The sequence below is a fragment of the Pogoniulus pusillus genome, chromosome 33 (genome assembly GCF_015220805.1).
Source record: "Pogoniulus pusillus isolate bPogPus1 chromosome 33, bPogPus1.pri, whole genome shotgun sequence".
In the NCBI taxonomy this organism is placed as follows: Eukaryota; Metazoa; Chordata; class Aves; order Piciformes; family Lybiidae; genus Pogoniulus; species Pogoniulus pusillus.
In genome coordinates this window covers 996624-1137472 of record NC_087296.1, presented here as the reverse complement: position 1 = coordinate 1137472, position 140849 = coordinate 996624, and the positions used below count along the sequence as shown (strand labels likewise).

At 51.0% G+C, this 140849-nt stretch overlaps 1 protein-coding gene and 2 long non-coding RNA genes across 4 annotated transcripts; 1 reads left to right on the top strand and 2 right to left on the bottom strand.

Annotated features, from left to right (window-relative positions):
• Positions 1 to 53155: 53155 nt before the first annotated feature.
• LOC135189630 (uncharacterized) lies at positions 53156 to 64461 on the top strand. Its single transcript, XR_010308177.1, has 2 exons — positions 53156 to 53228; positions 62983 to 64461. It is a non-coding gene; the product is annotated as an uncharacterized LOC135189630 (long non-coding RNA).
• A 19065-nt stretch (positions 64462 to 83526) lies between these two features.
• Positions 83527 to 126797, bottom strand: LOC135189665 (uncharacterized). Of its 2 annotated transcripts, none has more exons than XR_010308209.1 (6): positions 126661 to 126797; positions 96205 to 96408; positions 91805 to 91896; positions 86126 to 86291; positions 85341 to 85428; positions 83527 to 83871 (listed from the first exon to the last, which is right to left on the bottom strand). It is a non-coding gene; the product is annotated as an uncharacterized LOC135189665 (long non-coding RNA). The 2 variants fall into 2 exon arrangements; XR_010308210.1 differs by having other exon boundaries at positions 96235 to 96408; positions 126661 to 126796.
• A 799-nt stretch (positions 126798 to 127596) lies between these two features.
• PRDM13 (PR/SET domain 13) lies at positions 127597 to 135400 on the bottom strand. Its single transcript, XM_064170260.1, has 4 exons — positions 135260 to 135400; positions 133222 to 133353; positions 133001 to 133121; positions 127597 to 130222 (listed from the first exon to the last, which is right to left on the bottom strand). Exons 1-4 carry the CDS (start codon positions 135398 to 135400, stop codon positions 128754 to 128756), a joined length of 1863 nt encoding a protein of 620 aa, XP_064026330.1. The 3' UTR covers positions 127597 to 128753.
• Positions 135401 to 140849: the final 5449 nt, after the last annotated feature.

Below are 140849 nucleotides of genomic sequence, written 5' to 3'. Positions count from 1 at the left end.
CCAATTTGGTTGCCTTGCAGCCTGTTTGCAAGCACACCTGTCCTGCAACTGAAAAACAATGTTATGGCAGGTGAGCTGTGCTAAAATCTCCCCCAAAATAAAGGTGACCTTTCTGCCCCATGACTTGGGGACATCTGACCAAAGCACTGTGTGCACTGCTGCAGAAGATCTGCACATCACTCAAATAGGAATCCCCACCCAGCAAACAGGAGCAGGTCTGGGTATGTTTCAAGCTCAGAGAGCACAACATAACAAAGTTGTCCTCAACAATTCTCTGTCAACAAGTCCAATACAGAGCCAAAAAAGGCTTTGATATTTCTTACTCACCTTTGTGGATATCTTACAGGACTCACAGTGTCTGGTTTAAAATGCTCTTAAAAGACACCAAAAAGGAGCTGAAAGGTGGTGCCACACTTGTCAGGTATCCTCAAGACATTTATCTGGTCTGAAGAAGTCAGCTGAGTGCCTTCCAGAGAAGGGCAGCAAGGCTGGGGAGGGGCCTGGAGCAGAGCCCTGTGAGGAGAGGCTGAGGGAGCTGGGGGTGTGCAGCCTGCAGCAGAGGAGGCTCAGGGCAGAGCTCATTGCTGTCTGCAGCTGCCTGCAGGGAGGCTGTAGCCAGGTGGGGTTGGGCTCTGCTGCCAGGCACCCAGTGAGGACACAGTCTGAAGTTGTGCCAGGGCAGGTTGAGGCTGGATGTTAGGAAGAAGTTCTTCACAGCAAGAGTGATTGGCATTGGAATGGGCTGCCCGGGGAGATGGTGGAGACCCCATCCCTGAAGGTGTTTAAGAGGAGGTTGGATGGGGCACTTAGTGCCATGGGTTAGTTAATCAGAAGTGTGGTGCTAGGTTGCACTCGATGGTCCTGGAGGTCTTTCCCAACCTGATGAATTCTGTGATTCCTCCCCAGGCACCAAGAGCCACTCGGTGTCACCACAGCAGCTTTTGCTGTTAGAAGTGAACTCCTCAAGGCTTCAGGCAATGCCTTCTGCCCTCCCACAGCAAACAAAACAAGCCAGAGCTTAAAGGTGAGTCCCACAGTAGACACAGATTGCTTTGGGTTGGAAAAGACCCCCGAAGGGGCATCTTGTTCAACCCCCTGCAGGCAGCAGGGACACCTCCAACTAGCACAGGCTGCCCAGGGCCTCATCAAGTCTGATCTTGAACATCTCCAGGGATGGGACCTCAACCACAACCCTGGGCAGCCTGTGCCAGCATCTCCCCACCCTCGCTGTGCAGAACTCCCTGCTGATGTCCAAACTAACTCTGCCCTGCTCCAGTTTCAAAACATTGCCCCTTGTCCTATCACTCCAAGCCCTTCTAAACAATTCCTCCTGTAGGTGTCCTTCAGATGCTGAACTGTAGTTCTAAGGTTTCCTTGGAGCCTTCTGCAGGCTGCAAAGCCAGAGAAAATCCTCCTTACATGCCTGTCTGCCTGCCCGTACCTACCCTAGGGATCCCTAGAAGATGACAAGCAGGGCAGCTGTCCGGCAGCCTCCTCTCACTGCCTGCACCAGTACATCCCTAGCCTTGTGCTATCATTTCCTCCTCTTCATCACCCAGGATGCAAACGTCTCGGGGGCAGTGCAGAGAGGCTGGAGGGAGCGCACAGGAGTCCGAGCTCCGCAGCTGAGCTGATGCCGTTCTGCAGGGAGGTGCAGATGGAAGGAGACCTTTGTGCTATTTTTGAAGCTAACGTATACCAGGTTGGTCTTTGTTACTTCTCAGCTTTACAGTGCTGGTTCTGAGCGAGCTACCCTGCTCTGTTTCAGGGCAGAGCTGAAAAAGCAAGTTTAAATCATGGCTTTCAGTCTTCACCTGTTTGATTTTGCTTTCAAAGGGACTGCAGGCATCCTCACAGGCAGTTGCCAGCTCTTAGCTGGGAGCCAGGATCAAACAGCTGAGAGATGATAGAAAACAGGTCCTTAAACTACTTCTCACTTATTCCCAAACACGTGAGCACTTGCAACCTGCTTGTCTCATTTCTGGCATGAGGCAAGTTCAATCTGAGTTTTAGTCCTCTGTTATCAGCTTGCCCCTGCCTGGAAAGGGGAATGCTCACGGAGGTATTGCTGGGAAGCAGTTTAGGAAGCTGCTCCTTGCTGCCTCTCAGCTGTACACTAATGGCTTCCAGCTGAACTAACTGCAGCCATGCTTCTCCCCCAGCCTGTGCCCCTGCAAACCGCTGCTGGAGACGGCCACAAGCCCGGTCGGATGGCTTAGGTATCAGAGCCGGGAGCCACTGCCTCGCAACAATAACTTTACTGCTTTCCTGCCTATCTCCAAGCGAGTTCCTGTCTTCAGCTTCGCTCCTTCCCCTGCTGAAGTGGGGTTAGCTCTCGCCCAGGCAGTGTCTGTGCTTCAGCTGGGAGCCATTAACTGACAGCTTGTGAAATGGCAAGGAACAATTTCCTAATTGCCTGTCAGCTGTAGCTGCCTCAGGAACCCTTCCAGCATGTGTCACAGCAAAGGCAGGCAGGTTATTCTGGTTATTTCAGACAACCCCCAGCAGAGATTTAGGCTACTCTGGTTTCTTTTCCTTTTTTCCCCCAGCCTAGGAGCATTCCCAAAGCCTGGTGGTGGAGGAAGCCACACATCCCTGCAAGCTCCCTGCTTTTAGTTACCTGCTCTTAACCCAGGGTTGCCTATGACCACATGGTCACTTTGCTGCAAAGCCTCACTGGGGATGAGCATTCTATGGACATGACCATGAAGGCTTTCCAGCAGCCCACCCCAGACAGAGGCACAAGCACTGCTGCCTTGTGTCCAGGCTGTTCAGTGGGAAGGCAGTGGAAAGAATCATAGAATCATTTTGGTGGGAAAAGCCCTTTAAGATCACTGAGTCCAACCATTCTCTAACTCTACCAAGCCTGGTACTAAGCTATGTCCCTCAGCACCACATCTCTGCCTCTTTTCAACGCCTCCAGGGATGGGGAGCTCAACCACCAAGCAGCTGTGAATAGCAGCTTACTGGCAGATGGATTTGTGTAGCTGGAGAGGCATCTGGGTTAACCGCTTCAGCTTCGCTTCAAATGGCTTTGAAGCACATCTCACCTGAGGCTGTTTAACCTGCCAGGGTACAAAGGAGTCTGGACTGGGGAATGCTTCTTAAAGCCAAATATCAGCACAGCCAAGAGGACAGGAGGAGGGAACAGGTGAGTCTCTGTGTCTGTAACCTGTCTACCAGAGGCATGAGATGTTAGGCTGGGTTTATGTTTGTGCATTGGTTGTCTGTGTTGTTGGCCCAGGAGCTGAGCAAGTGGGAGTTAAAAAGGCATTTTGTTTTGCTTTTGACTGGTGCAGTTCTGTCCTTAGAACCACGAGTGTGATTATTTTTGTGGTGTTTCCCTGGAAATCCTCCCAGGCCTGCAGCTGTAAAGCAACAAAGAACCAAGTATCTCATGTAGGCTTCAGATTCAGAGTCATAGAATGGTTTGGCTTGGAAGGGACCTCCAGAGCTCATCCAGTCCAGCCCCCTGCACTCAGCAGGGACATCCTCCACTAGAGCAGGTTGCTCAGAGCCTCGTTCAGCCTCACCTGGAATATCTCCAGGGATGGAGCCTCAGCCACCTCCCTGGGCAGCCTGTTGCAGTGTTCCAGCAGCCTCCTGCTGCAGAACTTGTTCCTCATATCCAATCTCAGTCTCCTCTGCTCTCATTTCAAACCATTGCCTCTCATCCTGTCCCTCCAGCACTTCAGATTCTTCAGGTTGTGCTGGGATGTGACACAGAAAGGGCAAGGAGAGAATCCTCCTCACAATAAGGCAGTCCACCTGAACCTTAGCAAGCACCAACCAAAGTCCTCCAAAGAAACCACCTCCTCAAGCAGCCGTTTGCAGTGATTACATCCACAGGCATCAGCGAAGCAGTGGCTCTGATGGTCTTTGTAGGAAGCCGTTTGTGTCTGAGACACTCTCACAAGCCAGCTCCTCAGCCCAGAGAGGTCAAACCAGCCTCATCTCCTGTCTCGTTATCTTCCGTCTGTAAGTGGAGAGAAGTTCAGTGGCAGGAGTAGTTGGAATGTTAGGAGCATTAACATTCCATTCTTTCTCTTAATTAAAACGTCCTATCGGCTGTCCCCTGCCTAGGTGCCACCAGCTCCTCTCCTGAAGCGCTGTGCCTCAAAGGCAGAGCTAAAGGTCAAAGCTAAAGGCAGTGACATTCCCCAGGAGTCAAATGGGTCCACGTTAAAAGTATAGTTAGGCTGTAATTTCATTTCAGCTTTTAAATATTACAAAAGAATATCTAAAATGCAAATTCAAGGAGAAAATCTCATTTGTCTCCCCTGTTTGTATGGTAATTGGCTGCTCTTAATGAATTAATCTCATGCACAGGCTCCTGCTAAATTAGACCACCTATAATGTACTGTCTTCAAGTAACTTCACATTCTCATTATGGCCTCCCTAATTTCTAAAGTAAAATTAATATAATTAGGGAGCAAATCAATACATATTGATCTGGAGTTACTTCAGTGGCACAAAAGAATAACAGATTAAAAGGAGGTGATTTTTGCTAGCATCGATCTTGTTAGGATGCTGCAACAACAGCGGCGAAGAAACAAGCCTTAAAATATTTTCCTTCCTCGGTCATTGTGTGACAGTTTTGCACGGCTGTGTTTGGAAGAACTGAGGGAGGGAAACTGCCTGCATTTGGGTGGTTGCTGTCTTCTGGCAGAGCTTTCCCACAGCAAAGCACCTCGAGTACATTTTCCTTTTGTGGCGATCAATTTCAGGCTGCAAATTATTTCATCAGCCTCTGTTTCCTCTCCTGAGTGCAAATTAAAGGTGGATGCATGCTGGCAAACACTACCTGAATAAATAACTGGGGGGGTACTGGGGTATAATCAAGCATATGCAGCCAGGAACTTGAGGTTCATAATGAGGACTAATGGAAGCATTGACAGAAATCAAAGCGGCAACGCTCTCCTACATCCCCACCAGCAGATTTCCTCTGGAGGCAAATGACACTTCCTAGCAGAAAAGAGTAAGTTCTCTTTATTGTATTCAGAGAGACACATTGCTAGGTAATGGCTTTAGGCTGACATTTATTAGTCAGATGTGAAGGCAAAATAATAACACTGTGTTACCTCAGCAGCTGAAGTCTGTATTCTCCAAGTTGCTGCCGGGGCTGGAAAGGTCTCAGGAGGGTCTAGACAAAGGCTTGTGCTGCTCCGTGCTCCTCTGGAGCCTCCATAGGGCACCAGGCTGCTGCTGCAGGTAGGCTTTGCTCCAACTCCTAAGAGCACTTTGATTGAAGTCAGGGGCAGTTAATTTGCTTTTCACATCCTAAAGTCTCTGCAGAGCCTAAACCCTTTTCCCTCACTCGCATTTCACGCCCCAGCTTCGCGGGAGCTTTGCGGCGTGTGAGCAAATTCCCCTGCCGCAGGCGAGAAGGCTGAATTGCTTTCTGTTAAAAGGTAATTAATTTAGAGTTTTCCTTTCGATTTTCACACCATCTGACCATGGATAAAGCATCTCATGATGTCCAAATTTATGTGCAGTGATTACCCAAATGAGTGGCAGAAGCAGCTGCCCCTTAAATCCTTACGCTGAGCGTTCTGCTTTGCTTGAAGCTGAGTTGCAGGCTCTGGCTGTGTTTCAGGCGTTCATTCAAAGATAGTTTTGAGCAAACAATAGGAATTTATACCAAAATGTTGTCAGTGTTGGAGGAAGAGAAGCTTTTATGTTTGCTTTCTCGATGGACAGAAGCTTTTGTGCTATGCAATTTTGTCCATGTGGGTCAGGTTATTTGACTGCCTGACGGTGCCCACAGAAAGTTGTCTGTTGGTACCATACTAACATAGGCACAATGCAGGCTGGGTGCAGAGTGGATTGAGAGCAGCTCTGGTGGAAAAGACTAGGAGGGTGCTGGTTGCTGAGAAGCTCCCCAGGAGCCAGCAGTGCCCAGCAGGCAGCTGTGTGCTGGGCTGCAGCCAGAGGAGTGTGGGCAGCAGGGCAAGAGAGGAGATTCTGCCTCGTGACTCTGCTCTGCTTCACACTGACCCAAATCCTGCCTCCAGTTCTGCTGCCCTCAGCGTAAGAAAGACACAGAGCTGCTGGAGAGAGTCCTGGGAGGCCACAAACGTGATCCAAGGACTGAAGCAGCTCTGATATGAGGGGAAGACTGAGGGAGCTGGGGGTGTTGAGCCTGGAGAAGGTTCCAGGGGGACCTTAGAGCTGTCTGAAGGGATCCTGCAGGAAGACTGCAGAGGGACTTTGCATGAGGGGGATAAGTCAAGGGGGAATGGCTTAAAGCTGAGGCACAGCAGGGTTAGTCTGGGACTGAGGAAGAAGTTCTTCAGTGTGAGGGTGGTGAGACTCTGGAACAGGCTGCCCAGGGAGGCTGTGGCTGCCTCCTGCCTGGAGGTCCTCAAGGCCAGGTTGGATGAAGTCTGCTTGAGAGGTGTCCCTGCCCATGGTGGGGAGGTTAGAGGAGATGATCTCTGAGGTCCCTCCCAATCTGAGCCATTCTGTGACATGTGGCTCCTGTAGCCATCCCAAAGCAAATGTCCCTGCCTTTCTGCAGGGGCTGAGAAAGCTTTGGCTAAATATGCAAGTTAGACATTTGGGGGGGGGGGGGAAACCCAACAACAAAGCTACTTTGAAACACGAAATTGACAGAAAAGGTTTCAGGACAAGAGAGGTTATCATCCTCATTTCCACATCCACACCTGGGGGTATTTCCATCCCAGACAGCTCTTGAGAAGAAGGTATTGATCAGGAAGTTAATTTTAGTTCCAGTATAACACTGAGCTCAACCTGTGTTGACTTTTGGACTTCAATAGCTTTTTAGCTTGCTTATAACATCTCTCCCAGGATCAGGTGAGAGATTATTTTTTGTTAGTCATTGTTTGGAGCCCTTCTGGTCCATTGGAAAAAAGGCCTGGAGCTGCCATTGGCTCAGGGGGCAGCAGAGAAAGAATTCCCTCTGGAAATCCTGAATGAGAAAAGGGAATGTGAGAGGATATCGTGAGAGCTGCTTTGGGGATTCTGAAAGGAATCTCCAACATGGGAACCATGCAAGGTGTACTGACTCAGTGGGTCTGGAGAAACTGAGCACTGCCACTTACAGAGTGTCTTATCTTAAATGTAGACTGGCAGAAAAATAAAGAGAGGGGGGGAAAGAGGTGGGGAGGGAAGGGGTTTAGGGTTTTAGGAAGAGATCAGATGCCCCCAAACTTCATCTTTCCCAGGAAACACCAACAGTTTTTAACAGAGACCCCTTGTTTATTGCCAAAGATCATGTCCAGCAGTGTGAGAGTGAGATGCAGCTGGAGGCAAGGACCTCATGAGCTACACCCGCAAGAGCTGTCAGGGATGTTTCATCCTGAAATGCTGCTGAGATTCCCAGCCTGAGTTCTCTCACAGATCCCAGCATTATTGTGCTGGTTTGATGCTAATTGGAATATTTCAATGAGAAAAATTCTAGGCTGTGAAAAGGAACCAGTGGTGATGGCTGCTGCACTCACAGGCTTGCTGAGATGGATGAGAGAGCAGGAGTGTCAGCACTTGCGTCACAGTTGGTGTCCTGGGCTGCTCCTGTGTAACTAACCCTTCTGCTTCTAACCCCCCTGGCTGATCCTCCAAACTCACCTTGCATGTAAGGCAAACTCTGAGATAAGGTTGGGGGATGGAAAGTAGGTGGAAGGGTGGTTGGGAGCCTCTCCTAGGCACTTTGGTTTCTGGGAGGGCTGCTGTGTTTATTACTTTCAACTTCTATGTCTGTATATAGCTGCAAATGATATTGTAGCTATCTGCTTGTGCATTCTGCTAAGCTGTGAATGCAAAGCTGCAGTCTTTACCTTCCAGCTGGCTAAGTCTAGTCTGGGTGAGTTCATGAGGTGGGAGGAGGAGAGGGTAAACCATCCCAAACCATCCTGCCTGGGGAGCAGCAGCAGTCATAGCCTTACACTGGCACTCCAGCAGGCACAAACTTGCTGTGCAGTGATGCTGAGGACACTCGATTCACTCCGAGGGCAGTCAGCAGACAGAAGGTAGGGGTGCACCATAAACCAGCCTCACAACGGGCTGCAGGAGGAAGCTGATTTATTCTGTACATCAAAGGTAGCCTTACAAAAGAGATGGGCTGACAGCCAAGAGTTCACAGGAGCAGCCTCCTCTGATCAGTTCCTTGCAGAGGTCTGGGCAGCCTCGTCCAGCATTCCTCATCATTTCCCAGAAGGCAGTGAGGAACCTTGGATATTTATTGGCTAAAATGATTCATCAGCTTGATTGCAGCTGCCTCAGCTCCCCTTGGGTACCATAACAGCATCTGAGGATGGATCTAAGGTATTTGGCAAAGGAATTTGTTGTAATCTCTTCTGCAGTGCCTGGATGCCCAGATGAGGAGGATTGGGAAGGTCTCAAACGTTGAGTGTAAAGAGGAGTGAAATTTGAACTTGCTGCTCGAAATCGCTATTAGGCAGGAATGGAAACCTCAACGAGCTTAAGGTAAAGTCAGATTGTCCCACAGGAGAACTTTCTCTCTGCCAAAGCAATGATTTTCCTCGGGAAAGAGTCTTCATTCTGCCAGCTTGCAAACAGGACCTCCCACTGCATTTCAGCCATGCTGTAGAATCTGTCCAAAGCATCATCTGGGCTCCATGGCAGAGCAAGTTCTAAATGATCATTTCAAACCCCTTCACCAAAGCAGTCTTACAGCAAAGCACAAAGGAGCTACTTTGTTTTCCAGCCCGTGTTAGCTGTTCTAGTAGGACAAAAAGAGCAGATCAGCATAAAACTTTCTCTTTTTTTCCCTAATTCCCGTGCTTTTATAGTTGGTTGGTTTTGGGTTTTGTTTCCCTTTCAATGGCATAGGAAGCTAAACATTGCACTGGACAGGAAGAAAAGCAATAAAGCAAAGAGTGGGAGCAGGCTGCCCTCTGGAAAGCCTTCCAGGCTGAAATAGCTCCAAGTTGAGGAGGGCAGGTTTCTATAGCCAAAGTCAAGAGAAGTCAGGAAATCCACAAAGTTTTCAACATTTAGGGATCATGTTCTATACAACCTCCCATTCCCAACCCTCTTTCCTTGCTGGACCTTGAAGCTTAATAGATTATTGATCTGCTGCAGAGTGCCTGCCATAAAGCCCAAGGTATGCGCAGTGGTAGCGTGGGGCAGGCGCTCGCGGCAGTAGCTTTTATGTTTCCTGCCCCTCCAGGATTTTAACTGCAGCCTTAAACGTCACATTTTGGTACTAACAGCTCCTGTAGCACCCACATCCACTGCACCTGCCCTCAGCATTTGCCGGCAGCCCAGAGAAGCAAGGCACCGGGCTCCTTTGATCCCACTTGCTGTGGCAGCCATCCGGGCGGTGCCAGCCTCCCTCCCGCGCAGGACGCTTGTCTGTTTTACTGCTTCAGCCAGGTCTGATTGATGTGAAAGACCCAAGGCCTCTCTAAAGATAATTTAGCCATTTCCATACAGTTTACGCTTGTGTTAGCTGTATCCTGCAAGGGAGCCCCCAGGGGGATTTTCTCTGACCTTCCCTCTAAAAGGTAGCACATAAGAGATTCCTAAAGGAACCATCATCTAACAAGACTAATGATAGCTTCCATGCCTATTATCATTCAGTGAGAGCCAAAGAGACTTTAAAAATGCAGTACCACATTCCTCCCTTGATGTTTCTCGTGATCTATTAAGGTATTAGGTGCCAGATAAATTAATCATTAAAAACTTACAGTTAAGTCTTTACAAATAATAACCAGGTGTAGTCTGATTATTTTTCAGCTGGCCCTCTGGGCTGAGCTGTTGCTGTCACAGAGCAGGAAGGATGCCAGGCAATCTGTTTACTGGTGACTGGTGGCTAGCCAAGGTGCCCAAAAAGACCTGTGCTTCTCAGGCTGGCAGTGCTTGGGGAAGGGAGGGGGATTGCGGAGGCTTCCCTGCTGCCAGCTGGGCGTTTGTCCTTTCACTCTGCTGCAAGGAGTGTGAGCTGCTGCGATGGCTCTTTAGGGGCCCACAGAACCCACCACTTGGCTGAGCTTTTCTTTTCCTGCTTCAAAGTACAAAGTGGTCAGGCACTGGAATGAGCTGCCCGGGGAGGTGGTGGAGTCACCCAGCCTGGGGGTGTTTCAGGGTGCTTTGGATGTGGTGCTTAGGCATGTGGCAGAGTGGAGACTCAAACTAGATGTCAGGAGAGGGTGGTGAGACACTGGAACAAGGTGCCCAGGGAGGCTGTGGATGCTCTCTCCCTGGAGATGTTCAAGGCCAGGTTGGATGAGGCCTTGAGCAACCTGTTCTAGTGGGAGGTGTCCCTGCCTATGGCAGGAGGTTGGGACTGGATGATCCTTAAGGTCCCTTCCAACCTAAACCATTCTATGATATGATTTATGGTGAATCTTGCTGAGCAGGGTTCTAGCTTGGACTTGGTGATCCTGAGGAGCTTTGCCAGCCTGCATGATCATGTGGGAATTTGCAGGGAACTCTTTTTTATGGATGCATTCTTCTTCATCTTAGCATTTGTGTAGCATTAAAGAGATGATGGTGGACTCACAGGTAAGGGCTGGGAGGCACCTCCTGAGGTCATCGAGCCCAAACCCCCTGCAAAGCAGGTGACACATCTCGATTTCTGTTAAACCCTGTCACCAAAACATGGTTACTGACATAGTTTTATCCTGTTATCCAAAGTGTTTAACAAATACAAGTGGTGATGGCTTTCTGAATGGCACTGCTGCCATAGAGCTGCTTCTGTCCTCAGGATCTCTATTCAGTTAGTCCAAGGACTTCAGCAGAGCCTTGGTTCAGTGATTCATAGAATGGTTTGGGTTGGAATAGATCTTGAAGATCATCCAGTCCCAACTCCCATGCTATGTGTGGAGACACCTCCCACCAGCCCAGCTTTCTCAGGGTCTCATCCAACCTGGCTCTGAACACCTCCACGAAAGAGGCAGCCACAAGCTCCCTGGGCAACCTGTTCCAGTGTCCAGTTCCTGTCCCACTTTCAAGAATTTCTTCCTCCTCTCCAATCTCAATCTCCCCACCCCCTGCTCAAAGCCATTGTCCCTCATCCTGCCACTACAAACCCTTGTAAATTGTCCCTCCCCAGCTCCTATGCTATGTTCAGGCTGGGTACAGCAGTGAGGTGGCTGAAGATGCAGTGGTGCAGTGGGGTAAGGAGGGCAAGCAGAGAGAGAAAAGCTGCTGGGTGCTCAGCATCTCCAAACAGGAAGAGTCTGGTGTGAGGCCAGCACTGCACAGCCACCCCCTTATCCTGCTCTCTCTAAGCAGTTACCCTGGCCATCAACTAATGAAGGTTTTTTGCACCCCTTCTGACATTTCTCATTGGGTTTCCTGTCTATCCTGCCAAAGCCTGGTGCCCAGGCCCTGTAGATGTAGAAATGAGTCATTGCCTCTGGTGTTAGTAAGCAATAAAAGGTCCCACACAACAACTGTCTGAGGCAAGCCTTTTACTGCAGGGATTCCAAAGGTGCAGCGTGGAGGAGGTGTGGAACCTGGAGTGTGGAAATCATAGAGACGTGGAGCACTGCCACAGGGAAAGGATGAGCAAAGGGAAGTGGTGGAAAAGCACATCAGAGAACCATTTTCTTGCTCTGTGGCCTGGCTGCTGCTGAGCACAATAAAAAGGAGAGATAGGAGGGTAATAAAATTCCTGCTAGATCCATCTCTAAGAGGAGAACTGACCAGAGAACCAAAGCAGCACTTTCCTGCCATCTGTTTTCAATTTCCCAGGGTGTATTCACCTCCAGCAGCAAAGCACAAAGGTGCCAGTGGCCCCTGGCTAATCTAAGATCCAAGCAGCTCCAGCAAAGGGCAGTGTACGCAGGGAGCTAAAGCCCCAGGGCCACTCCAAGGGACAATTTCTCTCTCCTCTGTTGATCTTACAGATAGCTGTACTGTCACGAAATGCTGCCGCCAGCTCGGGGAGAGGCTCGCTCTGGATGGCTGTGGCAGCTGTTTCAGCACCTGTGGATATCATCCTCAGCTCCGTCAAAGGCTCTGGATCAGATGACTGCGCCTTGAGACCTCGGTTTGGTGGCAACGCCTCCCGGTGGGGCTGCTAAGGAAGCCTTCAGCGTTACAGGAAAGCACTGTGGGGTGAGTGAAAATTTGTTACTTAGCAATCAGTAAAGCACTGCCCCATAGTCTGTAAGCACAGCTGTATGGGCAAGAGCTCTGCAGCAGCTCTCCAGCAGGTCTGATGTATCAGCCTCAGGTTTCAGCCATGCCTTGACCCATACCTCCTGCCTCTGCTGCACTCCCCAGGAGCACAAAAGATACATGAGGACAGCAAGAGAATTATCACTGAAACTTAAAGAGAGAACAGAAGACTTCAAGCATCTTAATTAGGTGATCACTGGAGCTAGCAAACAACACTTTAGTGGTTTCAGAAAGGTTTGGTTACAGATAATAGGATCATAGAATGGTGTGGGCTGGAAGGGACCTCCAAAGGTCACCTAGCCCAGCCCCTCTGCAGTAAGCAGAGGCAGCCTCAACTAGACCAGGTTGGCCAGAGCCCTGTTGAGCTTCACTTTGAGTATCTCCAGGGATGAGGCCTCAACTATCTCCCTGGGCAACCTTTGTCAGTGTTCTACTACCCTCATGGCAAAGAACTTGTTCCTAATAAGATAATGGTGCTACTATCAACAGGATTTGAGGTCTAGACAGTGCTATCCACACCATAGTCTTCTCCATGGACTGGAGCCTCAGGTGGAAGCTGAGGATCAGCTGTTAGGATCTTGTTTCACAACACCTTGGTAGCAAAAGTATCTGAAAATCCAACTTCTCCCTCTCTCTGGCTGCTTGCTTCCAGGTCTGTACTGCAGCTTTACCACCAACTACTCTGCGAGATTTGCTTTTTAGCCCTTTCTCTGCACACCCACTAGGAAGATGACAAACAGATAAGAATTTGGAAATGACAGCACAAGAATAGGGAAGGGAAGAAAGTTGATCCTGTTCTACCACCTCTGGTAGAGAGAAGAAAAAGGGGGGGGGGGGGGGAAGAGGGGAAGGGGGGAGGGGAAATGGGGAAAAAAAAAGGAAAAACAAATTACATTTTTAAAAGGAGTTTTAAAAAAAGAAAAGAAGAAAGGAAGAGGGGGAGAAGAAGAGAGGGGAGAGGGGAGAAGAAAAGAGAGGAGAGGAAAAGAGAAAAGAGGAGAGGGAAGAGGAGAAGAGGAGAAGAGTCCATCCAAGTCTGTTTTCCCTTGGAACCAAGTTTGACTGGCACTTAGAGCCACCTGTAGCAGTCTCTCAGGGAGGCTGCTGCTGTTGCTCAGAGAAAACTCTTCTTTATATCTTTTATTTGTCGAACAGATTTTCAGTGTCCCCTCCGAGGCTCTGCCAGCTCTTTTCTGAGCAGGTGGACCCTTGTTGCTATAGCAATTAAAGCCCAAAGTAGCGCTGCAGTCCGAAGAGCCCAGGGCAGTGTTTGTTCCTGAGCCGCTGCTTGAGCGGGGCTGTGTTTACACAGGCTCCCTTGTCTCTTCTTGCCAACAGGAGTGGAGAAGGAATAATCCAGCCGGGCACACTCAGATGCAGATGCACACACATTGGAGGGGTGGAGGTTTTGCTCAGAGTGAACATTTTAAGGCTACAGTCCCAGAGAACTCAGCGCATGGCTGGTGGTGTCCTGAACTGAACGCCACTGGTGCGAACCAACCAGGGGAGAAGTTGGACAGAGACTTTCAAAGTCTTTAGGCAATTTGAAACCTGCACATCGAAAGGGCTTTGGTGTCTGAGCACTTGGAGAGCAGGGCTGAAGGGCTGCTAACTGCTGTGGCATCTGACTGCGGAACTGCAAGGTGTTAGGGGGGACAACTGCCAACAAAACAGCTGACAAGCAGGCAGTCTGGCACCTCTGAGCTCTGTGAGCTCAGTGAGGCATCAGCTGTGTGCACAGAGAGTGCCTGATCCCCCCTCTCCCACTGCCTCCATTCTACTTTTCCTCTTCCTCCTTCCTCTCCCTCCTCCCTCTTTTTCCTTTCCCCCGTTTCCTGGAGGAATGTAATTGCTAAAGAAAGCAAGAGGAGTGCCCACAGCACCTCCTCCAGCGCTGCAGACCTCTGCAGTTTGCTCAGGGAAGGGAAGGAATTTAGGAGGAAGGGAAGAAGAGGAGGAGAGAGAGGAAGGGAGGGCAGAGGAGAAGGAGAGAGGAGGGAAGGAAAAAGTAGGATGGAGGCAAGGGATAAGAAGTAGTGCAGAAGTGGTAAGAGCAGTGGAGACAAGTTCCAAAGCACAGCCTGTGTGGCACTGAGAGCTGAGTGCTGGCTTGAAGGGAGTCCACAGCTGCAAAAATGGAAACTGTCTTCTGCTGCTTGACTCTTGCTGGGGAAGTAAACAGGGCTGGGCTCCTTAGGACGCAAACGGGGGTGACATCCGAGACACTGACGGCAGTGTCTCCTGACTGACACAGACGTCTCCTTTTGTCCTCCTAGCAAACAGCCCACAGAGTCTCCAGTGTTGGCTAAATGCCCAGCTAAAACTATGGGCACTAATTAACATTAGCATTGTCTGATGAAGATGTGCCCCATTCCCCTTCCCCTTCACATGTGGAAGAGTTCTCTCTCAACAAGCTATTGCCCATTGCCCCAGCGAAATATTTACTTCTCAGTCTTCCTTACACATGGAATCACTGCAGAGAGGATGCTCTGGGACTTGTGCTGCGTGGCTCAGGATGCAGCTGAAGCCCTCATGCTTTGCTCACGTTGGTAGCAGGAGGTAGCAGTGGTGTCCCAGCATGTGTTAACAATTAGCAGATTGGTTTTAGCAGCAGCTTCCCTGTGAAGGCTTCAGCATATCTGAGCACAAGGACTGTGTCCCTTGGCCCCTCTCCTGCTTCTCCTGTCCAGACCAATGCTCACCCATTCTTTCAGTTTCATGTTTGCGTTCAGAATCCTTTTGACTGTGGGTTTGGGAGGTACCAAATGCTTCCCCATCTGGGAGGGTCATTTTAATCCCCAAAATGGGCTTGCTGCCACAAAAACAATGTATTTGGAATCGGTGCCAGTTCTGGGTTGGTCCTTCACAAATGGCACTTGAGCCCTGGGACCCGGGAAAGAGACTTTGGTTACCCACATGTGCTGTTTACAGCAATGAAAGGTGTTAGTAGAGCAGATCACTCACACGCTGTGTCTATTCATTAGTGGTGTTCTGCCTGTGGTTTCTCACCCAGGAGGTTTCTGCTGGGCCAGCAGCATCCTGAAGGAGCAGCTGATGTGGAGCTCCACCGTGCAAAGCTGAGGCCAGGCTCTGCGGCAGGGAGTGATATATGGGCTGATATCTGACAGCACCAGAGAATAAACCAGGGCAGTATAACCACACAGAGCAGGAGGTTGCCTTGGGCAGCAAAATATAATGGGCTGCAAAATGTTAAGAGACTGTTTACACACTGGCAGCCTGTTGTGCTGCCCCAACAGAGAGCACTGACTCCGGAGAAACCTGCATGGGTAGCTGCAAGGAGCGTGGGAGGTGTCCTCCAGCCCTGCTTTCCTTACTGCGCTTAGCCGTGTCTGCAGCTCCACCTGGGGCACAACACTTCGGTGAGTAGAGGGAGCCACATCTTTTTGTCCAGCTGGGGACCGGGCTGCAAGCAGGAAGACCACAGATAGACTGCTCAGGGTGGAGCAAATCACAGCTGCTCCCAACTGAGACGAGGACTTGGGTTTGGAAGTCACAGCTCCCACCTCGGCCGGCTCCAGGCAGCTCTGCTGGGATCAGTACAGCAGCTGGGGTGCTGGGGCCTTACCAGAATGGCTCACAGCCCACTCTGCCCTTGGCCAGGACAGCTGCAGAACCTAGAGCATCCCCAGTGCTTGAGAGGGTGCTTGAGAAGAATGAGCAATGTTAGCTCTGAGATCAGGTGGTTGATGCTGGCCATGTAGAAGGAGCTGCTGTAGAAGGATAGAAGGAACCTTTAGTTAAAAGTCTTAATATGGCCTGGAGACACCTTCAGCCTCCAGACACACTTTGCTGTCCACAGGCTTGCATCAGAACTTTGCACAATGCACCTCATCAGCCTGTAGAGCTGATTGGGTATTGCCAAACAGAGCAATAACTCTCCAGGTAGTTACAGAGTCTCAGCAGCACTTTGCTTGGCAAAGCCCTCTGAGATCACCCAGTCCAACCACCCACCCACCACCACCATGGCCATGCATTTCTTGAACACCTCCAGGGACAGTGACTGCACCACTAGTCTGATCACTCTTGCAGTGAAAAAAGTTTTCCCAGTCTCCAGCCTAAACCTCACTTGGATGAGGCACCTAGTGCCATGGTCTGGTTGGCTAAGGCTGGGTGCTAGGTTGGACTGGATGAGCTTGGAGATCTCTTCCAACCTGCTTGATTCTATGAACTTGAGGACATTTCCTCCCATCCTATCACCTGATGCTAGGCAGAAGTAGACCAACCCCACCTGGCTCCAACCTCCTCTCAGGGAGCTGTAGAGAGCAATGAGGTCTTCCCTCAGCCTCCTCTCCGGACTAACCAACTCTGAGTTCCCTCAGCCATTCCTCTCTACCTCCCTGGCTTGCAGTCTTCATTCTGGAGTGAGATGAATCTGCCCAGACTGAGGTAAGATTTAAAGATTTTAACCCTATTTTTCAGTCATATTTCCTTGTAGTGGGTCCTTCACTTGGCATTAGTTCACCTTCCCACTCATATGCTTTACCTCAAAGAGTGAGAAGGTGAAGGGTAAAGCTGGCTTTGTAGCCATCAGCCACATGGTCAGGGTTTTACTTCCCAGTGCACAGAAACCTGCATCAAGTAAAAATCCATTTCTGTGAGAGCAAGGCCAAGTGGAGCTTGATGAGCAAGACAACACTTTTAATACTTGGTTAAAAAGTGGCATTAATTTATTGAGCCAGGACAGTGCCCTGTGTGTGTGGTGGCTCTCTGCAAGCCAGGACAGTGCCCTGTGTGTGTGGTGGCTCTCTGCAAGCCAGGACAGTGCCCTGTGTGTGTGGTGGCTCTCTGCAAGCCAGGACAGTGCTGTGTGTGTGGTGGCTTTCTGCAAGCCAGGACAGTGCTGTGTGTGTGGTGGCTTTCTGCAAGCCAGGACAGTGCTGTGTGTGTGGTGGCCTTCTGCAGTCACTGGAGAAATTGGGTTTGGATGGCACAAATGCAAAACCAGTTTCCAAAAGCTGTGGCTAACTGCAGAGAGCAGCAAACCTTTCAATTCACCTGCACAGGGAGTTTGTGCTGGGAGCTCAAGTTTGGGATCATCTGTACTGATAAGGGGGGGCTCTTCACAGGTTTCTCTGATGCTCAAAGTAGGATTTCACTCATTGACTGTTGTGGAGTTTCATTAGGAGCTGTTTACTGTGTGGTTTCATCAGACAGGAAAACTGATCTAGTTTAGCATCGTTTTGTGTGTCCAGGAAGAGATGAGATGTGTCTGAGCCCACCTGGCTTTGTCCTCGGCTCAGTGGAGAGGCTGAATTGCTGTGTGTTGGCCTCTCGGAGCAAGCAGGGGCTGGGTCAGAGCTGGCCAGGATTCGCTGTGCTCTCTCCAAATGTTGTGAGCTCTCAGCCTTCAGATGAACCTTGAATAATGCTTGAGCCATCTTGGAGCCGCTCTTTTTGGGGGTGGTGGGGGTTTAGCCACTCATTTTGGGGGGATCCTGGAGCTGCTCTTTTGTGGTGAGCCTGGAGCCTCTCTTTTGGGGGGCTTGTAGCCACTCTTGCAGGGGGCTGGAGCTGCTTTTGTGGACATTGCTCATTTAAAACACTTGGAAGGGAGGAAGGCTGAGGAACATCAAGGAGCTGGGAGGAGCATGCAGGTGTCCAAGGGCAGCACAGCTTCACATTTCCTTTTTTTCACTTGGAGATCCAAGTTCCCCTGAGCTCTCTGGGGGTCAATATTTAGAGAGCAGATTTCCATTTCTCTTCTCTTCCTAAATCCTGCTTAGCTCAGAGCCTGACAGAACCGAGCCCATGTCCGTATCAACACAAACAGAGTGGCAGCATCAATGGCTGCTTTCACGTTCTGCTTTGGGGTGACCCAGTCCTCTGTTTTCACAGAATATCTCCCCTCAGACCCAGCTTTGAGATAAATAAACAACCCTAAAGATGCTCATTTCACTCATTCCAATATAACAAAAATAATAACAGCTCCTTGTTTTCTTTGGAGGCTGATAACTGGATCCAGATCACAGACTGTGAGGCTTTCTCTGCGGTGACCTCTTCTCTTTTTTCGCTCCTCTCTTAATCTCCCTCCATTTGTTTGATGTCTTCTTACTCTTTGACTCCTCCAGCGTCTGCCAGAGGGCAGAGCCTTTCAGGTGATAATCTTTTTAAAACGCTCTCCAGTTTTTGCTTTGGGATGCAGATTTTAGCCCCATCCTTGGTAGACTTTAGCTGATGGTTGGTCTGGCTGATCCTGGGGACCAGAAAACTATTTTTACAGAACCCAAGAAGTAGATTATTAAGGCAGAAAGAGTCAACCAAAGGCCAAATGTAAATCGAGAAGCTGAGGAGTGCAATTTAACCCCCAGGAGATAGCTCCAAACGGGTCCTGCATTGCAGATGAAGGGCTAGCCCCAGACTGCAGCCGCATCTCGGGTGGTAATTGGCTGCCATGTGTGGCAACATCTTTTTCGATTAATCCCACGGCAGATGCTGGTGAATATTCAGTGTGAAGTAGAGAAGAGTTCATGTTAGCATTCCTAGGGCTGTGATTACAGCCCACGGAGCCGGGGCTGTAAATGGCCTCCTGGGCTAATCTGTGTATAAAAGGAAGGACTCCAGATTGAGAAAATAAATCATGGCCAAATATTCTATCATTTGCAGCGTTTGCTAAGCAAGAGAGAACATTGGGCCATTAGGCCATGCAAATAGGAGAGCAAATGAACTGCAATTACAGCCGCGGGCATTGGAGCACTCACTTCAGTCTTGTGTTTGGTGGGACCTGTCCCAGCAACTACAAAACATCTACCTTTTGTCTTTGGCTCCTTTCGTCCGGTGATGGTGGTGTGAAGGTGGAAGACAGCAGTGTGTGACTAAGAGCAGTGTGTGCCACCTCAGCTCTCCTAGGTGAGCCACAAAGCTCTGTCCCTACCCCTCTGCTCCAGCAAGCTGGCAGCTGCCATGGCCACAGCCAGCTGAGAGAACTGCTGCCATGGCAGGCAGCAAAAGCAGCGCTGGGGCAGCTGCTGCCTTGGCCAGAGGAGGCGGTGGGAGGGCATCGCTCAGCGGTACAGCCGCGCAAAGCCCAGCACATGCCCCTGCTGGCTCAGCTGCTGCAGAGGGGCTGCTTCCAAAGGCTGGCAGCACCAGCACAGGGGCAGGGGTTCGAAACCAGAGCGGGGTTGGGCGTCAGGAGGAAGTCCTTTGCTATGGGAGTGCCGGACCACTGGAACAAGTTGCCCAGGGAGGCTGCAGAGGGACTTCTCACAAGGGTATGCAGCAACAGGACAAGGGGGAATGGTTTCAAGCTGAGAGAGAGGAGAGCTTGGGCTGGATCTGAGGAAGAAGTTCTTCAGCCTGAGGGTGGTGAGACTGGCACAGGCTGCCCAGGGAGCCTGGGCGTGTTCAAGGCCAGGTTGGATGAGGTCTTGAGCAGCTGAGTCTGGCTGAGAGGTGTCCCTGGGCATGGTGGGCGAGGTTGGAGCAGATGAGCTCTGAGGTCCCTCCCAACTGCAGCCACTCTCTGATGCTACTATTTTTACAAGGATCTAGTTCCTATTTCTATGCAGGTGCTTTTATTTCACACATGCCTAATTTTTAATACACATTTTTAGCATATAAGTATGTATTAAATGTGCATTTTATGGAGATATCTTTATTTTCTAGCCACCTGATGACCACACCACATTAACCAGCAAATATTTACCCTGCCTTGGGCTGAGCCCAGCCTTGTGCTGCACAGGCATTCCAGATGCAGGCTGAACCGTGGTGAAGGCAGTGCCACAGAAGGCTCTGTTTGCCTTCCCGAGGCGCCCTGCTTATTTAAGGATAATTAAGTTAAACTCTTTTTTTTCTTCTCCCTCCTTTTTTTTATTGTCCTTCACATAAGTTCTTGTCTATCCCTGGAAAGTATTATTGGCACTAACAAACTGACAACCAAACCCACACTTGGGGCCTTTCTGCCATGCCTAAGAAGGCAGTTTGCAGCCACATGAAGCGGCAAGAGGAGAGATTCTCCATCTCGTGTTTCAGCCTGGGCTGTCCGAGCTGAGAAAAGTGAACTTGTCAGAGCTGGGGGGGGAGGGAGGAGGCAGAAATAATGAGATGCATGAGCAACTTATTAGTAATATTTCTCCTTGTGGGAAAGCAGGATCCTGGCTCCTAACTCAATAGACACTTTACCAGCACCATCTCCCCTTTCAAAGGCTCTCAGTCGCTGCACTGACTTCTTTGCTTTGCAGCCTTTGGCTAGCAAATAATTTCCATACCAGCCACGCTCTCTGGAAACAATTCCCCCCTCCCCCTCCCTCCTAAGTATTTGCCACAATAATTCCTGTCAATCATGTCAGCCTTTTAAAAGTTGTTGTTGTTGTTGCAATTTGTTTGCAGAGTGCTGAATGCCTTCGGAGCCTCCTGTGCCTGATTGCTTCAGACGCAAAATTGTTTCTGACCTCTTATTTCTTGAATTGCCCTTTCCTGGTTCTGTACTGAGGAAGCCTTTTGAAACTATCAAACACTCCAAGAGATTTCTGGGATGAGTTTGGGCTTTAATGGAGAAAATATTTGGATAAAAAAAAAATGAGAGTTTATGATTTGGAACAGTTCAGCCCAGTGATGGAGAGGCACAAAAGAACCTCACAGTGTTAGCCTGAGCGGGGAAGGATAAGAATAATTCCAATTTAATGGTTTAATTTAATTAATTTTGATCAGAAACATAATTATAATGATTAATTTGGGTTAGAAAATGGAACAAAAGAAGCCTACACTATTGGCTCAACTGGAAGGGGTAACAGAATTCCAATTCATTTAGGCCAGAAGCATAAGGGAGATAATTTAATTAAGGTGGTAGTGATGGCAATGATAATAATAACAATGGTAATAAGCATAATAATGATGATAAGAATTAGATTAATAATTATGGGTTATTGTTATTACTATATAATAGTAATAAAAGTTGTTATTTCATTTAGGTAAAAAACATTAAGAACAGTGTGATTTAGGTTAAAAGTAACAATGTGATTTAGGTTTGAATCAGCAATTTAAGTTAGGGTTAAAAGTAACAATCTAGGTTAAAAATAACAATGTGATCTAGGTTAAAAGTAACAATTTAGGTTAAAAGTAACAATGAAATTTAGGTGAAAAGTAACAATGTAGGTTACAAATAACAATGATTTAAGTTAAAACTAATAATATAGGTTAAAAGTAATAATGTAGGTGAAAAGTAACAATTTAGGTTAAAAGTAACAATGAAATTTAGGTGAAAAGTAACAATTTAGGTTAACAGTAATAATGTAGGTTAAATATAACAATGTGATTTGGGTTAGAAGTAACAATGAAATGTAGGTTAAAAGTAGAAATGAGGTTAAAAGTAGCAATCTAGGTTAAAAAAACAATGTGATTTAGGTTAAAACTAAAAATATAGGTTAAAAGTAACAATTTAGGCTAAAAGTAACAATGAAATTTAGGTTTAAAGTAACAATTTAGGTCAAAAGTAACAATGTGATTTAGGTTAAAAGTAATAATGTAGGTTAAATATAACAATGTGATTTAGGTTAAAAGTAACAATGAAATGTAGGTTAAAAGTAGAATGTAGGTTAAAAGTAACAATTTAGGTTAAAAGTAATAATGAAATTGAGGTTAAAAGTAACAATGTGATTTAGGTTAAAAGTAATAATGTAGGTTAAAAATAACAATGTGATGTAGGTTAAAAGTAACAATTTAGGTTAAAAGTAATAATGTGACTTAGGTTAAAAATAACAGTGTGATTTAGGCTAAAAATAAGAGTGTGGTTTAGGCTAAAATTAACAATGAAATGTGGGTTAAAAGTAGAAATGTAGGTTAAAAGTAGCAATCCAGGTTAAATATAACACAGTGATCTCTGTTTGAAGTAACAATGCCACGTAGGTTAAAAGTAATAATAATAATGTAATGATTAACCCCCAGCAGAGTTTTAATCCTTTGGTTTTTGTTTTGCCTTTGTGATGCCATTAATAATTGTGCAGGTGACTGATTATTTCTTTTCCTTGGGAAGAGGAACTTCCTCTTGGTTTCCTTTCTGCGTGCTGTCTGATTATTCCATTTGGTGTCTTCCACATCCTGAGCTATGTGAGACATGGGATAATTGTTTCCCATTCATCTTCTCTCTGGCACTCAGGATATTGTATTCTTCTTCTCATATCTGTTGCCTGCTCAGCTATTTCCAGACTGAGCTGTTCTGGTCTATTTAATTTTTCTTCTTATCTTCTTGTCAGCCCTTTCATCCTTCTCTGCAGTGCTTTTGCTGTATCCTGGTTCATAGAATCAACCAGGCTGGAAGAGAGCTCCAAGCTCAGCCAGTCCAACCTAGCACCCAGCCCTACACAATCAACCAGACCATGGCACTAAGTGCCCCAGCCAGGCTTGGCTTCAACACCTCCAGCCACAGCCACTCCACCACCTCCCTGGGCAGCCCATTCCAATGCCAATCACTCTCTCTGGTAAGCACTTCCTAATATCCAGCCTAGACCTGCCCTGGCACAACTTGAGGCTGTGTCCCCTTGTTCTGTTGCTGCTTGCCTGGCAGCAGAGCCCAACCCCACCTGGCTACAGCCTCCCTGCAGGGAGCTGCTGACAGCAATGAGCTCTGCCCTGAGCCTCCTCTGCTGCAGGCTGCACCCCCCCAGCTCCCTCAGCCTCTCCTCCTGTCTTTTCCAGCTGTGTGACTGCTGCAGGCTGGACTGGTGGGTGAACCCCAGTGCTATTGACAGCCAGGACAGCTCCCAGGGGAGACATCTCTTGTGACCAGCCCAGGTAGGGAAATGCTGAACTTGGTGTTTGTGTGGCTGAGATGCTGAAGTCAATGGGAAGACTGCAAGGCTCAGGAAGCAGGTTCCACTCACATCAGTGGTCACCAAGCTGCTTGTCAAACGATGCTGCTGTTGAATCTCTTTGTGTTTACCCAGTCTGCTGAAAGGTAGAAGCTGCCCAGGAAGGTCACACACATTGCTGGGGCTTGTTGGGTATTCTAATGACAGGCAAGATGTGATGGCTGCTTTTTTCCCCATAATTACTTAAGCCTAACAAGTTGAAGAACTTCTGCACCTTCATTTTCCACCTCCTTTTTCAGAGGGGAAAAAATGAATTATCTGTTGAAACCAGCAACAAAAGTGCCTTCATCTTCCCTGGGCTGGCTGTGAAAGGATTTACAATAAATTGTTGTCAGGGCCTTGTGAGCAGCATTGCAATAAGCACTCTGCCTGAGATTTGTGTCTCTGTCCCTAATCTTGATGCTAAGATTGAACAGCTGCTGTGTACCTGGTGGCAGTGTGTGCCTGCCAGGGTGAAGCAATCTTTCTTTTCTTGTGCTTTCCTCTGCTGGAATGAAGCCAACCAAGTTCTGTAGGAAGAAATGGGAAGGAATGACAATATGGAAATGAGCATCTAGGAAGGGGTGAAATTATCTGCCAAAGCTGCTGGCATCCTGCTCCAGCACTGCTCTCCCTCAAATGGACATGGGGATGCTGAAAGTTTTGCTCTTGCAGTAGAAACTCTGCTTTGACTAAGCCTGAGGTGACCATTGGCAGCTCTGTGTGGAAAGCAGTCCAAAGGCTTTAGGCACCAACCCTAAGTCATGTAAAAACATTTTAAATGCTTGTGATGAGCAAATAAGAGCCTAAGGGTCACAGGTTGGTTGGATGGAGGAGACAGGAATGCTCAGAAACCTTTGGCATGGGCAGTAAGGCAACATAGAGCAGCAGTCCTGTGCTGCTTCTGGGAGTTACCTGCCCCCACACACAATGAACTCACCCAGACTAGGCTCAGCTGGCTGGGAGTTAAGGAATGAAGCTTTATACTCACAGCTCAGCACGAGATACAAGCAGATAGTTACAACACTGACAGCTATAGACAGAAATACACAAGTTAAAAGTAATACAGAAGCACAGGGCCCCTCCCAGCAGTCAGAGTGCCCAGGAGGGGCTCCCAACCACCCTTCCACCTTCTTTCCACCTCCCCCTCTTATCCCAGAGCCTGCCTTACGTGTGAGGTGAGTTGGGAGGAGTGGTAAGGGGGGTTAGAAGCAGAATCATGGAATGGTTTAAGTTGAAAGGGACCTGAAAGCTTATGCAGTTCCAACCCCCTGCCACAGGCAGGGACACCTCCCACTAGAGCAGGTTGCCCAAGGGCTCATCTAACCTGGCCCTGAACACCTCCATGGAGGAAGCATCCACAACCTCCCTGGGCAACCTGTGCCAGAGTCTCACCACCCTCACTGCAAAGAGCCCTTTCCTAACATCCAGTTTCAATCTCCCCTCTGACAGTTCAAACCCATTACCTCTTCTTGTCCTGTCATTACCAGACCTTGTCAATAGTCCCTCTCCAGCCCTCCTGTAGCCCCTGGAGATCCTGGAAGAGAAAAAGGTTTGAAAAGAAGGAATAAGGTCTCATCTTTTTTGAGGAGGACATTGAGGGGCTGGAACAGGTCCTGTCTCTGCCTCCCTGCACTTTTGGCTCTCCTCCTTTGCCTTAAATTGTGCTCTCCCTTGCCACTGAGTGGCTCAATGTGTCTGTAATTTCTGGACAACTTTGGGATGACCTAAAGTATTTTCAGCTTGCTTTGCCCAAGAGGGTGCTGAGCCACCTCACTTAAACTATGCTCTTACCCTGAAAGGTTGGGCCAGGTGAGCTTTGAGGCTCCTTCCAGCCTGATGCTCTGTGAATCTGTGGCCTTGGCTACAGCTATCAGCATAAGAAGAGAGGAGCAAGAACCATGCAGTGCAAATCAGCCTCTTCTCGGGGATGCCCAGGGACAGGCCAAGGGGCAATGGGTGGGAGTTGAGGCACAGGAGGTGCCATGTCACCCTGAAGGAGATTTCTTTCCCTATGAGGGCGGCAGAGCCCTGGAACAGGCTGCCAGGGGAGGTGGTGGAGTCTCCCTCTCTGGAGATATCCAAGAATCATCTGCACTCATTCTGGTGTGATCTGCTCTGGCAGGGGGGCTGGACCAGCTGAGCTTTCTAGGCCCCTTCCAGCTCCTGGCATCTATGCCCCTATGAAATCAGGGTAGCTTATCAGTAGACAAGGTAGGCTCTTATCTACTGAATGCTGACGTGAAGAGCAGCTGCCAGGTGAGGAGGGGCTGCCAAGCTGTCCCTCAGCCAGTGCAGATGGCAATGCACACTGATAACGAAGGGAAGTGCAAGGCTAAAGCATGTGGGAATTTTGGAAGAGTTTGGAGCAAGAATAAGGGACTGAAATGATTTGCATCAGTTCCATGCACAAGAGGGGGAGAATCCAGGCAGTCAAGAACATTGAATGTGATGGCAGTTAAGGACCACTGGACCACAGCCCAGGGGCAGGGTATGTGGCGAGCAGCGTGGCTCACATCTGATCACCAGGATGGTTAATCGTAGTGGGAAGTGATCAGAAGCAGCCACCAGGGCATCAGACTGGCCATTAAAAAAGGCAAATGCAGTCATGAGCCTAACTCAGCATGTGGTGAGCAAATTGAGCACAAGATGGGAAAGGACATCAGATGAAGCAGCTTTGTAATGACTGATATTGCTGCTAGGGGTCTGAGAAGTGAACCAAAAGGAGAAGGGTTCTGGCTGCTGAAAGGAAGCTTGCTATAATTGGCACATTCTGAAGCCTAATTGGACAGTTCAGATCTCTGGACAGTTAAAAGTCGTGGTCCTAATCTGTTCAGGAAGTCAGGCATGCATTAAAGGCGGTGCTGAGCTGACCTTTCCGAGGGAATGCCACCAGGGGCATGTGGCTTCATGTGCTAATGCAGCCCAAGGTGGGGCTTGCTGGAGGCCACTGCGACAGGTCAGGGAAAAGGAACTTTTATTCCTCCAGCACCTGGCTGTGCTCTCTGGGAAGAGCTGTTAGAGGGATGTCAGCCTGAGCTGAGTGCTCTCTACTGAAGCCAGACAGAGAACTGCATCTAAAGCAGCTCTGCTCTGGTTCCAGCACACAGAGCCTGCAGGCTTGGCTGCTGGGTGTTTGTGGGTGCTGGAGGAGCAGGGCTCCTGAAGCCATCTCACTGCCAGGCAAAAGGAAAATGGCTTTAGAAAATCCTTCTTAACTGTGGGGGGTAGGTTATGAGGCCACAAGAGCTCTCCTGCCCTTCTGAAGGTGTGCCACAGCCACACTGAGCACAGCACCCAGCTGGCTAAATTCTGAGCTGAACCAAGAGCTCTCGAGATAGATATTGGGCAATAAAGACATTTTGTCTGGGAGTGAGGAACAGGTTTGCAGGGAGATGGCTGAAGTCTATACTGAGCATTCATGGTAGCACAATTTTTGCAGCCAGAGAAAGCTTTGGATCCCTGGAGGTGTTCAAGGCCAGGTTGGATGAGGCCTTGAGCAACCCTGGTCCAGTGAAAGATGTCCCTGCCCATGGCAGAGGGATTGGAACTGGATGATCATAGGATCAGGCAGGTTGGAAGAGAGCTCCAAGCTCAGCCAGCCCAACCTAGCACCCAGCCCTGGCCAACCAACCAGACCATGGCACTAAGTGCCCCAGCCAGGCTTGGCTTCAACACCTCCAGGCACGGTGAATCCACCACCTCCCTGGGCAGCCCATTCCAATGCCAATCACTCTCTCTGCCAACAACTTCCTCCTAACATCCAGCCTAGACCTGCCCTGGCACAACTTGAGGCTGTGTCCCTTTCTTCTGTTGCTGGCTGCCTGGTAGCAGAGCCCAACCCCACCTGGCTACAGCCTCCCTTCAGGCAGCTGCAGGCAGCAATGAGCTCTGCCCTGAACCTCCTCTGCTGCAGGCTGCACACCCCCAGCTCCCTCAGCCTCTCCTCACAGGGCTGTGCTCCAGGCCCCTCCCCAGCCTTGCTGCCCTGCTCTGGACACCTTCCAGCACCTCAACATCTCTCTGCAATTGAGGAGTCCAGAACTGGACACAGCACTCAAGGTGTGGCCTGATCTTTAAGGTCCCTTCCAACCCAAGGCATTCTAGGACTCTACAAATCAAGACTCCAGATGGGATTTGTGGCACAGCTCTGGTCTCAGGCACTTGCACTCCCCTTGTGTGTCCTTGAGGTGCCCAAGTGATGCTTCAGAACTTCCTGTACAAACTTAGGAGGTGTGAGGGTGCAGGTGGTCGGGATGGGAAGAGCAGGCAGTGCCACTCCACTTTGTTTTTGAGCATCATCCATTTCTTGTCATTAACACTGTGAGCTAATTCCACTGCTCTGAAGCAGAACACAGCTGCCCACAGAGGTGGTTGAGGTCCCAGCCGTGGAGATGCTCAAGGTGAGGTTCAGTGTGGCTCTGGGGGACCTGATCTAGTTGAGGCTGTCCCTGCTGACTGCAGGGGTGTGGGGCTGGGTGATCTCTGGGGGTGCCTTCCAGCTGAAGCCATTCTGTCACTCCATCATCATGCTACAGGAACCAGACCTGTACCCAGTGTGTTCCAGGGAGCTGGGGGGATGGCAGAGCTCCTGCTGGGGGCTGCAGCTCTCATCACACCACCCCTGCCAGGAAATTTGTGCACAGGCATGCAGCAGCAGTTAAATGGCAAAGCCTTTAGGCAGTCCTCGGGAGGCGAAGGTGAAGCTGCACAGGAGGTAGGGCTGAGAAATGAGGAATAAAACTGTCCCTGCAGAACAAGTGGGAGGAATCCATAATTATCTGTGCTTTAAGGAGCCTTGCAGGAGAAGCCTGCTGAGGGAATAAAGGGGAGGACCCTTCGGTGGCAGCTGGGCAGGTGTCCCCTATCCCTCTGAATAAAAGGCAGCCTCACTGCCAGAGAACTTGGGCACTTGTCTAGGAAGAAAAGTGGGCCTGGATGCACTAAACTTTAGTCACAGGCTTCTGAAAGCTCCCTCCTTGTGCCATGCTTGGATGATTTTGTGCCTTCTGATAGGTCTCACTTAACCATAAGGAAAAACTTCTCTCTGAGGGTGGCAGAGCCTTGGAGCAGGCTGCCTGGAGAGGTTCTAGAGTCTACTTCTCTGGAGACCTGAGACCTTCAAAACCCTCCCAGACCTAGTCCTATGCACCCTGATCTCAGAGAGCCTGCTCTAGCGGGAGGGTTGGACTGGATGATCTCTTTGGTCCTTCTCTGGATGGTCCTTTCTGCTTCTCTCATTACAAACCACTGCCCTGGTCCTGTCCCTGCAGGCCTTTGCAAGCAGTCCCTCTGCAGCCTTCTTGTAGCCCCCTTCAAGTAATGGCAGGCTGCTATTGCCTCTCCCTGGAGCCTTCTCTTCTCCACATTGTTCTCTCTTGAATTCTTTTTTACTCAGAAACTATTTTTATACTTAAAAACAACCAACTAAAACCCCCCACAACCAACCAACCAAACCCCCCACAACCAACCACAAACCCCCACAAACAACCAACCACAAACCCCCACAAACAACCAACCAAACCCCCCACAACCAACCACAACCCCCACAACCAACCACAAACCCCCACAAACAACCAACCAAACCCCCCACAAACAACCAACCAAACCCCCCACAAACAACCAACCAAACCCCCACAAACAAACAACCACAACCCCCACAACCAACCAACCAACCACACAAGACCAGAACTGAACCCCCAGACCTGGTCTTCCATCCGAGTCGTGTGCGAGGTTGCCAAATGTGCCTCAGAAACCCAACTGCATTTTCACATCTACTGATTTCTCCTTATCTACCATGTCAGTAATGTCTTGGAACATGAGCTCCCTTGCCTGCTTTTATGCTTCCCATCTTAAATCAAGCTGTGCCTTCCCAGCTGTTGTCCATCTTTAAGACAGTTTATAGAGATGAGAACTGTTCAAACACAGCTTCTGAGGTAGAGCTGCCTTTGGATTTGCTTTTGTAGCTGCTTTGCCCAAGGTAACCTTCAGGAATATTGAGGCTGTGAAGTGCTAAACTTTGCTCACTGCCCAGCAACTGATGGCTTTCCAGGCAGGCTGTAGGTGGTAAATGTTACCTGCCAGTTCCAAGCCCTTTTGCAGTGCAATGAGCTTACGAGAAGCTAAATTTAGAAGTCAGTGCATGGATTCCACTTCTCATTGTCATAAAAGCATCTGGAGACAACAAACAGCTTCTCAGCCTGGAATATTCACATGCAGGCCTAAAAACTGACTCTCTTGTAGGTTGTCCTCTGTTCAGTGTTTGAAACAAACCAATTTGCATGATAATTGTCTTTGACCTTAGCATAAAAGTAACCAACCTGGTCCTTGGTGTGTACAAGCAGAGCATCCAGGAGCATATCATTCATAAGACTCTTGGTGGAATATTATCACTTGTTTGTCAGATTAACTCAAAAGCTGTTTAGGTAGAGCTTGGGAAGATTTGAGCACCAGAGGATCTGTTGTTAAAAGTCTACTGATGGGAGCTCCCAGCCCCTGTCTGGCTGCAGACTCTGCTCACTGCTCCCTGGGATAGGACAAGGAGCAATGGATGGAAGCTGCAGCACAGGAGGTTCCAGCTCCACACAAGGGGGAACTTCTGACTGGAAGGGTCCCAGAGCCCTGGCACAGGCTGCCCAGAGAGGTTGTGGAGTCTCCTTCTGTGGAGCCTTTCCAGGCCTGTCTGGATGTGTTCCTGTGTGCCCTGAGCTGGATTACATGATCCTGCTCTGGTGGGGGGTTGGACTGGGTGATCTCTTTGGGTCCCTTCCGGCCCCTGACATCCTGTGAGCCTGTGCAGGTGCTGCAGGTAGCTCTCCTTATTTACAAATGATGTCATATTAGTGATAATCACAAAGCAAGATGAGGAAAATGCTCTCTTGCAGCACTCAAAGCAATCTGTAGCATTAGTTCTGTACAACAGAGTGCAGGACACTGCAGCCCTCCAGCCCCTGTGGTCACGATGGCTGAAACTGAGTTAGCTGGGTCTATATTTAAACAACCTTAGCTGCAGCAGACCCTGCAGATTAGCCAGGAGCTGCTGTATCAAAGGGGTTACTAAGTCAGGTGGAGCGTGGTGAGGTTCTGAGCCTCTTGCAGTGCTGTTTCTCTTGTGTCCTCCCAACCAGAACCTTTGCCTGAGGCGTGGGCAGCAGCAGCAGCAAATGTGGCCCCAACTGCAAGAGCAGCACAGGATGAGCTAAGAGTCATATTGTGGAGCTGTGAAAGACAGAGGTGCTTGTGCCCAGCTGCTGGATGCAGCCCATCAGCCTCATCCTCCTCCTGTCTGGGGAGAAGAGTGAGCAGCAGTGACACTTGAGTCACCCCCGCCGAGCTCTCTAACGCTGAAGGCTGCCTGAAGACACCCAGGAGATCTGTTCCAAGCCCAGCCCAGCGAGCAGCGGGTTGGCTGCGGAGGCGCTGGGGCACCTGAGCACGGAGTGGCTCCGAGAAGGCTTCTCTCAGCGGAGCGCTGCTCCCAGGTACCTTAGGCTGGCAGCTCGAGTGGGAGATGAGCTCAAACCCGAGCCCGTGCTGCCACCCTGCGGATTTCCGTGGGGTGTCCCTCAGCGGCAGCAGTCCGCAGAGCCACGGAGCGGGAGGGCTCGGAAGGGACCGCCGCGGGTGGCTGAGTCCAGCGCCTGCCGATGCGGCATCGCCAGGGCAGGGCAGGGCAGGCAGCTGGGTCGGGAAAGCCTGCGGAGAAGGAGACTGCACAGCCTCGCCGGGCACCCTCACTCCAAACAAGTTTTTCGCCGTGCCAAGGTGGAATTTCCTGGGTTGCAGTTCGTGTCCATTGCTCCTTGTCCTGTCCCTGGGCACCACTGAGGAGCCTGGCCCCTGCTTCATGCCCCCCACCCTTCAGATACTTATGAACACCGATCAGATCCCTTCTCAGTCCTCCTTTCCCCAGGCTCAACAGCCCCAGGGCTCTCAGCCTTTCCCCGTCGACCATGATTCAGTCCCCTCCTCACCCTTGTAGCCTCTCTGGGACATTCTCTTGTTTCTCCCTGTCCCTCTTGAACTGGGGAGGCCAGAACTGGACACAGTCCTCCAGATGTGGTCTCAACAGGACAGGAGAGTGCCTGAGGACTCTCTCAGGAAAGATATCCTAACATCTCCTGGTGCAGGTTGAGGCCATAAATGGATGACTTCTCACATGGGTGAGTAGCAAAGTACAGCTGGTTGAGAAGAGACAAGGAGACAAGTCATGCAGAGCAAAGCAGACATAACTGCTGCCAATGGCAGGATGCTGTGACCTGTGCCATCACAGGCTGTGTTCTGTGTTCATTTCAATGCAGACCTCCATCAGGTACTGGGGGACCACCACTGGGTCTCCCCAGAGCCTTCTCTCCTCCAGGCTGAACAGCCCCAGCTGCCTCTGCCTGCCTTTGTGGCAGAGGTGCTCTGGTACCCCATTTTCATAGCTATCCTCTGCACCCATTCCAGCAGGTCCCTGTCCTTCCAAATACTTCCATACCCTGCCTATAGAGGACTGTGTGTCTGAAGAGGAGACCAGACCCTTACAGAGACCTGGCACCAAATCCCTACCTTTGTCTATGCACATCAGTGGCACAGGAAAAGCTTTGGTGCAGGGAAATGAAAATACTCCTTCAACTTCAGCTGAACTTCATTTCTCCTGCATCTCCAGGCAGCAAATGTGGTCCAAGCAAAGCTTTCAATGGCAATCAGCAGATGAAGTCACATCTGCTTTGCATCCATCCAGTTTACATCACTGCAGGACTTGGCACTGCTGCTCCACCAATTCCTGCGAGGGAGAAGGTTTTGTTACTGGCACACTTGTGTTTATTTGGGGTTTGCTTCAGATAACACAACCATGAAACAACTGGGGCTGAGTCCCTTGCTTAAGTGCACTTCTTGGGCCACTCCCTAAGCAGTGACATTAAAACCCCAGGGAGGCCCATCTGGCTTTTTGAAGTAGCTGCTCTGCTTTTTTCTTTCTCCCTAATACATTACCAAACAGCACAAGAGTATTTTGCCAGCAAATAATGTCTGCCTGGAGAGCCTGGGTCCTTTTCCACACACATGGAGGGAAATTGGCTGCCTCTGTGCATTTCTTACTTCCAAATACCTGGCTGCCATGGGGTGAGGAGCACAGAATGTTCCCCTGCCCTTCTGTAAGTGCCTACCTCTGGGAGAAGCCAGCAGGCACCCAGTGACAGAGCTGTGCCAGGGCAGGTTCAGGCTGGATGTTAGGAGGAAGTTCTTCACAGCAAGAGAGATTGGCATTGGAATGGGCTGCCCAGGGAGGTGGTGGAGTCACCATCCCTGGGGGTGTAACAAAAGAAACTGCATGTGGCACTTGGTGCCATGGTTTAGTTGATTAGATGGTGTTGGGTGATAGGTTGGACTTGATGATTTCAGAGGTCTTGTCTGGCTCCCCAGTTTAAGAGGGACAGGGATCTGCTGGAGAGGGTCCAGGGGAGGGCTATGAGGATGATGAGGGGACTGGAGCACTGCCTGGTGAAGCGAGGCTGAGGGACCTGGGGCTGCTTAGTCTGGAGAAGAGAAGACTGAGAGGGGATTGAATCAATGTCTGTAACTATCTGGCTGGGGGTCAGGAGGGGGGGACAGGCTCTGCTCACTGCTCCCTGGGCTAGGACAAGCAGGTCTCTCAGGAAGTCACACACAACTGTGTAGAGTCAGAGACCTGCCTGTCTGAAGCCTCATAAGCCAGGGATAGATCCAGAGATCCCTTCCACCCCCTGCCATTCTAGGAGTCTATTTTGTTCAGGATGTTGAAGACACAAACTTTGGCCCTGGTGCTTTAAGCATTGGAGTTATAACACGTTCATGCAATGTCTTAGGGGGGCTGCAAGGGCTGGCAGCCAACAGAAAATAGAGTCCTCAACTGAGAACTGCCTGAGTTTCAGACAGGCAATTCCCACCTAACCTTCTGCCAGAGGATGTGAGGAAAGGAAGAGAAGAATCCAATAAACTCTGGTGTGTCAATCCAAAGAGGGCTTAGGAACACGTGCTGGATTTCCTAGAGCGGTCAGGGCTTGGAAGAGACCTCTGGAAATCATCTGGCCCAACCCCCCGAGCAGGTTCACCTAGGTCAGGGGGCAGAAAACACGAGAAGGGTTCATAAACTCTTCAGGTCCAAACCCCAGGCTCACCATGGCACCAGCTCCAGTCAGCTAAACCAGCAGCTGCAGCCTCACCACACTGCATGAACAGCTCCTTCCTCCTCACTGTGTGGGCAGGCTGGGGGAGCATGGCCTGCATGGCTGTCAAAGTGGTGGTAGAAGTTCTTTTACCAGGTTGGAAGTGTGCTTTGGAGGTCTACTGGCCAGTGTGATAAAAACTTGTCCATTGCAGCTGCATGTGTGGGGTGAGCCTCACAGACAGACAGGGCTGGGATCCAAAATGAGCAGAGAGGAAAGGGTCTGGGGAAGGGGGGACACAAACAAAACCCCAGAGATGCAGTTTGAAGGTGAAGATTTCACTGGTGCAGGAACAATCAACTGCCTGAACGGAGTGAAGGGTGTGTGACAGGGCTGCTGGGCAGCACCTTGGCCTTGTAGCAGAAAATACACAGCAGTCAAAGCCAGGGCACCAGAGATGTGATGCTGAGAAGGCAAAAGCATCACAGTGCTGTATTATAGAGAGTGTCATGTGCAAGCTGCTCCCTTTCTGCTGCTTTGGCTACCTGGATCTCACCCACCTTAAGGGGCTCATCTCCACCTATATCTCACCCACCTTAAGGGGCTCATCTCCACCTATATCTCAACCACCATAAGAGGCTCATCCCTTCCTGATGTCTCATCCAGCCAATGAAAACGTCCAGAGGGACATGAAGGGTCAGCAGTTCCCAAAGCAGTGTCTGTGAGGAGCTGCTCAGGTGGAGGCAGGGCAGTTTAATTCAGAAAGCAAAGAGGACTAAGAAAGACTTGCCAAAATCTTCATCTATGTGAGGTGGATCCAGGGGAACAAGCAAACTAGGTGCAGAAAGAGCCCAATTCTTCTCTGTGTCTGTGTGAGCCACCTGACACAAAGGGCCTGAGCAAAGCACTGATGCTTTTAAGAACAACTTGAGGAAACCTCTGGCACAGTTGACTTTGCATTTGAGACATGAAGATGGAGCAAGTTGTCCTCTGGTACCGTTTCCTAATCTATTTTGCTATTGAAGAGGAAGCAACAATTAGGAGTGTGCAGGCTGGGAGACTCCAAACTGCAGTGAGGTACAGTGATTATCATCTTCACCACCAAATGTCCCTGGCCAGAGACTGCCACTAGTGCCACTGAGATCATTGCCAACAAGTGCCCAGAGCACAGCAGGCTCTCTTAAGCCAGCTGCTGCTCAGCCTCCTACTTCCTCTTGTTTTCCTGATGAGCTTTGGAGAGGGAAATCTTTTCTCCCTGTCCCCAAGCTCTTGCTGAAGAGGCAGTGATGGGTGGTCAGCTCCCCTGTTAGCTCCAGTGGTATTTCAGCATCTAGGAGTTCTCACTGGGATACGGATGAGTGAACTTTCAAGGCAGCAAACACAACATACCCTGAGGCCTCCTTGGTTCTGGCCATCACTTGACCCAACTGCAAGATTGCTTTGTTGTACCAGTTTGAAGATCTGGGCTCTTGATGTTGCATGATGTCACTTGGCCCAGAGGGTGAAATCCTACTCTTTCAATAAGTGCTTGCAGCATTTCATCTTCCTCCTTATTTTGCCCTGTGGAGTTGTGGATATTTTAGCAATATTGGAGCCTGCATCCCTGAAGAAATCCAATTTAACATCTGGGGGGGGAGGAAGAGTTCCATAAATATTGACAGAATAGGCAACACTTGGCAAGCTCCAAAGGAATGCACAACAGCCATGAGTAGTTGGCTGTTCTTTCTACAGCCCATCTGAACCAGCAAACACTTCTACTTTAATAGATATATACCTAAGCATTTGTTCTCCCCACATACCTGCAGCCCTGACAGCTCCTGCAATGTGCCTGCATGGCTCAGACGTAGCTGTAAGTTGTGAGGCAACCTCTGTGTGTGCTGTGCCCCTCCCTCCAGCCCGGTGCCAGCCGTCCCATTTGAGGCACACACAGCCGCGCTTAATCTCCTTTTGCAGCTATAAATAGCCTGGCCATGGGTGCTGTCTGCCCTCGTAAAGCCTTTGCAAGGCCAGCAGTGAGCTAAACACAGATTATTTGTGTTCATTTTATTTTTCCTCTCCTAGACTTTGAGTTAATGATTTTACTTCTCCTTCAAAAAGAACATCTTTGTCCTAAATCAAAACCACTCAGCCTGTCAATGGCTTTCGGTGATGCAGCGAACAAGTGCGGCTCATATGGCACACAAAGGCAGGAGGAGGTCACTGCAACTCCCCCCAAAGAGCAGCTCAGCAGCAGAAATAGAAGTGGGTAGGAAGTGGTTTTCCTGTCCCGTGCAAGCTCTCGAGATCTCGTCTCTGTTTATGCCTCAGAGCGAGCCCAGGGCCTGCCAAAGAGGAGAGGGGAAGGGATGCCAAAGCCCAGGGAGGAGCACGGGTGCAGGGCGAATGGCTGATGTGATGTTTGGGAGTTACCTGCCCCCCAGCTCTTATGAACTCAGCCAGCTGGAAGTTAAGGCCTGAAGCTTTGCACTCACAGCTTAGCACAATACACAAGCAGATAGTTACAACATCTACAGCTATAGACAGCAATGTGCAAGGTAAAAGTGATACAGGAACACAACAGCCCTCCCAGAAACCAGAGTGCCCAGGAGGGGCTCCCAACCACCCTTCCACCTCCTGTCCATCCCTCTGCCTTATCCCAGAGTCTGCCTCACATGCAAGGTAAGGTTGGAGGATCAACAGGGGGGTTAGAAAGCAGAATTAGTTGGGTTACAGAGGGAGAAGAAGCACAGGCACCAGTTGCAACAGAGACACACACTCTAACTGTGTCTTATCTGTACTTATGCTCTTGTTTTTATCCATCTCAGCAAGCCTAGGAGTGCAGCAGTTGTCACCACTGGTTCCTTTTCACAGCCTAGAATCTGTTTTCTCTCACTAAAATATTCCAGTTAACCTCAAGCCAGCACAGGTGAGATCACAGCACCTCCATTTAGGTAGCCACTTCCCTGGACAAGGAACAGCACAGTGCAGGCTCCTGCTCTGACTCCAGCCTGAATCCCAGAAGCTTCCCCCTGGGCAGCTGAGCAGGGGCAGCTCTGGTCAGCTGCTTACTGGCTTGGCAGCACACTCAGAGTGCCAGCTGCTGGGGGGCAGACACCTTGTTTGCCCAGCGTTGCTCCAGTCGTGGTGATGACAAACTGCTGCTTCCAACAGAAAGTTTTCCTGAAAGCCTTTGGAAGCCTCTGCCCTTGCTTAGCCCTTGCAGAGCTGATCTTGACTCACAATGCCCAGCCCAGAGGATGAAGAATTTCCTGTTGATGTTTAAGTGGCTGTACTCGAGATAAAACCTTGGGCACAAATCCTCAAAGGCATTTAAGAACCTAACTCCCACTGAGAGACAAAGGCCAGACCTAAAATAAACCCCAAATAAAAGCAGAGTGGTTTGGGTATCACCAGGGCAAGCTGGCAGACATCTGGGCTCTGCAATAGCATCCAGATGGGCTGGGTCTGCCTCAGCCCCTCAACTGGAGGTGCACACAGGATTGACTTTGATGACAGAGTCTCACCAGCATGTGCTGGCAGAGAGCAGTCCCACACTGGGGATGGTACAGAACCATCCCATCCCATGCTGAAGAAGCATTTCAGAGCAGCTTCAGCAGGGGTTGTCTGTGCTGTGCAACTGCAATAGGCTACAAGGCTGCCCTCACTGCCACAGCTGCACTGCTCTCAATATCTTGAAAGGCTGAAGCCGAAGGTTTTATTTATACCCAAGGCCAGTTTGGATCTTTTACTGCCAACTAAAGCACACAGAGCACAGAGAGCAGCAGCAGAGAGCTCAGCTCCTTGGCTGACTTCATGGGCTTGAAGAGAGGGTGGGCAGAGCAAGGAAAGCCCTCTGGGACCAGAGCTGTTGTAACCACACATTGAGCTGCACACTTTAGCTTCCAGTTCTGGTACCACTACAGAGTGCTTTAAAACAAGGTAGCTGCACATCCCTTCTTATCAGAGCCTCTAAGATCCATTCCATGGAATCCCAGAGTGCCAGGCTGGAAGGGACCTCAAGGACCATCTGCTCCGACCCTTCCAGGTGACAGAGCAGTTGCAGTGAGCTGGCCCAGCAGCCTGGTAAGATGAGGCTTCAGACTGTCCGATGGAGGGGACTGGGACTCCACTGCTCTGCCTGGGAGGTGATTCCCATGCCCGGCTGTGCTCATGGGCAAACATTTCCTTCTGGAGTCCAGTGGGAATCTCTCCAGCAGCAACTTGTCTCCGTTACCCCTTGGCTTTGCCATGGGACAAAAAGGGATTCTCCATCCTGGTAGCCACTCTTGATGTCCTGGTGGGTGGTGATAAGGTCTCCCCTAAGCCTTCTCTTCTGCAGGCTGAACCGCCCCAGCTCGCAGCCGTTCCCCTGCCGAGATGAGGAGCAGCCCGTCCCTTGGCAGCAGGCCTGTCTCACGTCGATAAGCTAGAGCCCTGGATTCCTCCCTGGTGACATCACCCTTCCATTTCTCTAGGTGTCTGTTGGCATGCAACAGCCAGGCTGCTGCTCCTGCTGCTGAGAGCAGTGCCAGTGCTCCCGCGGGCAGGGGACGTCCAGAGCAGCAAGGTGAAGTCTGCTGCTGCGGTTGGTATCCTTCCAGTGCCGAAGCGCTTGGTGGCAGGGGCTGGCTGGATGCTGCAAACAGCCTCATCCTCAGGGCAGGAAGGGAACAAGTGGTCTGCTGGCCAGCTGTGCTGAACCCACCCGCTGCACACAGCACAGCTCAGCCTTGCTTTCAGCCTCCAGTGTGCACACAGAATGAAATCAGAGCCCTCCCCAGTTCCGGGCCAGGTGCCTGGCAGATGTACAGCCAAGGGCTGGAGTGAGTGCAGGGAAGCAATGAGGAGGAATCTTCTTTTGCAGGCCACCAGGCAGCTGCAGAGCCCCACAGAGAAACACAGACTGGTTTGGGTTGGAGGGCATCTTTAGAGGCCATCCATCCCAGCCACCCCACAGTCAGCAGGGACATCTGCAAGTAGGAGAGGCTGCTCAGAGCTCCAGACAACCTGGCCTGGGATGGTTCCAGGCATGGGGCATCTACCACCTCCCTGGGCAATCTTCTTCCTTCTCTCCAGTCTGAATCTCCCTCTTTCAGTTTCAAATCATCACCCCTTGTGCTGTCACAACAGACCCTCCTAGAAGGTCTTATTGCTGTGGACCATCAAGGGTGGCTACCAGGAGGGTGGAGATTCCCTTTGTACAAGGAGTCAGGGGCTGGATGTGTTTAAGGGTCATTTGGATATGGTGCTTAGGGCTATGGTTTAAGGTGAATCTTGTTGAGTAGGGCTCTAGGTTGGACTTGGTGATCCTAAGGGGCTTTGCCATCCTGCACATTTCTGTGGTTCTGTGTCCCATGCAAGGCAAGAGGTGATGGGGACAAGCTGCTCCTGGGGAGATGCCAGCTGGGCTCCAGAGGGAAATGTTTCCCAGTGAGAACAGTTGGACAGTGGGATCACCTCCCAAGGGGGGCAGTGGAGTCCCCTCCATTGGGCATTTTGAAGCCTCAGCTGGCCAGCCTGCACCCAGCTCGTTTCAAGCCCACTATCAACTAGGCAGGCTAGAGCAGAGGATCCTTGGAGTCCCTTCCAGCCTGGCACTCTGGGGTTCGGCAGCCGCTGCACCTTTGTTCCCATTCACAGAGCCGCTACAGCTGCATCTCTTCTGCTGCCACTTATCTGCAGAACGACTCTGAGCAGTGAGCAAAGGGCTGGGTTTGTCTCCTGGTAGCTGTTACTGCCTTTTGTTAGCGCCTCGACTGGAGGCAACTGCATGCAAAGCTCTGTCTGAAGTCTGCATTGGTTGGCATCCAAAACATAACATTTCACAAGTGAGCTTTCAGCTGAGCCACTAAAAAATGATGCAGACTACACCCAATAAAAGGAGCTGTTCCCACACGTTCACTCTCCCCCCAGCTCATCACTTTCTCCTAACGAGCTGCACTGGAATGCAGAGTGGCTGCTGAGCTGCCAAAGAGAGCAGCAGCTGGGACGGCAGATCCGTGCAGCTCAGCTGGTATGAGCCCAGGCTCCTACCTTAGGGAAACACAGCTTTTTAATTCTGTGTTCAGTGAAAAATACTGAAGCAGGCAGAAAAAGTTTCTTCCCCAGTCCCAAATCCTCTCAGTATCTTTGACTGGCTTTTATTTATTCTTTTTTCCTATATTTTCCCTTATTTCTTTTCTTTGATTTTTTTTTTTTGGGGGGGGAGTGACTGAAAAGAGCACCAATGGCATCCAGTGGCTGTAAAATTCTCCAGCTTGCTTTTTTTCCCCTTCCCTATCTGACACTCTCTTCAGTGCAAAAATAGATTTAGCCTTAGCACAACGAGAAGCTAAGGGACAAGTGCTGAGAGTTAGGAGAATTTAGGCAGAAATTCTTCATGGCAAGAGTGACTGGCACTGGAATGGGCTGCCCGGGGCAGTGGTGGGCTCCCCAGCCCTGGAGGTGTTTCAGAGGAGGCTGGGTGAGGCATTAATTACTGAGAAGGGTTAGGTGAGAGGTTGGACTCGATGATCCTGGAGGTCTTTTCCATCCTGGTTTGTTCTGTGATGCTGGAATTGTGTCTCTGATGAATGCTGGGTGGGAGTGCTTGAGGCACTGCACTGGAGATGTTGTACAGAGTCTTGAATGCTCTTCAGAATGACCTTTTTGGAGGTTTTTTGCATCACACGACTAAGCACAGAGGCTGTGCCCTAGGGCTCTGAATTTTAACTAAAATCAGAACAAAATCAGCACAGGCCTTCTGAAGCTGCCTTACACCCTTAAGTACTTAGCAGCTCAGCCCTTTCTTTCCTGCCTTCTTGCCTGCTTGATGCACTTAGAGACCAGGAGCAGCTGGTAGCTTCTCTACAGTGCCACAGCAGCCCTGTGGACTGCCACCCATCAGTACCCCAAGTCCATCTCATGAGGGCTACTCCCACCCCCCTCATCCCCCAGGCTGTGCTGGTACCAAGGGATGCCCTGACCTAGGGGCAGAAGCTTGCACTCAGACTCTGGGAGTGCTAACAGCTGTTCCCAACGTGCACTGCTTTAGGCTCCCACTGCTACAGATTCAGAGAGTCCTGGAACGGGCTGGGTTGGAAGGGACCTCAAAGAGCATCCAGCTCCAACCCCCTGCCATTCAGGAACACCTTCCCCCAGCACAGGTTGCTCAAGGCCTCATCTAACCTGGCCTTGAACACCTCCAGGGAGGGGGCAGCCAGAGTGCCCCTGGGCAGGCTGTTGTGACACCCTTGCAGTGAAGAAATTTTCCCTCATGCCCAATCTACACCTCCCCTGGTGCCACTTGGGGCCATCTGCTCTACCACTTCAGCCATGGCTTCTCTGAATGCATTAGGCAATCTCAAGTCACCCAGGTGGGGAAGGAAAGGATGAGAAGAGAGGTCCCAGGTCACAGAAAGAAGGAAAAAACCTTGGGAAGGAGAAATACCAAGAAAAAGAGGCCAGATGCAGGTTCTACAGCTCTGGATCAGCACAAATGAAGCTGGGAAGTGGCTTGGATTAATGTGCACGAGCAGGAGATCCTGAGGGATGAGGCAGTACCTTTTTGGAGCCTGGTCCCAGACACATTCAGCTCATTTGGATCAGAGGAACAGGAGGAACAGGACTTTCCTTCCCCCCTAAGACCTCCCCCCCCCTTTTTTTTTTGACCCTGGAGGTTATCTTCCCCCCCAGCCTCTCTCCTGTTGGCCTTACCCTCGCTGCAGGCTCAGAGGTGGTGTGATAGATTGTCAATGTCTGAATGGATTTCTGTTTGGGGTAGGGTACCAAATGCAGGACTGAAGAGCCACAGAAAATAAATAACAGAGAGGGAAGCTTGTTCTCCAGGCTGGAGTGCAGTGGGCTGGGGAGCAGGGGCTAGTGAGGGAGGGGCTGGAAAGGTAGTTGGTGGAGATTTATTTGGCAGCCACGGCACAACTCTCCTGTTTGAATTGTGTTTGAATTAATTAACTTCATCTGTGTAAACTGGGGCAGCATCCTGCCATTTCCTCAGGGTCTGGCTCCACCAGGAAACCCAGCAGCCAGCAGAGCTGGTTGGAGAGTTACAATAACTGATTTACAAATATTTCCAGGAAGAAAACCACTGGGTTTGGTTGCTTATGATTTATAGGGCAATATAGGAAAATTTATCTTACCTGAAGAATGTCCTTTCTGTAAGAGGGGAAGTCCACACAGCTCCCTGGGTCTTGCTCTCATACTTTCCACTCTCCGGAGGCAGAGGCAGGCTGGTCAGACGAGGCCATACATCAGCCAGCCTCACCAGCTCCCAGGGCAGCTTCCTAGAAAGGAGAAAGGATTCCTTTACAGCTTCATTCACAGATCCATCCCACCACTGTCTGCTGCAGAACAGTTTAAACCTCCACAACAAACGATGCTGTGACCCAGAGCAGGCTCACAGAGCGAGCAGCCGCCAGGGAGGCGCAGAGGCAGGCACTGCAGCTGACTGCCTGGCTCTGAGTCACCCTCCTCTGCCAGGGCTGGGGGCAGCTCATAGAGTCACAGACTGGCTTGGGTCAAGAGGGACCTTGAAGATCACTCAGTTCCAACTCCCCTGCCATGGGCAGGGACAGCTCCCACCCGAGCAGGTTGCTCAAAGCCTCATCCAGCCTGGTCTTAAACGCTCCCAAGGATGAGGTGTCCACAGGCTCTCTGGGCAGCCCATTCCAGTGTCTCACAGTCCTCAAAACAAGATAATTGTCTTCTCTTTGTTGTGATTCTAGAAAGTAAACCTCATCTGGAATGCTCTGGGAAGGCAATGAATTAGTGCCACAAGTGAATATTGACTTCTGTTACTCTCAAGGCCTGCTAGAACAGAAGCAATGCCCTTACTCTGCTGGGAAAGCTGTGTCAGAAACTCTCCCTCCCAGCCCTCTGCTTTGCTCTGAAACGCCACCTCCAGCTCCCCCAGTGAGAATCTGGAGGGAGAGAATCACAGCATTGTTTTGGTCAGCAAAGACCTTCAAGCTCATTGAGTCCAAGTCCAACCATTTCACAGGACCACAGAGTGTTCTGTGATGCTAATTGTGTGTATTGGTGGATAGAGCAGAGCCAGCAGGGCAAGACCTTGGGCCATGTCCTGTCTGCTGAGCGTGTTCTCAAGGCTGGAAGAGCAGCAGCAGGTCTGTGTGGACAGCCTGGTTTAGTCCTTGCTCTCCTATCATCTTCAGTTTTGTCCAAGATTACCCTTTTGTGGATTACAAAAGCAAGAAGAAATGTGGAGGGAGGCTGGCAGGCCAGAGGAGCTCCAGCACTGCCTCCCCTCGTCCTGCTCCATCCCACTCTCCCAGTGCCAGGGCAAAGGGAAGGGCCTTGGAAATTCATTCTGAAGATGAACAACCAGAAGCTTCCCTTCCCTTTTCCTTTCGAATCAAAGCTCCAGCAGCAGCAAGCTGCTTGGCCTTGCAGATGCAGGCACAGATGTAGGAGTCTCTGAACTACTTCCAAAAGTGGAAGCAGCACAGTCCACATCACCATGATCCCCACCAGAGCTGGCTGAGGCCTCGGTGGCTGCCACAGCCCCCTCTCATCTTCTGCACTGCTCAGTGTGCTGCAGGCAGACTGCATCTTGCCGCTGCGCTGCTGGCAAGAATCATAGAACCATAGAATCAGCCAGGTTGGAAGAGACCTCCAAGCTCATCCAGTCCAACCTAGCACCCAGCCCTGTCCAATCAACCATCCCTGAGCCTCCTCTGCTGCAGGCTGCACACCCCCAGCTCCCTCAGCCTCTCCTCTCAGGGCTGTGCTCCAGGCCCCTCACAGCTTTGGCGCCCTCCTGTGGACACCTTCCTGTACTGCAACATCTCTCCTGGATTGAGGAGCCCAGAACTGGACACAGCAGCACTAAGCCACACAGGTCCCATGCACCCAAGGGAAAGGACAAAACCCCTCCAGACAGCACCCAAGAGGATGATGGTGCCCAACCCCTTCCACACTGAGCCACAGAAATGAACAAATCCATGGGAAAGCACTGAGACATCAGAGCAGTGAGAGCTGTGCAGCCTCAGCCTGCTGCTGCAGGGGGCCAGCTGCTGCCTTTGGCTCTCAGGTGAGCATGGATTCAAGGGGGATACTTTCCATCTAAATCCTTCCTTCTAATGGAAGCCTTTGGCTTGAATGGAATCTAACTTAGGCTACCATTCAAACAGAATCTTTCTATTCAAACGAGGATCCTTCAAGAAGAATCAGCCTTTACCTGTGGTGAAAGACATGAAGCTGGGATGAGCTACAGAACATCTTCAAGGCACAAGCCTGAGGTGCTGGGGAAGAATTGCAGATAATGGAATGGCAGAGTCCTCCAGCCCAACCTAGCACCCAGCCCTGCCCAATCAACCAGGCCATGGCACTAAGTGCCCCAGCCAGGCTTGGCTTCGACACCTCCAGGGGAATCCTTTGCATTTAATCACTTTCTCAAGACTCAGAGCATCGAATTGGATGCATCTGCAAGCCTGGTGCTGGGCTTTGTCTGCCACTGGGTCCTGAACAAAGCTCCTGATGCAGAACGCTGTGAAAAAGTAGTTAGGAAAAAAAAAGGGGGGGACAGAAAACACAACTGTAAGAAAGTCTTAGAGATGGCTAAAAATAGGGCAAGCACCCAGGAGCTCGGAGCAGCCAGCTGTGCACCACGGCTGGCAGCAGAGCCCTCACTGCTACGGTGGATGTCAACAGATTGACATCTCCAGCACCTAACTGAAGAGCTACTGGAGCCGAAGCTGCTGGCAGCAGCAGTGCTGAGCCATGCTGGATTCAGCCAGGAACGGGAGATTAACAAAGGAGCAAAACGCAGGAGCTGAGCCTGCACATAGCAGGGCTGGGAGCCGCTGCTCTCTCCTGCTGTGTGTGCTGACAGGCGGCACTGGAGCAGGCAGGCAGCGCTGCGGTGGGCTCCTGCTGCCTCGCCTGTGACTGATGTCCCTGCTAGGAGTCTCACCGAGTTCAGAGGAAGGACTGCAGCTGTCTGTGGTGGACATCAGATCGTTCTTTAGTATCTTCCACCTTTTCTCAGTCAGAGACCTGGTGAGGCTGCACCTGGAGCATGGTGTCCAGTGCTGGGCTCCCCAGCTCAAGAGAGACAGGGAACTGCTGGGTAGCGTCTGTGAGAGGCTACAAAGATGCCAAGGGCCCTGGAGCATCTCTGTGAGAGCCCTGGGGCTCTCCAGCCTGGAGAAGGGCAGCCCCGGATGGGACCTGAGCAATCCTGATCAATATGCAAGGGTTGGAGGTCATGAGGATGGGGCTGGGCTCTTCTCAGTGGTGGCTGTGATAAGACAAAGGGCAGTGGGCACAAACCAGACCCCAGGAGGCTTCAACTGAACTTCAGGAGAAGCCAAAGTCCCCTAAGATTTGTCACTGTCTAATGTATTTCTGGGTGGACTCTGCAGTCCCCAACAGACAGAAGTGTCCTGAGATGGCACTGGGCCACAGCTGCTCTTTGTGCCATGCTGGCAGGCTGAGAAGTGACATCCTCTCACTCGTTTAGGCAAGGAGCATGTGCCCACTGTGCCCCTGTGCAGGACCCAGGATGAGAAACAGAGACATTGAGCATATGCAGAACACAGGTGAGATCCATTTGCTGCCCAGCTCTAGCACCTGTGATGGGCTGGGGAAGGAAAGAATGGGAAGAAACCTGAGAGACAGGATCACTGAAGAATTCCTGCTTTCAGGAAACACAGAGAGGTTTTGTGATGGGACAGGGGAAGTGTTAACCAAGTTATGAAACATGGGAGTTGAGGAGGGGTAGAAGGGCAGGAGAAAAAACAGGTAAGGGAGCCAAAAGAATACGTATGAAGGAAAAACTGATCAGAAAGTCCTTTGCTCAGCAATGTGAGGGAGTCCTTGACCACAGCTCACACCTTGCAGCTGGGGCTGGTGGGATTATTCCTGCTGCCAGGCAGAAACCTGCAGCTCTGGATGCTGAGCCCCTGAAATCAAGGCTAGAAAACACTGCCTGTCTTCCTGCTGAAGCCTTCTGCTGATACCATCTCACACTGTGCACATCTGAATGTCCCCTGCCAGCCTGGCTCTCCTGGCACTGCTCTGCTCCCTCTTTGTCTCCAGAGGTTTGGGGTTTATGGTAACTTGCCTTAGCAAGCAGTGCACCACTGTGACAGGGCACCGAGGCTAGCTCTGGCTATAGCCTCAGCCTAAGAGCTAAACCTTCAAACAGCTACAGACTGGAAGGGTTCACAGTTCTTATCCCAGTGTAATTCAGAACAGCTGCAGAGCACTTCTGAACCAGCCTGTCCTGCCCTTTCCCAGCAAGGAAATTCCTGGGTATGACTAATGGTGGTATACATGGGAATAATCAATGCAGCACAGAGATCCAATCAATTCTTTTTCCAAGTACCTATCTGCCTGCCTGCAACCTACTTTGCTGCAAGACAGAAACACAAGAAATATGTTCTTCTCAAAGCAAAGGGACAGAGTGCTTCAAAGGAAGTTTTCTCCTGCAAATCCCAGACTGAGGCCCTCGTGCCACAGAAAATCTCCTGGAAAGCAGCATTCCAGCATCTCAGAGGCACTGAAATAAAATCCTTTCCCTCCAGCAATAAAAAAAAGGCAAACTCGAAAGAGAAGAGCTCACCAAGCCCGAGCTGCTCAGAGGCTGCAGCAGCTCTGCTGTGAGCACAGACTGAAAGAGTTGGGGCTGGGCAGGCTGGAGAAGAGGAGGCTCCCAGGTGACCTCATTGTGGCCTTCCAGTATCTGAAGGGGGCTACAAAACAGCTGGGGAGGGACAATTGATCCTTCTGAGTAAAAATGTAGTCTATTTCTCAAGTTAGTCTAAGAAGTTCCTTAATTTAACAGAGCAATGGTGGTTAGCAGCCCTGCAGCAAACAGCAAGGCAACAGGAGTTCATGGAATCAGAGAACCAAGCAGGGTGGAAGAGAGCTCCAAGCTCCTCCAGCCCAACCTAGCACCCAGCCCTGCCCAATCAACCAGGCCATGGCACTAAGTGCCCCAGCCAGGCTTTTTTTGGACACCTCCAGGGGAATCCCTTGCATGTGATCTTCTTTAATCACTTTCTCAAGACTCAGAGCATCGATTGGATGCATCTGCAAGCCTGGTGCTGGGTTTTGTCTGCCCACTGGGTCCTGAACAAAGCTCCTGATGCAGAATGCTGTGAAAGGAAGTGCTTTTGAAATCCAGGGGGGGGGGAAAACCCTCCAAACACATCTAGGAAAGACACTGCTGAGGAAAGCCATCCCCTGGGCCCAGCAGAAGGGGTGTGAAGGTGGTTGTGGAGGCATTCAGCCCACAGCAACATCTGCCTTGTTGCCTGTTTTCTGCCCTCAGTATCAGACACTTGGGAATAGCTTCTCCTGTGGGTAATGACTGCTTGCCAGGGAAGCTGTGCTTGTCCTGCTGCTGCAGCAGCCAGCAGGCTCTGAAGGCAGCCTCTGCTCCTCTGGGACACTTAGCCCTTGTGTCAGTCACTTTAAGCTGCCAAAGCAAAGTCGCTCAGAAGGGACCATGTAGATAATGTGCAGCTTACCTGTGCACAGGGCAGCCAGTCTGGTGTGTTCAGGCAGCATCTCCTGCTAAGCCAGCAAACTATTTCGACTCCCTTCTTCAGAGGGAAGAGGAATGGCTGAGCAGCAGTGCTGAAAGCCTCCATTTTCAGAAGCTTGCTGCTTTTATCAAATGAAAAATACCACTGGGATGAAATTTCCACTGCTCATTGTCAGTGCCAAGGTTCTGGAGTGTGCCTTTTGTGAGGAGAGTCGGTAAAAGTCTATTCATTTCTCCCAAGACAAAGTGTTTTTCAGCTGCTTTTCATCCCCTGCCTTCCATATTGCTCCCCAGCGACACGGAGCTCACTTTAAGAAAGCCCAGTACATGTTGACAGATGAAGTAGAAACAAGAGGAGGAGCTCAGAGAGCACAAGGAGGTGGCTGGAAGTGAGAGAATTGCTTCTGCAAACCACGGGGAGAGGGTGAGAGGAGTTCTCTTGGTGTATGCAAAGACAGTGGCTGCAGAACCCAAGCAGTAATTCTCTGCAATTCAATCCATATGCACAGTGCTGCTTCTCCTGAAAAGTGGGGCAGGAACATTTGCATTCCTGCCAGCTCTTCAGATCCGTGGGATGGGTGTCCTGCTGCTCGGTGTGAGCTCAGAGACTGAGACAGAAGCACTCCCAGTCTGCTGCTGCTTGCTGTTGTTGTTTTCCACCAGCTGAAATGGCAGCAGACCTAAACCAGGCTGGAAAAAAAAGACATCAGTTGGGTGGTTTTGCAAAGCAGGGTCATGATTTTCAGATTCTCTGCCCATTTCTGGTGCCCCCAGCACAAGAAGGACCTGCAGCTGCTGCAGCAGATCCAGAGGAGGCCACAAAGATGACCAGAAGCTGGAGAACCTCCCCTGCAAAGCCAGGCTGGGAGAGTTGGGGCTGTTCAGCTTGGAGAAGAGAAGGCTCCAGGCAGACCTCAGAGCAACCTTCCAGTACCTGAAGGGGCTCCAGGAGAACTGGGGAGGGACTTTGGACAAGGCCTGGGAGGGACAGGACAAGAGGGAAAGGATTGAAGCTTCAGGAGGGTAGATTTAGACTGGAGATTAAGGATAAATTTTTTCAGGTGAGGGTGAGGAGACACTGGCACAGGTTGCCCAAGGGGGTAGCGACTGCCCCCTCCCTAGAGGTGTTCAAGGCCAGGTTGGATGACTTCTGTCTATAAGTTCCAGGTCCTTCTTCTGCTGGGTTCCCTAGCCCTGAAGGCAGTGCTGCAGGTGAGGTCTGAGCAGAGCAGAGGGACAGAATCCCCTCCCTGAGCTGCTGCTCTCCCTGCTCTGGCTGCAGCCAGCACACAGATGCCCTCTGAGCTGCCAGTGATCAGTGCTGGCTCCTGGGGAGTTTGTCACCAGCTGACACCCCCAAGCCCTTCTCCCTGAGACTGCTCTGGAGGATGCAATGAACAGGTGCCTGCACTGCACAGTTCTGAGGACTTAAAGCTGCAACCATTGGGAGAGGGAGGAAGATCTTCCTCAGATGCACTTCTGCACCCACACGGAAGCGTTTAGCTGCTCCTTGACGCACAGGCGCAGCACGGCCCTGGCACAGCACGCAGCAGGAGGGCTGCAGCATCCCACAGAACCTGCAAGTAGCCATCTCAGAAATCTTTGCAGGGCATCCATTTCAGCCTGCCAGGAGCAGGGGGGCAGGTCTCAGTGTTCTGCTTGCAGGGCTGCTTTCCTGGTGTGGGTCTGTTTGTTTGTTTTTAATAATTGTGACCTTTTAAAGCAAAGTCTAAATGGGGAGGAGCTGATGGCAGAAAGTTGGCCAAGGAAGGAGCTCATTTATCTAAGCTCACCTACCAGAGCTGCAGCACCTGGCCCTCGCTGTGAAATGCACAACAAGCACCTAGAGGCAGTATTTGTTGGGCACTGGAGGTTCAGTTTTCAGGCTCTGCAGTGGTTGCTGTCACTATTTTTAGCTGCTCTTTAGCTATTCTCCACCGAGTCCTCCTTGTCCCCAGGTAGCTGAAATTCCAAGACTTTTGGCCATCCATCAGGTCCTGCAGAAGGAGAGAAGATAAAATAGGACTCTTTTGGAGGCAGCTCATCTCCTGCAGTCCTCACATAAACAAAAGGGATTTAAAGAGCTAAACTGACTGCAGCCAGAGGAGTGGAAGTTGAGCAGCTGCGGTGCTGCAGTGGGATCTCTGTGGGAGACCATGGAGAGCCTGGAGCCTCACTCATAAAACCTTTGGAGTGAAAGGATGCAATAGAATTGTCAGGGAAGATCCAGCTCTGAGCTAATCTCTGGAATGGTGGAGCTGGGAATTCATTTAGCACTGCTCACATTTTTAACAGTGCACAGGCTCACAGGATGTCAGGGGTTGGAAGGGACCCAAAGAGATCATCCAGGCCAACCCCTCCTGCCACAGCAGGACCACACAATCCAGCTCAGGGCACACAGGAACACAACCAGACAGGCCTGGAAAGGCTCCACACAAGGAGACTCCACAGCCTCTCTGGGCAGCCTGTGCCAGGCTCTGGGACCCTCCCAGGCAAGAAGTTCCCCCTTGTGTGGAGCTGGAACCTCCTGTGCTGCAGCTCCCATCCACTGCTGCTTGTCCTATCCCAGGGAGCAGTGAGCAGAGCCTGTCCCCACCTCCTGACCCCCAGCCCTCAGATAGTTATAGACATTGATTAAATCCCCTCTCAGTCTTCTCCAGACTAAGCAGCCCCAGGTCCCTCAGCCTCTCCTCACCAGGCAGTGCTCCAGTCCCCTCATCATCCTCACAGCCCTCCACTGGACCCTCTCCAGCAGATCCCTGTCCCTCTTAAAGTGGGATACCCAAAGCTGAAGGCAGTTCCTCTGTGGATGTTCTTTGGAGATTTAAATAACTGCCAAGGTGTCCATCCTGGGCAAAATCTCTCTTTGCCTTGCTATAAACCTTGTGGCCAATTAGACCAAGCAGTTAAACCTCCCCAGCTTTGTCTTCTGTTCTTTCAGGTATGCTGCACCTTCAGGATCATCTTCAGTGAGAGATGGCCCAGGATTATTTTGCTTCTTCATGTCCCTACTCCACTAGACCATCAAAAATTGCTTCCAAAAGTTTGATGCAAGAAAAATAATGGTTTGAAGAGCTCCTTCTTGTCTCACATATCAAAGGATGATTAAAAAGCCCTTACTGGAACATGCACTTGAGTGTGAGCTGTGAGCTTGCTGCCCGAAGGCAGGGATGGTTGCTTTGGTTTTACCACCCAGGTAGTGTACATAGAATCACAGAATTGTTTCAGTTGGAAGGGGCCTTTAAGATCACCCAGTCCAGCCAGCAACCCTCATGGCCACACCTTTCTTGAACACTTCCAGGCATGGGGACTCCACCACCTCCCTGTGCAGCCTGTGCCAGTCTGTCCCAGACTAGGGCAGATCCCTCCCCCAGTAGAGTAAACTCACTACAAGATGGATTTTTGGAAGTCAGGGGGGAAATGAAGTTGCATTTCTTATTGCTTCCATATAGCAGCCTAAGGAGAGCAAACTGCTCCAGGAATGTAAGAACCTTAATGAAGATGAGGAAGGACTCAAGTGGTGATGAAGCAGCAAAGCAGCAGCAGCCAAAACAGTGGCGGGGGGAAGATAGCAGCAGAAGCAGCAGAAGCAGCAGAAGCAGCAAGGGGAAGGTCCAAGCTGTGATCCCAGATATAAAGCTCTTGATGCTCCCATGAAATGATATTAACTTATCCATTGTTGCCATTCCTGGGCTTATCCATTATTGCCATTGGCCTGTCCCTGGAATGTTCACCTCTCCACCCAGAGCTTCTGCTTCTAAGTTTCTCTGCTGCAAATGTTTTTATGTCTGAGCTAGAACTCAGCTCACACAGCCACAAGGTCCCTGACCACTCTGCCAGAAAAGAAATTCTTCCTCATCTCCAACCAAACCTCCTCAGAACAGCTTCAGTCCACAGACAGAGGGTTTTAGAGACTCAGGTCTTGTGTACTGCTTCCATCCATCTATTGGTGTCCAGACTGTGGTCGCCAGACCCAGCTAACTGCCTGCCCCTTCAACATTGGTTCTTTTCCAAACCCCATCAATTCCTCAGCTTCCACCACTAAATGCTTAGAAATAATTTGGTTTTCAATGCTCCATGTGCACAAGAGTGCTCCAGCACCATCTAAAGCCCTCTGGGTAACAACTCATGCCTCAAGCTGCAGCAGGGGAGGGTTAGGTTGGAGAGGAGGAGAAATGTCTCTGCTGCAAGAGTGATCAGGAATTGGCACAGGCTGCCCAGGGAGGTGGTGGAGTCCCCACCCCTGGAGGTGCCAAAGAAATATGTGGCCAAGTGTGCTGGTTTGAGCCAAAATGGAATGTTTTAATGAGAGAAATTAGATGATGGGCTGTGAAAAGGAAACAATGGGAATGGCTGCTGCCATAGGCTTGCTGAGGTGTAAAAAAGCAAAGACACAAACATAGATAAGAGAGAGCCTCTGTGTGTGCCTGTCTCTGGGAGTCTGCTCCTGAGTAACTAATCCTTCTGCTTCTACTGCCCTGGCTGATCCTCCAAACTCACCTTGCACGTAAGGCAAACTCTGGGATAAGGTAGAGGGGTGGAAAGGAGGTGGCAGGGAGGTTGGGAGCCCCTCCTGGGCACTCTGGTTTCTGGGAGGGCTGCTGTGTTCCTGTCTCACTTTTAACTTGTCTATTGCTGTCTATACATAGATATATCTGTACACACTGTGTACATCTCATAGAGTCTCTCTCTAATATTGTGAGAGCTACAGTAATACATATTGCTATAAATATTGGAACTGTCTGCTAGTGTATTGTGCTAAGCTGTGAATATAAAGCTTCAGTCCTCAACTTCCAGCTGGCTGAGTTTAGTCTGGGTGAGTTCATAAGAGTGGGGGGGGGTGGGGAACTCCCAAACCATCACCCCGTGGCGCCTGGGACCCTGGCTTAGTGGCCATGGCGCTGTTAGTCCAAGAGTTGGCCTTGATCTCAAAGGTCTTTTCCCACCAAAATAATTCTACTGTTTGGCCCTGCAGCCTCCCAGCCCTGCCTTGCTCTTGCTCACTTGAGCAGTGCGTGCCTCTGGCCCATTAGATCTGACAGCACAGATGGTTTCGCAGCAGTTCTCCCGGTGTCCTGGCTCCCAGAGCTGGTTTGGATTGGAATCAAGCTGTTTATGGCCCACTGTGATGTAACAGGCCGGTGGTGGTGAATCAATTAGGTGTTTCTGCACAGCCTGCTCAGCCAAAGCAGCGTTTGCTGCCAAGGAGCAAAATGGTTGTGCAGAAAATGTGGAATCTATTTTCTTCTGCAGGTGACTAGAGAGAGCATTACCTCCTGCCAGCAGCCCTGCCAGTGTCCCAGCGTCCAGCAAGGCAGGCAGGAGGCTGATCAGCTGCTGGGCGTACTAGATGAGTTACCTGCTACTAGTAGTACACCTGGGGGCACTGTCATGCTCTGTGCTGCAGTGACCAGCTTGTCCCAGCCTGTGTGCATCCCTTTCCTCAGCCCCGAGCACCCTTTATCCTCATGCAACCCAGAAGGCAAACTGCATCCTGGGCTGCAGCCAGAGGAGTGTGGGCAGCAGGGCGAGAGAGGAGATTCTGCCCCCTGGCTCTGCTCTGCTGAGACCTCACCTCCTATCCTGTCTCCAGTGCTGCTGTCTCCAGCAGAAGGAGGACACAGAGCTGCCGGAGTGAGGCCAGAGGACGCCACAAAGATGATCCTGCCGTGAAGCCAGGAGAGGAGAAGACTCCAGAGGGAAGTCAGAGCTGCTTTCCAGTACCTGAAGGGATCCTCTTAATGATCTGAGGGGAAAGGCACAGACAATAGTTTGGACAAGAAAAGTAAATCTACTTTAAACTGCATCTGCATGAGAAAATGCCAAGCACTGCCAGTCCTGGGCATGGACACTGACACACAGGGAAAGGATTTGGAAGAAGCAAGTTCACAAGAAAACACAGCACCAAGAGAGACAGCCACAAAGCTCAGGTGCTGCAGGTGAAGGCATGTGGGAAAGCAACCCTGCAAGTTCTCACCTTCCAGGTGAATACCAGGAGATTTGCTTCTGCTCCTTGGCTCTGCTTCAGACCTGTGCCTCCTTATTTCATAGACTCACAGAATGGGTTAGGTTGGAAGGGACCTCAAAGCTCAGCCAGTTCCAAGCTCCTGCCATAGGCAGGGACACCTCCCATTAGAACAGGTTGCTCAAGGCCTCATCCAGCCTGGTCCTGAACACCTGCAGGGAGGCTGTGGATCACAGAATATGATAAGTCACCATTTAAACATTGTGGTTCTGAGCAAAACCAAGAATCCCATGAAAACCTGCATGGAAATACTGATCTGAGAGGGATCACTTCCTGCCCCCCAGTGTGAGGCAGGAGATGTTACTCCACCTCCCTTTACTTCAGCCGTGGACAGCACCTCCTGGTGCTAGGTTGGGCTGGGGCAGAGCTAATTTCCTTCCCAGCAGCTGGTTACCATGGCAGGTACAACCACCCCAGTGCAGGAAAGACCTCCAAGCTAGGCTTGTGAGGAGCTGATCAGCTTTTTGCCTCTGGTGCCCTTGAGTCTCAGGCTCTCTCGTTTGCTTGGAGCAATCAGCCCTTCAATTAACTGAGTCATTGACCACAGCCGAGCCATATAAATGGAGCTCTGCTGCAGGGAGCAGCTCTTCCTTCTTGCTTGACAGAGGCAGCCTCTGCAGCTCAGAGCTTGTGCCCTGCAGAGCAGAGCCCGAGGGAGCTCCTTCCCACCCGTGGTGAGTACAGATGCATCTTACATTCTGTGCCCCCGTGGCAGTGGCCTTTGCTGAGTGAGCTGTGTGCAGGTTTTGGTTCAGCCCTCCAAAGGCTTGCACAGTTTCAGTAGTTGTACAGCAGCATTTTCCCAGCTGGCATCCAAACCTGTGGCTGCACTGTTGGCAGGAGAGCAGATTTCACTGCAGTCCATCAGGGGCTGTCAGCCTCTTTTGGCTGTCTCGTTCACGACTGCAGCTGCCAGGAGAAGGCTTGGAGTTGTGTTTGAGCGGTGCTGATGATTTGGGGGTGTTTTAGTTACTGCTGAGAAGTAACAGAGGGTGAGGAATGTTCTGCTCCTCATCCCACCACAGCACTGAGCAGGCTGGAGGTGCAGAAGGAGCTAGGAGGGGGCAGGGCCAAGGGCAGCTGATCCCAGCTGCCCCAGGGGATGCTCCAGGCTGCAGGGCACCACTCTCAGCAGCGAGCTAGGGGGAAGGCTGGCCCAAGGGCTGCTGCTTGACAGCTGCCTGGGCAAGTTCTTTGCTGTGAAGGTGGTGGAATGCTGCAACAGGTTGCCCAAGGAGGTGGTGGAGACCCCATCCCTGGGGTCATTCAAGGTCAGGCTTGATGGGGCTCTGAGTAACATGATCTAGCTGGGGATGTCCCTGTTGAACATAGAGGGGTTGGACTGGATGGCCTCTAGAAATCCCTTCCAAGCCAGTGCAGTCCATGGTTCTACATCTGTGAGTGTACTGTTCACAAAGTGTCTGTGTGCAAGGGAAAGGTTCCCTGGGCAGGTTCCTGCAGTTGTTCTGCTTTAAAGGCTAGACAGATGTTTATGCAGCCCTTCCCTGTGAGGCTGAAGGCATATCAATGGAAGGGTGAAGCTGGGAAGATAAATCTGGAGTAAGGAGCTGTGTGACAGCTGAGAAGCAGATCTGGAGTAAGGAGCTGTGTGACAGCTGAGAAGCAGCAGGCAGGTGTGCCCAGTGTTTGCAGCAGCCCAGACTGACAGGCATGAGAAAATGTGCTCCTGGTTTGCTCCTCGTTGTAGTGTTACCCTAAGAAATACTTGCCCAGGCAGTAGGCAGGGTGGGGGCAGCTCTCCATGAAGGTCATGGTCTTTCAGACAGCTAAAAGCAGAACCACTTGATTTGCCATGCACTAATCCAGTTAGCTCACTCTTCACACTCCTCTTGCTGTCACTCCTGCCTTGGTTTCACACACAGCCCCAAACACTGCCAGAGGCGAAGGGAAGAGCCTCGAATTTCCAAAGCTCAAGTTCTTGAGCAGCTCTTACATCTGGCAGTAGAACACCTTGCTGCCTCCTGGGATAATCCTAACTGCTAAGCCAGCCCAGATAATAATAATAATCATGTAACTTACACTAATTAGTGCTATAAATAGTAATTAGGTGTTGTGTCAAGGTAATAGCAATCGAGTTAGACCACAGGGTGTCAAATGCAATAGGTGAAGATACAGGCCAGGGTGGATGAGGCCATGAGCAACCTGGGCTAGTGGGAGGTGTCCCTGTTGGTGGCAGGGGAGATGGAACTGGATGATCCTGGAGGTCCCTTCCAACCCAAACCACTCCATGATTCTATATTCAGAGGCAGAAAGAAACATGAGCAACAATCCAAGCTCTGCAGCAGGTTTCCCCTCTCTCCTAGATGCATGACTGAGGTATGACCATGCTTAGGGCTCTGCAGTTAGATGGCAGGCTCTAGGGCAGCAGCAGTTTGCTTTTGCAAGAGTCCATTTCTGTGAGGCTCTCCCTTTTGGGCAGAAAGCAGCAGTGTGCAATCCTCTGAAAATTCAGCTGTGTGGCAGGCAAGCAGCATCCACAGGGCAAAAGCTAGGAGCGGCCAGCACAGGCACTGATGACACCTCTGGAGCTGGCAGATGAGCATTCGGACCCCATCCCGGGCTAGAGGGCTCCTTTGTGCCCCTCGGTGACCTTCACTGCCCCTCCAGCAGGCAGTTGTCTCGGGCTGCTCTGCCTTGCTGGCTGCGGGACTGCAGCTGCTGCCAGAGCGGCTTCCACTCCTGCTGAGCGGCTCCGGGCGGTGCTGGGCGCTGCTGCTTGGAGCAAAGGCAACATCGTCCCTCCGGCCGCACATCGCACGGTGCCTTCAGAGCCTGGCTCCTGTGCGCTGCCAGCAGCCCTCTCCGAAGCTCCGGAGCTGGCTGGCCGCTGGCAGCTCCCCGCCTGCTCGCCCGAGCCACCGTGGCAGCCTTTCCCAGAGCCCCCAGGCAGGGCTTTCCCTCATTCCCACGCTGTTTGCCTCACAGCCCTGCACCTGCAGACCCAAACGGGGTTGCTGTAGCCAATTCCCATGGGAAGTGACTGCCACCAGCGTGAGAATCTCCCCTTCTTCCCCTCCCTTTTCCTACCCTGTGGCCAAAGCTTCTGGTTGACATTAGTGCACCCCAAACCACGCAAACTTCACAGCAAGTCGGCAGTGTGCTCTCTGCAGCACCAACAGCCTCACAAGCAAGGGCAACTAGAAGGAAGTGAGATGAAAACTACATTGATGCTGTGCAAAAAGCACAGCAGAGGGAACCACAGGCAACCAAGGAAGGATGCCTGAGGAGCCTCCTCATCAGTACTCTTCCACTCTCACAGGATCATTAAGGTTGGAAAAGATCTTTAAGTTCAGCTCCAACCATCAAACCCAACAAGGAGCAGCCTGGGCTAGTGGGAGCTGCCCGTGGCAGGGGAGTTAGAACTGGATGATCTTGAAGGTCTCTTCTAAGCCAAACCACTCTGTGACTCCATGAATCTTGCTCCATGTCAGCTACCGAAGCCTCTTTCCCTCCCCAGCACATCCTATCTCCAGCTCGCTTCCACTTCCCCCCAAACGCTTGCTCTAACTCTCAATTGGTCCTCTGACTGGCTGCGATCTGACCCCGTGCGGTGCCCAGGGCAGCTCCCCTCGGCATTGGCTCTCCGCAGACACCTCCGCTGCTGGGGCTGCACTCCCTCGCTCCGCACCGAGATGCTGCTTGCAGCGCCTGGGAAACGCTGCGCAGCTCAAAGCATACCGAGCACGCCCTGCTCACACGGAGACTAAGAGCTCCCACTTGGTGTAAAGAGGGAGCAATCGCAGGTTCTAAGAGCCTTATAAGCCTGTAAATTACCCTCAATCACAGCAGTATCAGTGTCGGAAGCGGATTCCAGCAGGCAGGCTGTGCAACCGGAGAGGCAGCTGAACCCAGAAGGGTACAGAGCAGCTCGACCATTGCGAATGGAGAGGATTTCTGCTCCTTCTGTCACCATCAGGAGGGTTGAGAGGCACTGCAGGAGGAAATTAGGCACAGATTTTAAGATGCCAGATGCCAGAGGAGCCTTTTGCTGACCCTAGCACTAGAGACTACTATTTAAACCCTGGTTAGAGGAAAGAATTTGATTGTTGTAAAGCTTCAGCAGTGGAAGAAATCTCCTTCCCGCTCGTGTAAGGCTGAAAACAGTTTGATATCACCTGAAAGCTGATTCTTGATCTCATGCAATGGTTCCTGAACTTCACTGGCCCAAGGACAGCAATCCCAAGGGACCTCAAGCCATTTGTGTGACTTACACTGTGGGCTCAGAGCAGAAGTCTTGTGTGTAAGCCTGGATGTCCCAACTCCTCCCCACACAAACACCTCAGAGAAGCACTTTTGAAGCAGGACTCATTATCAAGAAGTTAGTAGCAATGTCACTGAAGGGTAGGGAGAGGAGCACAAGGGAGGACCAACAGTATTAGGTGTTCCCAGCAAGCAACCCTTCCTAGCACTTCTTTCAGCTCCTGAGGGCAGCAAAGGGGTTCTGCACTGGGAACAAGGTGGTGGAGAGAAGCAGCAGCACTGGGCAGGGAAGGAGTTGGGGGCTGGCAGCTTCCCTGGGCTCTGGGAAGGGAGCAGCAATGCCTGTCCCTCCAGTTCAGGCCCTCTCAAATCAGTCTCCCCTTCCATGATTCAGAAATCATGCAAAGGACAGAGCAGGCAGGGAGGGAAAGGTAATTCCTTGGTATGTGAGGAATAAGAATATGGTCTTCTTGGAAGTGCTTTCAGCAAGGAAGAGGGAAAACACAGAGAGAAAGTAATGAGCAACAAATGTTGTCATTTCAACTGGAGGAGGAATATTTCTTTCCCATTCCTTTCATTAGTGGTGCTTTTAACTGCTGCCATTCATTAGAGCAGCAGCAAAAGAGACCAAAACTTGAATGGTCTCAATCTGCTCTATTTAAATTGCAGCAAAGTCTCACAAAAAACATAAACATTAAATTAAATCCTTGTTTTTAGCTGGAGAGAGAACTAAGAGTTGCATTCTTGGGACAAATGCCATTTTCTCTGGGTTTTATGTTCTCAGTCTGAAAAGTCAGTAAGCCAAAGTGACAGAGAGAGGAGGGTCTGGGGGCTTACAGCACTGTTTTTGCCACCACCTAACAGCTGAGGGACCTGAGGGTGTTCAGCCTCGAGGAAAGGAGGCTGAGGGGAGCCCTCCTTGCTTTTTGCCACTCCCTGAAAGGAGGTTGGAGCCAGGTGGGGTTTGGTCTCTTCTGCCTAGTGACAAGTGACAGGATGAAAAGAAAGGGCCTCCAGCTGCACCAGGGGAGGTTTAGGTAGGATATCAGGAAAAACCTTTGCTGCCAGAGTGGTCAGGGACTGGCAGGGGCTGCCCAGGGAGGTGGTGGAGTCTCTGTGCCTGGAGGTGTTCAAGAAGCCTGTGGCCATGGTGGTACTGAGTCAACAGCTGGGCTGGATCTTGGATGTCTTTTCCAGCCTTGATGACTTTATGATTCTATGAACTTAGTGAAATGATGCAATCACCTCCAGCACAAGGCACAGATGAGTATGTCCCAGTAGCCCTTTTTCTGAGCTGCAGTATTGCATTTGTGATTTCTGAACCATGAGCCATTGGAATTTGCTCTGGCAGTGGATTTAATTCCCACCTAGGATGGTTGCTGGCCACTTAGAGGTGCAGCTAAATGAGCAGAGAAGCAGCACGAAACATTTCAGATCTGCTTGGGAGTTTAACCCTGCTCCTGCTGCTTGAGGGAGACTCATCACAAGCCTCTGGGCATTCAGTATCTGCAGGGGGGGACCCTTCACATGGGCAGAGCTCTCAGCCACTTTCTCCAAACCTTAACCAGGAGGAGAACACTTCCAGAGCTGGACTCTTTCCAGTGGATCAGCTCAAACCTCCAGTAAAGGGAAAAGTTTCTGTAGCTTGAAGAACTGCTCTCTCTTACTAGAAAGGATTCCCAACATGTTGATAGCTGTCTTCTGTTGAAGAAAAAATACCATCTGCTGCTTGGCAAGGAAAGGAACTGGAATGAAATCTGCTGTGAGTGCAAGCTGCAAGGCACCAGGAGCAGCCTGGTGATGAGCACCAGGAAGCCTCCAAAAGACCTTGGTGGAATCCCTGTCTTATGGAATCATTAATGCTGGATCATCCAGTTCCAACCTCCCCCTGCAATGGGCAGGGACACCTCACACTAGATCAGGTTGTCCAGAGCCTCAACCAGCCTGGCCTTACCTCCAGGTATGAGGCTTCCACCACCTCCCTGGGCAACCCCTTCCAGGCTCTCACCACCTCCATGCTGAAGAACTTCTTCCTGACATCCAGGCTGAATCTCCCCATTTCCAGCTTTGTTCCATTCCTCCCAGTCCTGTCACTCCCTGAGAGCCTAAAAAGTCCCTCCCCAACTTTTTTGTAGCCCCTTTCAGATACTGGAAGGCCACAAGAAGGTCACCTCAGAGCCTCCTCTTCTCCAGACTGAACAGCCCCAATTCTTTCAGGCCGTCCTTAGCTTGTGATCATAACAGAGGACTTGACTGAAGTTGCCATTCCCAATCAAAGGGTGACCAAACCCATAGCAAGTGCAGCTCTGCAGCCTGTTCTCAGCTGCAGCTCAGTAACCTGATCTAACACCTGGCCACAAGTCAGAGGGTGCTGAGTTGTATGTGAGAGTCTATTTACATGGCAAGCTCTGCCCAAAACCACCTGATCTGGGAAAGAACTAAACTCTGATGCAGAGTCAACAAATGCCACACCAAGCTCAACACTGAGAGGAAGAAGTCTCCTTGAAGGAATTTCAGGATCTGCTACAAGCTCTCTTCCAGCATGCCAAGAATGTGGGCAGCACATCTTTGCCTTTGGCCAACTCTGCACTACTACAAAGCATAAACCTAGCACCAGTGCATCCTCTCTCTAAAGCAGGCATCTCTACACCAACAGTTCTTTTGAACACTCACATTGAAGACATCCCCAGCTTCAAAGAGCAAACCACTGACCCAGGCTGGTGTGGAAAGCATGAAGGATTTACTACACCTGCATGCACAGCAGCCTCCACTTGGCAGATTTTGAAGGTTCCTTTTTTTTCTGGAAGCCAAAAAAACCAAAAGTCTTCTGTGATGAAAACCTCTGGGAGTGAAGCTTAGAGGTGTGGAGCACACCTTGGAGTCTTTGCTGGACAGCTGAGAGCTCTGCGGGGCTGAGTCTTACCTACAGTTCCAGCTGCTGCTGAGCTAAACCAAAGAAGGAGTTTCCTTTGGCAGCAGGAAACAAGTGGAAGGTTTTAGGGCTCCTTGTGTCCCCTCAGACTCCTTTAAGCCTTGCTTTGGTTTAGTCTTAGACCTCCTGTTGTTACTTTTATTACAAGTGGCTGGAGCAGTTAGGACACCTTTCAGGTTCAAATTATTTGCTCCTAAGCATCTTTGGGCAAGTCCTCAGCAGCTCTGCAGGCAGTGTCCCTTAGCTCCTCTAAGGAGCTTTGCTCCACCTTTTGTGGCTCTTCCAAGTCCCATCCCCATCCTTCCCCTCCCGGGAAGCCTGCCAACAGGCTGCATTTCCTGAGCTCTGGGGCTTCCCTTATCAATTTTCTCTGTTCCATAACTTACAACTTCTGATTATTTCCACATTTGTTTTCTGCTTACTCTCTGGAGAAGCTTTCTGTGTTTATCAATAAGTATTTATGGCTCTAAACCTCCATGAAATGACTTAGGACAAATGCATCCTTAAAAGCCTGGAAGTTCCTGCTCTCTGGAGAGGGAATGTCTGATGATTCAAGCATTGCAAGGAGCTCTCCGATCAGGAACGGCTGAGAAGTCTTTGTCCAGCTCCCCTAAGATTATCTAGCAAAGCTTATGGGCCTTTTATTTAACACTAAGTACAGATAGATGTGCATGAGGGAAGTGAGTTGGCTGCTCTGGTCCACATGCAGCCTGCACAGCTTTTCATGCAGAGGTAGAAACAAGAATGCCAGAGCAGAAGGTTTCTGCTGGAAATTGGAGGATGCTCCCTGCTGTGCTCTGTAACTCGAGGCTGTGGGGAGCTGCAGTTAATGTCTGTGCCACGAATATGGATCCAGACCAATCGGTTCTGATCAAGAAAAGCAAAGAAACCAAAGTCACAGCAAAAAAAAAAAAGAAGCTCATTTGGTTTTCAGGGCTTGCAAAAAGATGCTGCTCCAGACTTGGAGAAACAGGGCAGCTGGGGATAAAGCAGGAGAGCCCAGAGCCCAGTGTGAGTGGAGATGAATGGTAGCCTGTGTGGACTGCAGAAGACACAGCTGGTAATGATTGCAGCCTCTCTGGAAGCCATTCTTCATGCACAGACAAGCTCTTGGCAGGGCCACTTCTCAGTGAAGCGAGTTGGGCTTCACCAGTTGGAGGAGCATTCTGCAAGGCACCAGTGAGATGGGGCCAAAAACCAGGTATGGGATGTCAATATCCATCTCCCTCTGAGCTGTCAGTGGTGCAGCACCACGACAAGGACGGGTGCCAGAGCAACAGGTGCTTATTCCTGAGCTGCAAATCGAGCTGTGGCAAGTGAGGGAAAGAAAGGGAGACAAGGCAGGAGGAACAGCTTTAAAGCATGGCCTTGGTGACTTTGTTCACACTGAGCTCCCAGCAGAGCAGTTTGGTTTTATGTGTCTGCACAGGTAGGAGCGAATGGCTTATGTCTCCCAGGCTTGCAGAGCAGAAGAATGATGTCAGGCATCCTACCTAGCCTCCTGGTCCTTGTAAATCCGTGCTTGTTTGATGCTCTTTTAACCCTTTTTCTGGCAGTGCCCTCACAGAAGGTGCTTTGGTTGCAGCTGCTCTACAGCTCGTGTTGGCCTCCCTCACAGCAACCCAGTGCTTCCCCCAAGCCTTTGCTTCCCTCCTCCACCCAGCTCCAGGTCAGTAAAGCACCTAAGGAGTTATTTAAAGGTCATCAGTTAAATATTCAACTTGAATTGTAATGGGTTCTGTGCCAGGCTCCTCACTAGCTCTTCTCATACAGACCAGGAGCAATTCTGCTGACTTCAGCTGGGCAGCTGGCACTGTGCCCAAGGCACTGCTGCTCAGAGCCCCAGGCTCATTGCGTGCCTGTGGACTGCTGTAGAATCATGGAATGGTTTGAGCTGGAAGGGACCTTTGGAGCTGGAGTTGTTCAGCCTGGAGAAGAGGAGGCTCAGGGCAGACCTCATTTCTCTCTCTACAACTACCTGAAGGGAGGTTGTAGCCAGGCAACCAGAGACAAAACAAGAGGACACAGCCTCAAGCTGTGCCAGGGCAGGTTCAGGCTGGATGATGGGAAGAAGTTCTACACAGAGTGACTGGCATTGCAATGAGCTCCCCAGGGAGATGGAGTCCCCATCCCTGGAGGTGTTTAAAAGGAGTCTCGACGAGGCACTTAGTGCCATGGGTTAGTTAATGAGAAGGGTTAGGTGGTAGATTGGACTCAATGATCTTAGAGATTTTTTCTGTCCTGGTTGATTCTGTGATCCAGAAAGTTTTGTCATGAGTCAGATTCCTACTCGGAGGAAAAATCAAAACCTATACATAAAACAGTGATAAGTAAGAGAAATTGGAACTCAATAAGGTGCAACTTATCTGGCCAGAAATCAGCCTTGCATGGCAGTGCCAGGGAGCACAGATGTGAGCTGATGGTTGGGAAGTTCTACATTTTTCATGAGGAAAAGGTTTGTAGGAGAGATAATAGCACAGCTCAGTGATTCAGCTGGGGGAGGGGGGCAAAAAAGCCCCAAAACAAAGCAGAGAAACATTTCTACATGCAAGGGTTCCTTCAGGTTTGGACATCTCTTTGCTGCTCCACAACAATTCTGTCACATCCAGTAAGGATCCTCAGGGACAGCCTGGGGTAGAGATCTGAGAGCCACTGCCCCAGCACTGCCTTTCAGCCTGGGTTTGATCACAGCAAGTCAAGCAGCCACACAGCACATGAACAGAATTGATTCTCACCTCTTGCCATGGGGGTACAGCAGCATCCTTCACTTCAGAGGAGGCTTTGCTGGTCTGTCTGCATCTATAAGCTCTTGCTGAAGGGAGAAAAGAAGGGAAAGTAGAAACATGGCATGAAAAGTCTGCTAGAGGAAAGTTTCTGAAGAACTTGGAGTGTGATTCAGCTCCAGTGTAGAACAGCCAAGGTTGTGTGTCCACACTTAGATACCCATACGGGATGCAAAAGCCTAAACTCACATCATCATCTGCAGGTCAAGAGCATTTAACAGCAGCCAGAGAGCAATCCAGCTGCCCAGCCACTGAGAGTCTTATCTTGAGACTGAATCCCACCCAAGGAGCTCAGGCAATGAGGGGGTGTAGCTGGCAGTGATGAAGAGCTGGTCTCAGCTGGCACAGTACCTCCAGAGACCAGGAGCTCACAGCAGTGCCTGCGCAGCAATCCCCACCCCTGAGAAAGGCAAAGCGTGGTCTGTGCCTCGCCCCCAGTGACTAAAGGCCTCTGGCAGGAGCAGAAAAAAGAAGTGTATTCTGTTTCTGCAGGGATCTGAGAAGCTGGCAACATTCCCAGAGAGCAGAGAGAGTGCTGTCAGAGGCAGTGCTGCACGGCCATGTGTGGCACTCCTGAGGCGAGAGGGGCAGCACAGCCTTGCGGGCCAGCCCCTGTCTGAAGCAGCATAAGGCACAGGACCTGCTCCAAAGCCCACAGAAACCAATGCCAATCCTTTCACTTCCATGGGTTTGATGTGCCACTGCTGTCACTGTCCTGTCCCTCCACGCTCCATCCTGCCTTGCCCCTGCTCGGCTCCATCCATCCTCTCATGCCTCCCAGGGAAAACAAAGCTGCATGAATTTGCAGGCTCTCGTTCTGTGCAAGGACCTCAGCCCTTTAATATGCAGCTCGCAGTCATCACTCCCAACCTCAGCAGCCATCTGCAGAAATGTTTTGAAGCTCACTGACATGCTGAGCAAGTGGACCTGATCGAGAAATGATGGTCAACAGCTGCCAAAGGGGAGAGGGATGGGAGCTGAGAGCTTCCACCCATGGCTCCTGCGTTGCCCCACAGTGCTACTAGCCAGTGAAAAATATGTCAGAACCTACTGAACGTGCCCAGTTTGCATCTCAGTGCATTAAAACACATCAGCTGTTTCTTAACATTCTATTTTCAGTCTTCTTTCGGTCATAATTTGGCCTAAGGACTACATCTGTGATGAATTCCTTGTAACAGGACCTTGCCATTTGGACTGTGGTTGTCATCAAAATATCCTAGCGTGCTCACACAGGCTGAGGGAAGGCACTTTGCAAAACATTCTGTCACTCAAGAATTAGTTTAAAAGGCAAAAGAATAACATCACTGCTCCTGCTGAGCTGACAACTAGTCTCTGCTGAAATCCAGCCTTGCATTGCTCTGGGTAGAGATGTGGATGTTTCTCCGTGTAGATGCAAGCACAGCAGCAGTGATCTGCACAGACAATAAATCATAGCAGAGTTTAGGTTGGAAGGGACCTTAGAGGTCCTCAAATTCCAACCCCCTTCCCTGGGCAGGGACACTTTCCACTAGCCCAGGTTGCTAGACCAGATCCCATCCGGTCTGGTCTTGAGCAGCTCCAGGGATGAGGCATCCACAGAGTCTCTAGAGCCAACCTGGTCAGTGTCTCGGCACCCTCACAGCAAAGACCTTCTTAATGTCCAATTTACATCTACCCTGCTCTAGCTAAGCTCTCATTTCATGAAGCAAGCAGCCAGCACCAAGAGCCTTCTCTCCAACCCTCCACTTTAAGGCATGTTCTCTCCTGGAGTTCTGCACCCAAGTGCCTTTGGAAGCCAAGAGAACATCTCCTCATAGACTGCACAGGGAGCTACCAGCTACTGAAGTAGTTTAATGATTCCGACTGTAACAGCCTGGCTTTGGCTGTGCCAATTAAACATAGACCTGGTGGGAAAAGCAGCCTCAAATCCTGACGTTTCTGGGCTTTGCTGCCTGAGATGCTCCCTCATCAGTGAGGGTTTGCAGCTCAGCTGCATTGCCCGAGCAGCTCCATGCGTCCAGGGAAGGGCTTTACCGAGTGGTGAGTCCCCAGCTGGTGGGGCAGTGGTGATGGGGTGGCAGCTCAAGCTCCTTCAGACTGACTCTGGGCTCTCATTGGTTTTGGATGGCTCTTTCCTTGTGACCTGATTAGGAGAACCTGCTTTAGCAGAGGGTTTGGACCTGATCTCCAGAGGTCCCTTCCAAACCCCTACCCACTCTATGATCTGTGATTTTCTGACTCTGACTGGCAGCAGTGAACTGCTGTGGCCAGCATGCAGCTTAGCTGCAGGCATGCTCAGCCCCACTGCTAAAGTAGCTTCTCCTAGATCAGGTTGCACAGGAGCACATCCAGGTAGGTTTTGAAAGCCTCCAGAGGAGACTCCCCAGTCTCTGTGGGTAGCCTGTTATTGTGCCATGCTCAGCTGACACTTGTCCTCTGGAGCCTCTTTGAACCTGGGTGCTCTTCCACACAAGCAGTGGTTCATGTACCATCAACTTCTTTATGGCATAACAACCAGCAGCATCTGAGAGCTTTAAACATGTTCCAGCACTGCAATGATAGCAGGGAAGGATTTACAGGCACAGTGAATATCTTTTATTGGCCCAGTGTTGTAGTGGGGGAAGGCAGGCTTGCTGTTGGGAATACAGAGGGTTTTTTCCCTCTGGATTTGAAACAGAAGCTGCAAAACTGTGGTTTGATGTTTGTTGTCTCAGTTCTGAAGCAAACCATGGCTGGGTGCTTGAACTCTTGCCTGCTGTTTCCCAGCTGTACAGGTAAAGGAATGAAGTTTGCTTTGCTCTGGTGAGACCTCACCTAGAACAGTGTCCAGCTCTGGGGCCTTCAACACAGGAAGGACATGGACCTGATAGGAACAGGTCCAGAGGAGGCCACAAAAATGATCAGGGGTATGGAGAACCTCTGCTACAAGGACAGGCTGAATGAGCTGGGGGTGTTCAGCCTGGAGAAGAGAAGGCTCCAAGCAGACCTAACAGCAGCCTGTCAGTACCTGAAAGGGCTATAGAAGGTTACAGAGGGACTGTTCCCAAAGGCCTGCAGAGACAGGACAGGAGCAATGGTTTGAGATGAGAGCAGAGCAGATTGAGACTGAATGTGAGGAACAAGTTCTGCACCAGGAGGTTGTTGGAACTCTGCAGCAGGTTGCCCAGGGAGGGATTTGAGGTCCCATCCCTTGAGACATTCAAGGTGAGACTGGACAGGGCTCTGAGCAACCTGCTCTAGCATAGGATGTCCCTGCTGAGTGCAGGAGGTTGGACTGGATGCCCTTTGGAGGTCCCTTCCAACCAAACCCATGCTATGACTCAAAGTCCTTTGCTGTGGTTACATCCTCAGACCACCACGGCTGCAACCTGTGACTGCTTTGTGTGTTATAGTGAAGAGCTGTTCTAACCCGAGCTGCCCAGAGAGGTGCTGCAATCAGCCTCCCAGAGCTGCTACAAACATCAGTGGCTGTGGCACTCTGGGACATGGTCTGCTGGTCATGGAGGTGTGGGGCAGAAGGTTGGGCTTGGTGATCTGTGAGGTCTTTTCCAACCTTAATGATTCTCCAAGTCTATAAAGTGCAGCATCTCCACACCTGATGGTCTTGCATCTGCTGTGTCAGATTGCCTTCTGTAGTGGTTTTCAGGTGATGTCTTACCTCTGCAGCCTTTCTAACCAGCCTCTGGGGGTTCACACTTGATTTTACTCCTTAAATTGTATCTATTTTCAAACTCTGGGGGGGAAAAGATCACTTTTGGTCCCTTTAGTGAAGCTCTTCCCCTGAAGAGAAGGCAAATGCACTATCTGCAGTATACTTTGCAGCTGCTTATTTGAGGCAGGCTGGTGAGGAGGAAGTAAATCTTTCCACATTTTAGAGAGCTTGTGAGGGAAGGAATTTATCCACATTCAGCAGGCACTGGGGTAAGTACATTCTTCTGGAAGCCACAGGTTTGGGGGGGGGCAGTAAATCCTTCCCCTGCTATTAGACAGCAGGCAATAAATCCTTTGATCTCTATCACACTCCATGATTTCACTCCACTTAGAATGTATATTTCACTGAGGTGCTCTCTTCGTTTGCCCCTTGCCCTGCCGTTCGTTTAGCCTCTCGCTCTTCCTGAGCTGCTGCTGCTTTGCTTCGTTAGCTGTACTGCTCAGCTGCCTGCTGCAGGGCACGGCTCTGCCTGCAGGGGCACAGTGCCTGCTGCAAGGGCCTGGCACTCACAGTACCTCTTAGGGGGAGAGAAAATGCTTTGGGTTTTGCTTTCTGCTCTCATTGTCTGTGTAAACTTCTTCAGAGATTGGGGGGTTTCAGGAGTTGTTTTGTGCTTTTGGACAAGCTCAGATCAGAGGGGTTTGTTTTTTCCCCTTCTCTCTATCTTTACAGACGTCAGCAGGCTCTGTGCTGGCCTGGGAAGAGAAACACTGCACCGAAAACACAACTCTGAGCTTTCCATTCAGCAGTTCTGCTTCCACACAGGCAGCGGCAGGCTTCTGTCTGCAGTTTGGATTCTGATGCCAGCAATGAACTCTAATCGATCCTTTCTGGCAGGACAGCATCTCCCAACAGTTCAGCAGTTCTCATTCTTCTTGTCCCTTTTCGCCCATCTTTCATTGTCTCAGACCCCTCAAGCACCTTCCAAAGCCCATTCAAACAAACCCAGCCCCGCTCACAGGTGCTCTTCAGGACTCTCTTTAGCCTGGCAGGGGACACCGCGGGGGGGGTTGTCCTCCCGCAGTGTATTTCTGTCTCACAGTGACCCCCGGCGGCCAGCGCGGCTGACCTGGCACAGGCAGCACAGGCTCCAGCACCTGCCTGTGCCCTGCAGAGGAGGCAGAGAGGAGGCTTCTGGCAGGCAGGGGACTCAGCAGGAAGGAGGAGTTCCCTGAGGGTCTTTCTGAGCCAGGGGTCCTCTGAGATCAAGGAGAGTTTGGCAAGCAGGGCAAGACCAGCCAAAAGGGCTGGAGACGAAACTGAAGGTGACCAAGCATGGCAGCAACCCTGGCAGAAGCACCAAAGCCTTGCAGGCACCTGACAGAGACCAGGGTCTGAGGCTGACAAGTGCAGGTTTGAATTGGTTCTCAAAGCAAGCAGCCTGGCAGCTCTGAACCTTCTCCTCTTAGCCAAGGCACCAGCTGAGGATATTTCCACGGCCTGAGTCCTCACCCCTACTTACACGAGTTTGTGTTTTACAGGTGTTGGAATTCAAGGGCTGGGGAATTCTGGCTGTGAGGGATTAAAACATCCACCAAAAAAAGAGAAAGATGCAAAATGTGACCACAAAAATAAGTTAAAATAAACTGGAAAGGAGAGGGGAAGAACAGAAGGGAGGGGGGGGAAGGAAAGGACAAGAGGGAAAGAACAGAAGGGAGGGGAAGGAAAGGACAAGAGGGAAAGAACAGAACAGGAGGGAGAAGAAAAGAAACAAGGGGACTGGAAGAAAGGGCAAATATTTCTTCCCAGGGAATATTCCCATTCCCAAAGTCACCTCCACATGTTCAAACCCCACCACAGCCTGGCAGCAGATGGAGCTCTCAGCTTGCGTTTGAGCTCCACATCTCAGCTCGGTTTCCTCTCCGAGCCCTTTTCTGTTCCTCCCAGCTCCCCTAAGGCACACAGGCTGCGGGGGTTGTTCCCTGCCATTCAGAATGAGTGGAAATAGGAAAGCCAAAGAGCATTTTCCACACTAAAATGTTCCGTTTCCATTCGGGCTTTCCTGCCGCATCCATCCTTGGTAAAGTCTCTGCTCTTTGGATCATCGGTACCAATCAGATGGGTTTTCCTGCCTTGAATGAGTCCCCAGCTGTGCACGTTTGGATTGGAAGTCACTTAGTGAGGGAACCTCGTGTGCCTGGAGCTACACCATGCAGCTGCCAGGGCAGGTCCCACCCAAGCTTTCCCCTGTGACTTGCTTTGTATTTCAGATCCTGGGCTTTGGTGCAGAGGATCTGACTGCAGATCTTCTCTGGTGTGTCTCCAGCCAAAAGGCTTTCCATGGTGCTTCAAGACAACGAGAAGCAGCCAGAAACACAATCAGTAGCAGACAGGCAGAGTGAGTGGCAGCATCCTGGGGCTGAACAGCTTGGGGAGCAGGAGACTGAGGGCTGACCTCATTCACGTTGATAAAGATGTGCAGGTGAGTGCCAGGAGGCTGGAGCCAGCTCTGCTGGGTGCTGCCCAGTGACAGCACAAGGGGCAATGGTGGAAGCTGAGGCATAAGAGGCTCCATGTGAACCTAAGGGAGATTTGTTTTCCCTGTGAGGGCGACAGAGCCCTGGCACAGGCTGCCCAGGGGGTGTGTGGAGTTCCCCTCTCTCAAGGTATTCAAGAGCCATCTGCATGTGTTCCTGTGTGATCTGCTCTAGGTGGTCCTGCCCTGGCAGGGAGGCTACACCAGATGATCTTTGGAGGTCACTTCCATCCCCTGACATTCTGTGATGCTATGATGTTCCAGCTGGGTCAGCAGGAATCCCGAATTTCAGCTCCAAAAATGCTTTATTCCTCAGGTCTGGGAATATAGTGTGGCACATGGGGGTTGCAATGGGGAAGGAAGGAAAGTATCTGTGGTGTTTGCAGGTAGGAGAGGGATCCCCCAGACCATGCATTTCTTTTCTGTGCAAGGGAAGGAATAAATAGAGGGTGGCTTGGCTGGGGTGCCCCTGACTGCTTCTGGAAGTCAGTAAGAGGCACAGCTGCAGGGTTCTGCTTGCAATGGCATTGAGGCTTTGTTGGTGCTGTTTAATTTCCAAGGCAAGGATTAGAGCCCAAGATTTTCATCTTTCCAAGAGGAGCTCAGGCTTTTATTCCTGATATGCAGGGAGAGCTCAGCAACTGCTCTCTGCTGTCACTGGGCACCTCTCTGTAAGAAAAAGAGGATCTTAAGTTCCTTATCTCTTTACAACATTTTCAGCAGTACTGTAGCAGACCTTGGCTTAAAGCACCCTTGTACTGCACAAGGTTTGCTCTTGGTTAGCCTAAATCCTGACTGTGATCCTTGAGGAAAACAAAACTGTTTCCTTTTCAGTCAGTGAATGATTTTGCAGGTGCAATGCTAAGAGCCACAGACAGGTCTTGTGGTGCTCCTGCAGGCAGCATCAGCAGGAGAAGATTAAGGGGGGCTGTGCAGGGGGAGCAGGCTTACTGCTTCCCCCCCTCCAGAGCAAATAGGCTGTGGTCAGTCTGTTGTACTACAAGCCCTGATGCTCTGCAGAGCGGAGTCCCTGCACTGGGGATTTTAGGGAGGTGGGAACAGGTAGCAAACAGAAGCTTGGTCATAGAGATTGGACAAAATCTACTGGACAGGTGCCTCAGCTCAGGTGGTTTGGATGAAATGAGAAAAGAAGCCCCAGATTCTCCAGTCCAACATTGCAGGCAATGATCTGTTTGAGAGGAGTGGCAAAGAGCAGACCCTGGCAGAGGGGGAAGTCCTGGCGGCGGTGTGAGGGTGCTCACACGAATGCAGTGAAACCAATGCAGCTGCCTCTGAGCTTTCTCAGTTAATTCTTTGGGCTGCCCTGAGTTGGTGACCTCAATGTGCAGCACATCTGCAGGTCCTTGGGAACATCAAAGCACCACTAAAAACAAAAGGCCGTTAAATGAAGAGCCCCAAAGTGCTGCGTGGCCAATAATGAGCTGTCTGGTGAATGTGAGTGTTTGAAAGCTGAAAGTGGCACTGCCAGGGGGCTGTGATATTAATGAACATCCCCATGCTGCTTCACACAGAGCCCTTTCAGCTCCTGAAGGCAATGCAGGCTGTAGGACACTTCAGTCCCTGCCAATAGCTGGCCTGGCTTTTATCTGGCTGCTGGCTGCTTGGTGGCCTCTTTCTCTGCCTCGCTTGTGGCAGGGAAGCGCTGCCTGCGTCTGGCTGCCTTACCTGCTCTAGAGTGCTTGGCCACACTTGCAGCATGGGGATGTTCATTAATATCATCTGGCAGCACTTTAGGACACTGGGCAGGGACCTTGCAGGCAGCTGCACTCCCAGGAGAGGAGAACTCAGCTGCAGAATCATAGAATCATATCATTGCTTTGGTTGGAGAAGACCTCCAAGATCACTGAGTCCATCCATGAACCTCAACCAGTGAGTTCTGGCCAAAGCAAGTGATGCTGAAGGGCAGGGAGGAGTAGACTCATGGACTTGGTGAGAACAGTGAAACACTGCAACAGGTTGCACAGAGATGCAGTTGAGGCCCTGGAGACATTTAAAGCTGAGGAGAGGAGAATTTGACTGGAGATCAGGAAGAAGTTCTTTCCAGTGAAGGTGGGGCACAGGTTGCCCAGGGAGGTTGTGGCTGCCCCCTCCCTGGAGGTGTTCAAGGCCAAGTTGGATGAAGTCTTGAGCAAGCCTGGGCTAGTGGGAGGTGTCCCTGCCCACGACAGGGCAGTTGGAACTGGCTGGCTGTTAGGGTTCCTTCCATCCTAAACCATCCTATGAATCCATGAATACGCTGCTGAGCTCCTCAGAAAGGCTACTAGCAGACCAGAGCAGAGCAATTTGTCTCAGGCCACCACACATTTGGCAATGTCCCTGGACATAACACTGAGGCTTGGAAAAGGCCTAACAGCACAGCAGAGCAAGGGGCTCAATAAATGAGAGCTGACTTTTAAATCACACAAAATGAGTCACAAGCCAATGCTTTAGCTGCTGTGCTGCCAAAGCCCTGCTTCTGAAGTAAACTTACATGACAGCCACAAAAGACTTTGCTGTTGTATGTTCAGAAGGGCAGCCCAGCTGGGGAAGGGTCTGCAGAACAGGGCTGGGCAGGAGCAGCTGAGGGAGCTGGGGGTCTTCAGCCTGCAGAAGTGGCTGAGAAGAGACCTCATTGCTCCCTGCAGCTCCCTGAAAGGAGAGGTTGGAGCCAAGCAGGAACTGGTCTCTTCTGCCCAAGTACTGAGTGACAGCAGGAGAGGAAATGGCTTCAAGATGCACCAGGGGAGGGTTAGGTCAGAGATGAGGAAAAACTTCTCTGCTGCAAGAGTGGTCAGGGGTTGGAACAGGTAGCCCAGGGAGGTGGTGGAGTGCCCGTCCCTGGAGGCATTCAAAATAGGTGTAGATGTGGTGCTTGCAGGGACATGGTTCAGTGGTGAGCTTGGCTGATGGTTGGACTTGATGGTCTTGGAGGTCTTTCCCAACCTTAATAGTTTTTATGATTCTGCTTCTGTGCTTTTATGGTTCTACAGAAGTGCTTAGATCTGCCCTTTTCTGCTCAGTGCAGCCATGGAGCTGAGCATTCACTTATTTAGGCCTACACAAGATTTGTCTGCTGTGTTCCTCCCCGTTTTAAGCTACAGGACAATGTTATTTTGAGGGGGGGGGTGGGGAACCACCAGAATTAACATAAAGAAATTAAAATCTTTCTGAGGGAGAAGGCAATGCACAGCACACAGCAGCCACACTTTAACTGGAGGTTTAGGCTGCCTGCAGCGAGCTAACTAGGTGTCATCACTGCTGCAAACAGCATCTTGACAGTCCTGTGTCATTCTGGCTATAAAAAAACCCAACAGCCACAATGCTTCCAATAAAAGCATCCCCTTAGTGATGCTCCTCTCTGAGAAATGGATTAAATAGTCACTCGGGTCCCGTGGTGCTCCGTGGCAGGGAATCGCGGGCGGCAGATCTGCCACAAGCCATCGCTGCAGCCCCAGACACATGCTGCTGCTTCCCCGCCAGCTCTGGAGGCCAGGCTAGTGTTCAGCTGGTTTCATCTAGTCCATCTTTCCAGTTATATTACATTAATCTCCAGCATCCCCATGGCTGATGGTTGTGATCATCCCAAGGCCTGGGATGCAAGGATGGGAGTCCTCTGGGGCCTCATTATCTTTAAAGGTTTCATCTCTGTTTCGGTCAGGCAGGAAGGCTTTGACTCGATTCGGGGCTACAGCTTTGCCTGGCTGCAGCAGTCCTCAGCTGACTGCAGCTGCCCTGACCTCACAGGCAGCAGGAGGAGTGCTGGGCCCCCCGGTGCAAGAGGGGCACAGGACTGCTGGAGAGAGTCCAGCACAGAGCCACAAAGATGCTGAAGGGGACGGAACAGCTCTGTTAGGAGAAGAGCCTGAGGGAGCTGGGGCTGTGCTGCTGGCAGAGAAGGAGACTGAGGTGACCTCAGCACTGGTCATAAAGATGTAAAGGAGGCTGGAGCCAGGCTCTGCTGGGTGCTGCCCAGTGCCAGCATAAGGGGCAATGGTGGAAGCTGAGACATAGGAAGGTTCATGGAAACATGAGGAGGAGTTTTTTTCCCTGTGAGGGTGACAGAGCACTGGAACAGGCTGCCCAGGGGACTTGTGGAGTGTCCCTCTCTAGAGATATTCAAAGCCCACCTGGAGGAGTTCCTGTGTGATCTGATCTAGGAGATCCTGCTCTGGCAAGAGGGTTGAACTGGATGAGCTGTGGAGGTCCCTGCCAGCCCCTGACATGCTGTGATTGTATGAAGGAGGCACAAATCATAGAATCAACCAGGTTGAAAGAGACCTCCAAGATCATCCAGTCCAACCTATCACCCAGACCTATCCAGTCAACTAGCCCATGGCACTAAGTGACTCATCCAGGCTTTTCTTGGAGACCTCCAGGGACGGTGCCTCCACCACCTCCCTGGGCAGCCCATTCCAATGGGAAATCACTCTCTCTGTGAAGAACTTCCCCCTAACATCCAGCCTGTACCTACCCCTCAGCTCACTCCAGCACTAGCAGGGAGATTGGTTGGTGAAAATCTACATCTGCCCAAAAGTCTCTTGGGCAAGCTACAGAAATTTCAGTCATGACCTTAGCAGTTGATATCCTGCAGCTTGGCCATCCTGTATCTTGCCATTCTCTTCTCACAGGTAACTGCAGACAGAACAAGGGGCAATGGCCTCAAGCTGAGGCTGGAAAGGTTTAGAATGGATGTTAGGGAAAAGTTTTTCATGGAGAGAGGGGTCAGGGACTGGAATGAGCTGCCCAGGGAGGTGCTGGAGTCACCCAGCCTGGATGTGTCTAAGGGTGGTTTGGATGTGGTGCTTGGGGCTGTGGTTTAAGGTGACTCCTGTAGAGCAGGGTTCTAGGTTGGCCTTGGTGATGCTGAGTGGCTTTGCCAGCCTGCATGGTTCTGTGACTCATGGAGCATTTTGGGTTGGAAAAGCCCTTTCAGTATCCACAGCCTCCCCGGGCAACCTGTCCCAGTGTCTCCCCACCCTCACTGGAAAGAATTTCTCCTAAATCTGTCCTTCTCCAGCTTCAGTCCATTCCCTCTCATCATATCACTACGAGCCCTTGCAAAGAGTCCCTCCCCAACAACCAAGCCTGTGCTGCTGCAGCACTGAGCCACTCAGGCACTGGGAATCCTGAACCCACCAGCCCGTGGAATACTCCTACAGCAATCACCTGTGTCTTGCTCACATCAAACCTGATTGTCCCCAGAATTCTAACTAAACAAGTGATTGCCAGGCTTGGGCTTTTGTGTTTTTTTCCCTGAGCACAAGCCTGCTGCAGAGAGCCAGCAGTAAATAATTCCCTGCCTCTGAATTGGTTTACATTTACACATCAAAACTGAGGAATAAATCTGACAGAGCTATTTGATCTTTGCATGAAAATACACTCCCAGCTTTGAAGTCCATTTCTGCTCATTTTGCAGCCACAGCTTTCCAGCAGAAGGTGATTATGCCTCTGATTACTGATGCCCATTGTGGCAGCAGTTCTCATCTAATGCTTCTTTGGGATGTAATCATTGTCTTTTGTTGACCAATACAAGAGCAGGGAGCGCCTTGCACTGCACGTGGCTGTGGTCAGTGTAATTGAAAAACAGCCTGAACCTACTGGATTTGTGTCCTGCAGTAAACCATCAATAGGGGAATAAAAACTGCCCTCGGTGCCTGGAGGTGTATTGTTCCTCTCCAGCTACTCCTACCACCGTGACAGGGGCAGAGGAGGAGCTCACACCCCCTGCTTCAAACAATGATTGGCTTCCTTCTCCTTGCTATTTCTCACTCGTTCTCTTCTGGGCATCGCCCCACTTGGTGTTAGAATTAGTTCTGTGGAGAACCTTCTGCAGCCAAGCTGACTCTGGCTTTGGAGTGGCAGAGCTGTGAGGACTACATGCTAGGCAGTAGAAACCCTTCAGACATAGAAATCTGGCCCCAGCCTGTAGCACTGTCTGGGGTTGTTGTGACCTTGCATTTGGCCTTGTTCAGTCTCATCCCATTGGCCTCTGCCCACCCATCCAGCCTGGCCAGGTCCCTCTGCAGGGCTCTGCTACCCTCCAACAGCTCCACACTGCTCCTAGCTTGGTGTCATCTGCAAATTGCTGCTGGACTCAATCCCCTGCTCTAGATCATCAATAAAGACATTGAACAGGACTGTGCCCAGCACTGCTCCCTGGGGCACACCACTGGTGCCAGCTGCCAACTGAATGTGGCACCATTCACCACCACTCTCTGGGCCCAGGGCAATTCTATGCTCTTCCCTGGCTTCCCCTACACCTCTTCTTCAGCCTTTGAGCTTCTGCTCTCTGACTTTGCACAGTGTTCAGCCCATGGGGAACATTGTGTGTTTTCCTCTTCCCAAACGCACTTTCAAGGGTCAAAGCCCTTCTCACAAGCCCCCACGTGCCAAGAGCAGCACCCAGCCTGTGCTCAGCCAGCAGCAGCCCTCCTGCCCAGCACTTACTGCATTTATGATCTCCATGAGGATGATGGCAGGTCAGACCCTCCAGGAATGGTTGCCCCTCTACAATTTCAGTTTCAGGGAGGATTGTGTGTGCTGGACAGAGCATGGCTCAGAGTACTGGCTTGATCCAGGAGTAGATCTGGTGTGGAATGTGGCTCACAGAGATAAACCCAAGGAGTGTCCAGGCTGTTTAGTGCTCCCATATTGAGACATTTTGAGCTCCTATAGTTCTCTGTTGGTGTAACTGAAGGATCCTGGCACCTTGGTGGTGTGGCATGACTCTCTCTTGGTGTCCACTCACCTCTGCAAAGTGAGCCTGCAGCCATCTCTTTCCTTCCCACATTCCTGGAAAACACTGCAGCACCAGGAAGTCGTTCCAGATGCTAGTGAGCATGGGCCAGCATGTCCACTGCTAAGCACACCTGGGCTCCCACTTCTCTCTCAGCTCTCCATCACCCTGCCATTTGCTTTCCCCCCTCACAATTCAGGTGCTCCTCATTCTCCTTCCGTGCTGTTCCAGCAGATAAAAAGAGGAACGAGAAAGAAGCCTTTTCCACTGGGCAGTGTTTTAATGCCTCCAAGGGTACAAAGTCAATGTTAGTATTCGTGTCACATCCAATTATCTCCTTGCCACGTCCTCCCCTTTGCTTCTCCTGGCGTTGGTTCATCACACAATGCTAATTAGGTCACTTCAAATGGCCCATAATTGGCAGTGGCGGTTTTGCAGGTTTGTGTTTTCACACAGCCCCCGTTAATGGCCTGCAATTCTGACAATTACGGTCAATTAAATGTGTCAACATCACGATTGACAAAGTTAATCTATCTTTAACATTGACACCTGGGCAGGAGCAGTGCAGGCTTGGCAGGCAACCAGGTGCGAGGGCAGGGGGGGAACGCCGCGGCCAAGAGCTGCGCTCTCAGCTGTGCGCGCTCCAAGCTGAAGGTCTCCATCTGATATCAAGACCTTGCTGCTCTAGAACCACACCAACAGGCAACTCACAGCAGATGCTGTTGGAGCTCACACGCACCAGCAGGGAGAAAGAATTCTCTTCCAATCAATCACCACACCATTGTCTGGGCCTTCATGAGCACAGGGGAAACCCCAGCTTCGGGTTTCCAGTGGCTCCAGTGCATGCAGGCTTCGTGCACCATGTGCAAGGTCTTTCTGACCTAACAGCAAGCTCTTTTCCACCTAATATCCAGCTTTTTCCCCTAATAGCAAGCTTTTCCACCTAATATCAAGCTCTTTCTACATAATATCAAGGTTTTTTTCACCTAATATCAAGCTTTTTCCCCTCATATCAAGCTCTTTTACACCTAATATTGGGCTTTTCCACCTAATACTAAGCTTTTCCACCTACTATTAAGTTCTTTATCCTAATATCAAGCTCTTTTCCACCTAAATATCAAGCTTTTCCCCCAATACTAAGCTTTTCCCACCTAAATATCAAGCTTTTCCCCAATACTAAGCTTTTTCCACCTAATATCAAGCTTTTTCCCCAATACTAAGCTTTTTCCACCTAATATCAAGCTTTTTCCCCAATACTAAGCTTTTCCCACCTAATATCAAGCTTTTTCCCCTAATAACAAGCTTTTTCTCCAAATATCAAGCTTTTTTTCACCTAATATCAAGCTCCTTCTCATCTAACATCAAGATGATCTTGATCCAACACTCTACCAACAGATAATTCACCAAAAAAGTTGTTGGAGCTCTCAGACAGTAGTAGGGAAAATAATTCTCTTCTAATTAGCAGCCTTACCATTATCTGGGCCTTAATGAACGGGGAGGAAAACCCAGAGTTTCCCAGTGGTTTTGCTGCATGCTTCACCTAAAGCTTTAGCTGATACCACAAAGATCTTCACAGCAAGGGTGACTGGCACTGGAATGGGCTGCCTGGGCAGGTGGTGGGGTCCCCATCCCTGGAGGAGTTTAAGAGGAGGCTGCATGAGGCACCTAGTACCATGGGTTAATTAGAAGGGTTAGGTGCTAAGCTGGACTCAATGAGCTTAGAGCTCTTTTCCAGCCTGGATAATTCTGTGATCTCTCTGATGTGCTTCTTCCCACCCCTAGACTGGCTGGAAGCTTTTACAGGCAAACTGCAGAGTACTTTGGCAACTCACTGAAAATGCTCAGCTTTAATATTAGACTCTTAGGGCCACACATCAGAGGCACAGATGATGTTCACTCTTCTGTGTGTGGTAGGCTGACCTCTAGGAATCATCTTCCCTATAATAATGGACCTTTTCTGTATGTATAATCACACTAATATCCTCATCATAATGAACACACCTTATAACCCTAACAAACCCCCTCAAAGTGCAGGATTAATTACATGCAAAATTAAATCAGGATTAAGATAGAATCATAGAATTAGTCGGGGCTGGAAGGGACCACAAGGATCATTTAGTTCCAATCACCCTGCCATGGGCAGGGACTCCCTACCCTAGATCAGGCTACACCAGACATCAGACTAAAAGTGGTCCTGGACAACTAAAGGAGAGCCCTGTGCAGGCAGCAGGGTTTGTGGTAGTGTAGGAAAGGCCCAAAGCCCTAACCAAGGATCCCTTCCCAAGAAGCCCAGGAGAGCAGATGGCACCAAATGAAACCTGGGGAAGCCTGGCAGTGGTTTTTCCACTGCTGGATCTGGAAATCAAACAAACAAACCAAAAGAGTCAAGGAACTGAACTTCATTTCAGGGGAAACAAGAACTACAATTTAAAATCCTGATTACTGCAACTACCTTTTGCTTGGCTACGTTTTGGCCTGGGGCTAGGCACAGGTCAAACAGTTGTGTTAATGCAATTCAGGCAGGCTTTTGGCAATTAATCCCCCCCACTTTGCAACACCCGGGAAGACTTCTGTCTTCTGTGGTCATTTGGAAGTCATTAGCCAAGCTAAACAGCCATGAAAAGCATTGATGGGACAGGAGAGCAAAGCAGGCACACAGCAAAGTCCTTATTAGCCAGGAGCTCTTAAGTGTGTGTTTAACGGGGAGCTAGTGTGATGTCAGCTGTAAAGCAAGGCGGCTTGACAGGCACCGATACAGCTGGAGCTGTGTTATCATAGGCAAATGCAGATTGAGGATAATAGCTGGCAAACCTGAGCAGACTTCTTAGCTCCCTGGGCCCGTGCTTGCAGCTGCACAGCAGCTTCCCATGCCCCTCTGGACCTCAAGTAGCCAGATTGGCTAACAAAATTAACATTCATTAACAGCACTGAGGTCCTGACCGAACCAGAGCCCCTGAGGTCCCAACTTGGGTCTGCCAGGGAAGTCACATCCAATTCAACTGGAGATTAGGCTGTAAAGAGCTGCATGTCCTGCATGCATCTTGCACTCTGCATTGCAAACCAGCATGTAACAGTGTGGTGCCTGAGCTGAAACCAACCTGCCTGGGGCCTTGCAGGAATCACTCCTACTTGTCTGTATCTAGTGACTGGACTGAGTGGAGAATGCTGCTGCCATGGCCCAGGGAGATAAACTGAAGGAATTTCCTATTCCTTGGTTTTATTTATTTCCCAGAGATTAAAATGAGGAAAGGCTGAGAGGCCTGGAAAAGAGGAGGCTGTGAGGGGAATCTTCCTAAAGCTGCTCAATCTCTAGAGGGTGTGGGTTGTGAGGATGGGGCTGGGCTCTTCTCAGTGACAGGACAAAGGGCAACAGATACAATCTAGACCACAGGAGGCTTCACTTGAACTTAAGGAGAAATGACTTCACTTTGAGGGTGCTGGAGGATGGGAGCAGGATGCCCAGAGAGGCTGTGGAGTCTCTTTCTCTGGAGACTTCCAGCACCAGTTTCCTCCAGTAGGGATTTTCAGTCTTTTCTCTGTGTGTCACACTTGCACCAATGCTACTGAAGGAACAGAGGCTTGCTGAGCAGTCCTGGGAGGTGTTCAAAGCCTGGCTGGGATACTTAGTGCCATGGTCTGGTTGATTGGCCAGGGCTGGGTGCTAGGTTGGGCTGGATGAGCTTGGTGCTCTCTTGCAACCTGTCTGATTCTATGATTCTAGAGGGGGCTTCAGGACCTAGGAGCAAATTAGGCCTCACATTTTCTTTCATTATGGCTACAGCTGCTTGATTTTCACAGCAGAGAAGAGCAAAGTCCTGAAGCAGTGGGAAGAGAATAGTTTCTCCTTCCTTGGCAAACAGAAATACACACTATAGAATTTGTTTTTAACTGGAGGTGTCTTGCTCAAGCCTCTTTAATAGGTCTGAGAGCAATGATTTGCATCATGGCATTACGGGCACAGCGAAGGTGCAGTTTGATCTGTAGCTCACATCTTCTGTTCACAAGCACCTGTGGTGGGTGACTCCGAAGTGCAGTGCAGGGAGGGGGGAATAGAATCAGTAAAAATACAAAGCATGGAGGACTTTTTAAATGAAGCCTGTGCTGTGCATGGAGCTGCTTGCCCAAACCAACTGCAAAACCATTCATACAATTCCAGAGCACTCAGAAACGAGGTCAGCTTCTGGCGGATCATGTGGGTCTGACTTCACTGAGCCACTGCTCCGTGATCAGCTCCGTATGTGGCGTCCTTCTGCTGTGTAATTCTGCTTGCAGAGTCTGCAGAGCTCATTAGAGTGACATGGCTGCAGCCCACTATGAAAGGCTGAGCACTTTGCAGTTGAAGGGGGAAAAAAAAACCCAAACACAACCAACCAAGTCACAAATCAAAGACAGCAGAAGAGAATTGCTTTGTGGTTATGGTTTTAGCACCAGAAAACTCTTGGTTGGTGCTTGAGAGAAGAAAGCTTCCAAGAAAAGCTTTATTGCAGATGCAGAGCCTCAGAGTCTAAAGAACTGCCTTCAGTTTTGGGCTCCCCAGTTGAAGATGGACAGGGATCTGCTGGACAGGATCCAGTGGAGGGCTACGAGGATGATGAGGGGACTGGAGCACTGCCTGATGAGGAGAGGCTGAGGGCCCTGATGCTGCTTAGTCTGGAGAAGAGAAGACTGAGAGGGGATTTGATAAATGTCTGTAACTATCTGAGGGCTGGGGCTCAGGAGGGGGGACACAGGCTCTGCTCACTGCTCCCTCGGATAGGACAAGGAGCAATGGATGGAAGCTGCAGCACAGGAGGTTCCAGATCCTACACAAGGGGCAACTTCTTGCCTGGGAGGGTCCCAGAGCCTGGCACAGGCTGCCCAGAGAGGCTGTGGAGTCTCCTTGTGTGGAGCCTTTCCAGGCCTGTCTGGTTGTGTTCCTGTGTGCCCTGAGCTAGATTGGATGGTCCTGCTGTGGCAGGGGGGTTGGACTGGATGATCTCCTTGGGTCCCTTCCAACCCTTAATTCCCTGTGAGCTTGTGAAACTTGCCAAAGCCCTCAAGTTTTGTACACTTTTTTTTCCCCCCTTAATGTCCTCCTCACTCTGTCACCCTGCCTGCTGCTCATGAGCAGCAGCTCCATGTCTTCCTCTTCAAGCTTAAAGCCTCCTCTCCAGCTAAATATTGAGGTCAAGAATTTTTGCTGTATGCTGGGAATCAATGAAATGGGTGCTGAAAGCCAGCAGGACCTGGATGTTTAGGGGAGCTTCTTAGAAGAGGGAGGTAATGAACTTGGGTTTGGAGCCTGAGTTACCCCAGCATTGGCCAGCTGCAGCCTAAGATCAAACATGTGACAGGAGAGCATCCCAGGCGCTGGAGCTGCAAGTGTCACCAGGGCACAGAGTGCTGCTCCTCTTTAAAAGGAATTTCAGTCCCAGGCTGGGGCTGTACTCAGAAATGATGTCCAACAAGGGGCACTTCTGAAGTGCCAGTGTTGGCTGGATGGCCAAACTGTTTGTTCAGGTCACTGCCACTTCTCTCTGATGTAAATCCATGGGGATAAGGAGTAAATTTGTTAGGAGTTGCTCTCCAACGAGACACTTTAAATTCTAATATCCCTCTTCTACAGGCATCTGTAGATGCTTTCATTATCTGTAGATGATTTAAATGATGTTAATGATCTGTAGATGACTTAATGATTACTAAAAGATTATTTAAGTGCTATTATTTAAAGAATGCCCTGAAATTAAAGGGTATTTAAATAATCAATGATATTATTTTAATACCCTGAAATTAAAGGCTACCCTAACCCCACCCTCCTCTGTTCCCACATGCTACAAGATGTTATTTTATCACTTAGCCTCAGATATTTTGCAAGGAGAAGCTGTGACAGACAGGCAGATTAACTGCATAAAACAGAGAACCTCTTCTGGTTTACAGCTCTCATAACACTAAAATTAATTCTTAGCTTCAGGAAGTTAGAGCAATATTTACTTTAAAAGAGCGTACAAAGGCTTTGTGAAATGCATTGAGAGAGGAAAATAAACCTTTAATGCCTGCAGAGTATTCATCATCCATGTAGCAGTGTTGCTCTGAGTAATAATTGTAAGCAGATAAAACAGACTGAATGCAATCCAGAGCGCAAGGCAATGCCAAGAACGCAAGGCGACCACCAGAATGCAAGGTGATGATGAGAGCGCAAGGCAACGGCCAGAATGCAAGGCAACAGTGAGAGCACAAGGCGACGGCCAGAATGCAAGGTGATGACCAGAATGCAAGGCAACCGTGAGAGCACAAGGCGACGGCCAGAGCGCAAGGCGACGGCCAGAATGCAAGGCAACAATGAGAGCGCAAGGCGACGGCCAGAATGCAAGGCAACAGCCAGAGCGCAAGGCGACGGCCAGAGCGCAAGGCAACAGTGACAGCGCAAGGTGACGTCCAGAATGCAAGGCGACGGCCAGAATGCAAGGCGACGGCCAGAGCGCAAGGCGACGGCCAGAGCGCAAGGCGACGGCCAGAGCGCAAGGCGACGGCCAGAGCGCAAGGCGACGGCCAGAGCGCAAGGCGACAGTGACAGCGCAAGGCGACAGTGACAGCGCAAGGCGACAGTGACAGCGCAAGGCGACAGTGACAGCGCAAGGCGACAGTGACAGCGCAAGGCGACAGTGACAGCGCAAGGCGACAGTGACAGCGCAAGGCGACGGCCAGAATACAAGGCGACAGTGAGAGCGCAAGGCGATGGCCAGAGCGCAAGGCGACGGCCAGAGCGCAAGGCGACGGCCAGAGCGCAAGGCGACGGCCAGAGCGCAAGGCGACGGCCAGAGCGCAAGGCGACGGCCAGAGCGCAAGGCGACGGCCAGAGCGCAAGGTGACAGTGACAGCGCAAGGCGACGGCCAGAGCGCAAGGCGACGGCCAGAGCGCAAGGCGACGGCCAGAATGCAACGCGACAGTGAGAGCGCAAGGCGACGGCCAGAATGCAAGGCGACAGTGACAGTGCAAGGCGACGGCCAGAGCGCAAGGCGACAGTGACAGCGCAAGGTGACGGCCAGACTGCAAGGCGACGGCCAGACTGCAAGGCGACAGTGAGAGCGCAAGGTGACGGCCAGAATGCAAGGCGACAGTGACAGCGCAAGGTGACGGCCAGAATGCAAGGCGACGACCAGAATGCAAGGTGACAGTGACAGCGCAAGGCGACGGCCAGAGCGCAAGGCGACGGCCAGAGCGCAAGGCGACGGCCAGAGCGCAAGGCGACGGCCAGAGCGCAAGGCGACGGCCAGAGCGCAAGGCGACGGCCAGAGCGCAAGGCGACGGCCAGAGCGCAAGGCGACGGCCAGAGCGCAAGGCGACGGCCAGAGCGCAAGGCGACGGCCAGAGCGCAACGCGACGGCCAGAGCGCAACGCGACGGCCAGAGCGCAACGCGACGGCCAGAGCGCAACGCGACAGTGAGAGCGCAAGGCGACGGCCAGAGCGCAACGCGACAGTGAGAGCGCAAGGCGACGGCCAGAGCGCAACGCGACAGTGAGAGCGCAAGGCGACGGCCAGAGCGCAAGGCGACAGTGAGAGCGCAAGGCGACGGCCAGAATGCAAGGCGACAGTGAGAGCGCAAGGCGACGGCCAGAGCGCAAGGCGACAGCCAGAATGCAAGGCGACAGTGAGAGCGCAAGGCGACGGCCAGAATGCAAGGCGACAGTGAGAGCGCAAGGCGACGGCCAGACTGCAAGGCGACAGTGAGAGCGCAAGGCGACAGTGAGAGCGCAAGGCGACCGCCAGAATGCAAGGCGACAGTGAGAGCGCAAGGCGACCGCCAGAATGCAAGGCGACAGTGAGAGCGCAAGGCGACAGTGAGAGCGCAAGGCGACGGCCAGAATGCAAGGCGACAGTGAGAGCGCAAGGCGACCGCCAGAATGCAAGGCGACAGTGAGAGCGCAAGGCGACCGCCAGAATGCAAGGCGACGGCCAGAGCGCAAGGCGACGGCCAGAGCGCAAGGCGACGGCCAAATGCTACCAAGAAGAATCTTCAGGTAACAGTTTTAAAGCACAAACCCACTAAAAATGCCAATAATTCCTAGAGCTACAGCAGGGAATTCCAGACATTTCTGCCCTTTTTGCTGTAGCCCACGATGGGAAGGAAGCACCTTCAGCCAATTAGCGATCCGGTGTGATTAGACTGCATTAATTTCTTTTAATTCACACATCTGTCAGAAGAGCAAAGTACCACTGGGGAGAAAAACTACGTCTGGTTGTTGGGTTTTTTTTTATCCTATAGAAACTGAATTCTGCCCAGTGTGGGAAATAAAGAGATGCAGTGGAACATGATTTGAGACGTGAAAATATTCCATTTTAAAGTAAATTCTCTGTAATTCCATACCTGAAAGCTGATGTTTGGGAATGTAGATCGTTGGCAGCAGCTTGAATTGGGAACCCTTGCTTTGCTCTTTCCCAGACTTCTGTTTGCTGTTCAGGCATAACCAAGAAGAGTCCTTCAGCCCCATAAGCCAATCTGCTCCATCATAATAAGGAAAAATAACAGAATAAGGAAAATTAATATAATAATGAATCAAAAATATATTCACAAACAAAAATCATACAGGAAAATATAATCATAAGCAAAAAAAAGAAACAATGAGAAGGGGAAATGCAATAATAAGGAAAAATCAATAAGCAAAAGCAATACAATAATAAGCAAAAGTAATATGATCAAAGTAGTACAATACAAAGCAAGAATAATAAGCCAGAAGACTATAAGAGGCAGGAATAACCCAGCAATAGGCAAAAATAGCCCAGCAATAGGCAAAAATAACAAATATAGAGATAAATAATAAAATAGAAAATGTGATAAAATAGAAAAATTAATAATACAGTAAAAAGAATTAATAAAATAGTAAGGAAAATAAAATTGTATGAAAAAAAATCAAATCCTAAGAAAAATAATAAAATAGTAAGAAAAAAAATTTAAATACTAAGAAAAATTAAATAGTAAGGAAATATCATGAAATAGTAAGAAAAATTTATAAAATAGTAAGGAAAAAATAAAATTGTATAAAAAAAGAATCAAATCCTAAATAAAAATTAATATTAAGAAAAACTAAATAGTAAGAAAAAATTGTGAAATAGTAAGAAAAATTAATAAAATAGTAGGGGAAAATAATAAAATTGTATGAAAAAAATAATCAAATCCTAAGAAAAATAATAAAACAGTAAGAAAAAATATGAAATAGTAAGAAAAAAAATTAATAGGAAAAGTTATAAACAGTAAGAAAATTAATAAAATAGTAAAAAGAATTAATAAAATAGTAAAAGTAAAAAAATAATCAAATCCTAAGAAAAATAATAAAATAGTAAGAAAAAAAATATGAAATAGTAAGAAAATGTATTAAATAGTAAGAAATATTTATGAAATAGTAAGAAAATTAATGAAATAGTTTAAGAAAATTAAGTAGTAGGGGAAAATAGTAAGGAAAAATAATAAAATCATATGAAAAATAATAAAATCATAAAAACAGTAAAATAGTAAGGAAAAATAGGAAATCGTTAAAAAATGAATAGTAGGAAAAATTAATAAAATAGTAAGAAAAATAATAAAATAGTAAGAAAATAAAAATAAAATACTAATAAAAAGTAGTAAATTGGTAAGGAAAAATAATAAAATAGTAAGGGAAAATAATAAAGTACTAAGAAAAGTTAATAAAGCAGTAGGGAAAATTAATAAAATGGCAAGAAAAAATACTAAAATAGTAGGCAAAATGCAATGCTCAGCAAAAGCAATACAATAAGAAGGGAAAATACTGCAGTTCTAAGGAAAATAATATAATTATAAGTAAAAATAATGCAATAATAAGAAAAAAAAACACCTAATAATAAAGAACTCTTCTTAGCAAGGAAGAAAGCCGAGGAGCCAAACTCCTATCTAGCAAAGGAACAAGGAGTTGCATCAGTTTGGCTTTTCCTGAGCCCTTCTCTTCAGCTTACCTCAGAAGTGGGTTCCCCAGCACACAGCCTTCTCAGCTGCCTCTGCAGGACCAGACCCCCTCATGCCTTGGCTTTATCTGCATCATTCCTGTGGATAGGAATTATGATAAAGAGCCTCAACACCACAGAGTGAGGAAATGGGGAACAGTAATGAGGATATCATCATCTGGAAGAGCTTCATAAAGCATAAGTTAAGCAGGCACTGCCTTGACCCTGAATTCAGCTAAACAGAGATGAAAGCCTGTCACAAAAGTTGCCATGATACCCTAAGAAATGGACCAAATTAGTGCACACTCCTGAGCCACGAGGAGCCTGGCCACGAAATTAGGCAGGCAGATTTGCTGCTGTTCCCCCTTTAATCAGATCCAAAGGTCTCTCTGGTGCAGGCAGAGATGTGCAATCACTTTGCCATAGGGAATCATCTGAATTAGAAGCTAATCATTCAGCTGCTCTTCATCTTTACAAGTATATTGATGGATGTCCTGCTGCAATGTTAAAGCAAATAATAATAATAATAATAATAATAATAATAATAATAATAATAATAATAGCAATAATAAAGATATAAATGCTGCCAGGGGTCATTATTAGTGCCTTGGCTGTCAGTTAGTCAAATCAACTAAAAGAGCAATTACCCTGATGGTACTCAGGTTGGAAGGGTGGATAAAATAGAGTTCAGTGCTGGTATTAGGTTGTGTTTGGGAGTAGTGATCCTACAACAGAGGGGTTTGGGTTTTTTCCCCTCTGAATTATTATAATGAGGACATTTTTGCATTGGAATTCACCTGCAGTAACTTTGTCCTCAACTTGGGTCTCTTAATCTTGCTTTAAGCCTTCAAAGATGCATAGCAGCTTTCCATCAGGAGAGTCCTTTCCTTTCCATCAGGTGGGTCCTGCTTTACAGCATTAACCACTTTCCAAGCCTCACAGCAGCTTCTTTCTTCCTTTTCCCTTCAAAACAATAACAATTTGACACACAGATCACAAAGCTGTGGAAGAAAAATCAGAGAAGGATGAGCAAAGCTTCTTAAAAGATCTCCCTGGTCACTCTGAAGAATACTTCTGCTGAGGTGTTTGTGCACACTGAGAAACACAAAAGCAGTGGAAGCAGACTCAAGCTTTACTCTTTACTGTTCAAAGCATTTAGTTCTGCTCCAGCAAATCACTTCCTTATGTACTACTGAAATTACAAAGTGATTCATGTTGAGGATATAAACCAGACCAGGAGCTAAGATGTTAAATGCTAAAAGAGGTGGAGGTGTTTGAAAGCAGAAGTGAGTATTCAGCACTGTAGTGCTGTGCTCTTACTCAGGGTAGTGCAGCAGTAGTTGTATCTCTCCTCACATACAAATGATGCAAAGTTATGTAAACACAAAGTGATAGAGAATTAATCTCCTTATACAAAGCTGGTTGCTGCTCCTGGATTTTGTTGCTGTTGCAAAAAGTAAGCTGTGTACATTCTCCACTCTTGCTGCAGGACTGATGAGAAGGAAATAAAGCAAATCCCTTCTGATGCAAGGAGATGCAGCGTTTGCTGCTCAAGGAGCGGGGACCCGGTGAATGCCATCAACATTCGAGAGTCAAAACAGCACAGGAGCTACACGGAAAAGAGTGAAAGCAGCTCGTGTGTTTGTAAGCTAAGCTGAGACGCTTTGTCTGCTGTTCAGATGCCAGGCATGCAAGTAAAGGACAAAAACTTTTAGAGAAGACAAAAGAATTTGGCAAAATCATCAATGCTCTCAGTGCTGACTGCAAGCATTTGCAGCTCCCCTTGGCCACTGCTGACCTCCTGAATTGTGCATGAAGAGCAGCGTAACTCAGCAGCGTTCTTAGCTGGCTTTAGTCAATTAAATGAGGTTTAAGCTCCTGAGGTATTAATGCATTTGGCTTCTGCTGCCTCTTACTGTTGTTTTTCTTGGGACTGAAATAATTTTAATAGAAATGGGAGCAGACTGTGGGACAAATCTCCAATTCCATTAATTGCTGATGGAACGTCGCTGTTAATGACGGAGCAGTGTGTGATCAGATCTGACTTAGAATACAAGCTTGGGTTAACTACTACTTGCAGTTAGGAAGGGCAGGGATTTTATGTGGTTTAATTTGTTGCATGAGCATTTGCTGGAATCAGATGCTAAAAGCAGGAGACCCTGCTGAGGTGTATTTCCACCTGGGTGGAAGAGGAAGCCTACCACTGCAAACTGGCCTAGCAACAATGAGATCACTGCTAAATTTACTTCTCAATTCCTAGTCAGAGGACAAAGAGTGACACTATTGATTTAAAGGAGGAAGAAACTTAACCCATGGTAGCTCAATTAGCAGATGGATGTCACTCTGCTTTGCACCACTCTGAAACGTAAGCGGTTTGCCTTCTACAGCACTTCCCAATTACAAGCAGAAAAACAGGGACTATCTTTCCAGCAATCCCCATCACAAACACTGCTGCATGAGGTGGTGCTGTATAAAACACCATCCTAGACCAGCAAGGTTTGGAAGGGACCACTGGATGTATAAAACAGGCTCTTAGACCATTAAGGTCTGGAAGGGACCTCTGGATGTACAAAACACCATCCTAGACCAGTAAGGTTTGGAAGGGGCCTCTGGAGATAGTTGCAGAGGGACTGTTCCAAACATAATGCAGAAGGTCTATTCATGGGAGAGGGAAAATATACTGAGTTTAAAAAAGAACCTCCAACTACATGAGCAAGGGTGAGCAGGTCTTGGGCAATGCTGTATTTCCTCCAACAGCAGACCTTCAGGAGGGTTAAACAAATCATTTCTTTCTTTCTTTCTTGTTTTTTTTTTTTTAACTGTTTCAGGACCCAGTCTCTCTCCCAGGGACAAAAAAAAAATCACCCAGCTTCTTCCTCCTAATGTTTGCTACCAAAAAAAGATAATTGGCAAACGAGGAGGATTTAAACTCTAAGAAGCCAGTAGTAATGAGCTGATCACTAAGATATTGCTCAAAGGTTTGGATCCCCCAGGATGGCAATAAGAGGCCTGTTCAGCTCAGCTACGTATCCCTCATCGGAGCCAGTGGAAAGGAAAACGCACACCATACCCCCACCATACCGCCGGCGCTTCCCCGCAGCTTCCTGCCGGCTCAGAGCCTTCCCCTGCTGTCTGCCACAAAACAGCCACAAAACTATTTTTAAATGCATCAGGAGTCCATGACCCCAGAAGCAGCAACTTCCCCTTCTCGGCAGAGCGCATCTCACTTCGGCAAGTGTCAAGGCTTTCTGGCTGGCTGGAGAGCTCGGCAGGCTCTGCTCTGCGCCCAAAAAGGCCATGTCAGTCTTACACAACTTAATCAGTGCCTACATACAGGAAAGCAACACTGCAGCCTTCCTGATCATTTTAATGAGGACCCCTGGCTATGCAGTCATTGAAATATAATTGACTTGCTCTTCTCTGATTTTCATAATAGACACTGCAACCTCTGCTGCTCCGATTTTGCTATAAGAAATGTCAAGAGAGATTGGAAGTTTCCTGCGTGGCCCCATTAAAACCGCAAACATGCCACCCTGTCTCTTGCATTAGCTGCCGTCATCTTGCCCGGAACTCATTATGCAGATAGAAGATGCAAATGTTTCAGCTCTCTCACGTCTAACCAAACTGCCCGTGCCAGGAAAATAAAGCAGCAGGGAAATAATTTCCCCTCCCTCTGCCCGTGCGTGCGCCCATGGTCTTCGCATCGCATCAGGCTGCCAGCACCCCTCTGCCGGCGTGTGGACGTGCGGAGGGTGGCGGCTGCTGCAGAGCACACGGCTCAGGCTGCGGCTGCTGCAGAGCACACGGCTCAGGCTGCGGCTGCTGCAGAGCACACGGCTCAGGCTGCGGCTGCTGCAGAGCACACGGCTCAGGCTGCGGCTGCTGCAGAGCACACGGCTCAGGCTGCGGCTGCTGCAGAGCACACGGCTCAGGCTGCGGCTGCTGCAGAGCACACGGCTCAGGCTGCGGCTGCTGCAGAGCACACGGCTCAGGCTGCGGCTGCTGCAGAGCACACGGCTCAGGCTGCGGCTGCTGCAGAGCACACGGCTCAGGCTGCGGCTGCTGCAGAGCACACGGCTCAGGCTGCGGCTGCTGCAGAGCACACGGCTCAGGCTGCGGCTGCTGCAGAGCACACGGCTCAGGCTGCGGCTGCTGCAGAGCACACGGCTCAGGCTGCGGCTGCTGCAGAGCACACGGCTCAGGCTGCGGCTGCTGCAGAGCACACGGCTCAGGCTGCGGCTGCTGCAGAGCACACGGCTCAGGCTGCGGCTGCTGCAGAGCACACGGCTCAGGCTGCGGCTGCTGCAGCGCACACGGCTCAGGCTGCGGCTGCTGCAGAGCACACGGCTCAGGCTGCGGCTGCTGCAGCGCACACGGCTCAGGCTGCGGCTGCAGCTCTTCTATTTTAGGTAGAGTCAGAAGGTTATTCGGCAGACGCCGGCAGGGCTGAGGAAGAGGTTTTTTCTGAGCTGAAGCAAGCCTATCTAATGCTAACTATTGCTTTAAAAATCAAACCAGGAGCAGGAACTATTCAGATGTGAAGATCTCATCGTGCCCAGGAGTGCGTTCAGCGTCGGTTTCTAACTCCGACAACGAGCACGTCAGATGTGGTGTTTTGAGCAAGCCCTAATTGCTTACTACACCCAGCCCTGCACTAAACAAAGCGTCAGGTGAAGACCTGAGCCTCCTGCATGCTAACCAAGTTCTGCTCAGATCTGGCTAGGCTCTGACGGTCACTCCCCAGCCCAGCACAGGGGGCCCTAGCAGATCCAGCAGAGAAAGCGATTCCCTCTCCACTCAGCTGTGCAATTTGCAGCACAGAAGATCTCTCTCCTTGTCAATTTTAACACACTGAGGATGTTATTCCTCCTCCTCCTTCCCCCCCCCCCCCCCCCCCCCGTTAATGCTGTCCCTGTTACATCACTTTTTAGGACTCTAAAGTATTTTAATAACTACAACGGGGTCATCACTTAGTGTGTTACTAATCACTCCAATTAAGACCTTCACACCTCTCCTGGTTTTCCACTCGGGCTCTCAGCCATCTACATTCCAACAAAGGCTTTATATCTTGCCACAGGCTTAACAATTAACCCAGCACAAATCTAATTGCTGCAAGAGTTGATTTTTTTTTATCTGCATTCCAATTGATTTTAGTAAGACTGAGATGCTCCTGCTCTGCTGTGGTGCTATGTGGTGCTACAGAGGGGACTGCTCCTGCTCTGCTGTCTGATGTGATGCTACAGAGGGGGCTGCTCCTGCACTGCTGTCTGATGTGGTGCTACAGAGGGGGCTGCTCCTGCTCTGCCGTCTGATATGCTGGTAGAGGGGGGACAGAAAAATCAACCTTGAGGCAGTGGCACTCTGAAAGAACCAAAAGGAGTGGCAAAACAGAGGCTTTTGCTCAGTATTTAATGTCATACATTATCATTTTTTTCCCTCACAAGTGTCTGACAATTCCCTTCCCCATTTTCAGTGTACACCCTGGGCAGTATCATTCTTCCTGGCATATTTACACATTTTATCTTTGATGTCTTCACATAGAGGGCTTGAGAAGGAGTGTTTGTGGGCTCCATTTTCAGGGGGTGCTGTGGACCAACCAAGCACAGCCCCAGAGTTTGGTTTGGGTCTTTCCCATCTGCCCTGCACTGTCTTCTCTTACAACGCAAAGATGTTGCTACACAGCACCTTCAGGAGACAGACAGACTTGTAAGCATTGTGCCAGCTCTGTGTGTGTGTGCAGCCTGTCACCCAGCCATGGCCCCATGCCCTCCCACCCATTACTCTGGGGCTAGCAGAACTCATCAGTGTACAAGAGGCAAAGGAAGGAGCCCTAAGCTGCCTGGGGGTCAACATCAGTGCACACATTCCTGTTGCTCTGGCAACACAGAACCACAGCACCATGCAGCTTGGCAAAGTCCTTCAGCGTCACCAAGGCCAACCTAGAACCCTACTCTACAAGAGTCACTTTAAACCATAGCCCCAAGCACCACATCCAAACCATCCTTAGACACATCCAGGCTGGATGACTCCACCACCTCTGTGGGCAGCTCATTCCAGTCCCTGACCACTCTCTCTACATGAGAAACTTTTCCCTAATGTCCACTCTAAACCTGCCCAGCCTCAGCTTGAGGCCATTGCCCCTTGTTCTGTCTCCAGTTACCTGTGAGAAGAGCCCAGCAGCAGTCTCTCCACAAGGTCCTCTCAGGTACTTGTAAACAGCAATGAGGTCTGCCCTCAGCCAACACATGGGAGTACCTCGTGGACTACTTTACACATAGCAGCAGCACCTGGACTCCAAGGAGCAAAGGCTTCAGTAACGTCAGTGGGTTCTAGCACAGTTCTACCACACGTGGGAAATGGGATTTAATTGAGGAGTCTGAAACTGGAGCTGCTGAGGTGACAAAAACTCCCAGCAGAACAAGAATGAAAATGACTGCAGAAGTGTTGAATAAATCAGCAACAAATCAATTGCTCACCTCTCCCTCAGCCATCTCCATGCTCTTTCTCAGGCTGGTCCTCACTTCCCCAAGCAAGCTTGCAGTCCTACTGACACATCCTCTTACAGAACCTGCAGGGGGAAAGGGTGAGGAAAAAAAACATCTGAGACCTGAATTTTTCAGAGCCACGCAGGGGTTCACCTCCATTTCAGAACAACATTTTCCAGAGGGGGCCACAAGGATGAGCAGAAGGCTGGAGCTGCTCTGCTGTGAGGAGAGACTGAGTTGGGGCTGTTCAGTCTGGAAAGGAGAAGGCTCCCAGGTGACCTTATTGTAACCTTTCAGTATCTTAAGTAGGTTACAAGAGAGCTGAGGAGGGACTTTTTAGGCTGATAGGACTGGGGGGAATGGAACAAAGCTGGGAATGGGTAGATTCAGACTGGGTGTTAGGAAGAAGTTGTTCAGCATGAGGGTGGTGAGAGCCTGGAAGGGGTTGCCCAGGGAGGTGGTGGAAGCCTCATCCCTGGAGGTGTTTCAGGCCAGGCTGGATGAGGCTGTGGCCAGCCTGATCTAGGGTGAGATGTGGGGTTGGAACTGAATGACCCTTGTGGTCCCCTCCAACCCTGACTGAGTCTATGATTAGCAGACTGTGGGTGCCCACTCAAAGTGCAGCTGAGCTGCTCTAGATGTTACTGAGCAGGTGCCAGACCTCATTCAGATCCAAAGCTCCTGTGGAGATGCTCAGAATTCTGTTTTCCAAGCACCCTCTTCAACCTTGTGCCAAAGGGAGAGAAGAGATTCCAGCAGGATTTATGCATCAACTTGTGAGAATCTGAGCCCTACCTGACAGCATTTTCAAGAAGCCAGCAAAGGCCTTAGGAACCTATAGAGAACTTTTTTAATGGGTGTGGAAGCTGGAGACAAGCATTGCCCCAGGGCTGAGATGTGGGGACAAATGTTCCCTGCTTGCTCCATTCCAGCAGTTACCAATGGGAAAGGTAAGATCTGTTACTCCTGCCTTCCCAGGGTTCCCTATTTACCAGTGGTTACTGGGAATTGGTGCTCTTAATCCATGCATTTCTAACCTTATCTTACCACCCACAATGTGCCATTGGAGATAGGTTGAGATAGGTTCACATTTCACACACAGAGACAGCTGTGGGCATGCTGCAGGTGCCATTGTAGCTCTGACACAGTGGATGCTAAACCCTCATAAATCACAGCCTTTTCCTTGTGCCTTTTCCTGACAAAGGGAGGCAGAACCAAAGCATTACCCAAATGCTGCTTTGGAGGAATTCCCACTCAACCTACCAAAATATCACCCCCAAATCCCCTACTTGGAAGGAGTTTCCACTCAATCACCCCCCCCAGAATGCTACTTAGGAGGAATTTTCCATCAACCTAGAAATTTACACTGGTTAAACTCTAAGCAGAAATGTCTCTCTCTGGGTTTTTCAGGCCATTTTCCACATCTCTGCTTATCCTGTGGAGCATTTCAGAGCCACACTCGGTCCTGACTGATGTTTTTTGCCTTTTTTTCCCTGGTTTGAGGAGGGGAAGCCTAGGGCAGCAGATGTCACTGGGAGTCAAGGTAGCTCACAGACAGGCACGCTTGCCTTCAGCAAGTGCACATATTTGGGCCTGGGGAACTCTTAGTGTCTCCAAGGAGAAGTGGCAACTGAAAAAAAAACCACTCTGAGCATCCACAGTTCAGACATAAACACCTAAAGCCTTCAGCTCTGCTGCTAAATGACAATGCAAACATCTGAGCTGCTCCCCCGAGCTGCTCATGCAATCAGCATCGCTTGCAGACTAATCTGATGCCATACAGATGTCTAAAGCAAGACAAAATGAATCACACCTAAAATGGCTCATTGCTCTCTGCTGGCCCCACAGGGCAGAGAACGCTGAGCTGGCACCTGGGCACCTACCTTGCAACATCTGCTTTTGCTCAGGTGAATCCTCTGCCAGCTGCCTTGTTTTCAGTGCTCCGTCCTAACAGAGAAGTGGCCGATGGCTCTGAGCCATGGGATGCCTGACCTGGGTGATGCACCATGCAAAGCCCTTGTGGAGGGATGTGATGGTCCTTCCAGGATGGTTGTGCTCAGGAGCAAAGGGAAGTCTCTCCCAGCTAGCTAAAGCTGTAGCATTTGTGATGCACGCAAAAGCTCACGGTGGGAATAAAGAGCTCCCCCTCGGCTCAGGCTCCATTTCTGGCTGCCTGTTTGAATGTACCCCCCTGGCACTCAGCTGTGACCTTGTTCCTGCTTCCTTTGGCAGCATTGGGTGGCTCCTTGCACCCAAAGCTCTTGAAAACACAGCAATGCCAAAAGACCCAAGCAGAAGGAAGTGTCCTCAGCTAAAGGTATTGTTCCAAGCCTGCCAGTGTCCCTCTGCTGCACTGAGGTCCCAGACACGTGCCAATATGGTTTGCTTTCTCAAGTGTAATCAGGTTGACATCTATCTACACTGATTACCCTTCAGAAGGGGAGAGGGAAATTCGGGAGGTGGGAGAGAGGTTCTCTGCTCTCTGGTGGCTTCAGATGTATCCTCCATAGTGTAGTTTGGGCCTCTGGGCATAGCTCTGAGAGATGAGTGGTGCGTGAGGAACCCTCCTGGAGGCTTCTGCCTCAGAGATGCTCTTCCCTATTCCTGCTCACTCCCCAGGGCAGTCATTTGTGGCTGGTCTATACCAGCAGCAAATTATAGCAACCTCCATGCCAATTCAGCTTGCATCTGGGAACTGGGAGAGGTGGGGGGCTGAGGGACAGAGGGCTCTGGCCTCTGCCTGACCATCTGCCTGGTGAAGCACTGGTACTATTTAGTCTCCAGTGAGGGATGCAGGGGGAGCAAGCACCACTTTGAAGCTTCATAGCCCTGACTGTGCTGTCAGTCAACCCAACTCAGTCTGCCCTTTTCTCCTGACTCTGGCAATTCACAGCCATGCAAGAATTGCTCAAAACACAACAGCAAGAGCCTGCTCCACTGAAACCCTTCTCGTGCTGGATAGCCTGCAGGCAGCTCAATTCTGAGCCCTTCCAAAGTTAGCTAGAGAGGAAACACTGCCTAGATTTCATGGCCTTTGTGTGGCACCCTAAATGCCAAGCAAGACTCTTCCTCAGGCCCGGCACAGCTTTGCTAGATGGCTCTGCAAACACCAAGGTGCTCCTGCCATGGGGCGCAGTGGGCGAGGCTGGCAGGTTATGGTCAGACCTTCACACAGGTTGCATTTCTCTTCTCCCTCCATGCTGGCAGTTCACCCAGACCCCCTTTCTCAGCTCCTTGCATGATAGCAGAGCTGCTTAACATTGCTGTTTGCTGATCAGATGGGTTTAAAATCATTGTTACAGACACAACCCTGTCACCACTGCCAACTGCGTTACATAAAGATCATCTCGTTAAGGATGGGAGTGCCAAGAGGGTGCTCTTGGTTTAGTGGACTTGTGTCCAAGGCCAAAGGCAGAGGCAGGAAATCAGGTCCCTTTAATTAATGTTCCAACTGCACTATACAACCCTGACCATGTCTCCTTCCCCTGCCTGCCTCCTCTTGCCAGTGCTGGTAGAAGGTGGAGTGACAAATCCTTTCTTAAGATTCACACCCCACAGCTCCACCACTAAGGTGAACCACATCGAAGCAACCCCTCACAGCCTTCCCCTGCTCCTTTCCTTCTCTGGCTAAAGCTGCTCCCTTGGTCTTTGCCTTGTACCAGCGTGTGCCTGAGCTCCCTGGGAGACATTTGGATGGGAATCCTGGGAATGCAGCCTTTAGCTAGCACACTCGATGTGAATGGTCTCTTGGCTGACTTCACTCACCTCCATCTGTCAGACTGGCTCTGCGCCTGCCTACAAGTCAGCCAGGCTGCCTCAGCAGGGCACAGGTGCCAGCAAGGATGCACTGGGGTGGGCAGCACACACAGCACTTCATGCCATGCCTGCTTGCAAAGGAAAGAGGGACTGGTGCCATGGTGTCACCCTGCTGGCTTTGGACCATCAGCTCATGTTGCACCTCTGTTTTCAGGGAAATCTCTGAAAAGAAGAGGGCAGCTCACCAGGCAAACACCGAGGGGCTGAAGGGGAGGGCAGCTCACCAGGCAAACACCGAGGGGCTGAAGGGGAGGGCAGCTCACCAGGCAAACACCGAGGGGCTGAAGGGGAGGGCAGCTCACCAGGCAAACACCGAGGGGCTGAAGGGGAGGGCAGCTCACCAGGCAAACACCGAGGGGCTGAAGAGGAGGGCAGCTCACCAGGCAAACACCGAGGGGCTGAAGAGGAGGGCAGCTCACCATGCAAACACCGAGGGGCTGAAGGGGAGGGCAGCTCACCAGGCAAACACCGAGGGGCTGAAGAGGAGGGCAGCTCACCAGGCAAACACCGAGGGGCTGAAGAGGAGGGCAGCTCACCAGGCAAACACCGAGGGGCTGAAGGGGAGGGCAGCTCACCAGGCAAACACCGAGGGGCTTTCCATGTACCTCTTGTTCCATCCACAAGGGCAATCCTTCTCCCAGTCCTTCATCAAAAGGCCTGCAGTGGCCTGCAGTACTTCTACTCTTTCCTTGGTGTCTCCAGCTTTGTTGCAGAGCCTTTAAGGATGTGTTAGGAGCTGTTAAATCTGAACTTCTCATCTGAACAGTACCTGAAGGAGCCTGCAAAAAAAGACAGGAGGAGACTTTCTACAATGGCTTGTAGCAATAAGGAGTGAAGGAATGGACTGAAGGTTGAGGAGGCAGATTTAGACTGGAGATGAGGAGGGAATTCTTGGCAGAGTGGGGATACACCAGAGCAGGTTGCCCAGGGAGGTCGTGGAGGTCCCCTGCCTGGAGAGTGGATGAGGTCTTGAGGGAGCTTTCACTCAGAAACACTCCGAGCTGAGCTATCTCAGTTAGATAAGTGCTGTAGCTTGTCCCCATGCAGGGGGGATTTGTTTCATCTACTATTGTGCCATGTACCAGCTGGGGGAGGTGGGAGTCAGCTCCTCTGTTTCTGCAGCAAGCAGTAAAATGGATCACATCTCTTTATAGCTGTGTTCTGCTCACAGGGAAGACTAGAAACATCTCCTTAAGCAGATAAAAGGGGCCAAGGAAGACAAGAGGATCTGGCTAAGAAGTGCAACAGCTCAAAAATCCTAACAGCTTCTTAAAAATCGTGTTTAAGTTGCTAAATCAGTGGAGTAGGATTGATTTAGAGGATGGGTCCTGGATTATGCTGGGGGGGGGAAGGGTGCTAAAAGAGTCATAGCCTGCCCTGACAGCTTGGAAGCTGGGAGCTTTTGACTCCACGTCCCCTATTATCCTGTCGAAACATGCAGCAGTCATTCTCAGAGCATGTCCTATTGTCTGGCACTGTGTTGGTGTTCATGGACGAGTGAGCACTCTGAAACTGTGACTAACTCCTGGATTAACAGCTCCTTTCCCCAGTGCCCACCGAGCTTCGCTTCTGCAGGCTGAGAGCCCTGCCCCGGCTTAAGCCTGCAACCTCGGACTTGCAACTCCAGACCATCTCCTTTGCCACGAAGGAGAGCAGTGTGCTTGGGACCTGGTGGCCTTTGTTCTTTAGCCACCTGTAAGAACCAAGGAAATGCTTTCTGCTTTAGAAAATAACCCAACATTCACATTTTACCTCCCTCTTGGCAGGCACAGATGCACAGAGAGAAAGTCAGCAGCTCAGGGAGGAATGGATTGGCAAGTGGCTCCCCAGGACCTCCTTCTGTTGTTTGCAAGAGCTGTAGGAGCAAAGGACTTGGAAGACTAAGGACAAACAACCAGCAACAACAAAAAGTGTTTTCTTTTCTGCCCCCTTTAATTAGGATACTGTTTAGATGGAAATGATCAGGGAAGCACTACCTGAGAACTCACATTAGCAAAAGAAAAAGAAATAGAAGAGAGAGCTGAGAACAATTTTGCACCCTCCCTGGGAAAGCAAAGCAAATCAAGTCCATGAGCCCTTCTGCTACAATGCAGCCTGATATAATTTGCAACAGCCAGGAAATTAAGGCTAAACAATGGAGCTCATAATGAAAACATTGTGAGTGACAACAGGAGCACAAAGCAGAGAGGGAGCCTCACTGCCCCTCAGCCCACAGCCCAGGTCCAGCCCCCACGCACAGGATGCTCAAGTAAGAAAAAAACAACCAACAAACCAGGGCAGGTTTCTGGCTGCTAATCAGTGCTGAGAGAGGAGCAGTGTGCAGCAGCAGAAGGAAAAGATGAGGTGGAAGTGAATATTGCACTAATGAGCATGTTCTGCCCGATGAGACTTCAACCTGGACTGTAAATCTCTTTCTCTCTTCCCCAGGCTTATCACAACTGCCTCTTGTTACAAACCTGCCTGCAGAATTCAGTGGGGAGATGCCAGTGGCCATGTTCTGCTCTGCAGCTATGACAGGCCTGAGCTGGTTTGGCTTCAAATGTTGCAGGGATCAGCTTCAAACCACTCAATCCCAGAAGAAAATTCCAGACCCAGGAACTGGGATTGGTCCATAATATTCTGTAGACACAGCACGGTGCCCAGGTGGCCAAGAAGGCCAACTGCAGCCAGGGCTGTGTCAAGAGCAGAGGAGCAGTCGGCACAGAGCTGAGAAGAATCCCAGAGTGCCAGTTTGGGAGGAACCCCAAGGACCATCTGGTCCAACCTTTCTAGGTGACAGTGGACTTGAAATGAGATGTCCCAGCAAGAAGCCTTTGAGCCTAGGTCCTGTCCTGTCTGCCTGAGCACCCTGCAACCTGGGCACCCCTGCCTGAGGAAGAACCTCAGAGCTTTGCTTTCTCTGTATTTTAAACCCAGCTGCTGCTAGCTTAGTGTGGAGCTCAGCATCCAGCTGGTGTTGGCTGTGCCCTGGGACAGCCTCATGGGCTCCAGACACTTGGGCTGTGGAGGTGCTGGACCACAGAGCTGCAGATCCTAAGAGCACTTAGGAATGAAGCGAGACCCAAAATATGACCCTCTACAGAGTGAGGGTCAATGCAGAAAAACACTAACCCCAGAACTCAAGCTCCAAGAGACTTGGAAGGCTAAGGGCAAACCTGCAGCACCACTGAGAGCTTCCAGAAGTCAGTTTAGGTCTTCACTGCTTTTACAAATTAAAGCACTCAGGTGCACCCTAACTTGCACCGCTTATGTGCTCAGGATGTCATTTTAGTGCCTACATTCTGCTTCCTTCTGCCTTAATTGAGCCATGCAATGGCTTTAAGGAGGCTACTTGACATTCTGCAGGCATGAATCTTACCCACAGCTTGTTGAGCAGAGCTGAGATGCTCTTGGTGAGTCTAGGAAGCAAAAAGGGAAGGGGCAAAGATGTTAAAAGGCAGCAACAAAAGGCAGCAGCTATGCTTCTGTCTTCACAAGCTCACAGGATGTCAGGGGTTGGGAGGGACCCAAAGAGATCACCCAGTCCAACCCCCCTGCCACAGCAGGACCATACAATCCAGCTCAGGACACACAGGGACACATCCAGACAGGCCTGGAGGCTCCAGAGAAGGAGACTCCACAGCCTCTCTGGGCAGCCTGTACCAGAGCTCTGGGACCCTGTAAGCATAAAGTTCCCCCTTGTGCTGAGCTGAAACCTGCTGTGCTGCAGCTTCCATCCATTGCTGCTTGTCCTATCCGAGGGAGCAGTGAGCAGAGCCTGTCCCCCCCTCCTGACCCCCAGCCCTCAGAGAGTTACAGACATTTATCAAATCCCCTCTCAGTCTTCTCTCCTCCAGACTAAGCAGCCCCAGGGCCCTCAGCCTCTCCTCACCAGGCAGTGCTCCAGTACCCTCATCATCCTCATAGCCCTCCACTGGACCCTCTCTGGAGTGCCTCCCATGCCTCACCACCCTGTGATTCTAAGGGAGAGTTGCTGGAATCCCCCAGGATCTGCTCTGCTGACCAAGCAGTGCCAGACTGCTGTCTCCAGGGACTGTCTGACCCCACCACTGGGCCAATAAGGACACAGATAAGTCTTTCGGCTTGGTAACAGTTAGGAACTGGCACCCCAGTCCCTGCTTGGCTCCAGGGGAGCAGCTTTCAGACCTCTTGAGCTCCTTTAATACCAGAGGGCATCTCAACCACTGCAGTTCCAGCCAAATAAGAATGGATCGATGCAAAGTTGGGTGAAACTTCACCTCCCAAGCTGCAGAGAGCACACAGTAACCCAATAACAGTTCTTATTTCATGGTTTATTAACTCTAACTAGAAATATTCAGCTCCTTTTCTACTCTCTTTTTTTTTTTTCACTTGTATAAGCAATATTTCATTTCTAAAAAGAATGATTTTAAGCATCCTGTAATCATTTTGACTGTAAAATTATTTTGTTTACAGATAATTCAGCAGCAAAGAGTGAGCCTTGGCCACGGCAAAAATAGCAATTAATTGACTCTCATTTTGAGTCCTGTGGTAGCCTACAGACGAAATGATGTGTTTGTGTGGTTGAAAATAATGAACAATCCACAAAGGAATTCATGCAATTATGTGTCTAGTGCCCTGTACAAAGGACCAGCAAAGCCACAAGATCCTTCTGTTAGAAGAGCTACCTAAAATGCCATCTGCAGTTGCCAACTGCTGGGGAAAATGTTATTGCAGCCAGCAACACCAAACCCAAACATATTTGTCTGAGCTAGCCCCACACACCACTGTAAAAGTGAAGCAAAACAGACACTGCCTGCTGGAAGCAGAAGTGGTGTGGAGATGAAACAGAGACCAGTGCCCATGTTTGGCAAATTAAATTAGGATGGGAGCACTCCGTAGGGTTGCAGACAACTCTGATGTGCAACAAAGCCAACTGCAGGCTGCTGTGCTGCCTTTCTGCTCCCCTCTCACAGAATCAGAATTGGCACTGGAATGGGCTGCCCAGGGAGGTGGTAGAGTCACTGCCCCTGAAGGTAGCCTGGATGAGGCACTTAGTGCCAAGGTCTGGTTGATTGGACAGGGCTGGGTGCTAGGTTGGGCTGGGTGAGCTTGGAGCTCTCTTCCAACCTGCTTGATTCCATGATAACCAAAATGCCTCTCTGCAGCCAGCTCTGATCCAAGTCCTGTTTGCTGGTTTACCCCACAGAAGACCCTCAGAAGCACCCAGACATGGTTTAAGCTTCACTTTTCCAGACCCGAAGAGGGATTTAGAAGTTGAGGCTTTTTTCCCTTCAGGTCAACCATAAATCTCTTTCCCTACCTAGAACACCTCCAGTCAGATAATTCCCTCTAAACCAGCAAGCAGGACAACTCCAAGCAAACATTTTTGCTCTGAATGAAATTTCTAAACAGCTTTCCTGAGCTGCTGTCCCAGCCGGGGCTGGCTGATCTCTAAGGTCCCTTCCAACCCATGCCAGGCTACGGCGCTACGATAACGAAGTGACACAGGTCACATCTGGCGGCTGCCTGCAGAGCCGAGCCCTGCACACCTGCAGGTAACCAGCAGAGCTGCTTCCAACGAAGTATTGGCTTTGTTAAGAACAACAAAAAAAAGCGGGGGGAAAGCCTTTCCCAGAGGCAGCAGAGCTCAGCGCTGCTGGCCCCTGGCGCACACACAAAGCAGCTCCGGCTCCAGCGCACGGCACAGCCGCTCCCATGAACAAGCGCTCATCACGCACATTGTGCACCGCACAATAGGTGTGAGCTCGGCAGCAGCCGAACCGCTCCGGCTCCCAACGCCAGCCCTTGCCCAGCCGCCAGAAGCAAATCGCACAACGCCACAGCTGTCTGCTGCCTAAACCCAGCTCAGCTCCGTGCAGGCAGGCGCCCGCTTGGCAGGGGGCATCAGCGCTGCTCGCCTCGGTGCCAGGCTGACCAGCAGTCAGTCCCGCAGCTCCTAGCGGGCAGGCTAGGGCAGGGCACAGAGTTTCTATCCCCCCGGGCAGCGAAGACAAACTGGGAATGCTTGGAATGGCAGCCAGACCCTCACCTGGAGCTGAAAGGAGCCTTTCCAGACATCTCCACCTAGCCTCCAAACAGCCTCCTACGCTGAAGGCGACAGGAAAAAGCAAGAACCAAGTCGGCTAAAATAAAACTCGCTGAATGCTGGAGGATGCTTAGAAAGAAACCCCACAACGGCCAGCAGGAGCCTGGCTAGAAATCCCATCCTGGAGTCCGCAGTGGTTCTCCACAGCTGGTTTGTTTCCAGCTCAAGCAAAGCATGAGTTAGAGGGATCGTGACCTTTTGGAAGCTTGCTCCTCTCTCCCTGCTAGAGGTTCTCATCCTTCTGTACTGACCTGCACTGTTCCAGGACATGAGCTCCACTGCTCTGCGCCCACTCTGCAGGCAGGAAAGCTCATGCAGAAAGAGGGCATGCGTTTGGCAGAAGCCAGCTACTCCTCTCAGGTATAATGAGTCCAGACACACAACCAGGACATCCCAAGTGTCAGCACCAGAGTGAAAAGTCAGTCATTAACCCATGCCAAACTTTAAGATGCCAGGCTTTGAAACCACCCAGTTGTCCAGGCAGCTTGGAAGGACCTGGGTTGAGCATCTTCCCTTTCAGAAGTGTCATTTTTGCTTGCAGCTCAAGACAGAGCAGACAAAAGAAAGCAAACTGCTCTGTCTGGAGTAGACTCTCCACTCTCCATCTTTTCACTGCCTGAAAGGAGCCTCAGGACCACTGAGAGTTGTGCTGAGGATCAGAACCACTGTACCTTGTCCTCAGGTTCAGGATCTAAGGAAGCAGCTCTGCTGGCATTAAGCTAAAATCCAAGTTACTTGTTTGAATGCTGCCATGTGAGGTTATCTGGTGTCACTCCCACCTTCATTTGCCCCGGGAGCTTTGAATTTGAATGTCAGGAGCTTTTGTTGCTGATGCATCTGTAAATAATTAGCATGTCTTTGTTGAGCACTAATTGTGTCTGCCATGCAGCTGTGCCAGAGAAAGTCTCAGGCTCGATGTCACAAGCAGCGAGGGACCAAACCGCCTGCTTGCTCCTGCTGGCCCCACAACTTCAGAGCTGTAAGTCAGAGCACAGCACGGCCTCGGGGCTCAAATTCACCTTTGGGTGAGCCTCTGCTGTTCAGTTTTGCATCATGCATTTAGTAACCAGGCTCCCACAGTCAGAACCTGCTGTTTGGCAGGAACAGTCACGGGAGCTGATACACTGCATCCAGCCTGTGGTTGGCTGTGGCACTTACCCAGAAGGGACGCCCGGGAGAGAGTGATAAGCCACACAGCTTGTACCCACTCAGCAGCAGCACTGCTTCGAGTTTATCTTCTAAGAGAGGGCACACCTGTGGACCCCACTGCAATGTTCCAGGTTGGATGAGGTGGGGGTTGGTCTCTTCACCCTAGTTTCAGGTGATAGAACAAAATCAAATGGCCTAAACTGGTGCCAAGAGGGCGTTAGGATGAAGATTTTTCCTAATGCCTTTCCTGAAAGAGTGGCCAGACATTGGAACAGGCTGCCCAGGGAGGTGGTGGAGTCACCATCCCCAGAGGTGTTCAGAGATGTGTGGCCACAACACTTGGGGATGTGGTTTAGTGGTCACAGTGGTGTTAGGTTGATGTTTGGACTCCACGATCTTAGAGCTCTCTTCCAACCAAAACCAAGTTGGCATGGTCAAAATGTTCACCTCAAGAGTAATCTCATCACACAGCTTCTCACACATTGAGGGCATTTGGCACAGCCAAGTTGCAAGGGCTGTGCTGTGAGATCTTCAGAGCCTGAGCAAGACTGAAAACCTGAGTGCCGTTTAGCTGTGCCTTGTCAGCTTGTGCTCCAGAACTCAACTCCAAGAATTCAGCTCTGGTTGTGTTAAATTGAGGGCAAATATTAACTATTTCGGACAGGATGCCACAGGGGCAGGCTAGGAGGCTGTGATGGCTGGAAGAAGACAGATGCAGGGACTGAGGCTGTACTTTCAACTAGAATTAACATAAGAAAGCCTATTCCAGCCAAGGATGTTGGCTGGAACAATGGCCAAAAGAAGATGCCACTTGGGGAAAGAGAACTGCAACAGAGCAAGCATATGGTGATGATTTCCTGAAGACAAGTGGAAAACAATAAAGAAAAGGGGAAAAAATCAATGAAACCTGGAGGGGAATCTCATGGCTTGAGGGAGGAATAAAGAGATGCAGCAGATGAGGAGCTGCGAGAAGAGCTACTCTGCTGTGGTGCAGTCAGAGAGCATGTTCGACAGTGCAAGAGAAATCTGATGTTGAGGAGCTGAAAGTGCTGGCAAGTGCAGAGGAGAGAACAAGTGCCTAGAGAAGAGAGGAGAGCTGTTAGCAAGAAGAATGGAACAAGCCTGGAGCAGGTATTTCCCTGAGAATAGCTCCTGCTGCCCGGCCACAAAGTTCCACTCATGTGGATTTTGACCACGACAGTCCCACTTAGGCCCAGTGGCCACAGAACCTCAGCTGCACTTTGCACATTCCTTTGAATTCTGCTTCTCAGTTCCTTCTCCTCTGGACCTCCGTGAGGAGCCATCCATCCACACCGTCCCCAGCAGTTAGGCTGGCTGCACACAGCTTTGCTCCCCCAGCCAGACAAACGTCAGCCTGCTTTACCAGCTGCAACCATAGCATGACTTGATTGTGCTGGGCTGGATCTGCAACAATAAGCCAGCGTGGAACAGATCTGGGCTTACACAGCAGGGTTCTGCTGGAGCCATGCCCACGGCACTCAGGGCCCAGTTGCTTCTGTCCTTGGGGCTTTTAACTAAGTACACATGGCAAGGAGGTGTTTTTCACAGCTCTGCCATTCAAAAAGCTGCAGAGTTGGGAAATCCTCTCCAGTGAGAGTGGGGAGACACTGGAAGAGGCTGCTGGGGGAAGCTGTGGATGCCTCCTCTCTGGAGACGTCCAAGGCCAGGTTGGATGAGGTCTTGAGCAACCCATGGCAGGGGGGGTGGAACTGAATGACCTTCAAGGCCCCTTCCAACCCAATCTGTTCTATGAATTCACGAATCACCAAGTCATGTTAGCTGCAAGCCATGACACATCCACAGAGCAACCTGCAGTGCAGAGAGTAGCCAAGGGACTGGGCTTGCAGATAGCCTTGTTCCTGCCTCTCTGGAACACCTGCTGCAGCTTAAAACTCCTCTTAGCTACAGCACCCAATAATGCAACCACTTGTGATGCATCTGTGGTGTTCCCACATGGCACTGCAGGCCTCATCTGAAGGCAAATCTAACAGTAAAGGCCCAGGCAAAGCTGGCATTGAGTAACTTAGAGGTCTTCTCAATGTCCTTTTGCCACCAGGTTCTCTGGCTTGCCCAGACTTCCCTCTCTTCTTTTTCACTTCTAGCCCTCTCCAGATTCAGCTTCACATGGACTTGGCCTTCCTAACCTCATCCCTGCACATTCAGACAGTGTATGTGTGTTCCTTCCAAGTCACCTGTCCCTTCTTCTTCCTTCTGCTTGCATTTAGCTTACCCAAGCACTCCTTGCTCATCCATGCAAGCCTCCTTGTCTGCAAAGATGAGGACCAGAAGAGCATCTCCCTTCACCGGCTCCTTGCCCATCTATGTCAGGAGGTTATCACCAATGCACAACACAAGCCTGCTGTGTGGTCCCTCCCACAGCTCCCAGGGTGTTTTAGGGCCTCCCAAGAGAACAAGATTGTGAATGTCAGCTCCTTCCAGGTGTCTTGAGGGGACCTCATCTACCTCTTGCTAACCAGGTGCTCTGAGGCAGGCTCTCAGCACAGCCTCATCCATATCAGTGACTCTGCTAGCAGTGATCTACAAGCTCTAGGCTGTTTCAACTCACATGGATTTCTTCTTTCTAGGTTCATGTGGAATGCACAGGTTGATGCTCTCTGTAGGTAGGTAACTCCATGATCACAGACACAGGTGCTGCACCACTACCTAATGGTGCTGGCATCACCATATAATGGCATCAACTCAAGAGCCCAGACTCAAGGTGGGCATGAGATGCCCTGGAATGAAAACAAAGAAGACCTCCTGCCCCCCTGTCTCAGAACCAACAGCAGTAAACCAGGAAAATCCCACTGGATGCCACCATCCAGTACATGAGGACTGAGAACTCGCTGGGAAGCCCAAAGCAGAGCCAGAGCAGCAGGGTCCTGCCCCAGGCACACCTCAGAGCAGGTCACTAAATCACTGCCTCCCCCCACCTGGGGCTCCAAACTATCCATGAGTCCAGCTTGGCTGAACCAAAAGAGCATTCCCGAGCTGACCTCTCCTGCTCAGCCTCTTCTTTAAGTGCTCCTTGTCCAAAGAGAGTTCTGTGACCTACCTGTGACTGTGACCAGAATGGAGCCTAGCCAGACAGGAGCTCATTTGATTTATGCCTCGTAGTGTAAATATGACTTTCTGCAATTACTGCTTTTAGGCAGGAACTTCACTTCACTTTAAAACATTTAATTTTTTTTTTTTTTTTTAATTAGGATTTTTAGCTGGGAATTAATTCCATTTATTCCTCATCTTATATATATAATATATAATTATATATAAAACTAGGAAATATATATATTATTTTATATATATAATTAGGAATTTTAGGTGGGAACTAATCCCATTTATTCCTCATCTTATATATATATATATTTATACATATATATATTTAATTAGAATTTTGGGTGGTAATTAATTCAATTTATTCCTCATCTTTTATATATATATTTATATATATATTTAATTAGGATTTTTGGGTGGGAACTAATTCCATTTATTGCTCATCTTTAACACATTTATTTTGTTTCAATTAGGATTTTTAGATGGGAACTGATTCCACTTATTCCTCATCTTTAAAACACACATATACTTTAATTAGGATTTTTGGGTGGGAGCTAATTCAGTTTGTTCCTCACCTTTAAAACATCACTTTTGTTTTAATTCCTTTTTTTTTTCCCCAGGCAGGACTCAAATCCGTTTTTTCTCCTCGCATTTAACACGCTGGGTTTTGTCCCAGTTGTTATTATTTTTTATGTAGGGATTGGTTCAGTTTCTCCCTCCTGTCTGAAATAGTTGTTTGGATCCAGCTGACCTTCCGAGGTCCCTGCAGCCGAGACTGACTCTGTGGTTAACTCGCTCAGCAGAAGCCAAACAGCACCGAGGCTGCCGGCCGAGAGCTGCTGTGCAGCAGCAGCCTTTTGGAGGTGCCCAAGCGCCCGGGTGGGGTTCGTTGGCTTTTCTAGGGCTGGACTCTGGGAAGCAGCAGCAGCTTTAACCCTTCCCAAACAAAACCTGCCCCCCCCCTCCCCGATACCAACCGTGGGGACCAACCCTGCGTAACGACCTGTGGCTTGTCCCGCAGCCCGTAATTAGTTAGAGAGCTCATGATACGGAGCCTCTTCAGAGAGCAGGAGAGCAGGAGTTGGCTATGGAGTGGCAGAGCAACCTTTTGTAGCCGGCAATCGAAGGAGCAGCAACAGGCTAATGTGCTGCCAGCGCAGGGCAGAGCATGTGGTGCGGTTCTCAGCGGAGCAGCAGGCTCCTAATGAGGGCTAAGAGTGGAGAGCAGCTGGTAAACTCCCTGCTCAAGTAGGAGGCTCGGAGAGCCTTTCTTTGTTAACAAAAGGCTGCAAATTGCTCAAAGGCCTGAGTAGGCAATGAGAACATGTTCATATGGTCAGCCAATAGATAAACTTCCAAAACAAATATTACAATATACAGAGGGGGGGGTTGCTGCAGGGTACAGAAAGCAGTCAGACAGCAGCTTACTGCTAAACTGGGTGTGTGTCCCCCAAAGAAACCACACCAGCTCCAGTCCAGACTGCACAAACTGGGCTTCCACTCAGCGTTAGATCATCCAGCCTAAAATCAGCATTCACCATAAAAGAATCCATCTTAAAATCATCATTCAGCCTAAAATCACCCTTCATCATAAAATAATCCCATTTTAAAATCATCATCCACCACAAAATAATCTAGTCTAAAATCATTATTCAGCCTAAAAGCATCCTTCACCACAAAATAACCCAGCCTAAAATCATCATTCAGCCTAAAATCATCATTCACCACAAAATAACCCAGCCTAAAATAGTCATTCAGCCTGAAATCACCCTTCACCATAAAATAATCCAGCCTAAAATCATCATTCAGCCTAAAAGCATCATTCACCATAAAATAACCCATCCTAAAATCATCATTCAGGCTAAAATCATTCTTTACCTTAAAACATTCCAGCCTAAAATCATCATTTAACACAAAATCATTCAGGCTAAAATCATTCTTCAGCATAATTCAGCCTAAAATAACTCTGAGATAGTCACAGAGCTCAGAAACCAAACCCAAACCCCCTATTTTCATGTTTTCCACTGCCACTGGTGTCTGAGAAGTTTATTGGCTTCTGAAGTGTCACAAGTGTGGGGGGAGGGAAGGAGGTATCAATCAAAGGACTCTGGCAAAAGGATATCATAAAGCAGCAGTTCAAAGATGAAGCGTGTGGAGATCAGAAGCTGAGGTTTGCTCAAACTCTGTTGTGCACCTGGCCTTAGCCATTGCTTTTCTTACAGTATATAAAGATTGTTATCAGTAACTCTTGATGAATACATCACTACTGCTACTACTGCTGTTTGCTACTGGCACATGTTTTTATTTGATTATAGGGCTGCCAAAAGGTGACTCTGTATCTGCTACCACCAAACTCCGCTGGTCTCAGCCCTTACAGGACCCTCAGATGATTTTCTGTTACCACAGCAAATGCTACTCTGATTTTTCCAGTGTTCCAACCTGCAGTGGGCCTCTGGTAGTAGCAGAAACCCCAGAGAAGAGCTTTGGAGGAACTCTGTCTCCTCATCCTGTGGAGGGTCACAAAGGAGCAAAAAAATGCCCTGCAAGAGGGGTGGGGGTTTAAAATATATATTAATCACAGAATCAAGCAGGTTGGAAGAGACCTCCAAGATCATCCAGTCCAACTTAGCACCCAGCCCTGTCCAATCAACCAGACCATGGCACCAAACTAAGGATCAATCAAATTAATCTGGGACCAAACAAAAAATGTCAAGCTTCTCCCCAGAACATGAGCTCAGTCTTGTTCTTGGGCTGTGAGATTGAAAACGACTTCAAAAGCAGACTCAGAGATGCTTTTGCTGAGACAATAGAAGCAGACTTTGATCCCCAACATCTGTGTGGGAAAGGTGAGGAATGGGAAGGAAATTTGGAGGGGAAATAGAAGAAAGAAAGGAAACTAGAGGGGAAAAAAAAGTTGAGTATTATTTTAGCCTTTTATCAGCGCATTTATCAACTGTGTTGTTTCTTGCCTGGTGCTGGGAGCTGCTTTGTAGGGCTGGGTGGCACTGGGGCATAGCACAGAGAACGGCTCCCTGGAGGAAAGCCTGAGATGGGGCCAAGAGCCAGGGAGAGAGCCCAGCTCTGAATAGAAGGGCTGAGAGCCCGGCCCTACTGCCATCGATGGCACACTCCCAATTATCTTAATAGGGCAAGATTTCAGCCCCGGGGAGAGGGAACAATCAGCGCAGGGGAAGCTCCACTTCACTGCCCGGTTTGTCCTCTCCTCCTTTTGAAAAGAGGAATATTCTTTATCCCTGCCGAGCTCTCTCCAGCACTGCTGCTTTTTTGCTGTGTTCCTGGAAGCCAGGAGCCCAGGCACAGCAAAAGCAGTTGTGTACTTGGGGCAATTGCTCTCCTCTCCAAAAGCTTCCCCCAGAGAGGCTCCCGAGCCCGGCAGGAGAGCAGCCAAGCCACGGGCCCGCACCGTTTGCGACGACTCTGTGCTTTCCCCATCGATAAACCAGCTTCAGATCATCTGATGTCAACGGTGAGCAGCCTTTTGTGCTTGGCTGGTCGGCGTTGCTGGAGGCTACTCCTAAGGACCTGGCCGGGTCACAGTCTCTGGCGCTCAGGAGGAGACTCCCAGGCCTGCCGTGGCACCGGCATCTGCTTTGTGTGCAGAGGAGCTTAAGTAAGTGTGGGAAAGCAGCAACTGCAGATCAGGCTTTGCCATAAGGCAAGACCTAGCGCTCAGCTCTTGCTGCTTCGCCACAAACAGATGGAAAAAAACACATAATGGGCTGCAGCCAAAAGTCTCCTGCTCCATTCTCTTCCCTCTGAATATGCCACTGAGACATTAGCAAAAGTTGTTTGCAGAACAGAAGAACACTCGCAGGGGAAGGAGATAGCTAATTGCAAAGACTTTTTTTCTGAGTTGGGTTCCCCCCCCCCCCCCATTAGGGAGTTTCCCGGGGAGCTGGGAGAGGTGATGATGAAAGGGAGCTGTGTCCGGCGCAGCTGACAACGAGCACATTCGCTTTACACGCCACAGCCTGGTAATCTTCGGCAGCACAAAGGAAGAAGCGGCTGGTCACACTCACGTCCTCAGCCCTCCCGTGCAGAAGAGCAGGGGGAGGACCTTCTGCAGCAAACAGCTCCCCTCCCTCGCCCCCTCTCCTGCCGTTTTTTCCCTCTCTCTGTGACCTCGTGGGGTGGTGGGAAGAGAAGTGAGCGGCAGGAAGAGTGTCAGTGCTTGTGGCTACTGGGGGAGCTCAGGTAAAGCTCCTCCAGGCGCAGGGAACGGTACCTAAGGCTTCAGCTGGAGCCTGCCCTCGTGCCAGCATCGGCACTGGCATCTGCTGAGACTGCTGGCAAAGAGCTCCTGCAGTTGGAGTCCCAGAATCACAGAATGCACTGTGCTGGAAGGGACCCTCAAAGGTCATCCAGTCCATCCCCCCCAGGCAGCCAGCAGGGACATCTTGAACTAGAGCAGGTTGCTCAGAGCCCCATCAAGCCTGACCCTGAGTGTCTCCAGGGATGAGACCTCCATCACCTCTCTGGCCAACCTCCCTCACAGTAAAGAGCTTCCCCCAAAGCTCCCATATGAATCTGCCCTGCTGCAGTTTCAAACCACTGTGCCCATAACCCCCTTGCACAGGCCAGTTAGCCTCCAGTGGCAGTCAGAGAGGAACAGAGATGATGTCTGCCTGCCCTGGTGTTTAGCAAGAGAAGACTGAGTAAAAAACGTTGGAATAAAGTCTGATGCCAAATGCTAACTTGACTCATTCACATGTGTGCTTGCTATAGGCACTGGAAGCCCCAAAAGCAAACCTGCCATGGGAGTGCTGCAGTTGTGGCATAACCTGGTGCCAAGCAGTGGAAGCCATGGCACTGGCTGAGCCATCTACTGCTGAGCTACAGAAAGAGCCACGTTTGGCAGGCTTCTGCCCGAGGAGAGGTCGGCAAAGCAGATGGAGAGTTGAGCTGAGGCTCTGCTGTCAGCCAGCCTCACGCAGAGCAGTGGCTCGCTGGCAAGGGCTTCAGAAGTCACCCTGCAGCCCAGCCAGCACTGAACAAGCTGCTGGCAGAGGAGGTAAGCTCCTATGGCTTGAGTGTTAAAGAAGGAAGGCAGTAAGGTGATGGATGATAACCAGCAGGCAGTGCCCAAGGCCAGGCGGAGGAAGTGAAAATAGTGACTTTGGCAGCCTGACACTGCCTAAAAGTTGGAGCTAAAAACTGCCCTCATCCCAGCAGTGCAGGAACAGGCAGCCCAGGAGGCCAACAGAGGGAGAGAGTTGTGCTTTCAACCACCCACTGCCCTAGAGCATGGGCACAGCCAGCTGGTGACTGCCACCATCCAGTGAAGTAGGAGGCTTGTGCTTTGAGCTCTGCAAGCTGCCCTCTCTGCCCTCCACCAGGAACCCCACCTGTGTAACCATGGCAGCTCTGAGTCCCCCACAGGTCAGTGTCTATAACCTTCGAAAGGTCCCAGCCATGAGAATCATAGAAGTGTTTCAGTTGGATCTGAGATAATCCAGTCCAGCCAGCAACCCAACACCCCCGTGCCCACTAAGCCACATCCCCGAGTGGATTTCCTCACCATGTCCTTTAAGATAGTTAGATGCAGTTACAGAGGGAGCACACGAAGAGAAACTGCTTGGAATGGCACAAATTACAACTCCAAAAACACAGGTCAGGGGGAGGAAGGAAAAGTAATGCATGCTGGCTGATCCTGCAAGTGCTGAACTTCCTTAAGGCCTGATCTCCCAGGAGGCTGATGGAGCCTGATGAAGTCAATTACACACTGCACTGATCAAGCTGCAGCTATTAGCTGGGATTCCATGTAACAGGAACAGTCCAGCTCCTGCTAAGCAGCTACACTTGCTGCAGCAGGTGATGCAGGGGTGGGATCTCCTTCCCAAGGTATTGCACACCCAGGCTGCTGCTTTCTAAACACAGCTTGAAGATTGTATTTGCCTGCACCCTCATTTGGTCTGAAGAGAGAGAGAGCAAGGGGTGTAGAGAGTCACTTGTCCTGTCTGTCCTTGCGCCTTGGCTGCCTGGCAGCTAAGGGAAGGGAGCCCTGAAGCTGGCTGGCAGCTTTCGTGGGGCTGGGGAGAGACTCACTGCTACAGAGTCCTGCTCTAGAGAAACTCGACAAAGGTGAAGTCTTTCACTTTCTGTTTAAATAGAGTCATTAAGGTCGGAAAAGGCCTCCGGCATCATCCAGCCCAGACAGCAACCCAACACCCCCACGCCCACTAAGCCACATCCCCGAGTGCCATGGCCACTCCTTTCTGGAGCACCTCCAGGGATGGGCACTCCACCACCTCCCTGGGCAGCCTCTGCCACTCCCTGGCCACTGGCAGCGAAGATTCCTTTCCTTTTAGCCAAGCTAATCCTGCCCTGGCCCAGCCTGAGGCCATTCCCTCTCATCCCATCACTTGTTCCAAGAACTCGGTGAACATCCACCTTCTGCTTCACCAGAAGGTTCTGCACACCCCCACAGCTCCAGTGCCACAAGCAGGGCTTGGGATGCTTCCCACAGCGCCACGGTGCCCTCCTTACCCAGGCAGAGCACAGCTGCCTGCAGAGCTGGCCGGCCCCGCAGGAGCCATGGCGCTGGGAAGGGCTAAGGGGCAGCAGAAGGCAGAGCGGCTCTGGCCCGGCAGCCTGGCTCGCCCTGCACCGCCGCAGGGCTCCTCGCCGTGGGCTTAACACAAGTGCTGGGGTTTGATATTTGTCTTTCTTCAGGCAAGAGAATGTGTCAGGTCCTTCACCCTGGTCCTTTGGGATGTGATTCTGGGAGCAGAGCATCCTTTGGAGCTCAGGGTGTGCTGCACCTGGCAGAGCAGGCGCTGCCGGGGGTGGCACCTCCGCAGGCTGCAGCGAGCAGCGCAGGAAAACGCCCTGGATACAAGCAGCGATGTTTAATGTATCTTAGCAGCACAAGAGCCTTCATTACAACCTTTGTCTTAAAAAATACTCAGCTTCTCGAGAGCCTATTTTGGTTTTATTTTAACCTTGCTCCATTATCAAAGTATGAGGATGAAGCTTTGTTCCTGCTGTCAAGACAACCACTGCCTCTTCAGCGGGAGGGGGGCGGGAGGGTGGGAATCAAAGACTTGTAGCATGCCAGTTGAGTTTGAACCTGAAGGTCACAGTCAGAACACACCTGGTACTCCCCACAAGAGCAGGATACTCAAGAAAATTGAGGCTTCAAATGAGCTTCCAGCTAACAACCTCTAATTTCTTTTCAGGGAGTGGGGAGAATGTTAAAGGCAAATGTGAGGTGACAGCCCCTTTGCTGGAGCGTGAGGAGGAGCTCAGGATGATCCTCAGAATGCTGCAAGACAAAAGCCTCATTACCCATAATAAGTGCTTACCAGTACTCCAGATCCATAACAAGCTTCCTCTGACAATTTGACTGCAGCATCACAGAAGAGGTGATTAAATTATTTGACAAATCAACTTCTCTGTGCAATGTGGAGTTACTGACCTCAGGTAGAAGGGAGCAAGGTTAGGTACTGAAGGGGACTAAGCAGCAGAGCAGCTAGAAAATGATTGTCCAAAACTTTAGCTACACGATGCAGGAAGTCTGCAAGGTCACAGGAGAGCTCTGGAAGTGGAATAATGTACGTGGGGACATCACAGGGTGTGCCAGCTGCCAGCCACCACCTTGCCTGGATTCAGAGAGTCACAGAATAGGTTGGGTTGGAAGGGACCTTAAAAATCAGCCAGTTCCAAACCCCCTGCCATGGGCAGGGACACCTCCCACCAGCATAGGTTGCTCAAGGCCTCATCCAGCCTGCCCTTTGACACCTCCAGGGAGGGGGCATCCACAGCCTCCCTGGGCAGCCTGTGACAGTGACCCTCACTGGAAAGAATTTCTTCCTCATCTCCAGTCTGAATCTGCCCTCCTTAGGCTTCAATCCATTTCCTCTCATCCTGTCCCTCCAAGTCCTTGTCAAAAGTCCTTTCCCAGCTCTCCTGGAGCCTCCTTCAGGTACCGAAAGGTTGCTCAGAGGTCTCCTCAGAGCCTTCTCTTCTCCAGGCTGAGCATCCCCAGCCCTCACAGCCTGTCCCCAGAGGGGAGCTGCTCCAGAATCCACATCTGGAGACCGAGTGCAGCATTGCTCCCTGCACCTGCCAATGACCACACACAGCCTTGGAGCTGCCTTCTCCACGCTCAGCAGATCAAGCTGCTGCATCCTCATGCCCCTGCACAGCACTCCCAAGCATCCCCCATGGCCTCCCCAAAACTCTTCTGCTCCATCCCTCACCTTAGCTGGCAGGCAACCTCCATCCCATCGGGCCAGGCTGCATAAGGGGAATCAGAAGTTTCCTGACTCGTTTGCATGACCTCTTGGCCAGCTGAAACAAAGCTGCTACCCCAAGCAGGTGCTGGCAGTAATTGGCTCTTTCTAAAACCCATAGGCTGAGTGTGAGAATGGTACTACAGATGCTAATTTCTCACTCTAATATCTGCAGCAACTCTTCCCTTCTAAACCCTTTATTTTGCCACATGAGTGCTTTGTCTGGAAGCTCCCAGGCTGTGTGGTTTCACACAAGCTCTGCTGTGCTCTCCACCACCCTGTCTCTGCATGGCCACCACCGCTCCCTGGGTCTGTACCTGCAGATCACAAAAGCAGAACCTGAAAGGTGCAGCACAGCAGCAGTAACTTAAAATATGCTGTTGAAAGGGGAAAAATCTTTTCAGCAAGCTTGGGAAAAGCTTTGACTTTTTGGGAGGAGGCTTTTGAGGTTTTTAACACAGTCATCTGGATGTTGTCCAAGCATCAACACACTTTGGGCCATGCTCACAGCATCAACTTTCAGGTGCCCTCAGTGCAGCTCAGAGAAGTTAGCAGTGGCTCTTGCAGTCCTCTGCTGGATCTGGATCTGGCCCTGAGCAAAGAAGCCTGCAGACCCAAGTTCCCTTCTCCTTACCAGCCTCTCCCTTGGAGGGCTGCTGAGGTTCTTTTGCTCTATTCAGGTTTTTTGACAAGCTGATCCAGACCCTTCCTGTCCCTACCCTGCAGTGAGCAAACCTTTCCAGGTAAGAGCAGAAGAGTTCACTGTGACATTTAGACCATGGGTCACACTTCCCTTCCTGCTCTCTGAAAGGAGCATTTATAAGCTCTTGGCATTTCCAGAAACAACCTCAACCTTTTCTCTTTCTTTCCTTTGCTCCACTTTTTCCCCCTCCCTTTTTTATTCTCTCTCTGCATGTGTTCACTTGATTTTTTTCCCTTTCCCCCAGCTTTCAACAACTTCTGTAAGGAAAAAAAAACCTTGGAAGAAAATTAAAAGTTCTTGTTGAAACACAGCACAATTTGCTGCCATCCTCCAGCCTTTCAGTGTGGCTGCATTCACAGGCTGAGTGAGTGCACTGTTTAATATCCAGCAATTGTTTTAGTGCTGTGTCGAGTGCCTGCCTGTGCTCAGGCCTTCTAATTAATTGTTCTAACAAGAGAACACAGCCAAAACTGTGCAAAACTTCATCTACATCTGCTTCTGCTCTGAAAGGATGTCCTTGGAACAACTCCAGTGCAGCAAATACAAAGCCATCTATTGCACAGAAGACAGTCCTCTACCTGGGGACTTCAGGAGGAGATAGTCTGGGGGAAATTCACCACTGATGGTCAAGAATGCAACTGCCCCTGGGGGGCAAACAAGCAAGGGGGATTTTAACCCTATTCAGATGCTATGTTCCAGTGCTCTGGGTGCTTGGAGATAGCCAAAGAGTCCTGTCCCATCCCAAAGGCTTCAAGGTGGAGTAAAGAAGTCCTGATCAGGGGGCTGGAATGACTCTATGGCAAGGACAGGCTGAGGGAGCCTGGAGAAGAGAAGGCTCCAGGAAGACCTGATAGAAGCCTTCCAGTAACTGAAGGGGGCTTCCAGGATGGCTTGTAGTGAAGATCCCAAAACTGATTGGAAGGCTGGGATCAGAGAGTGGTGGTGAATGGTGCCACATCCAGCTGGCAGCTGGCACCAGTGGTGTGCCCCAGGGAGCAGTGCTGGGTACAGTCCTGTTCAATATCTTTATTGATGATCTAGAGCAGGGGATTGAGTCCAGCAGCAATTTGCAGATGAAACCAAGCTAGGAGCAGTGTGGAGCTGTTGGAGGGTAGCAGAGCCCTGCAGAGGGACCTGGCCAGGCTGGATGGGTGGGCAGAGGCCAAGGGGATGAGACTGAACAAGGCCAAGTGCAGGGTTCTGCACTCTGGCCACAACAACCCCAAGCAGCACTACAGGCTGGGGCCAGAGTGGCTGAGAGCAGCCAGGCAGAGAGAGAGCTGGGGGTGCTGGTAGAGAGGAGCTGAAGATGAGGCAGCAGTGCCCAGGGGGGCAGCAGAGCCAATGGCATCCTGGGCTGGCTCAGGAGCAGTGTGGGCAGCAGGACAAGGGAAGTTCTTGTGCCCCTGTGCTCAGCACTGCTCAGGCCACACCTTGAGTGCTGTGTCCAGTTCTGGGATCCTCAATTCAAGAGAGATGTTGAGGTGCTGGAAGGTGTCCAGAAAAGGGCAGCAAGGCTGGGGAGGGGCCTGGAGCACAGCCCTGTGAGGAGAGGCTGAGGGAGCTGGGGGTGTGCAGCCTGCAGCAGAGGAGGCTCAGGGCAGAGCTCATTGCTCTCTGCAGCTCCTTGAAGGGAGGCTGTAGCCAGGTGGGGTTGGGCTCTGCTGCCAGGCACCCAGGGACAGAGCAAGGGGACACAGCCTCAAGTTGTGCCAGGGCAGGTCTAGGCTGGATGTGAGGAGGAAGTTGTTGTCAGAGAGAGTGATTGGCATTGGAATGGGCTGCCCAGGGAGGTGGAGTCGCCATCCCCAGAGGTGTTCACAGCCTGGCTGGGGCACTTAGTGCCATGGTCTGGTTGATTGGCCAGGGCTGGGTGCTAGGTTGGGCTCGATGAGCTTGGAGGTCTCTGCCAACCTGACTGATTCTGTGATTCCCAATGTGGCCTCACCAGTGCCAAATACCATCTATGGCAACCACCTTTGTGCTACAGTTTCCATCTCTAAAAGTACTCCTCTAGTCCAGACAACATATGGAGACCAAAAGCATCATCCTCTGCTGACACTTCCATCAGAAGGGTGCCTGCCACCTCGGGCAGAGAGCAAACTTCCTCCTGCTGTCCAAAGCCCAGCAGTGGATTTCATTCTGCTGTGGCCTCCTGTCAGCCACCGCAGCAGAGGCAGCAGGAGCAGCCTTGCCTTGCCCTGCTTTAGCATTCCCTCTCTGCTGACACAAAAGCTGGCAGAGCATCACACCTCCTGTGGCCCCAACGTGCCACTTGGGGTCGTCTGCACGTTTTATCTGGTGTGTTACAGGTGATTAATAATCTCTGGTTTCTATGGACAGCAGCAAGGAAACCCAAACCCACCGTCAAGAACAGCTCCTTTTGAGCAGCACATTGGAACCGGCTCAGCCAGGACTCCTGTTTCTATGGCCTGGGCTTGACAGACTAAGAATGCACCCAGCTGGTTTTCAAACCGAGGCTGTCAATAGCCTGGGGAAGGGCTGTGTGACTTGTCATAAAAACAGCTGCCTCTGTCTCCCCAACCAGCCAGGAATAAGCTGAAGAGAACAAAACCTTGAATGAAAACACCTCGACTTTTCATGCAAGGACAAAAGGTGGTCATTATGCATACCAGGGAGGTTCTTTCATGGCTGGTAATTACATATAAATTGGAGAGTTGTCATTAAAAAAATAAAATCATTTCTCTCTTCATTTGCCTCAACTGTGGCTTCTGCAGCCATTACAGAACTGCTGGTGCTCTGCAGCCGTGTGGCCAGGGCGCACCAGCTGCAGGAGGACGCAAATGCTGACAGTTCCTGGCCAGCACTGAGCCTTCAGCATGGAGCAAGTGGCATGAAGAAAAGACTTCCTTCAGAACCCCAAGCTGAACTTCGTTTGGTGCTGAAGAAGGATCAGTTTGCACCTGTCTGCTATCAGGACATAAATTATCCTTATTAGCCCCCAGCACATTGCTCCAAGCTCTCCATTTTCCTCGGGTTCTCACTTGTTCAGGAGATGCCTGCCAACTGCTCACCTCCAGCAGCAACCCTAAAACAAGGCAGAGGAAGGTCACCAGGTCCCCTATGAGGAGAAAAACAGCTCCCTGCTGCCTCTGCTCTTCTTTCCAGAGCCTGTCAGCCCACCACGAAATCAGTGCTGCTGGTGGCACTTAGCCAGTGCTCAGCCACTTGTGCAGCTCTGATGCGCTCACAGGCTGAGGGGCTGTACTGCCCCAAACATTGCTCACCTCCTCTGTGGGGTCTCACTGCACTCTTGGCAAGCCTCCTTCTCCTGGCTCTCCACTGGCATTGCTGTGCCACATCACAGAGTCACAGAATAGGTTGGAAGTGACCTCAAAGCTCCCCTGCCATGGGCAGGAACACCTCCCACTAGCCCAGGTTGCTCAAGGACTCATCCAAACTAGCTTTGAACACCTCCAGGGTGCTCCATCCTCCACAGCCCAAGAGTCACATCACCACTGTTTGCTGCAGAGCAGGGGCCAGGAAAGAGGCCAGCTCAGTGGGACATCAGCCTGCTCCATGCCCTGCCCTTGCTTCCCAGTCTTGACAAGCTGTGGAGAGCAGTGAACATCTGCTCTGTAGGGCAGGCTGGGCTCAGCACAGGAGGCTCCTGCAGGGATGTGCCACACTGTCACATCCTATGGCCTTCACTTGTCATGGCCCCAGCAGATGTCCTCAAGCCTGGGCCCTCTCTGCTGGGAGGGAGCCCGTGGGGCTGGCTCTGCAGCAGCAGTGCTCGCTGCTACCCAGGGACATGGCCAAGGCTGGTGGGGAATCAGGGCCCTCCTCTGATTAGTGCATGTCTGGCTGAATCCTGAGGCTGAGGTCCTTCCCCAGGGCACCAATTCAGGAGACAAGACACATGTCAACAAACAGGGCAAGTCTCATCTTTTGCCAGGAAGCTCAAATGCAGTCTGATACCATCATTTCCACTCGGAGGCTGATGGGTGAGGAGCAGCCCCCCCAGCACCACATGAGAGCCTCACTCACTGCACAGAGAAATGGGAGGGCACCCTGGAGCTGGCCACTTACAGTCACAGGACAGCATCACAGAACCACTGAGGCTGGAGAAGATGTCTAGGATCAAGCCCAACCATCATCCCAACACCACCATGCCCACTAAACCGTGCCCCACACTGCCACAGAACTCGCAGAGGAAGCCAGGCTGAAAGCAGGAGAGGCAGGGAAGGGCAGTGAAGCCCTGAGGTCTCAAAGGAAACTGGTCCCAGCAAAGCCAGATCTCTCACCCTGAGCCCTTCAAACCCAGGACCAATTGCCCAGGCAGCCAGGAAAAAGAGCAGCCTCTCAGCACAGCCTTGGACAAGCTGCTCTCCCTCACTTGCCTCCAACGTCCCCTGACAAACCCCCGGGAATGCTCCTTCTAACCGAGTCTGCTCAGGAGAAGGGACAGCTCCTGTGGGGAGGAGCAGGAACAGGCACAGAGCAAAGCTTGGAGCCGCAGGACTGCCAAGGAATCCTTTGGGCACAGAAGTCTTCACTGCTGTGCACACCCAACCCATCCTCCTGGGCAGGCCAACTCTGAAGGCTCCTGGGGAAATCAGAGCTGTGGCTAAAACCACAGTGGTTATTGCAGTCATATCAGAGCTGGAGAGTGGGCAAAGGGGGAAGCTTGCGCCAGGCAAGGCAGACAAGAAAGGGGCTAGAGACAAAAAGAGAAAGAAGATGGAAGATGATTTGCATAAGAAAGACCTTGAAGGAAAGAACAAAGCTGCTCATGGAAAGCTAAAGCACAGGAGGGTCCACCCTGAGGGAATGGTGTTGGAAAGCTTTATAAGATACGGACTTGGGTAACACTCAGAGGATGATTCAGGTTGTGCAGGGCTCAGGACTGCTCTTCACGTTGTTTTCCCTAGCTGCAGAGCCCTGCAGCAATTATGGCATCATTGTGCTGGAGGCATCACCTCCGAGGCCTTCAGCACCACCTGGATACGCTGGCATTTGGTTGGTGTTCAAGTGCCTACAGTTGCTTTGGCAACCACTTTTTCCCAGGGCTGAGCAATCCTGGCACTCTCTTGTAAACTTCTCTGGTCTCCTGATCCACTGCTTTAGCTCTTGGCCATCGCTGAGCAGCAGAGAACAGCACTGACTGCAGGAGGTGCCCGAGAATGGCTTTGCAAACAGGTCCTGCTTCTCAGTGTCTGAGCAGCTTTCCTTCTCTGATGAGTATCTAACTAGGACCCGATGAAGGCTCTAAGTCGGGCTTGAGCAACCTAATCTAGTTGGAGGAGTCCTTGCTCACCACAGGACAGCTGGACAAGGAGACCTTCAATGGTCCCTTCCAGCCTGATGCACTCTGTGGTTCTATGATCTCAAGAGGGCATTTCTGCATTCCAGGAGAGGCCTCTGGGCAAGGTGGCAGTGACAATGTTGCTTTTTCCTCTAGCTTTTGGATAAGGAAAAAAGCTCTAACTTTGCCTCTCTCTTGAGCTACACCTTCCTGAATGCAGCTGTGTCTTCCCAGCATCCAAGCCAGCAGACTCTGACCAAAGTCATCACTGTTAAAGCAGGATCAGCCTATTTGTGCAAACTATTGCACCTGGAACAGTCAAAGGAGCCCCAGAGTGTTAGACACAGCTGTGATTCCTCAGGAGTCAGGCACTGGGCCAGCAAATCTAATGCTGCTGAGCTACAGGTGATGTGGGTGGAGCAGGCTGTCCCCTGGCAAGGACTCCTGCAGGGTGAGGGCAGGCTGATGTTAGTTAGAAGCCATGTGGCATGCCGTGAGTGGTCACTTCTGCAGCCCTTTTGCCTCCAGCAGTTTTAGGTGCCAGGCTGCAGATAGGCTCTTCAGGTGAGCCCAAAGGCCTGTGAGGGGCAGTCTGAGAGCAGGTCAAAAGCTGAATCCCTCTTTGTCATGGGAACACACCACAGGAGCAGTGTGTGGCAAGTGTGCTCCAGAGCCTGCTCCAGGAATGGCTCTGTCACATGCCAAGATTAGGTGGGATTTAGAGGCAGACAACCTGGAGAAGAGAAGGCTCTGGGGAGACCTCAGAGCAGCCTGAAGGGAGCTACAGGAGAGCCAGGGAGAGACCTGTGGCAAGGGTTTGGAGTGACAGGACAGAGGACAACAGCTTTGAGCTGGGAGAGAGGAGATGAGGAAGAAATTCTTGAGAGAGAGGGTGGTGAGACACTGGCACAGGCTGCCCAGGGAGGTTGTGGATGTCCCCTCCCTGGAGGTGTTCAAGGCCAGGCTGGATGAGGCTTTGAGCAGCCTGGGCTGGTGGGAGGTGTCCCTGCCTATGGCAGGGGGTTAGAACTGGCTGAGCTTTGGGGTGCCTTCCAGCCCAAACCACTCTGTGGCTCTATGAGGTCTGCAGCCATGAAAGTGAAGCCCAGCAGTGCTGACCCTTCTGTGAGGCTGCTGGCACAGGCTTCAGCAGAAAAGCCAAAGTTTGTATAAGGTGCAGCTGCCTCTGCCACTCACATTCTGTAGATCAAAGTCACCTCTTAGAACTTGCTGTGATTCTTTTCCTCCATTCCTTGTTAGTTTTGACATCTTTCATAAGCATGATAGACAGAAGCAATGCTGAAAGCCTTGGAAGGGTGCAGAGGAGACATCAGGAACAGCCTGCACACCGTAGAAGACTGTGCCAAAACCAATGAGCTGACAAGGATCACTTTGCCCTGTAGTGTGTCTGAGCCCTGCGCACGCCAGAGCCTTCACCCTGTGTTCTACAGGCCACAGAGAGATCAGATTGACATCTCCCCACAACCCAGCACCATCTGCTGCAGAGGAGAGGAAGGCACTCTCAAAGGGAAGGTAGCTACTTGTTTTTAAAGGATAGATTCCCTTTTTTGCACACACCTTTGTTAGGCAAAGGTATTCCTCAGCTTACAAAGGTGCAGCTTGGCTCTGAACCCAGACAGCGTTTGGGGAAAGCTTTCCCACTGGGGATTGTCCTTTACCAGCAGGTTTGGCACTGCATTGATATCCACTTGTTCCCTAAGGCCCTCAGCTGAGGGCAAGGAGGAGGAAGGTGTGGCTGGAAGTGCAGGGAAACAGAGCTCCATGGAAGAGATCAATAGAATCATAAAGGTCAGGAAAACCCTCTAAGATTATCAAGAGCAACCTCCAATCACAGGCAGAAGTGATGCTTTTATAGTACAACTTAGATGACCATCCCAATGCAAGGGAAGGATAGGAGCTCGCCACCGAGGCAAATCATTCTCTGCACCACCACACAGCACTTTCATTTGCTAATTGTACTCTTCAGATGGTTTTAGCAGGCCCTCACAACAAGCTTGGGGCTCCCCCCCCCCATCAGCTATGACAAAAGCATGAAGCATTATTCCCAATTTCAATTCCTACTATTTAATGTTAACTATATTCCTATCATTTAATTTAGATATTATTGTTTAATTGTTATTAACTTATTGTTTATTTTTTAACTACTATTTAATAATTCCTATTATTTCATTTAACTATAGTTAAATATACTCATATATATATATACACACACACAAAGTTTCTTTTCTCTCCTTATGAAGTTCCTGGAAGGTTGAGGCAAACTGGAAAACCCCCACAGGCCCTTAGCTGAGGCAGCTGTAGGCTTCCCCCCCCCAACATATTCAGCCTCTTGCAGTAAAAACACTACCAAAAGTACTCTGTTTTTTTCTGATCATCTCCTTCAGGGAGCTGCTGTGTAGTGTAGAGCACTGCAAACAGCAGCATTGAAGCTGCACACAGGTGAAGAGGACTCAGGGCTGAAATGTATTTTTAGTGCTTTGGTTTTTCTGAATGGAGCTCAAGAAAAAGAGAGCCAAGCCACAGCCTGATGCTCCCAGAACCAGCCAGACACTCCAAAGCCAAAGACAGGCTCCAGCTGCTCTGACTCACCAGAAGGGTTCACGAACTACAAAGGCTCCACCTCTGCCCACTCTCCCTCGTGTTCTCTCCATGCACCTGTTTTATGCACCTGCAATGAGGTTGGAGCAACAGAAACAACCAAACAAGTCTGAACTATTCCTTAGCCTCCAAACCTTTCCTTACTGATGTTGGCTTTCTAAACCGTTTCCAGATCAGGACTGCAAGTTACCCGATACCAAATCGCTCTCCTGGGGAGCAAGCAGCCCACAGTTTCTAGAGAACAGCATGAATAGAAGCCCTTCCTTTGCCCCTGGGATGGGGTCAGACATTCCAAAGCAGAAGTGCTACACAATTAGGAGGCACTGAAACACCAAAACCAGACCCAGCCACAAGCCTACAGGAAAACCTTGTGAACTTTGCTCACAGCTTTCCATCCCGTGTCAGAACATCAGCCCTGAACACAGCTGAAGCTACGCTCAGCTCCACTGACCTATTCCTTCAGCTCTGGGTTTTTCAGCTGCTATGAAACTTCCTCCTCCTGTTTCTTGTAAAAGGCAAGTTTGCAGCATCCCACAGGCTGTCATCCTTTCTCATCGGGTTGACTTTGAATATACCTGAAAGCATTTCCTTCCTTCAAGATTTTATCTGCTATGGTCCAATGAACTCCAGCGAGCTTGAACCCGACCTTGACATGCTGCTCTTTACCTCCAGGTGATAATTCAGAAAGTAACTGCTCACAGTCAGGTTTAACATCACTCTTCTCAGACAGTTTGGAGGAAAACAAAAAGATCAAAACCAATCCTTGACCTTCACCATGCTCTGACCTGAAGCCAAGTGCAGTTAGATTTTCTCCCATGCTCACGTCTCCCTGTCGCATAGGAGGTTTGAATCTAAGGCTTGCTGCTCAGTGCATCAGGTTCAGTTCTAGTGGTTGTCTTTTTGTGTGTTCAAAACAGAGCTCACACACACAGCAACTACTTCAAAGTGGACTTCCAAGCACATAACTCCTGGGGGGAACAGGAAAACAGTTCCCTGAAAACACCTTCAGCGTGAACACACCCAGGAGAATTCATAAGCACTTCTGAAGCGATAAATCACCTCTTTGCCACATCAGAGTTGTGGTTGCTGAAAGGCATCTTTAAGAACAAACATTCTCAAACCCATGGCAGAGTTTTCTGACCAGATCTCATCTGCCTGTGTGTGAATGTAAATGAGCTTGATGCAAGAGGCTTGGAAACAGTATCTCTTTAAGTATATACAGCCACTGCCTTGCTCAGAAGTGATCTGGTCCTCCTTGGGTACTGTCCCAGCAACCAGACCAAAACCTAAAGCCCTTTGCATCCCAGCAGACTGCACCTCTCTCGCTCCCATGTCAAAGAACTTGGCAAATTTCAAATCAGTTCCAGCAGCTTGATTGGAAAAGCAAATATTCAAGACCTAGATGCCTGCTCTGTTATGCCTTACCCACCAGCTTGGTTGCTCCCAGTGCCATTCATCCCCTATGTGTAACCCCAGACAGCAACAGCTGCAGCACTGAGCAGTAAGATGTGTGGCAGAGTTTTGTACAGAAGCCAAGATCAGAAGGAAAACAAAATCATCCCCTAGATCCTCACAGTCTGCCTCTTGGTATTGCTTTCCACCTCCCACCAGGTGCCCCTGGGTTCCTGATGCAATTTCTATGAAAGGCTGGCACAGAGCAAGTCAAAAACCATCAAACCTCTCTCAGATTAAAAAAAAAAAAACCACCAATAGAATTAGAAGTTACTCAAATCAGTTGTTTTTGAGAGAATCCCTGAGCAGGAACTTTTAGGAACTGAAAGACCAGTCCTCAGCATCATAGAATCAAGCAGGTTGGAAGAGACCTCCAAGCTCATCCAGGCCAACCTAGCACCCAGCCCTGGCCAATCAACCAGACCATGGCACTAAGTGCCCCAGCCAGGCTTGGCTTCAACACCTCCAGGCACGGTGACTCCACCACCTCCCTGGGCAGCCCATTCCAATGCCAATCACTCTCTCTGACAACAACTTCCTCCTAACATCCAGCCTAGACCTGCCCTGGCACAAGTTCAGACTCTGTCCCCTTGTTCTGTCCCTGGCTGCCTGGCAGCAGAGCCCAACCCCACCTGGCTACAGCCTCCCTTCAAGAAGCTGCAGACAGCAATGAGCTCTGCCCTGAGCCTCCTCTGCTGCAGGCTGCACACCCCCAGCTCCCTCAGCCTCTCCTCACAGAGCTGTGCTCCAGGTGCCTCCCCAGCTTTGTTGCCCTTCTCCGGACAGAATGTTTAGACTACTTTCTAACAATGTCCAAAAGTCATCCCAATGTGTGCATTCTTCTTTGTTTTCAGCTCCCAGCAAGCAAATGTTCTGCTCTGTCCTTCGCTTGTAAAATGCAGCTCTTCACTCTTCTCTGCCTGAATTCACTCAGCTAAACCCGAGTTCTCCCACAGAAAGCAAGGCAGGGAACTCTTGTCATTAAATCTCTATGGTCCTTGAGCAAGCAAACCTCTCCACAAGTAACATTCAAAGGAGCTAGTTTTTCTTCAGCCTCACAACTCTTCGTTCTGCCTCTGCCTTCTACTTTGCAGGGGTCAAAACAACCTATTTTCCTCATCTAGAAAGCTCTTTCCCCTTTTTCCCCTGCAAGTGTGGGTAGTTGTTTCTCCCGCACAATAAGCTGAAGAGAGCACGCTCGCTGTGCTGCAGCTCTCAAGAATTACGAGCTCAGAAACTAACATCACTTGGCCTTTTTTTATCCTAGTTGCAAAGGACAGCCAGGAGCCGTGGCTAAGCTTGAGATACTGGGAGCACAAGCGGCGGTCAGCCGCGGAGGCGCTAAGGCGGCAAACCCCGGAGCATGTTGTGCCCAGGTGCGGTGTGCAATCAGCTCAGCCTGTGACCTGGCACCTGCAGGTTTCACCCTAGCTCAGACCCAAACGTGCCCGAGGAGACGCCGCGCGGAGCAGGGAGCGCCGTGGCCGGCCCCAGGCTTACCGAGGCTGCGAGCTGCAGCCCAGCGAGCCCCGGCCGGGAGGAGGCTCCGCGACCCCTCCCGCGCCGCTCCGGCCCCCGCCGCGCCTCGGGGGGCGCCGCGAGGCACGGCCTGGCCAATAGGAGCGCGGGCCGCGGGAACCCCCAGCCAATCAGCGGCCGTGCCGCCGGCGGAGCCCGGGAGCGCAGGGGAGCCCCGGGGCTGCGGCCCTGGCCCGGCCTTGCCTTTCCCGCAGCCCCAGGCGCTGCCTGTGCCAGCCGGGCGTCGGGAGAGCGCTGTCGCCCCAGCTCCGGCCCGAGAGTGAGCAAACACAACACACCAAATGCCCCAAACCGAGACGCGGGAAGAGCAGAGAAGGAAAAGAAAGGGGAAAGAGACTTTAAGACACAAAAAACTGCAGAACACCAATCGCCGCCCAGCTCCCCTCACGAGTGGGCTAGCACCACACACAGACAAGCGGGAAGCTGCGCTCTACCCTGCGCAGACTCCGCGCCGTGCTCACCCCTGCCCGGCTCCCCCGGGTCCAGCAGCGCATTCCCCGCGGGCTGCCGCAGCTCGTCCCGCGGCCGCGACCCAGCGCCGGAGCGCGGGGAAGAGCAAAGCCTGTTTCGTCCTGGCTGTCCGGTTCTTTGCGGACGGTTAGGCCTAATTCGGTTTGTGTTGTCTTTCTCAGCCCCGAGCCCACACCAGTTGAGGCACACAGAGCGTTAACCCACAGGAACAGACTGCTAGAGACACCTGGGCTTGGGGAGGCAGCCCGAACGTCAGGACACCTCTAGTAAAACACAAAGCTCACTGACCTGTGAATAATTCCCGGGCCACAATTCCCTTATTCCACCCTTCCGTCATCCCACCCTTTCCACGACCCCAAGTGATACCTGGCATATCTCCCACCAGCCCTCCCTGACGAAGGCAACAGATAAATACTGCAATAAAGAACTAACCGGCTAAATCCCACTGCTGACAACAGGGTCTCCGATTCCACCAGCAGCCGAACACGATCCCGCAGGAAAAGGCTTTTCCGTGCTCCTTTCACGAGAGAAGCCTCGCTTGTGTCCCGAGATAAAAACGCATCGACTAAGCACGTGCTTAGCGCTCGAGCCCAGGTGATTGAGGACCTGCAGCTGGTAAATCTAAATCAGCTGTGAGTTCTAACAGCCTGCAGCTGGTGAAGCTAACTCAGACCTCTAAAGGAACTGCGAGCCGTGCATCGGGCTGCCGCTTCTTGCTGCTGTCAAGCGTGTTTAGTTTTAAACGGCGGCTCGGTTCTATAGATGAAATTCGTTCAGATGCTGGCAGTAATTTGTGTTTTACCCCGTGTGGCACCTACACCCTGCACCGGAACGGGGCTCGATCCTGGAAACCCTCAGCCCATATCGAGCAAAGAGATTCACCATTTACTTCAGAAGTGATGGTGAAAAAGTGGGACTCCCTCTGCCCTCCTCTGCCCGCGCCCCGAGTGCAAGCTCCCACCGAAGGCACCAGCTGGCACCGGAGCGGCAGAGCTGCAGCCTGTTGTGAGGTGGCTGGGAGGATTTTCCAGAGCAAACATATTTTGCTGACGCTATTTTTAAACTTGAAGGCGCTGCAGGTTTTTCATACCAACAGCACAAGGAGATTTTTTTTTTCCCCTTTCTGGTTAAAACAGTAACAATAATAACGACCATTCTAAAGATTGTTTCCAGGAGGGGCAGGTCTGACAGAGCACCGACAGCTAAAGCAGGCAAATAATATTCAGCCTTTTCACACCTCCGTGCAAAAAAAAAATAGGAAAAGTCGTTTTCCAAAAGTCATAGCATAGGGAAGAGTGGATTAGATTTCCTTTGGGTTTTGCTGTTTGTTTTTCTTTTGATGGATTTTGTTTGGGGAGGGGGGGGGAGGGTGCTATTAGGGTGTTTTTCGTTTGCGCTTTGTTCGATTGGGGTTTTGCGGACTTGATTGGTTGGGGTTTGGGCCCTTTTTTTGCTGAGAGAAGGAAAACATTCAGACGAAATATTCAGGGGGAAATTCTTTAAAGCTCGACCCAACGGCAGTGAATGCAGCAGGATCTGGGCTGAACTGATCCCCAGAAGCGTTGTGGAGAAGGGTGAGCTAGATCCTGCTGGCAGCACTTCAGCTAGATCCTGCTGGCAGCACTTCAGCTAGATCCTGCTGGCAGCACTTCAGAGAAGGACTCGACAAGCACCAGTCTGTCATTAACTTTATTTTTTCCCTTTTTTTGTCTTTCTTTTTTTTTTTTTTTTTTTTTTGAAAAAAAATCGCATGACAAACTGGAACCAGGACCAAAATACTGTACCCACTGTACATCAGCCATTAGAAAACAGACAGACACCACAGTTGTATTCTACCAAACAGAGTGTGTTTCCTTTAAAATGCTAGAGTGCGTGCTTTGAGACTCATGCTTTTCGGTAGGTATTTTACATCTCTCACTCGAACAGTATCTGATATAAATAATTGCAACTTGATCAAACGGTGCACCTGTTATATGCAAACCTCTTCAGTGCTCTGAGTGTGGCTTTCTCTTGCCTCTTTTTCTTTAGAAAAGAATCGTAATAATAAAAGAAAGCTGTTGGTATTGCTTTATTAGGCCCCGCGAAAGCACGTCTGAGATGTCGGATAAAGTGTAGAGATGCCAGAGGCGCTTGCAGCCCCGGGACTGCCCGGTTCGGGCAGCTGGAAACAGCGGCGGGAGAGCACATAGAAAAAAATCGTTTCCAAAAGGCACAATTTCCTCCACACAAAGGTACCATAAAAGTATACGGCCACTGAAGCATGGGCTCGGTGCCTTTCCGGGGGGGATCCCGGCCCCGCCAGGGTTTCTCCCTTCTCCCGACCTTCTCCCGGCACTGCGGGCGAAACGGCGGCGGGAGAGTCGGGACCTCCCGACCGCCCCGCCACCGGCGGGATCTGCCAGCCCGCACACTCCCGCGGCACGGCCTCCCGGCACCACCCTAGGAGGCCAGGAGCTCAGAGTTAGGTGTGAGGGAGGTCTGCAGCCAGCCCCCCGCCCCCGTCCCACCCCGGGCCGCCTCCTCCATCACTGCTCGTGGTTCCTGCTGCCGCTCTCCGGGTCGCTCTGGTCGTCGGTGAAGCAGACATCCACGTCGCTCTCGTTGTCAGTCTTTTGCTCCTGCTCGCCGGGCTGCGCGTAGCCAGAGTCACTCTTGTCCTCGGCCGCCTTGCCGAGGCTCTGCCCGGGGTGACGGGACTTAACGTGGCGCTCCAGGTCGCGCCGCCGCACCAGCACCTTGCCGCAGTACTCGCAGCGGTAGGGAGTGTTGCCCTCGGCGTGCAGCCGGATGTGCTTGTTGAGGTTGCTGGGGTCCCCGAAGGGCCGCAGGCAGACCTTGCACTTGAGCGGCTTGTAGCCGGTGTGAGTCCGCATGTGGATCTTCAGCCCGTACTTGCGGGAGTACAGCTTCCCGCAGTACAGGCATAGGTGCCCAGTTTTGGGTTTGCCGCCGGCCCCCGGCGCCGCCCCGGCGGGCAATGCTTCCAGCCGGCCGCGACCCTTCTCCGCCGCCAGCTCGGAGAGCTGCTGGGTGTGCATGGCGATCTCCCGGTCGATGCTGGCCAGCGAGCCCAGCTCGGCGGCGTGCAGCCCGGCCGCCGGCCCGCCAAAGTACGACACGGACTCGGGGTACTTGAGGAGGCCGCCGAGATGCAGCTTCAGCGGGTAGTAGGGAGCAGCACCGTAGAGCAGCTCCCCGTTGTAGACGGTGAGCGGCATCACCGGCAGCCCGCACTCCCCCGCGTAGGCCTTCAGCCCCTCGAAGGGTGGCAGGGCGAAGCGCTCCAGCGCACCGCCGGGCAGCGGCGGGTAGCGTGCGGGGGGCAGCGCGGCGGCGGGCAGTCCCCGCTCCACCTGCCGAAAGGCCGAGGCCTCCTCCAGCGGCGAGAGCAGCGGGAAGGCGCGGAGCCCGCCGCCGCACGCCAGCCCCGCGGCCGCCGGGGGAGCGGCCTCGCCCGGCAGCGCCCCGCACTTGGGCGGCGCCTCGGCGGCGGCGCGTCCCGCCTTCAGCCCCCCCAGCAGCTTGGAGAAGCCGAGGGCAGCGGAGCCCCGCGCCTCCTCCCGCAGCGGCCCGGCGGGGCGGAAGGCCGAGCGGGCCCCGGGGCACAGCGCCAGCCCGTTGCCCCCCGCCGGCCCCAGCAGCGGCTCCGGTCCGCGGGCGGCCCCCACGCTCATGTCCAGGGCGCGCTCCTGCTCCTCCTTTCCCGACACCCGCTTGGACAGTCCCGGCTTGGCGAGCGGCGGGGAGACACCGGCGGCGGCCTCCCGCTTGACGGCCTCCCTCGGGCCGCAGCCCGGCGGCGGATGGCCACGCAGCGCGGAGGCCGGCGGCTCTTTGGGGGGGAGGCCGAAGGCGGCGGCGGTGGGGCGGCCGTGGTCGTGGTGAAGGAAGGGGCGGCCGTGGCTCAGTGCGCAGTGGAAGTGGACGTGGGCCTTGAGGCTGTTGGGGTACTTGAAGGTCCTCCAGCAGTACCAGCAGATGTACCGCTCCTCCCCTGCGGAGAAAAGCGGAGGGGCCCGTCAGCGGCGGCCCAGAACCTTCCCAGGCACCCCTCGCACCTCGTGTCCCCGCCGCCCCGGCCCGCCCCCGCCGCGCCGTGTCCCGGTGCACGGTCCGGGCTACGCTGCCGCGGACGGGGTATCGGGGTGGGAGCAGCTGCTGCCGCGGGTCGTCTGTCGGGGGGCCCATCTGTTGGCGTTTGCAGAGGAGGTAGCGTATGTCAGGGAGTCGGCTGCAGCGAACAAAGGCCAATCTAATGATCGTCAGCCCCTCATTAGGCGGCCAGACAATATCCGATATGTATGGGCCATATGTAATCGTTCCCTTTCAGAGGACAATGCCCTTTGTGCTCCGGCCCCGAAACATTTCGGCTTCCCTCAAGCGGAACAGAGCTCAGCGGCCGCGGCTGCGCTGGCTGCCGGCGCTGCGGAGCCACCGACTTCGCTTTGCCCTCCTGGCCCTGCTTGCCGGCAGTGTCCTCATGCCTAGAAGCATTTCCCCAGCTCCGACGGAGAACCTCTGCTTCTGCGGGCAGCCTGGCTGCCTGGGGATATTTTCCTCCCCTTTTCTCTTCTTTTCTGTCCCTTTCCCTTGCTTTTCCTTTCCTTCCTGTCGAACTATTTCCGAATTCCTTCTTTCCATCTCTTTCCCTTTTTCTTCCCTGGTCTCCATGCACCTGTCTCTCGCTCGTTTTCCCGTCCAATTCCACACCGCGACAAGAAGTGTCAGAAGCCCTCTGAGCTCACCCGGCCCTGCCCGCCCCCAGTCTATCCTCACCCCTGAGTTCATGCCCTAAAATGTCAGAGGCGAAGCTGAGTGTCCCCCAGGGACAAGAGGCTGCTCCAGGCCTCCTGGGAGGGCTTTTAAGACTCCGTCTGGGGAGGAGAGCAGCCTGTGGCAGTTGAAGGCTTTGCTCTCTGTGGAAAATTCGGTCTCGAACTCGCGTGGAAGAATGCAGAGTGAGTCTCATCGCCTGTGTTCTTGCCATCCTATGCAGCCGCGGAGCCGCCCCGCCAAAGAAAGAGGGAGGAAGGTGGGAGAGTGTCTGGCCCGGCCCGGGTGGGTCAGCTCCAGCCCAGTGACCAGGAGAGAAAAAAATTAAAAAGAGGGAAATGACTAAAAAACAAAGAGAAAAGATAAAGAAGGAGGAAAAGGGGGGGAAAGCAGGCAAAGCAATCAGAAACGAAACCAAACAAAACAAAATAAATACAAACTAAAAAAAAAATCCAAAGTTTTGTTTTGTTTTTTAAAAAAATTGGGAGGGGGGTGGATTTCTTCTGCTTTTTATAGTTTGATTTTTTTTGGGGGGGGGGTCGGTTTTTGGGTTTTTTGGTTTTTTTTTTCCTTTGTTTTTGTAGTCTGATGTTGGGTTGGTTTTTTGATTGTTTTTTTTTGCATCACACTATTCACAAAGGAAGAACGCTGCAGCATTCTGAAGCGCTTGTTCGGGGCTCGTATTCATTAGTCTGGCAAGTGTACGGCCGAAGCTCAGGTCCATCTGCAGCTAAGCCTTGCTTCGTCCGGACGAGGAAGGTGCTGCACGCTGGGCGCCTCTCTCAGGTTTGAGCTTTCTTACGCTGGTACCATCCCTGCTGGGGAGTGGGCACATAACCCAGCCTGATGTCCTGCTTCCTGCAGCCGAAACTTCAGGGCACACAACCCAGCATCGCGTCCTCCTTCCTGCAGCTGGAACTTCTCCAGAGCCCGGCGTTTGCGAGGAGGCGACCCTCCACACTGCCCCTGCGAGGGGGCACCGGGGCGTGATCACGAGTTTTGTTTCTGGGCGCAGAACAAGGAGGGATTTGGTCTCTTGCGCTTCGCAGGACTCGAGTGGGACGTGAGCGGCCAGCATAAGGGGTTTCAGCCGCATCCTGGTCATCCGGGGTAGAGGCCAAACCTGAGGAGTGGGCAGGGCTCAGCCCCTAGCCGAATTGTTCCCTTGCTTCCTTCTGATGCGCACCGCCAAGCTGGAGCATCTTCCCGGTGGGGCAGGAGCAGGTGCGGTTCCCCCGCTGGCTTAGCCCGAGACGAGCCGGTACCCGCAAGGTCGTACCGGGCAGCCTCGCTAGAGATTAGCGAAGGATGCGCCCACGGCCGGGGCAGCCCCATGGGGTGAACGCTGAGGGCTTTCGTCTTCTTTCTGCGCCTCACCCACACCGCCACCTCCCCACCCCCTTTCATGTGATGCCACCTCATAATTTTCGGTGTCATTTCAGCTAAGGATCAGCTTGCAGATCGAAACGAGCGGTCCCAGCCGGGCGTCTTCACCTTCCCGACGTCCTCGCATATCTTATTTGAGTGTCATTTGAAGCCTTACTTTTTTTCCTAACTCAATCTAGTTCACAGGGACTGTCTAGCGCCCGTTGTGACTTGGCTGTGGGAATCTGCCCGCAACATCACCCGGAAGGATGCTCTGAAGTTCTGACCGAGGAAGGCGCCTGACGCCGCTACCCCTGTCTCCCAGAAATCCCATTTGCCTGCCAAAAGATCACTAAGTCGTGCCGATGGCGGAAAGACTGCAGGCACGGGGGCTTTCCACACGCTGCCGAGTTAATAGATCACCCTTTACAGATAGGCAGATGGAGCCTTGGTTGGAAGGGGGCAGGTTAAAAGTCACCGCGGCTGTGCTGGCATTAAATCTGTTTTTCTGAGGACTCGTATTTGAAGGGCCCAGGTTTGCCTGCCGCGGTCTGCGCTCTGCCTAAAGGTGTCAGCTTCTAAAAGGGGCCCTGGTTCAATTTAGCTGCTCTGAAATGAATGCCCGCATCGGTACCTTTCTCGTCGTGCGTCGGGGTGGCCGTGACGGGGATGTCAAACCACTGCGCCAGAGGGTTGGAGTACCAGACGGTGAGCTCCTCTCCCGGCTGGACATCTCGCAGCGCCCGGTAGAAAATCTGGGAAAGGGAGAAAGGAAACTTCTTCAGGAGGCTTGACAGGGAGGGGACAGGTGGCAGAGAGCGGTAGCAGGCCGGCCCAGAGCCGCGAGTGGGGTACCTGTCCTCCTGGCAGATCCGCAACAGCCTCCAGTGTCTGCTCCTGGGCGTTCCGGGCAGCCCGGATTAACCCTATCCATTCCAGAGCTGAGCTCCCGGCTTCATCCACTAACTCCCCTCTCACCATCCGCACCTGGAAGACAGGTGGCACCTCTGTCACTTCCACGCGAGACGGAATAGAAAGCAAGCAAAAAGCCCACCTGTCCCGCCGCCCGCCCGCTCTGCCGAGCCTGGCCGCACAGGGCAGCTCCGGCGGCACGGTAGCAGCAAGGGCATCTCGTTTTGCTGCCTGCTTGGCTCTTCCATCCTCACCCACCTTTGGGTAGGATCTTTCTCGGGTCGCAGGTGCCTTTCGAGAGCTGCGGCTGGCCCAGGGGGGTGGCAGCTCTGCGCGGGGAGTGGGATGAAAGAGCCTGGGCCCATCGGGGACATGCTGCATCGCGGGGGAAAAAGATTTTCTCTTGGGGAGCACTGGCCCAAACGCCCCCTGTTCAGTCAAGTATTAAGGATAGTAGGGAAAGAAAATCCTTTGCTGCAAGGGGCTGGAACAGGCTGCCCAGGAAGGTGGTGGAGTCACCATCCCTGGAGGTGGTAAAGAAGCATTTGGCTACAGCACCCTGGGACATGGTTCAGCGGCCGTGGTGGTGTTGGGCTGAAGGTTGGACTCGATGATCTTAGAGAGCTTCTCTAACCCAAATAATCCTACGGTTCTGTATTTCTGCCATTCTATGACTCTCAGCTGCTACATATGTGTAGATCTTAACGCTCTACCAAACGCCCCAGGTAAGATGCTATTTATTTTGGTTTGGGAAGAGCTTCTGCAGCCTCTGAATCCGTGCAAACAACCGCGACACACACGAGAGACGGGGAGAGGGGGAAAAGAGAGAGGACAGTCTCTGTAGCCCCAAACTTCATAACCTGCTCGCCCATACAAAGAGAAAATGAAGTGCCCATTCCCTGAATGACCGTGCAATAAAAGTCATCGGAACAAAGCAGTCTAAAGCGAGAATCCAAGGGAGCCAGATGAGAAATAAATTTGAGTGGGCTGGCAGAGCGTTTAAAAACAATTAAGGGGCATTAAAAATCCGAGCGGAACGCGTGAGCCGCGGCTGCCCGGGGGGGTGGAAGAAGGGCTCTCGCCGCTGCCCCTAAAATTCCTGATGGACAGGGCGAGCACCCTTCACCGCCTCCTCCTCCTCGCTCCTTCCCAGCTCACACCGACTGACCCGACCCGGTGGCCGTCCCTCCGTCCCGCTCCCGCTGTGCGGGCTGGTTGCGGCTCCCGAGATCAGAGCTGGCACGGGGCTCTGAGAGAACAGTTGAGCGGCTCTGCGCTGCCCCAACACCTGCGACCTGCACCCCGCCGCCGCTCCCGGGGACCCCCGGCCCTCTCGCACCACGTTCCTCTTCTGTCCCAGCCAAAGGATTGGAGGTTGGCTAGAGGGATGGGATAGAGGAGGGTGGAGGGGGGCAAAAAACCCTAGCCAAATGCAGAAATAAATTGATCCATTTGCTTCTCCCCGCTCGCTGCTCGTTCCCCGAACAAAACCCGGGGCCGGGAGAACTGCATGCCCTTGTCTCGTCGGGAAGCCCGGGGCGAGGAGCCAGCCGTGGCACGTCCCGGCCTTGCCGGGCAAGGGGCAATGCTCAAGTGAGCGGGGCCGGACCGATGCCCTCCGGCCCCGGGCAGCGGGGCTGAGGCGGTGCTTTCAGCGTGTCCAAGGCGAGGACGAGTCCGCTCCTCCGAGAGAGCCCTGGGGTCCGCTGGCCTCGCGGCGGAGGCCAGATTAGGCTATCGGGGCCCGAGCGCTCGGGAGGAAGGGGAGAGGGCACAGGCGAGAAGGTTTCCTGGCAATGCCGCGGGGACACATCTCGGGACGCTCTGGAAACGCTTCCCTCTCCATAGCAGGGAGGATCGAAGAGAGCGGGAGGAAGAGCAGCCTCTTCTCCCAAGCTGCCTTCCCCAGAATGGACCAGAAAAGAAAAAAAATCGTCAAAAATGAAGGTCCAGCGATGCAGGAGAGGCAGTAGGAAAATACCTTTTTTTTTGGTCCCGGCTCCCTGCGGTCCGACAGGTACTTGCCCAGTTTGAAGATGCCCGGCACAGGACCCAGGCGCAGCCCGGCCGGGATGCAGCTCTCGGCGCTGACGCTGGTGGCCGGAGCCCGGCTGGTTTGCATCGCTGCGAGCCTCGGGAACCCCAAGGACTGGAGGGGGCCGGAGTGACAGCGACGGGAGGATGAGCACAGGCGTATCTCCGCCCGCAGAGTGACGCGGAGCTGCGCGGAAGGCGGCTTTTGAACGGCAGCAGGAGGGGTACCCCTTGGCAGGGGGATGCTCTGGGGCGCGGAGTTTGGTGAGAGAGTTTGGCTCCTGGAGCAGCTGCGGAGTCCCATCCAAGAGGGTCACATGGAGCCTTTCCCTAACCCTCCTGCATAATCAGGCGGAGTGAATGGCTGGCAGACAATGGGCCAGGCGACCTTCCCATTCCTAAAAATCCAATTTGTCAAGGGCAAAGAAAAGGCGCTGGTGAATCAAAGGTCTGGAGGGACCATTAATCCTCAGCATGGGGTATTGTCCCCGAGACAGTTACGATATTTTAAGTGACAAATCCACTGTATAATTTCTCCATAAATTTTACTTCCTTTTATTGTTCCTCGACAAACCAGTTTTGGAAAATAAGTGACTATTTTAAGTCTACTTGGCTGAGCCTTTTGAGGCTTAATATACTTCAAAGATTTTTAATTCTCTTCCCTTGGCTTTATTGTAAAGGAGATTAAACAAAGAGATGGGGAATGTTTTGAGGACTTGTTAACTTCTATTGATTCCCGGCGTGTGCCATACAGAAATTGGGCAGGTACTTGATGGGAAAACACCAGAAAATACCTACACTTCTTTTTTTTTTTTTTTTTTTTCTTTCTTTCTTTCTTTCTTTCTTTTTTTTTTTCTTTTTTTTTTTTCAGAACGACCATATTACCATTTCAGTGGATTGGTTTCAGGCCAGTAATCTGTTCAGAAGAGCAGCTTTGATCCTTAAGGAGGGCGAAGAGCACAAAATATGAGCCCCTGTAAAACACAAACCTCTGCCTCTGCGAGCGCTGGGGAAGCTGTTTCTGTAGTTTCCGCGATTAAGGAAGGGAGACAGGAGGAAATAGAGACACACAGCCACGGCCAGCGAACAGCCGACGGCCGGATTCCTGCTTTAATTCATCTACAGGTTCCTCTCCCACATGCAAATTCGCCTGCACCCAGGCTGCTTTCGGAGGTGGAACCATCAAAAAGCGATTGTAATTAAAACCGAAGTGAAGAGGTTCGAGCAGAGAGCATCCATGTCCCTCCTCTTCGCATTACTATTTTAATTAAGATACAGCGAGGCTCGAGGCTTAAGTCAGCTTCTAATTCAGGCTGAGTACATGTCCTAGGAATCTTTTTTATTCCCCAGGACCTGAAAAAGAAAAGGTGTGCGACTTTTTTTTCCCCCTTCTCAGTCCAGCTGTGCCTGTCAGGGTGCAGCAACAAATTCAGATTTCCACTTTGACTTCTCCAGTCCGAATTCCCGCTAGCAGGTCTCTCTCCACAAACTCTCCAAAAGGAAGATCTTCCTGAACCTTTCTCCCAGGAAGTCGGATGTGCGGGTTTCAGCCGTCGTTTTCAGAAGCAATTGCAGATATGGAGTGGTCGGTGGGTTGATGTTATTAGTAGTAGCATTATTGGGGTGGTGTTGGTGGTTTGGTTTTGTTTGTTTCTTTGTTTTCCTTGACGTCAGTACTAATACACTTCAGCAGGACCCCCAAAAAAGCTAGGGTTAGAGGTGCGTCTGCCAGTTAGGTGCCAGCTAACCGAGGGGGCTCTTCTAAGGCAAGATAAACCTTGGCTCATCGCTTTCGGGGTGACCATCGGTGCCGGTTTTACTATGGACCCTTTAGCCGCCGTTACGAGTGACACTGTGTGAGCAAGAGCCGCGGAGATGGAGGAGCACAGGCGGCACAAATCACTGGGAACCGGCGCGTCTCAAGAGTTGGAGGTCACAAAGATGCTGTCCTCTCTCCCTGCCTGGCACCGCGCCGGGAGAGTAGCTCCCGCTGCTGCCACGGCATCTGCCCACGCCGGTCACTGTTGGCCCCTCTCCCGCCGCTGCCAGCCGGTTGCCCTCCGCAGCGCACCGGTGTCCGAAGCTCTGAGCTGTTGGTGCCCCTGCTAGATCCACGGCCAGCGCTGGCTACCTCTGCCCGCCCCGCACCTTGAAGCAGCCCCGACGGGGAGCGGGAGTGGCCAGCTGCTGCTGGCCGGTGCTGAGTTCCCGTGGGCTGTGGATATGTTCTTAGTGCCGATACCTCTCTGCCTCCCCTCCAGCATCAGTGACCATCGATCGCCTCTCCCCGGGACGCAGTGACAGGGACCGTCCCGGCAGCGGGGGGGGTGGGGGGTGGGATTCTTTTTTCACTTCAAGGACGAGAAAGGGAAGGGGAGGGGGAAAGGATGTGGGGAACTGAAGATGACCCCTTTGATGAGCGGTCTGAATGGGGGAAAAAACCCTCAAACAGATAAACAAGAAGTTGAGTGCGATAAATTTAAGCCATGAACATGTCCCTGTAACCTCTGGCCTGGCCACTTGAGGATGAGTATCAGAGCTGGAGAGAAGGGCTTTTAAGGCGACCAAGGTACCCAACTGCTCCGCCTCGGGAGCTGCTCCCTCCCAGGCCTTAATGAGTCAAAAAGCGTGAACGACACGCGAACAATTTTATCAATAGGAGCATGTAAAGGCCGACTGTGAGGAAAGTTATTTATTAATATAGCCGATTGTGGCTGGTTCCCATCCACTCAGAAAAGAAAAGCCCTTGCTCTGGAAGCATTCACACCAGTTCTCCAATTTTTATTCTGTCCTGTGGCTCAAAGTTGAAGTTCCCCAAGTGAAATAAATTGTCCACAAAAGAGGAAAGGAACCACATTTTCTTTTATTTTTCCTTCCCTAAAAAGGAAGGGTGAAACCGATCTAATGTGCCCACTGGAGCAAGATGCAGCATGAAAGGCCGGGTGTTAAAAGTAAAAGCAGCCTTTGGAGCAAATGGGATGGAAAATTAAATGAAATTAAATAGCTTGAACGACCGTATTGTCCCTTATTAAAAAGACACATTAATTACATGGTTTCAGCTTTATTCAGAGACAATGTTTAGCCTCAATCAAAACATTCCACTATCGCTCTTTATATACTTAAACCGGGCTACCAGAGGCACCATTAAAGCCAGATCACTTTTGCCAGAGATGCGATGAAAGTTATTTTCCTCGGCGGCCCTTATTTATGCCCAGCGCTGAACTGCCGGTGCCCCTGACTAACACTTTGGCACACTGTTCTCCCTGATTTAACAGGTTGCCCCATAATGAGGCATGAATGTTAAGGAACAACAGTCATCCAAAGAGGCACAGTTGCGGAGAGCAATGTCCCACCAGGGAGCTCCATTCAAACCATCAAGCCGCTCCGGCACAGAGAAGGTTCAACACCACATTCAGACCAGCATGAATGCCTGTATACAGCCTCATTATGCCGCCCAGCACCGCCGCCGAGAAGCCAACAAAATGCTGCAAGTTCATTCAGCAGGCCATACTGCGGCGGGGCCGCCCAGCCGCCGGCTCCCGCCATGACCTTTTTCCCCAAATGGCTTTGCCCCGCCGAGGAGGCTTTCCCAGGGATGCGGGACGGGATGGCCCGGGCTCCCAGCACTGCCCGGGACTCCGGTGATGGAAGGCAGAGAGGGAGGCTGGCTGAGCCCCCGAAACACGGAGATGGTCTTTAAATTAAGAGATCAACACGGCTTGAACATTTCTACCTCTTCCTCTCCTCTCCTCTCCTCTCCTCTCCTCTCCTCTCCTCTCCTCTCCTCTCCTCTCCTCTCCTCTCCTCTCCTCTCCTCTCCTCTCCTCTCCTCTCCTCTCCTCTCCTCTCCTCTCCTCTCCTCTCCTCTCCTCTCCTCTCCTCTCCTCTCCTCTCCTCTCCTCTCCTCTCCTCTCTTCTTCTCTCCTCTTTTGCCTTCTCTCCCCTTCTCTCCTCTCCCCTTCCCTTCCCTTCCCTTCCCTTCCCTTCCCTTCCCTTCCCTTCCCTTCCCTTCCCTTCCCTTCCCTTCCCTTCCCTTCCCTTCCCTTCCCTTCCCTTCCCTTCCCTTCCCTTCCCTTCCCTTCCCTTCCCTTCCCTTCCCTTCCCTTCCCTTCCCTTCCCTTCCCTTCCCTTCCCTTCCCTTCCCTTCCCTTCCCTTCCCTTCCCTTCCCTTCCCATTATTTGTTATTTCTCCCTCCATTTCTCCCACTTTCTCTCTTTCGGCCACTTTCTCTCACTGCCCACCCCCACCCCTCTCCACCTCCCACCCTTGTTTTTCTTTCACTACCTCTCCTCCCTCTCCTTTCCTTTCCTCCCCCGTGCCTCAGCCGCCGTCTCCCCTCCGTGGCACTGCCAGTGCCCGGTGCCCTGTATACCCGGTGCCGAATGGCAGGACCAGGCGGCTGCATCCCGGGCTGGCGGCCCCCAACCAGCTGTGCGGTGCAGACGAGATGCGGGTGGGATATTAAAGCAGCTTTTGAATAGTAATTGAGGTTCTCTGGGAACGCGGGCAGATGACAGGAGCTGGGGTTGGTATTCGTATTGTGAGCGGCGGGCGTCAGCCCAGGTCGGACTCAAACGCGGTTTGTGCTCGTTAAACATTCCAGTGTAAGAGCTGAGATTTCTTTTTTCCTCCCTTCTTTTAGCCCAGTTTCAATTGGAGGCGAAACTTGCCGCATAAAGTATTCAAAGTCTGTCTAAAGTTGCCTTTTAACCGGATTCTCCCCCTCCCGTCGTCCCCCCCCCACCGTATCTCTTGGTTCTTTCGGTTGACATGGTGCAAATAAAAGTCAGTCAACTTGTTGCTGAATTGCAATGTTTCGGTGTACCTTATAAATTCATACCTTTTCTCCCTCGATCGCCTCAGAATGAGCCCCTGCCTCAATTCGATTTTCCTTGCTGTTGGGCACATTTAGGGGAGAGTCTATTTGTGAAGTTCATTTCTAGGCAAATGTATTCAAGAGCTGATTGGGATGAATAGGACCGTGTGTCAGCCGCCCCTAATTGGGATTAAAGCACTTCGGGCCATATGCAGAGAGTGACAGAAATTCTCAGGTTTCATTGTCCTCAGACTTCCACCCGCCCGGACACTCCCCCTGGAAAAAGGGGGATTTCTAAAGATTTCAGGAGTATGTCTGTCTGGTGGAAACTGCTCTGTCACTGGAGCACTGCTAAGAGACCTCAGCTTCTTGGAACACCTGGGACACTGAGGCGAAGCAGGTCTGGTGCTTAACCAAAGCTCGTCTGCAGGCACAGTCACGAAGGCTGCTGCGGTGAAATTCAAACAGCTGGGTAAGGGAACTGAGGTTTTGTAGTCTGGAGAAAAGGAGGCTGAGGGGAGACACCATCGCTGTCTACAACTCCCTGAAAGGAGGCTGGAGCCAGGTGGGGGTTGGTCTCTTCTCCCTAGTAACAAGTGATAAAGGGAGAGGAAACGGCCACAAGTTGCACCAGGGGAGGTTTATATCTCTGAAAGGGTTCTCAAAACCTGGCACAAGCTGCCCAGGGAGGTGGCTGAAACCCCATCCCTGAAGGTGTTT

Coding starts and splice junctions, on each gene's coding strand:
- PRDM13 (XM_064170260.1), bottom strand. CDS start 135,400: ATGCAAACCAGCCGGGCTCCGGCCACCAGCGTCAGCGCCGAGAGCTGC. Junction 133,354..135,259: donor AGCCGGGACCAAAAAAAAAG/GTATTTTCCTAC, acceptor CCTGTCTTCCAG/GTGCGGATGGTGAGAGGGGA. Junction 133,122..133,221: donor CGGATCTGCCAGGAGGACAG/GTACCCCACTCG, acceptor TCCCTTTCCCAG/ATTTTCTACCGGGCGCTGCG.